At 33.8% G+C, this 137,710-nt stretch overlaps 17 protein-coding genes, 1 long non-coding RNA gene and 1 other non-coding gene across 36 annotated transcripts in view; 8 read left to right on the top strand and 11 right to left on the bottom strand.

Annotated features, from left to right (window-relative positions):
- The window catches only part of LOC8258581 (F-box/LRR-repeat protein 15), a 7,769-nt gene extending 1,348 nt beyond the window's left edge, over positions 1–6,421 (top strand). Inside the window, exons 2-17 of the mRNA XM_002516088.4 lie at positions 1–235; positions 308–440; positions 1,565–1,664; positions 1,739–1,936; positions 2,029–2,299; positions 2,384–2,482; positions 2,578–2,666; positions 2,781–2,880; positions 2,975–3,145; positions 3,899–4,051; positions 4,161–4,321; positions 4,413–4,611; positions 4,902–5,368; positions 5,458–5,521; positions 5,928–6,014; positions 6,129–6,421. The exon at positions 1–235 is cut by the window's left edge and continues 24 nt beyond it. Coding sequence (XP_002516134.2) covers positions 1–235; positions 308–440; positions 1,565–1,664; positions 1,739–1,936; positions 2,029–2,299; positions 2,384–2,482; positions 2,578–2,666; positions 2,781–2,880; positions 2,975–3,145; positions 3,899–4,051; positions 4,161–4,321; positions 4,413–4,611; positions 4,902–5,368; positions 5,458–5,521; positions 5,928–6,014; positions 6,129–6,209 — 2,608 coding nt within the window. The 3' untranslated portion in view covers positions 6,210–6,421. The remainder of the gene's footprint in view (positions 236–307; positions 441–1,564; positions 1,665–1,738; positions 1,937–2,028; positions 2,300–2,383; positions 2,483–2,577; positions 2,667–2,780; positions 2,881–2,974; positions 3,146–3,898; positions 4,052–4,160; positions 4,322–4,412; positions 4,612–4,901; positions 5,369–5,457; positions 5,522–5,927; positions 6,015–6,128) is intronic.
- Positions 6,422–6,902: 481 nt separating this feature from the next.
- On the bottom strand, positions 6,903–9,638 carry LOC8258582. Of its 2 annotated transcripts, XM_015717426.3 has the most exons (7): positions 9,318–9,635; positions 9,110–9,149; positions 8,925–8,995; positions 8,582–8,676; positions 7,806–7,873; positions 7,272–7,382; positions 6,903–7,182 (listed from the first exon to the last, which is right to left on the bottom strand). In XM_015717426.3, the coding sequence occupies exons 1-7, from the start codon at positions 9,526–9,528 to the stop codon at positions 7,050–7,052; spliced, it is 729 nt and encodes a 242-aa protein (XP_015572912.1). In that variant the 5' UTR covers positions 9,529–9,635; the 3' UTR covers positions 6,903–7,049. The 2 variants fall into 2 exon arrangements, with proteins under 2 accessions (XP_015572912.1, XP_048227688.1); XM_048371731.1 differs by lacking the exons at positions 8,925–8,995; positions 9,110–9,149 and having other exon boundaries at positions 9,318–9,638.
- A 10,143-nt stretch (positions 9,639–19,781) lies between these two features.
- On the top strand, positions 19,782–22,190 carry LOC8258586. Its single transcript, XM_002516093.4, has 2 exons — positions 19,782–19,993; positions 21,430–22,190. The coding sequence occupies exons 1-2, from the start codon at positions 19,933–19,935 to the stop codon at positions 22,032–22,034; spliced, it is 666 nt and encodes a 221-aa protein (XP_002516139.1). The 5' UTR covers positions 19,782–19,932; the 3' UTR covers positions 22,035–22,190.
- A 7,379-nt stretch (positions 22,191–29,569) lies between these two features.
- On the top strand, positions 29,570–34,803 carry LOC8270077 (SCF E3 ubiquitin ligase complex F-box protein grrA). 2 transcript variants are annotated; one of them, XM_048371808.1, is made up of 6 exons: positions 29,571–30,723; positions 31,077–31,510; positions 31,623–31,784; positions 32,661–32,736; positions 33,420–33,575; positions 34,317–34,803. In XM_048371808.1, the coding sequence occupies exons 1-6, from the start codon at positions 29,779–29,781 to the stop codon at positions 34,458–34,460; spliced, it is 1,917 nt and encodes a 638-aa protein (XP_048227765.1). In that variant the 5' UTR covers positions 29,571–29,778; the 3' UTR covers positions 34,461–34,803. The 2 variants fall into 2 exon arrangements, with proteins under 2 accessions (XP_048227766.1, XP_048227765.1); XM_048371809.1 differs by lacking the exons at positions 33,420–33,575; positions 34,317–34,803 and adding an exon at positions 32,900–33,403 and having other exon boundaries at positions 29,570–30,723.
- A 130-nt stretch (positions 34,804–34,933) lies between these two features.
- LOC8258587 lies at positions 34,934–39,975 on the top strand. Of its 2 annotated transcripts, XM_002516094.4 has the most exons (6): positions 34,934–36,453; positions 36,747–37,180; positions 37,294–37,455; positions 38,361–38,436; positions 39,126–39,281; positions 39,751–39,975. In XM_002516094.4, exons 1-6 carry the CDS (start codon positions 35,335–35,337, stop codon positions 39,886–39,888), a joined length of 2,085 nt encoding a protein of 694 aa, XP_002516140.1. In that variant the 5' UTR covers positions 34,934–35,334; the 3' UTR covers positions 39,889–39,975. The 2 variants fall into 2 exon arrangements, with proteins under 2 accessions (XP_002516140.1, XP_025012603.1); XM_025156835.2 differs by lacking the exons at positions 38,361–38,436; positions 39,751–39,975 and having other exon boundaries at positions 39,126–39,268.
- A 724-nt stretch (positions 39,976–40,699) lies between these two features.
- LOC8258588 lies at positions 40,700–41,380 on the bottom strand. Its single transcript, XM_002516095.4, has 2 exons — positions 41,148–41,380; positions 40,700–41,074 (listed from the first exon to the last, which is right to left on the bottom strand). Exons 1-2 carry the CDS (start codon positions 41,378–41,380, stop codon positions 40,747–40,749), a joined length of 561 nt encoding a protein of 186 aa, XP_002516141.1. The 3' UTR covers positions 40,700–40,746.
- A 965-nt stretch (positions 41,381–42,345) lies between these two features.
- On the bottom strand, positions 42,346–44,084 carry LOC8258589 (ylmG homolog protein 2, chloroplastic). Its single transcript, XM_015717386.3, has 3 exons — positions 43,724–44,084; positions 43,047–43,246; positions 42,346–42,738 (listed from the first exon to the last, which is right to left on the bottom strand). The coding sequence occupies exons 1-3, from the start codon at positions 44,012–44,014 to the stop codon at positions 42,489–42,491; spliced, it is 741 nt and encodes a 246-aa protein (XP_015572872.1). The 5' UTR covers positions 44,015–44,084; the 3' UTR covers positions 42,346–42,488.
- A 683-nt stretch (positions 44,085–44,767) lies between these two features.
- On the top strand, positions 44,768–53,985 carry LOC8258590 (copper-transporting ATPase PAA2, chloroplastic). Of its 4 annotated transcripts, XM_002516097.4 has the most exons (17): positions 44,770–45,510; positions 45,644–45,721; positions 45,805–45,902; positions 46,010–46,063; positions 46,304–46,390; positions 46,824–46,988; positions 47,596–47,706; positions 48,029–48,097; positions 48,388–48,497; positions 48,711–48,816; positions 49,308–49,374; positions 49,928–50,007; positions 50,139–50,593; positions 51,523–51,697; positions 51,922–52,053; positions 53,305–53,455; positions 53,658–53,985. In XM_002516097.4, exons 1-17 carry the CDS (start codon positions 44,889–44,891, stop codon positions 53,738–53,740), a joined length of 2,643 nt encoding a protein of 880 aa, XP_002516143.1. In that variant the 5' UTR covers positions 44,770–44,888; the 3' UTR covers positions 53,741–53,985. The 4 variants fall into 4 exon arrangements, with proteins under 4 accessions (XP_048227738.1, XP_015572959.1, XP_025012597.1 ...); XM_048371781.1 differs by lacking the exons at positions 53,305–53,455; positions 53,658–53,985 and adding an exon at positions 52,567–53,217 and having other exon boundaries at positions 44,768–45,510; XM_015717473.3 differs by lacking the exons at positions 53,305–53,455; positions 53,658–53,985 and adding an exon at positions 52,406–53,217 and having other exon boundaries at positions 44,768–45,510.
- LOC125369442 lies at positions 48,823–49,118 on the top strand. Its single transcript, XR_007215097.1, has 2 exons — positions 48,823–48,981; positions 49,063–49,118. It is a non-coding gene; the product is annotated as an uncharacterized LOC125369442 (long non-coding RNA).
- A 6,662-nt stretch (positions 53,986–60,647) lies between the features above and the next one.
- Positions 60,648–69,055, top strand: LOC8258591 (LRR receptor-like serine/threonine-protein kinase ERECTA). Of its 2 annotated transcripts, XM_002516098.4 has the most exons (27): positions 60,651–61,484; positions 61,886–62,024; positions 62,156–62,227; positions 62,338–62,409; positions 62,515–62,586; positions 62,686–62,757; positions 62,841–62,912; positions 63,017–63,088; positions 63,177–63,248; positions 63,336–63,404; positions 63,505–63,576; positions 63,740–63,811; positions 64,045–64,116; positions 64,581–64,652; positions 64,729–64,800; positions 64,887–64,958; positions 65,038–65,109; positions 65,196–65,267; positions 65,339–65,410; positions 65,497–65,568; positions 65,827–65,895; positions 66,019–66,090; positions 66,187–66,260; positions 66,647–66,775; positions 67,111–67,458; positions 67,744–68,114; positions 68,415–69,055. In XM_002516098.4, the coding sequence occupies exons 1-27, from the start codon at positions 61,409–61,411 to the stop codon at positions 68,784–68,786; spliced, it is 2,943 nt and encodes a 980-aa protein (XP_002516144.1). In that variant the 5' UTR covers positions 60,651–61,408; the 3' UTR covers positions 68,787–69,055. The 2 variants fall into 2 exon arrangements, with proteins under 2 accessions (XP_048227786.1, XP_002516144.1); XM_048371829.1 differs by lacking the exon at positions 67,111–67,458 and having other exon boundaries at positions 60,648–61,484.
- A 510-nt stretch (positions 69,056–69,565) lies between these two features.
- LOC107261015 (agamous-like MADS-box protein AGL65) lies at positions 69,566–72,698 on the bottom strand. Of its 2 annotated transcripts, none has more exons than XM_048371832.1 (9): positions 72,441–72,698; positions 71,771–71,830; positions 71,141–71,159; positions 70,942–71,012; positions 70,845–70,860; positions 70,633–70,694; positions 70,425–70,521; positions 70,123–70,168; positions 69,566–69,752 (listed from the first exon to the last, which is right to left on the bottom strand). In XM_048371832.1, the coding sequence occupies exons 1-8, from the start codon at positions 72,623–72,625 to the stop codon at positions 70,136–70,138; spliced, it is 543 nt and encodes a 180-aa protein (XP_048227789.1). In that variant the 5' UTR covers positions 72,626–72,698; the 3' UTR covers positions 69,566–69,752; positions 70,123–70,135. The 2 variants fall into 2 exon arrangements, with proteins under 2 accessions (XP_048227789.1, XP_048227790.1); XM_048371833.1 differs by having other exon boundaries at positions 70,948–71,012; positions 72,441–72,697.
- A 6,349-nt stretch (positions 72,699–79,047) lies between these two features.
- LOC8258593 (myosin-15) lies at positions 79,048–100,477 on the top strand. Of its 6 annotated transcripts, none has more exons than XM_015717414.1 (39): positions 79,048–79,116; positions 79,528–79,662; positions 79,756–79,902; positions 80,529–80,674; positions 80,800–80,956; positions 81,414–81,472; positions 82,089–82,245; positions 82,478–82,627; positions 82,738–82,874; positions 83,382–83,528; positions 83,622–83,723; positions 84,231–84,288; positions 84,369–84,470; positions 84,707–84,744; positions 84,840–84,966; positions 85,058–85,231; positions 85,373–85,504; positions 90,634–90,743; positions 91,081–91,144; positions 91,252–91,429; positions 91,792–91,997; positions 92,179–92,298; positions 92,400–92,498; positions 92,721–92,942; positions 93,946–94,085; positions 94,314–94,425; positions 94,640–94,690; positions 94,771–94,857; positions 95,034–95,204; positions 95,571–95,720; positions 96,724–96,900; positions 97,378–97,512; positions 98,323–98,393; positions 98,481–98,580; positions 98,661–98,717; positions 98,799–98,855; positions 98,968–99,048; positions 99,130–99,212; positions 99,908–100,477. In XM_015717414.1, exons 1-39 carry the CDS (start codon positions 79,063–79,065, stop codon positions 100,029–100,031), a joined length of 4,617 nt encoding a protein of 1,538 aa, XP_015572900.1. In that variant the 5' UTR covers positions 79,048–79,062; the 3' UTR covers positions 100,032–100,477. The 6 variants fall into 6 exon arrangements, with proteins under 6 accessions (XP_015572900.1, XP_025012607.1, XP_015572899.1 ...); XM_025156839.1 differs by having other exon boundaries at positions 91,078–91,144; positions 94,774–94,857; XM_015717413.1 differs by having other exon boundaries at positions 91,078–91,144.
- A 537-nt stretch (positions 100,478–101,014) lies between these two features.
- LOC8258594 (protein OXIDATIVE STRESS 3 LIKE 2) lies at positions 101,015–102,695 on the bottom strand. Its single transcript, XM_002516101.4, has 2 exons — positions 102,117–102,695; positions 101,015–101,655 (listed from the first exon to the last, which is right to left on the bottom strand). Exons 1-2 carry the CDS (start codon positions 102,407–102,409, stop codon positions 101,160–101,162), a joined length of 789 nt encoding a protein of 262 aa, XP_002516147.1. The 5' UTR covers positions 102,410–102,695; the 3' UTR covers positions 101,015–101,159.
- A 5,232-nt stretch (positions 102,696–107,927) lies between these two features.
- LOC8258595 (protein OXIDATIVE STRESS 3 LIKE 2) lies at positions 107,928–109,335 on the bottom strand. The gene is made up of 2 exons (XM_002516102.4): positions 108,981–109,335; positions 107,928–108,539 (listed from the first exon to the last, which is right to left on the bottom strand). Exons 1-2 carry the CDS (start codon positions 109,199–109,201, stop codon positions 108,086–108,088), a joined length of 675 nt encoding a protein of 224 aa, XP_002516148.1. The 5' UTR covers positions 109,202–109,335; the 3' UTR covers positions 107,928–108,085.
- A 398-nt stretch (positions 109,336–109,733) lies between these two features.
- Positions 109,734–113,208, bottom strand: LOC8258596 (endoglucanase 16). The gene is made up of 8 exons (XM_002516103.3): positions 112,776–113,208; positions 111,795–112,007; positions 111,514–111,714; positions 111,354–111,431; positions 111,005–111,154; positions 110,804–110,912; positions 110,382–110,545; positions 109,734–110,281 (listed from the first exon to the last, which is right to left on the bottom strand). Exons 1-8 carry the CDS (start codon positions 112,989–112,991, stop codon positions 109,958–109,960), a joined length of 1,455 nt encoding a protein of 484 aa, XP_002516149.1. The 5' UTR covers positions 112,992–113,208; the 3' UTR covers positions 109,734–109,957.
- A 1,041-nt stretch (positions 113,209–114,249) lies between these two features.
- TRNAD-GUC lies at positions 114,250–114,321 on the bottom strand. Its single transcript has one exon. It is a non-coding gene; the product is annotated as a tRNA-Asp (tRNA).
- A 197-nt stretch (positions 114,322–114,518) lies between these two features.
- Positions 114,519–119,511, bottom strand: LOC8258598 (fatty-acid-binding protein 2). Of its 3 annotated transcripts, none has more exons than XM_015717416.3 (11): positions 119,177–119,511; positions 118,218–118,795; positions 117,866–118,088; positions 117,071–117,146; positions 116,882–116,984; positions 116,301–116,369; positions 115,623–115,659; positions 115,450–115,524; positions 115,316–115,367; positions 115,118–115,162; positions 114,519–115,025 (listed from the first exon to the last, which is right to left on the bottom strand). In XM_015717416.3, exons 2-11 carry the CDS (start codon positions 118,721–118,723, stop codon positions 114,928–114,930), a joined length of 1,284 nt encoding a protein of 427 aa, XP_015572902.1. In that variant the 5' UTR covers positions 118,724–118,795; positions 119,177–119,511; the 3' UTR covers positions 114,519–114,927. The 3 variants fall into 3 exon arrangements, with proteins under 3 accessions (XP_015572902.1, XP_015572903.1, XP_025012623.1); XM_015717417.3 differs by having other exon boundaries at positions 119,187–119,511; XM_025156855.2 differs by lacking the exon at positions 119,177–119,511 and adding an exon at positions 118,977–119,090.
- Positions 119,512–120,750: 1,239 nt separating this feature from the next.
- Positions 120,751–126,995, bottom strand: LOC8258599 (guanine nucleotide-binding protein alpha-1 subunit). Of its 3 annotated transcripts, XM_025156843.2 has the most exons (15): positions 126,616–126,994; positions 125,433–125,627; positions 125,235–125,307; positions 124,908–124,945; positions 124,736–124,825; positions 124,514–124,591; positions 124,217–124,324; positions 123,949–124,050; positions 123,205–123,260; positions 122,676–122,810; positions 122,068–122,161; positions 121,894–121,953; positions 121,730–121,809; positions 121,110–121,295; positions 120,751–120,993 (listed from the first exon to the last, which is right to left on the bottom strand). In XM_025156843.2, the coding sequence occupies exons 2-14, from the start codon at positions 125,517–125,519 to the stop codon at positions 121,118–121,120; spliced, it is 1,179 nt and encodes a 392-aa protein (XP_025012611.1). In that variant the 5' UTR covers positions 125,520–125,627; positions 126,616–126,994; the 3' UTR covers positions 120,751–120,993; positions 121,110–121,117. The 3 variants fall into 3 exon arrangements, with proteins under 3 accessions (XP_025012611.1, XP_048227787.1, XP_002516152.1); XM_048371830.1 differs by having other exon boundaries at positions 120,751–121,295; positions 125,433–125,508; positions 126,616–126,995; XM_002516106.4 differs by having other exon boundaries at positions 120,751–121,295; positions 126,616–126,990.
- A 3,580-nt stretch (positions 126,996–130,575) lies between these two features.
- On the bottom strand, positions 130,576–133,154 carry LOC8258600 (2-hydroxymuconate semialdehyde hydrolase). The gene is made up of 5 exons (XM_048371831.1): positions 132,806–133,154; positions 132,201–132,617; positions 131,198–131,293; positions 131,033–131,100; positions 130,576–130,791 (listed from the first exon to the last, which is right to left on the bottom strand). Exons 1-5 carry the CDS (start codon positions 133,025–133,027, stop codon positions 130,680–130,682), a joined length of 915 nt encoding a protein of 304 aa, XP_048227788.1. The 5' UTR covers positions 133,028–133,154; the 3' UTR covers positions 130,576–130,679.
- Positions 133,155–137,710: the final 4,556 nt, after the last annotated feature.

Raw genomic sequence — 137,710 nt, 5'->3', positions numbered from 1 at the left:
GTCTTCAGATGCTGGCAATCCTAGTTCATCATCTGATAGAGATTTTAATTTGAATCAAAGCTCTTCTGTTCCAGCTAGGAATGAGATATTTTACCATAATTTCATGTGGAATAACAGCAGTGAGGAGAATCCTTGTGATTCTGGTGGTGGGAGAGATGATGGTGATGAGAGTGGCACTTCCAAGTCGGAAGATTTAGAAGTTCGAATGGATCTTACAGATGATTTATTGCATATGGTAAAATTCTTTCTTGGATATCATCTTGATTTCGTGCTTCTATCTTACTAATCTTATTTCTTTTTCCCCCAGGTTTTCTCTTTCTTGGACCACCTTAATCTTTGTCGAGCTGCGATGGTCTGTAGGCAGTGGCGAGCAGCCAGTGCTCATGAAGATTTCTGGAGGTGTTTGAATTTTGAAAATCGAAATATATCAATAGAACAATGTGAGTGTTACTTGTTGCCAACTGGTGGGCTGCTGCCCTTTTATTTTATGGACTTGTTTGCCGAGTTGGAGTATCAAAGGAAGCTAAGTTAACTTGTGTACATAAGGAAATTTAGGCTATTTCAAAAGAACAGCTGACCGTCTATTCCAGGTAGCAAGTTTCATATATTCATTTGGCGTCTCCAGTTTACGTATGAGTCTGCTTGTCATTGTTACTAATTTCCTAATACGAAGGCGCTAGCAACACCTGGAGGATTATCTAGCTAGGTTTGAAAATTTTCAAAAAGGTTTTAGTCACTCCAGGGTAAAAAATTGAATAAACACAAGATGATGCATGATATCTATTGTCATAATTGGATACATGGGAAAATATTCTTAGAAATGTAGGATATGACATAAGAATGATTTTCTGATTAAAAATTTTAACATGCATCTGTGTTATAATGTTAGATATCATATACCGATATAGTTTTCATAACTACTGAACTGTGTAACAGAGCTTTATCTAATTTTACCTATTACAACATATTTGGAATAGATGTGAATGTCATGGATATTAAAGATGAATTGGGTATATTCTAAAAGCTAAATATCTATTTATGCTATGGAAGTACTAGTTTGAAGGTGCATAATTGACCTAATATGGTATTATAGCTCGGCCAAGTTACGAAGACTTATCAGGGCATGTATTTGCAATTGTCTACTGTAGACATGTTGGTAATTCAGGAGTAAGTATCCTGACGAGCAGGAGACTCGAGTAGAACTGCGGTGCTACATATTTTATGATTCAACTCCTCATTTGCATACCAGCAAAAGGACAAACTACAGAAATTTCTAATTGTCTACTTTCTAAAATTTTTAAAGTGGTTAAAAGTACATACAAGATATGTCTCTCTTTTGCATATGGTAGTGAAGCTTACAACGGCTTTCTTTTTGAACAGGATCTTTTTTTGATCTTCTCTTAAAATGTTTTATTAAGATAATGATACCATTTTCATCATGATGAGCACCCTACAGAATGTGACAATGGTTATGCACTATAGGACAATTAACACTTATGATCCCTTTCTTGTCTTCAAACAGTAATTTGGAAATTAATTTGGTCTCTCCTATTTTGTATCTCAGTTGACGACATGTGTCGGCGGTACCCGAATGCAACTGAAGTGAATATTTATAGTGCTCCCAACATTCACTTGCTTGTTATGAAAGCACTCTCTTCATTAAGGTACTTGTGCTTCTTTGGTTCATTGTTATTTTGACTAAGTAATAACATTGCTAAAATCAACTAATGCTTCTCAGAAATCTTGAGGTGTTAACTTTGGGAAGAGGACAACTAGGGGATCCCTTTTTCCATGCGTTGGCAGACTGTAGCATGCTTAAGAGTTTGTATGTCAATGATGCTACTTTGGGAAATGGTGTCCATGAGATCCCTATAAACCATGATAGATTGCGTCATCTGCAACTTATAAAATGCCGCGTGGTTAGGATATCTGTCAGGTGAAAGAATGAAGTTTGCAAAGCAAACTCTCAGCTTTTCTAGTTTTCTAGTTGCACAATTTCAAGTTTGTGCTAATATATATCTTTTGCAGATGCCCACAACTTGAAACTTTGTCTTTGAAGCGCAGCAACATGGCGCAAGCTGTACTCAATTGTCCTCTCTTGCGCCTCCTTGATATAGGGTCTTGTCACAAGCTTTCAGATGCAGCAATCCGTTCAGCAGCAATTTCATGTCCTCAATTAGAGTCTTTAGACATGTCAAATTGTTCTTGTGTCAGTGATGAAACACTACGTGAAATTGCTGCCACTTGTGTTAATCTGCATATTCTTAATGCATCATACTGTCCAAACATATCACTCGAGGTCAGTTTTATCAGGGAGTAAGTGTTGTTTTGCTATATGTGAATCTACCTTTGTCTGACTTGCTCCCTTGTGTCTATCTTGAAGTCTGTAAGACTGCCGATGTTGACAGTTCTCAAGCTTCATAGCTGTGAGGGAATAACTTCAGCTTCAATGGCTGCAATAGCTCATAGTTCTATGCTGGAGGTTTGAATTCCACTGCTCTGAATCTCTGTTATGCCCCGATGTTGGTGCATCCTGTTAATTTGCCAGGATCATCAAGGTCAATATATTTGTTGCAGGTTTTGGAGCTTGATAATTGCAGTTTGCTAACTTCGGTGTCCTTAGATCTTCCTAGCTTGCAGAACATACGACTGGTACACTGTCGCAAGTAAGTTTGCTGCTCTTCCCACCACAAAATGCATCCTCATTCTAAAATTGAGTTGGGGTTTAGTATTTCATGCCTGTTTGCCACTATTTTCATAATTTCTTTTCCCCTCGGCAGGTTTGCCGATCTGAACTTACGAAGTACCAAGCTATCATCTATAATGGTGTCTAATTGTCCAGCACTCCATCGTATTAATATCATGTCAAATTCACTCCAAGTATGCCTTACTATTAACAGCTATAACTTTTTTTTTTTCCCTTGATCTGTTGGTACAAGTTTTTAATCTCAGCAAGTTGTATGATCACATGCAGAAATTGGCACTACAGAAACAGGAAAACCTAACAGCATTGGCATTACAATGCCAATTTTTGCAAGAAGTGGACCTCACAGATTGTGAATCCTTGACAAATTCTATATGTGAAGTTTTTAGTGATGGTGGGGGATGCCCTATGCTAAAATCGTTGGTTCTTGATAACTGTGAGGTTAGTAAAATACTCTTTTCTGAAGTTGCTCCTTTTTAGATTGTTTCAATTTTTAATTTCTTGAACTCCACTTAGACCCTGGCATGTGTGCTGTGGTGTAATAGTGTCTTTTAGACTTGATATTGTCAAGTACAGATTTTGTATGAAGGATTCAATCATTACTATTGGTCGTGTTGTTAGAATGCCGTGCAGTTTCGAGGAGTTTATTTAGTATCTTAGGATTCTGAACTTGTTTTCAACCACCAATGGTTAAGCTGGAGCTCAGTTGGGTCCTTGACAGAATGTTGCAATTGATGCACTGTTGATTCATACAATCAAGTCTCTATAGAATTAGGCTTCTATTTAATTTTATGAACAGTAATACAACTCAATATCTCAATTGATGCATTGGCGGAATTCCGGAAATTCTTTCTATTATGTTTAGAGCAAGTAAAACACTGCTAACTTGAAGATTAGGTGGGGGAAGGCTAGGGTGGATTTCTTTTCTGGCTAGAAATTCACTGGAACCAATGTTTATTCTTACTAGCAGATAGATAGATTCTTTTTGGGCATTCATGGACATGCTTTTGACTTTTAATGCCTGATGGTTAATGCTCTTCAGTCCTTGATAGTTTTGACCCATTGAATAATACTGTGGCAATCTGGTTTATTGCCTATTGATGCTTGACATCACAATATCTCTAATGCCCATGGTGGTCTCTGTGGTGGCTGGAACCAATTCTCCTTTTAGCTAAACTTGATATTTTTTTTCAGAGCTTGACGGCCGTGCAATTCTGCAGTACCTCTTTAGTCAGTCTTTCCCTCGTTGGTTGCCGTGCTATTACTGCTCTTGAATTGACATGCCCTTGTCTTGAGAAAGTTTGTCTAGATGGCTGTGATCATCTTGAGAGAGCATCATTTTCTCCTGTAAGTGATATCATTCTCGCCTTTTCTGCTATATATGCATGACCAAATTCTCACTGCATATTCTGTTTTTAAATCATTGATGGTGAATATAATGTCTTCCCCTTCTCAGGTTGCTCTTCGGTCACTCAATTTGGGAATTTGTCCAAAACTAAATATACTTAATATTGAAGCACCATATATGTTGTTGCTCGAGTTGAAAGGATGTGGTGTTTTGTCTGAAGCATCCATCAACTGCCCTCTGCTAACATCACTTGATGCTTCCTTTTGCAGGTTATGAATCATATGATACCATTACTAATATTTTGGTTCCTCTTTGGGTCTTATAGCTGATGTCCTTCTCTTTTTTGCTTGTATGTGCCAGCCAACTCAAGGATGATTGTTTGTCTGCAACAACTGCGTCCTGCCCGCTGATTGAGTCGTTAATATTGATGTCATGCCCATCTGTTGGTTCTGATGGACTTTACTCTTTGCGCTGGCTTCCAAATCTCACTGTACTTGATTTATCCTATACCTTCTTGATGAATCTGCAACCAGTTTTTGAGTCTTGTTTGCAACTAAAGGTACTTATTATGGTTACTTTGATTGCTCACTTTACCTTAGATTCCTGTTGGACAAGGATACTTGGACATAGATGTGACACATCAACACTTTAAATTGGTGGGAAATTCCATGCAAATTTTCTCTATGAACTGGGGAACTTTGTTCTTTCATCTGAACAGTTATCTGTTTTTAATAATCCTAGCCACTTAGGCCTCCTACACCATCCACACTTCTATTTCTTTCCAAGTAACAAGCGATATTCTTGGAACTGATGGTCTTTATTATTGTACTTTGTTTGCTGACCTTTTAGGTACTAAAATTGCAAGCTTGCAAGTATCTCACAGACACATCATTAGAGCCTCTTTACAAGGAAGGTGCTCTGCCGGTGCTTCAGGTTTTGGACTTGTCATATGGGACTCTCTGTCAGTCTGCTATAGAGGAGCTTCTTGCTTACTGCACACATCTCACTCATTTGAGCTTGAATGGCTGTGTAAATATGCATGACCTTAATTGGGGATGTAGTGGAGGTCAACATTCTGAGTTGCCAAGTGTGTGTAATTCATCTGCCCTGCTCTGCGATGAAAATATTGATGAGCCAATTGAGCAGGCAAATCGATTGCTACAAAACCTAAACTGTGTAGGTTGTCCAAATATAAGGAAAGTTCTCATTCCACCAATGGCACGGTGTTTTCACTTATCATCATTAAACCTGTCTTTATCTGCAAACTTGAAGGAAGTTGACATTGCTTGTTTTAGTTTGTGCATTCTTAATTTGAGGTACGCCGTCTTTTGGGGCATATTTAATACTTATTTCTATCCCCCCTGTTTTATGCTGTTGATTAACCTTATATCCTTGTGCCTTTCAGTAATTGTTGCTCTTTGGAGATATTGAAACTCGAGTGTCCTCGACTAACCAGTCTCTTTCTCCAGGTACTGCAACACTTTGATTGGATACTCTAGGATGTTAGTTCTGTATTTACACTTTGACCGGATACTCTAGGAAGTTGTTTCTGTACCTTGTGTTATTTTCTTTCCCTTCCAGTTTATATGTTTGCTTGTAATGGAGCAACTGGTTAAATATGCCATTTGGTGTTTGATTATTCAGGCTGGTACATTGGTAAACTACTCATGTAAGTTGCTAGTATCCATACTAGTTTATCCTTCTTAGGGTAGGCGTATTCTGGAAAGCCAGACCTTGCTTTAACTGAAAAGTTGTTTTACATGTATTTGTTTTCTTGGATTTCCCACCTTTGTAGTTCCCATCTGACAAGGCATGCTTCATTTTGTCCTATGAACTATAATTTATTATTGGATTAAGTTTGTAATGAACTTGCAGTCTTGTAATATTGACGAGGAAGATGTTGAAGCTGCCATATCTCGGTGCAGTATGCTGGAGACCCTGGATGTGCGTTTTTGTCCAAAGGTGAGAACATTGTGTTTTATTTCTTTCTTCAGGTTATTTTCTTCCGAATCTCAAGTGTACTGATCACACAATATATGCTATTGCAATTGAGATTGATTTTGAGAAAATTGTCAGATATACTCAATAAGCATGGGGAGATTGCGGGCATCATGTCCGAGTTTGAAGCGTGTGTTTAGCAGCCTGTCACCTTCATGATGTGAATAAAGAATTTTTGTTTCATTTTTCCAACGGTAATTCACTTTGAGGTGAAGCGGCAACTTTATTTGGTGTGCTATTCTAAGATTCACGTGTTATGTATTATAAATGTCCTGTTTGGTTGTATAGGCACTTGATGTTGTAGCAGCTGTCCTAATGTAACAACACAATAAACCATCTTTGCTCTCTATATTAATTATTAATTATTATTATTATCGTTTGTCGGTAATGTTCCTATTACCTGGTTAACTTGAAAGTTGTTCCTTTCTTGTGTTTCCTTGGTATTTAGCTACAAGGACAGCGCTCCTAGCAGCTTCATGTCATTGGTTTGGTTGTTTGTACTGCAGCTTCAGAACATGATACCGCATCTAATTTATTAATGGCCTCGTTACGTAAATCTTCACCTCCATGCGTCAGCCATTATGTTGAAGAAAAACTTATTCAGACCTTGATAGGTTAAAAGAATTTATGAAAGAGCTGTACCAAGTATCCAAATATTAAAGCGCGAGTATCCATCAGGTATCAACCATTGGCGGTCTTTCTCGGCCAAGTTCTGCTTATGATTGTTAATGTCCCCCAAAAATAAAAAACAATTGACATATCATCCGGTGACAGGGAACGTATTCCATCTGTCCTGAGCAAAATTGCGGTTAGTATGTGAATGAGGTAGCACGCTCATAGGTCATCATCGGATGTCATTTCTCACGTCTGACATTTTCATTTTTTCTGTAAAAAGAGAATTCATCAAGACATGCATGCATTCCAGTGGTGATTTGATTCTAGTACAATGGAGTCTCAACTGTGCTAGTATACCTACAAAACGTAATAATTTAAATGATATCATAATATTGATTCCAACTCCTTCAATTCTGGGTCTAAGATTTCTGGTTCTTTTTCTTCTTCTGGGCTTCTATAGGCATCAGCAATGGCCTTCCCTTTATTTAAGACATCGGGAGGGACAGTGTTGAGAAGGCTGTATAATAAAATTTTGTCACAGAGGAATTCATTTGATGTTATATATATATGCATGGGAAAAGAGAGTCGTTGACAATAAAGCATTACCTGTCTAAGGCATCCAAGGCGACGCTTATTTTTGCCCTCATCGACTTGACAGAAGCATCCGGTTCATTTCTTGATGCATGCAGGAGTAAGGAATCAAGCTCCTCTAAAGCTCTATAGCAAAAGAGAATGCCATCACTGTCAAAACTCAAATGGATTTTAATTTGCAACCCTGCATTATTTGTACAAGCTAACTACAGGTTTTCCCACATGCCATTTCAATAACTTTTTCCATGTGCGTCATTATCTCCTCTTGTTATAATGAAGATCAAAACAGCTATCAAATGAGTGGTGCCTAAGTAGGATTTCCAGACATGATTATGGTACCAATCCTAGTTAAACTTACACCAAAGAGTCTGACCCCACCAGGCATCTCTAAGTACAGTGATTTCCTAGGCAGAGATAATCCATGGTCTGCAACTAAGGAAACCAGATTGCAAGGTACATTCAGCACTGTAAATCCACCTCTGTTATACAACTGACATGCCCATGAATCTTTTAGGCTTTTTTAAGTGGCTGAGAGATTGTGGCAGATACCTGAGACATTGATCAACATCATTGAAAGCAGTGTTGCCACTTCCAGCATCTGAAGCATATTGTGCCACCTGAAGTTCCGAAGAAAATTTCCAAAGCTAAGGAACTCATGCACACAAAAACTGCCATAAAGCATAAAGCAAATTCGGATGAGAGGGTAGAATGATGCTCTCGTTAATCTTATTGAAAGATAAGTTCATAGATGAGACCAACCATAACAGTATCACTACAGAACAAATTATCTGATTAGAGGTTAATAAACATAATCCAGGTTTTGCTATCCCGTAGAATTCTTCTATGATACGAACCAAATTAGTATAATGAATCCTACTCCAATAAGGAGTAGATAGTACTTGTGGTTAATTTAACACCATATGTTTGCAATGAATGATATTCTAATATCACATCAATCTGGGTCATCCACACTCGATGATCATGACACTATCAGAGTAATATCACTTATGCCGGTCTTGAGTCTGTATTTGATGCAACTCAAGCTCTTATTGATGAATCGATCCTCATCTGCCCACTCATAGACCTTTATGGGCCTGATTATATCAAATGAACTGAAGATTACTATTTGTTAATCCAAAAGCTCAAAGCTGTACTTTTGAGCTAGCTTGTATTCAATATGTATCATCTCATCTTCAATCCTCAGACAGATTTACTTAGGTGATTGAGAAAATGTACCATGATGATATCACTAGCAATCAGAAGCATATCAAATGCTTAAGATATAAACGGACAATGAACACTTAAAAAGTTCCAGTTTAACTTACTGCACGAATATTTACACGAAGAGATGCTGCAGGACCAGAACGTAGTAGAGACCGGCAATTAGCAAATTGGGGTTGATCAACCTCCAAGGTTTTCTCTAGTAATCAAAGAAAAAGATTATAGCATCATACCAATTTTCATTATCTTCTGAAATGCCTAAATTTCTTGGACATAGTAAGCATGAGGAAACACTTTCTTGAAATGTACATGTAAACACTGAAGCAAAAAAAAGAACAAAAAGGCAATAAAGAAAAAAGAATTTAATATACTATCTTGCCATGTAATACTGTATATGTAATTTACCATATTAATTATCTTATCAAAAAGTAGGAATTACTAAATTACCCAAGTCCTTAATCTGAAATTGGGTTAATATAACAGCAGGAACATAAGCCTCGAGTGGGTCAAGCTTTTTCCTATCGAACAAAAAACAGAAAAAGCTTGAGTTAAGAAACAAACCAAATGTGAATTTGAAATAAAGGATCCTGAAACGGGATTCTATATGAACAGATAGAAGAAAAAATCCTTACTTTTTCACATACTTATCCAAAAAGCTAGCAGCTTTTGCATCTATAAAACAGAGCAAACAAGCCAAAATAATTAAACCTACTTAACGTTAATATTTAGAATAAAAAGCAAACAAATTTTGCAATACCCATCACTAAAACATCATCATTTGACATGGAAAATTGCAAGTTTTTTGAGTCTAAATTGTTAAAGGAGGGAGATGAGCATTACGATTAGGGAAAGTGAAGAGATGAGAGGCAAGGAGAGAGATTGAGACTAATCGCCTGCTGCTGCTGCTCTGCTGCCACTTTGGGGTGGACAATGCGCACCTAAAAACTTGAGGAAATTTCTTTGCTCTTTTTGTGGAGGTTGCAAAAGGAAAGGCTGATGGATTTAGAGGGCTGGTGCTAATGTGCGCTGTGGTGTGAGGTATCGTTGCCATGCTGGTAGAGCGTAAGCCTTCTTGTCTGTGACAAGAAGGTGAAAAGAAAGACGAGGGACTCCTACCCTATCCGTTTCTCTCTTTCTCGTGCGTCATGAAAGTGGTAACCGTTTGAATGACGCTTTTACCCTTACATTTTGTTTGTAATTTTTTTTGGGAATATTGAAACAATCAATATTTTTTTTAAAAACGGAAATAATAATTCATTAAACAAAAGCATCATGGTACAAAATAACTCCCTCCAAATCAGATGGAGGAGCATAAAGCCTACTATTATAAGGGAAAATGTATTGTGCATTCTTGGCAAGTCAGTCAGCTGCCTTGTTTGCCTCTCTAGGAATCCACTTAACTGTCAACCTAGGACTTGTTTTTAGGATTCCTTGAATATCAAGAATTATTGCTTCCACTTCCCACTTGGAACTCACTTTACCCAAAATAAGATTTGTTGTCACCTGGGAGTCCGTCTCCAACTCAAGCGTAGAAATACTTTTGCTGAGAACAAAAAGAAGTGCTTCTCTAATAATATTAACTTCCGCAGCTAGAACTGATGAGCATGGAAATTGCTAACAGCAGCCATCCATAATCCTACCCTCATGGTTCCTGATGATAACTGCCCCCCAAGCTACTTCCTTACTGCTACTCTAAGCTACGTCACAGTTTAACCTTGATCTATTCCTCCTAGGGGGAATCTATCTGCTTGATATACTCTCATCCCTCCTAGCTGGAGTCATTTCAGAGATATCCTTTGATAGCCCTATATCATGGATGTCTTTTTCACTTCTAATCACCGACCGTCTGGGACACGGCTCGATTTTGTCAAAAACTGCCATGTTCCTTTCTTTCCATGCATTCCAGCAAACATACTCCAATTCTTTCTATCAACAAATGATAGCTTTAAAAATAAGGACATGCACAAATATCCTGCAACTATTTATTAAAACCAGGAAAGCCTACCTCATCGGGGGCATAGCCGAAACTACCCTGGATCTAAGTAGCATGAGCATGTGGACAAAAGAAGAGCATTTGCTCTATTGTTTCCACTTTGTCTTGGCAGATTTGGCATAATGGAGATTCAACAATTTTCCCTCGGTACATGTTTTCTCTAGTTGCTACTGAATCTGTCGCTAATCTCCAGAGAAAATTCTGAATTCTCGGAGGGGCTCTTGATTTCCATATCACTCTCCATAATTTTCCTCAATCTTTTCTCCGAACTGGTGGTCTTCTACTTGCCTGTTAGCTTGCCTCAACTTGATAGCTTTATACCCTGATTTGATAGAGCACTTTCCGTCCTTGGTGTGGTGCCAAACCAATCTATCATTCCTCGGGTACCTGGCTACTGGAATTTGCATGATGGCTTTTATCTCTTCATCATTACAGATCATCTGCAACTTACTCCTGTCCCAACCAGTTTTGTCATTCAGCATTAAGTCTGAGACTAAGAACAGCTCTGATCCCATGGGTCTTGGGGATTGAAGTTTGAAATCTTGGAGATTAGGACCCCAGTCGTCCTCCCAGATTCGAGTTGGTTCCCATTACCTACACTCACCTTGACTCCTCTTCCTTTAACACTTCTCTCCCTATCAGTAGACTTTGACACAACCACGACTTCCTTCCTGCAGCTTTCTTCGCATTCCAGAATGACGTATGGGGGAAGTAAAGACCCTTAATAATTTTTGCCCACAATCTGTCACCTTCATTGATCAGCTTCCAACTCTGCTTGGCCAAGTTAGCTCTGTTAAAATCTTCGATATCCTTGAATCCCATTCCCCCTATTTCTTTTGGTTGCATTAGACAATTCCAGCTTTTCCAATGCACCTTGTACTCTTTATTATCCCCTCCCCACCAAAATATCGCCATCAAGCTACTTATCTGACGACAAAAGCTTGTTGGGAGTTTGAATAAGGCCATCGTGTATGTCGGAATCACTGCCAATACTGCCTTATTGAGGGTTTTTCTGCCTGCTTGCGATAAAAGTCTTTGCTTCCACCCTTGTATCTTATGGATTATCCGCTCCTTAAGGAAACTGAGAGTCTTTATCTTCGATCTACCCCACAGAGACGGGAGTCTTAGATGCATTTCACTTCCTGTCATTTCTTTCATATTAAGCACCTTTTTGACATTGTGCTTAATCTGATTTGGAGTATCTTTTGCAAATAGAATGCTGGATTTAACCTCGTTAATGTTCTGCCTTGTTGCTTGCCCATATTCGTGGAGAATTTCCTTCAAAGTTTCAGCTTCCTCAACTGTCGCCTCCCCCTATACTAGAGTATCATCCGCAAACAGTGAGCTTGTTATCACAAGACAATATCTATTAAATCTGACCAGCTAACTTGCCTTCCTGATATGCTCTATGTAATAAACCATTGAGTGCTTCAGTAACAAATAAAAAGAGATAGGGAGATAGTGGGTCTCCCCGTCTTAACCCACGAGTAGTAGCAAAAGGTCCGGAGGGGTTACTGTTTACCAAAACCGAGTATCTTACCGTTTTCACACATTCCATCACACGATCCACCCACCACTCACTGAAACCCAGTTTCCGCATTATCTTCTCTAGAAAGCCCCAGTCAACTCTATCATACGCCTTTACCATATCAAGTTTAACTGCCATGCCATACCTGCTTCTCTTACTCTTTGCTTTGAGGAAGTGGAAAGCTTCATTTGGCGCTATAATGTTTTCTTGAATTGCTCTGTTGGGTATGAAGGATGCCTGATTAGGCGACATAATTTTGTCCATCATTGGCTTAACTCAGTTTGCTGGAATTTTAGTAATGATCTTCATACTAAAATTAGATAGACTTATCTGCCTGAATTGAGTCGGGTTAATAGGGTCCTTGACTTTTGGAATCATTATAATGAAGCTCTTGTTCAGCTCCTTTGCTAAGTAACCCGTTCTGAAAATACCTTTTACTGCGACTTTAGAATCCATTTTTCGGATCTAGATATCGAGAACAAAATAGAAAATACTATGATAAAAGTTATTATTTTCTCGGATCTCAGGAGGTGAAGGACATGCGAATCTGAGGCTAGGATTGATGTTAATCAGCTGGAATTACCTTTTTTAAATCAATTTAAATTTAATTGTCAAAAAAAATTAAGTTGATGGTTAAGTAATTAGACATGTTTAATATGATCATATGAATGATTTGTTATTTGTTAGTTTACTGTACTTAGGATTTTTTTATTAGTTTAGAGTTTGATTGTGCAATTGACTCCTATTATTTCTATTTTAATATTTTTTTATTCTATTTTCTTTTATTCTAATTGTTTTCTTTGTCTGTGCATTTTCTCGACTTTGTGGATGCAAAATACATTGAAGAATCGTTGAAAGTCCAACCTAGAACTCTAGAGCTGATCAGTCATTCAATCTCAGCCATTATTTTTTTTTGTTTCTTGGAAGATTTTTGATGTATTTCGGCTTTTGTATAGTTTTTAGGTCTTTTCTTTTTACAATCGTAGTTGTAGGCCAAGTTGTAATAATTAAATTTTACTTTCTGTCTTTATTTTATTTATTGCATGGTTAATTAAGTATAAGTATGTGTTTGATAGTGTGCATTTTATGCATACTAATTATCATATTTTCTTGGTTATTATTGAGTATTTGTGCTTAATTATGGATCCTAAATGTGATTATTAATTTTTATGTTAGACAGAACGCTTTGATCCAACATGAAACTAAAATGATTATATATGATGAGTTTTCATAAAGATTGATGCTTTGGAGAGTTTTGGATAAAAGAGAGAAAAGATGGTAAAAGATCTATTCAGTTAGAATGTGCCCACGACGTTTTCAAAAAATCTGAATTTTATGGAAAGAAGCTTAAAGTGATATTATTTGCCATGTGGCTTTTTAATTCGTTTTTGGGAGTGTTTATTCACTAAAACTCCTTATTACTTAAAGGTTTATTTAGGAATGAATGATTCATATTTAGACACAACTTCTACTATTTCTAATGTGGTGAGTTTTCCTATTTGGGGAATGAGAAGATATATATTAGGAGTTTTAGGATTAAGAGGGGAGTAACTCTCAGACTAATATTTTTCATTCATTGTTTTAGCTTTCTTCTTTCTTTTATTTTTTCTACAACAATTATGTGTGGCTGAACTCTTTTCTTTTCAACTCAAGGTTAATTAAGGTTTGAATTCATATGAATTATGAGATTTAATTATTCTTCATTATTTTCTCAAATTTATTAATATTCATGTATCTTCTCTGTCTATTGGAATTCTATTTTTGTTGGTCTATTACTCAATTATCAAGACAGTCTACGCCAAATTAGAAAATTAAATCCGTAATTGTTTAATTATTCTAATGATTAGTGGTAGAATAACATACCCATGTTATGTGGATACATGATCTAGTCTAAATGAATTCATCTTATATATTTGTTAGCTAGAATTGGGTTTCTCTAAATTGCATTGCTATTGGTAATTAAATCTTAGAAGCTTTTCTAGGGTTATTTATTTAATAAGAGAATTAATCAAATGGCTTCCATTGATTAATGAAAAGTTAAGAAGAAATTAGGTTGTTAGAGCTTCTCAATAACTACAACCAATTTATTAATGGATTTGAAAATTATATTTGCATCAATAATCAATTCAATGAATTAAAACTAAGATTATACCTTGGGTTGGAGTTTTCTCATACTGATTTATCTTCTCAAATTTTATTATTACTTTTAATTGATTTTTAGTTTAATTTATTTTAATTCTAAATTTAAAATCCCCCCTAATTTTATTTAAATTTTGCTAAAGAAATAAACTTTACCAATCTCTGTGGATTCGACCCTGCTTGTCATTATTTACAAGTTGTTTTTATTTAAAGAGTAGGAATCTATTTTTGTTGGATTCGACACCCATCAGTGTTGTATAATTGATTAAATAAAATGGGTCATAAAGACCTAAAGTAAAAACTGGATCCAACATGAATGTGGTAATCTAATAGGCTAATCAATATATATTGGACCTAAAATCCTAAAATCCAAATAGACTTTGGGGGCTTTAGCATACTTAGTTAGGGCTTGGACTTAATTAGAATTAGGATCACAATAAATGGACCTTCCCATAATAAGTAGCATATTAAGTCTAAGGGCCGGAAATTAAAAGCATAACCTGTAATTGAGCTAGACTAGGTGGGCTACATGCATAATTGATTAGTAAACTAGGCTAACAAACTTCAATACAGGCTGCGCTCTAATAAAACGAGGTAGACTTAAGTGTATTATGTGTGTTATTTAGTATACATGTGTATAAATTACTTACATTTATAGAGAATAATCTATTAAACAATAAAATTAAATACTAATATACACAAATAAGGAAGTTGGCTTCCGGATCCATCTTTGGACTCTATGGCGAAAGCTTTCTTATAAAATTTGAGATACGCCATTCATTAGGAAAAGTGTCTCGGTGATTACCCAGGTGGTGACTCCCATCTCCATGCTAGTCTCAGAGACTAGTTAGCATGTTCCCGGTTATGTTAAAAAATCTTACTGTGCCATAGTCCACTTAAGTGCGTGCCCAAAACCACCGCTGACAGTGGCTACTGCATCCTTCTCAATCTAGTTCCACCGACTTTGGTAAAATGTTCCAGGAAATCCATTCTGCCCAGGTGATTCATAAGGCCCTAATTCAAAAACTGATCTTTTAATTTCCTCGTTATAGATTTCTCTTTTTAGCCTATCATTTATCTCCTCATCAATCGTTTTTTGAACACAGCCCAAAACCTCCTCGTCCCTTTGAGTATGCTCAGAGCTATAGAGTTGTGAGAAGAACTCTGTCACATGCTTTCCTATTTCTCCTTCATCATCAATCCATTCTTCTGCCCAATTATGAATTTTGATCACCTTATTTCGATGTCTTCTTTGTGCCAAAACAACATGAAAGAATCATGTATTCCAGTCCCCTTCTCTCAGCCATTTTATATGCGATCTTTGGGGCCAATGAACTTCATTTCTTTTCCAAGCTTTATCCAGCTAACAAATTAGGTTACTCTTAACATCTATATTCACCTCTGTTTGAGGCAGGGAATGAATGTGATCTATCTTTGCAACGATTTCATAAACGAGCTAACTCTCTTCTGAACACGGCCTTATCCCATTCAATTAAAGCTCCTTTGCAATACTTCAATTTCTGCGCCATAGAGTACATTGCAGATCCATTTATAGGCTGATACCATGCCTCCTTTAGTATATTATTACACTCATGATTCTTGAGCCACTTCCCTTCAAATCTAAAAATCCTTTTGTTTCTCCTTTGATTATGATGGAGGTCAACCACTATCGGTCTTTGGTTAGATCCAATAAAGGATTCATGTATAACTAAAGCGTGTGGGAACAAAAGACGCCAATCCACTGTAGCTACAACTCGATCAATCCTTTCCCATATAGCTTTGTTCCCAGCTCTACGATTATACCACGAAAAGGGAGGGCCTTTAAAATTAATATCCATGAATTTGCAATCGTCCATCAAACTTCTTAACAGCCTACTTCGTGAACTATTCTAACTTCTTCCTCCTTGTTTATCTTCACTGCTTATTGAAGTCTCCTGAGCATAACCACGTAGGGTACAACCCATCTTTAAGTTGAGAAATCTGTTCAAACACCTCCCTTATCTCTCTCAAGGGCATCATAAATAAAAGTTTCTTGCCACTTTCTTTCCTGAGCAGAGCTATAAATAGTGTTAATGACCACTACTTTTTACCTCAATTTTTGCCTCCTCATCCCACCATAGTGCTAGTCCACCCGAAAAACTACATGGCTCCATATAAAGACTGTTCTAAAAAGCCAATTGTCTTGTCAACCTTTCCAAGTTACTACGTTTATTCTTCACCTCCATCAAGAAGAGGGACAATACTTACGGCACAGGACCTACAGGTTTCGGACTGTCAATGGCTGCCCTAGCCCTTGACAGTTCCAATTTATGGTTCTTATTGATTGATGTGTGGTTGTAAACGAGCCACCACCGTCGTTTGAGTTGAGCTTTCTTTGTTTTGAGATGAGAAAGATAATTCATTTTTTACTCCATTGAAGTGTCTGATCCATCCACATTCTGTCATTTAAAATCATCTTGCCAATTTCCACAATTTTGATCCCCTATCTTTATCTCCAAGCTCTTTGCTTCCATGATCCTCTAGAGTGACCAAGGTGGAAAGTTGGTGTGACTTCATGCTCGAACTTTAGGGTATGGTTTTGGAAATTAGATTGATGGAGGGAGGGAGTGTCAGTTCTTAGGTTTGCTATTAGGGATGGTTGGTCATTTGGACTTGATTTAGGTTGGTCCTGATCATCTTCTCGTAGAATTTTGGCTAGGGTTCGAGATTAATGAATATTGTTGGATGTCTATAAAGTTTGTTTTCTAGGCATTTTAGTTTTTTAAACGGGTTGGGTTCTAAATATGGGGTTTCTATGGGCCAATTGGGTTGTTCTTCTTCTGAGACCATTCTTTGAATAAATGGAAGTTCTTTGTGGGTAAGACCAGGCTAGGTGGCAAGTTCAATTATATAAGGGTAGTATTAGGTTGTGGGTCAAAAATTGAGTTGATTGTTTTTGGTTTGTCTGTTTGCGGATTACAAGGGGTTATTTTTGAGTTTTTTTTTTATAAGTCAAACCCTCCAAAGAGGAATTATCAGAGTATATAAGCAAAAAAGTATTAGAGAGATTTATACTAGAAGCATGTATATCCAGCGCTTAAGGTTTAGGATTGTTGTCCCTTCTGCATACAACTGATATTCTGAGCTCCTTTTGGTTGTTTACTTTATCTGCCTCATTAATACTTTTGTCATCTTTCTGTGTTATGAGGTTACCATTGCTTGACCCCGAGTTCTAATCATGCTCCGCCATGATTCTCCCCTTTTTAGCCAGGGACAATGCTTTGATATGTTAAGTTAAATCTTTGCTCTCCCGCTCTTCAGCAATCCAATCCATTCTTGGAGTATATTCCTTCAGCTATAACCCATATTTTTGTTGTCCAACCAAGGTTATTCCTTTTCCCCACTCTTCTTTTCTCAAGCAAGCCTTAGCTATGTGTCTCAATCTTCCACATCCAAAATAGAAGTTAGGTGTTTTTCATACCTGAATTTGACCCAGGAAACTCTCTCCCTTCTCTTCTATTTTTAAAACCAACTAACAATGGTTCATCCACTAAAATCCTGAGTTTTATTCTCAGGAAAGTCCAGAGATGTTCTTTGATACCCCTTTCGTCCACTTAGGTCAGACCTTGAAACAGGTTCCCTATCTTTCTGGCATTATCAACATTGTGTTGGTTTGGTGGGAGACCATACACTTGTACCTAGAACTCCATAGTTGGAAATTTGATCTTCTCCAAAGCAGTATCCGATGACCATTCTTTAAGCACTAAGTGTGCGTTTGATATAGACCAGGGTCCTTCATTCAAAACCTTCAGTTTAACTTCTTCACTTTCAAAGGTGAAAATAAGGATGTTACCACGCTCCTTTCGAACCATTATTTGTTTACTCTAGGCTTTCCTTAGAATTTTCTTTACTGTTGTGACCATGAGGTTTCATTCAGTGATTATCTTCCCTACGAGCCTTAGATTCGAGGCCCCTGACTTAATGCACGTCTCATCATTTATAGTTAATTCAATAGTAAGGTCGTCACTGATTGTAGGTCCCTCTACAGGTAGTGTCTTAATGGTCTGGGAATAGTTGTTTGCATTTAATACATTAGAGTTTGCAGTGCCATAACTCTTCAAACTTTGAGCACTTTGGGTTTGTTGTAGACTCATTGTGGTATTGATGATAGGGAGGAAAGAAAGAAGTTAAGGTAAATATATTAAGGAGAAAAGAAAGAAGAGGAAAATGGAGTAAAGATAAAAGAGGAAACGATTCACTAAAGGAAATTAGAATGATGGTTATTACCCAACCCTAGAGCATACTCCTATAGAGAAAATGGAACTCGATTATATATATAGTAGTTGTGCCTCTTAATGATGAGCCACACTGTGAGAATGGAAAGTATAATCAATTAATGATTTTCCAACTATATGGTTTGACACTTTTACATTTGAGAGACATGTATTTTTTTTTTTTTTATTAAAGGAGAAACATGGCTTTAGAGCCCAAGCCCCTCTAATATGATGAAAAGAAGAGGGGTTAGCATTTTTCAAATACATTCAATATTTTTCTTATTTTTAAAATTATAAATATTTGACAAAATAAATACTTTTAATTAATTTAGCATCCAATTAGATATTTTAGCATCATAAAGATTGTTAAGATATACATTTTTTTTTTAATTTTAATCAGATTTAAGAAATAATATTTTTAAATAAAATTCTAATATACTTATGAATTCTCTGATACATTGTTAGATCCTGTATTACTTGTAAAATCATAATTTAGTAATAACTCATATTAAATACATGTAAAATCATGTGAGAAATAATAAAAATATAAATATGTACCTAAAAAATATTAAGAAAATAAAACATGTGGTATTCTTTTGATTCAAAAAAAATATCTCCATCCCTCGAGTAAAAAATTATTAAACCACAAAGTAATTTTTTGAATTTTACCCTAAAATATAATACTGGTCTTATAAATTTTTCTAATATAATATATATATATTTTTTGAAAATCTATATAATAAAGGAATACAATACTGATATTGTCAAATTTTCCACATATGTAGTCTGTAATCGATATAAAGAATAATTCGTATTACATCAGTAAGTTTTCATTCTACGATTATGATTAAATTTAATAAATTTAATGACTCATAATATCCATGAGAATAATATTATATACGATTGAATCAATTATTTGAAAAATATGATTAAATAAATAAATAAATAGAATATCCAATGTTTCCTTTGGAGTATAACAATAAGTAAATTATAATATCTTAATATAAAAATGTTAAAAATATATAATAATTTTTAAAACTTCATTTAATAATTTAAAATTTCAAATAGAAAAATTTTCTGATAGTATACAAAGATTTTATAATTGAAAGATTTTGAATTCGATTGTTTTATAAAGTAATATTAATATAGCATTTTTATATATAATTCAACTACCACTGTATATTATGTTTTAGAAATTTTCTAAACAACATAAAAGAAAGAATACAAAATCAATAGGGTCGATAGTTGGGGGATATTATAGTAATGGAAGCAAGTAAAGGGTGAACTCGCCAACTCGGGTTAGGACCCGAATGCCCAAATTTGGTGACATGTCGTGTCGGCGTTTATTTCTTAAAACCACGTTAAAACAAAAAGGCCACTTAATTAAACCATAGTTGTAAAGCAACCAAATCGAAACTGACACAGTAACCACTTCCTTACTCTATTCCATTTCATATCCGATCGTATCTCTCTCTCTCTCTCTCTCTCTGTCTCCTTAAAAATCTCTCTTATCTCCGCTCTCACAGGCTTCAATATTAGCAAATGGCTACAATGTTTCTTCTACTTTCTCTTCTGTTCTTCTCTGTTTCTGCTAATACTCAAAGTAAGTTTAACATATTCCGATTATGGTAAAAAAGATGGAGTCTTTATAAGGAAATGTATCTAGTTGTACATTTGGAGTGTATTTATTAAGTGGGCATTAAGTGTTTGATCTATTTTTAAACTTTGAAAAATCTATCTTTATATCGGTCTCTTTTACTTTTATATAGTTTGGTTATGTTCATTTAATGGAGTGTCGGCATTATATTAGATTTTGTTTTAACAACTGTATGGTTGCTTGATATTCATTCTCATTAATTTAGATCTCTGCTTAGACCCAATTTTAATCTCATTGAAACACTTGTGCTGTTTTTCTTTTTGGTCTTTTTCGCTGATGGATTTAAGGAAAATGAGAAAGGTTACATGTTTTGATATTGGATTCTTCAATTTCTCGACCTCGAAGGGTCTATTTTGTGGTTTAGCTGGTGTCTTAATTTTCTAGTTGTCAACTTAGAGTTCCAGTTTTTGAAGAGTGAAACACAAATGTGGGTATTAGTTTTGGTTGCAAAGGTTAATATTCGGAAATCTATGCTGTGTTGTTTTGTTTTAGTCAAGACAATGATGTGGTTTTGGTTAATGGGGACCTTTTACTGGTCTAGGAAATGACAGAGTCTTGATTATGTGATGTACGTGAGATAAATATTTATGGGATAAAGTATGTTTGAATAGCTAATTTTACTGTCAAGTGATCAGGTTTGTATTCTCTCATTAAGGAAAAGATAAATGGTCCGAGCAGATGCAATATGTAAGGAAAGTAATTGGTTCCATCATTCGACCTTAGTCCATAATTATGAATTTCTGGTAGGAATGGCCCTCATCTTTGCAAAGAGCGATCTCATTCTTCAAAATCTTCCTCTTCTTTTCTTTCCTAGATGTGTGTGTATGCGCCTGTGTGTCTGAATTAGCATGATTGCATCAGGGATATATAGCGAAACATGCTTACTCTTTCCTATCAGTTTCTGATTATTACCCATTTTCCAAAAGCATATTCTCTTCCCTACTGAAGTAAATACCAACGTACACCACAGCAAGAAACTAGGCAAAGCAATTTAGGCTTAGCCGTAGGAAGCCCTTGTGCTTAGAATGGTACATGTTCCTGAGTGCATTATGAATGGCCTTTTTAAGTGATTTTACATGTAAGGTAAATATGGAAAGAACTAAAGAAAATTTATGTATATTCGTTTATATTAGTAACTCAGTAATTTTAAGTAAAGAAAAAAGTGCATGTCATAGAAAAGGAAATGGCCACAGTTATCAAATATCTTTTGAGTTCTGTATTTCATGTAGAAGAATTATTGGCCATTACTGCCATTATCAAGTCTTGTTTGAAATTTTGCAGTTGTGAGCTTCAAATTCCTGCTGTGTACCTGTGGTGCTTTATTTTATACAAATTTCTTGGGCTCTAATGAGCTTTTGCTTTCTTGTGCTTATTAAATGTAGTAAAAGTAACAGATAATCCCGCGGACGAACTGGTGACTGTTCTTAATAGCAATAGGACTGCGCACAAAGAATCATCCCTTTATGACAATCCAGGTTTAGCATGCATTGCATTGCAGTACATAAAGGCCTACCAAGGGGATTGTGGTGCTGTGGGAGGAACAGATGCCAAGAAACCTGCAGAATCTGAATTCACTGAAACGTTTGCTCCTGCTTGTGGTGTCACAGTCTCAACTCTCACTCCAATCACTGGTCGTTTACTTGGCTGCGAGTCCAAATACGTTAATCCAGCTGAAGCATTCTCAGAAATTCTCATGAAAAATAGCAAGAGCTTAGAGATTTTATATGATAAGAATCACACAGAAGTGGGGGCTGCAGTTACTGGCACAGATGGCGGGTCTCCCTATTTTTGGTGTGTGTTGTTTAGCAATGGAAAGCGTAACAGTAGCTTTGCTTTAGAGGAGGGTGTGGCTAAGGTAACAAGACCAGGATGCTTCAGTGGTGCTAATGATGAATGCAGTGGTGCTAGTGATTGGTCTCGGCCGCTTGGTCTGTGGCCCTATGTCACTGCTGGTTTGTTTGCAGTGACATATGTCTTTGGTTTATAGATTTATCGCTCATTTAAATTTAAACTATTTTCGAGTTGATTTATAAACCCTTTTGCTATTAGGTGGATTGGCCTTTGTAATTGTTTGTTGTAATTCATTTGGCTGTTTGTTCTTTAATTTTATGTTGAGTGTAAGATCCCGCTTTCATTTTCTTCAGTTATCTCTTCATTTGTATTATTTCAGAATAGCCAAATCTGCTCAAAGGGATGCATTTTCTTCATTTCTATGTTAATGTAAGTAAAGAAATATTTTCAGTGCTCTAGAGTTAACAACCGTTTGCAGAAAGTAAGAAAAATGCTTCAGCAAGATAAGTAGTTCCTTAAATGAATTTTTGTTTAATGATATTTTAACACTTTTTAAGATGCTACTTCATTCAATAGATATTTGTATGTCAGCATAAAAATATTTAAATATTACTAAATATGTTAGGTTAAAAATTAAAGGTGATAAATTGACCATTCGATATAAGTTAAATGTATAAATTTGCATTTCTCCAAAGCTTAACTTAAATATACTCGCATTCTTCCTACTACAAGTAGTAGATCTTTTAACTGCTAATCCAATTAATAGAACAAAAAATAATTCTTTTTTGGAGGAGTAGTAAAACATTTATTATCATAGCCATAAGAAGAAATCATGGGTTTAACTCATGAGGAATTAGACACCCAAATAACACACAAAGATTTACTGCATAGTGCTCATAGGCTACCCATCTAACAACTTTATTCCTATTTGTATGATTACTCATAATCCATTCCTGCCTCTACTAAGATGAAGATAGTCTCTCTTTTAGTTGCTCAACTATGCTACCGAACCTTCCATGGAACCAGAGAGACATAATCTTACATGTACAAAATGCAAAACATTTGGTTATTCTCTACAAAAGATTAGAGAGAAATTCAATCAGTTTTATGACAAAGATTCATCTGCCAATTTAGAAGAAGTGGTGCTTAGTGCAAGACATTTCATTCAGAAGCTTCCTTTTTTTGTTCTCTTTACTTTTTTGACATGATTCCACTTTACTGCTAAATAAACCTGAAAACAAAATTTCTTTTCTGATTAGATCTCTATAATAAATTCATACCAGTGGTGGATTTAGCACTTTTTAATTAGTGTTCTAGAAACAAAAATTACCAAATTTCTCTTGCACAAACTAATATTCACATGATTAAGGTTCAGTCTAAATTGTATTTAATTAGATTTAGAAATCAAAATAAATATTATTATAACTTATTTGGACCGTACTTGATCAATCTAAATTAATATACGAATTCTACAACTAGACTGGAAATTATATGTGAAATTTTAAATACATTAACTCTGAAGGCAGTTCATTAGCCAATATATGTTTACAAAAAAATGAAAAGAAGAAAATAAATCACAAGTCAATGTGTTACGGGTGAGGTGGGTTTCAATGCAAAGGATTAAAATATAAAAAGTTAATTTGCCCCTCAAATTTTATGGTTAAGTTTAAATTAGCTCTTCATTTATTTTTATAGTTAGTTTAATCTCAAGACTCTTAAAATAAAATTAATTTAGGCCTTATTTGGTATAAATAGTCTACTTCCCCGAAAGTATATTTCTTATGAAGTTGAGTTCTTAAAGAAGTTAATTTATAGAAATTAAAAATTAAAAGTGTTTCGGATATAGCTTGATCTTAGACAATAAAATTTTATTGATCTGTCATATATTGTAGAAAATAGTGATGTCCATAGTGAAATTAGTATTAGCCTTTTCAGATATTTAAGTAAGGATATTGTTAAGATTTGATTTAGGTTGATTTATGTAATTGTGTATCAGATCATCTATTTATAGAAAGTCTCTCTGTATTGTATGTAATTGGCCATTAATTTAGGTTCTTATTTTGTTAGTTTCTTTTTATAAAAAGCCGTCTATATAACAGCCTTTGTACTGCTATACAAAAAAAAAAAAGATGTGACTTCTTCTCTTCAGATATTTTTTATGGTATTAGAGCTTATGATCCTATTAGCTCTCTAGCCCTACTTTTGCAAATTTTATGGATGATACTGCTATTGATAGTGATAGCAACAGTAACCATTCATCAAGAGACACATCTTCTCAACGCAGTTCAGAAACCTTTAATCATAATATGTCCACACCTGTTATTGATCCCTCCGATCCTCTTTTTCTTCATGCTTCTGATCATCCAGGCATGACTCTTGTCTCAAAGGTTTTAGATAGAACCAATTACGTTATGTGGAAGAAATCTATCCTGGTGAGTCTTGGAGCCAAAAACAAACTGGGATTCATTAAAGGAACCATTCAAACACCAGATGCAGAATATCCAAAATACTCTTTATGGCCACATTGCAATGATATGGTTCTCTCCTGAATCTTGAACTCATTAAGTCAAGAACTTACAAACAATGTACTTCATGCAGAGACACCTTCAGAAATTTGGACAGATCTTTAAAAGCATTTTTTTCAAGGTGATTTTTCTCATTATTATCAAACTCAAATATCTATTGTTGAATTGAAACAACATCAAGATTCCATTTTCTCTTATTACACAAAGATGAAAATACTGTGGGATGAGTTAACCAATTGCAGCCCTTTGGTCACATGCACATGCAGTGGACAAAATGATTTAAAAGAAAAAGAAGAAAAAATTAAGTTAGGGCAATTTTTGATGGGATTAAATGAAACCTATTCTGCTGTACTAGGTTAGATCATGTTAATGCAGCCTCTACCAATAGTCAAAAAGGCATATGCACTTCTTTGTGAAGAAGAAAAACATAGAGGACTCGCTGAAGCCAAAGGTATTGATATTGTTCATGCCATGAATGTCAAAATTCATGATAACTCTAAAGAATCAAAATCAGATGCTCAGAGACAAGCTAGACAGGGGTCATCTTCTTATAGTAAATCACAGAAGTCACAAGGATCTAAAAAATTCTTGTTCTTCACTTATTGTGAGGGCACAACCCATACTGTGGATCGGTGTTACTACTTAAATGGTTTTCCTGTTAGTCACAAATTTCATGGAAAAGATGTTCAACCTCCAAATCAAAGTCGGAAGCCTGCTGCACACCAAACCAGTGGTGACACACACATGGATACAATAAAGACATCAACTGACCACTCTCTCCAATTTACTCTTGAAGAGCTTGCACAAATAAAAGCTTTCTTTAAGAATGGTAAAAATTCTACTCGTGCAAACTACACAGGTATGCCTACACCTTTTTGTTCATCTTCTAGTATACAAAAGACAGATTTAAATAATTGGATCATCGACAGTGGTGCAACAAATCACATAGCCACCTTCTTAACCAATTTCACTCATTTATCTTCACAAGTTAATTTACCCAATGGTTCTTACTCTAAAGTAACTGGAATTGGTTCTACTCAACTCTCAAATCATTTGCATATTAAAGATATATTATGTGCTACATTTTTTCATGTTAATTTGCTGTCCGTAAGCCAACTTACAGCCACCTTGAATTGTTTAATTCAATTTTTCCTACTTTTTGTATATTGCAGAACCTAGCTTCGAAGAAGATGATTGGTTTGGGGAAGCAACTTAATGGATTGTACTATTTTGTTCCTCCAGTTAAGTCTACATCAACCTCTCTTCCAATCACTCATCATGTTGGCTCAATGACCAGCATTACCTGTCACAAGCGATTAGGACATCCCTCCACAGCACCTTCCAAGTTTTTAAGCAATATTATTTCCTCATTTGTATTTGATTCTCATAATTCTTGTGAAACTTTTCCTTTGGCAAAGTAAACTCGTTTACCATTTCCTTCAAGTTCTATTCAAACTTTGCATTCTTTTGACCTTATTCATTGTGATATTTGGGGACCATTTTGTACTGCCACTCACACTGGAGCACACTAGTTTTTAACTATAGTAGATGATTTCACACGCTTCAATTGGATTTTCTTAATGAAATTCAAATCTGAAACATAAGGGTTGCTTAAAACATTCATATCTTATGTCAATACCCAATTCAACTGTTAAGTTAAATCCATTAAATGTGATAATGGTGCAGAATTTGTGTCCATGAAACCTTATCTCTCCAACTTAGGCATCTTGTTTCAAAGCTCATGTCCATCTATGCCCCAATAAAATGGTGTTGTTGAACGAAAACATAGACATCTTTTAAATGTTAGTAGAGCTTTGTGATTTGATGCTCATCTTCCTTTACAATTTAGGGGGGATAGTTTACTTACTGCAACTTATCTTATTAATCGTCTACCCACTCCCATTTTGCACAATAAATCTCCTTATGAATTGTTGTATAACAAGCCACCGGATTACTCTCATTTACGAGTTTTCGGATGTCTTTGTTATGCACCAAATCTTCACCCTTTCAATAAATTTGACTCTCGAGCTAGAAAATGCATTTTTGTAGGTTATCCTATCGGACAAAAAGCTTATCGCTTATATGATCTACAAACTCACCAATTTTTTTCAAGTCGTGATGTTATTTTTCATGAATCAATTTTTCCATTTTCTACTTCTGCAACAATATCGAACACTTCCCCAAATATTTCACCACCTGTGCTACCAGATTACACCCATGAATCTGCCTCATTTGTCACATTTAGCTTCTGAACCAACTATTCCATCACCATCTCCTCCTTCCATATCCTCACCTTCTTTATCAGTACAACCTAATCCACCTCATATCCAACGAAGTGACCGTGTCAAACAGCCTTCTGTCCTTCTTCATGATTTTCATTATGGACAAGTTAGTACAATACCATCAACTGAAACCTCAAATTCGGCAGCTTCAACTAAGTCAGGTACTCGGTATCCTTTAAGTAATTATATTTCTTATGATTCTCTGTCACTTACCCATAAACACTTTGTTGATAACATTTCAAGTGTTTTCGAACCAACCTCTTATGCTCAGGTTGTCTTGGATTCAAATTGGAGAGAAGCAATGAGACATGAACTTGATGCTCTCACTAAACAACAGACCTGGTCCTTAGTTCCTTTACCGGCTAGTCATCGTCCCATTGGCAGCAAGTGGGTCTACCGTGTCAAATATAATTCTAATGGAAAAATTGAACGCTACAAGGCCCGATTGGTCGCGAAAGGTTTTTCTCAACAAGAAGGCTTGGAATACATTGAAACATGTGCTCCCGTCGCGAAATTAACATTTGTCCGATGCCTACTTGCTGTTGCTGCTGCCAAAAATTGGCCATTGTATCAAATGGATGTGACTAATGCATTCTTACATGGTGACTTAGCTGAAGAAATATACATGACTCCACCACCGGGTCTTTGTCGACAGGGGGAGAAACTTGTGTGTCGACTACATAAATCTCTTTATGGGCTTAAATAAGCACATCGGAATTGGTTTGCAAAATTTTCAAGTGCTATTAAGAAAGCTGGTTTTGTTTAATCACACTCTGATTATTCATTGTTTGTAAAAACAAAGGGCTCATCTACAACTATGGTCCTTATTTATGTCGATGACATGGTGATTACTGGAAATGATGTAGATGCTATACACAATCTCAAGAAACTCCTTCATCAGCAATTTCACATCAAAGATCTCGGCATACTAAAGTATTTTCTTAGGTCAGAAGTTGCAAGGTCCAAATCAGCGAAAATATACTTTAGAGATCATTGATGATGTTGGTTATTCAGGTGCTCAACCCTCAAAGTTTCCCATGGAAATGAATCTCAAACTCACAAATCATGAAGGTGATATTCTTCATAATCCAGCTCGCTATAGGAGATTAGTTGGACGACTGATCTATCTCATGATAACAAGACCTGACATTACATACTCAGTTAACATACTGAGTCAATTCATGCATGCTCCGAGAAAAACACATTGGGATGCTGCTCTTCGGGTTATTAAATATCTGAAAGGAAGTTCTGGTTTAGGTCTATTATTTCCATCTAATAACTCCCTCACTTTGAAAGCTTATTGTGACGCAAATTGGGCAAACTGTCTAATGACAAGAAGATCAACAACGGGCTATTGTGTGTTCTTGGGAAGTTCATTGATCTCTTGGAAAGCAAAGAAGCAGAAAATTGTCTCAAGATCATCTCGTCGAATACAGTCCATGGCAACTTGTGAATTAACTTGGCTAAGATTTTTGTTTAATTATATGCAAGTCTCTGTAGGACCAGCAATGTTGTTATGTAATAATCAAGCTGCATTTCACATAGCAGCAAATCCAGTGTATCACGAATACACGAAACATATAGAACTTGATTGTCATGTTGTAAGAGAAAAGGTCCAAGTTGGTCTAATTATCACCAAGTTTGTTCCATCTCACTTGCAGCTAGCAGACATCTTCACAAAAACTCTTGCTGGAAATATTTTCAAGGAGCTAACATCCAAGTTGAACATGCTTGATATTCATGCTTCAACTTGAGGGGGAGTGTTAAGATTTGATTTAGCTTGATTTATGTAATTGTGTATCAGATTTTCTATTTATAGAAAGTTTCTCTGTATTGTATGTAATTGGCCATTAATTTAGGTTCTTATTTTGTTAGTTTCTTTTTGTAAAAAGTTGTCTATATAACAGCCTTTGTACTGTTATACAAAAAAAAAAGATGTGACTTCTTTTCTTCGGATATTTTTTAGATATATTGGTTAACTAGAAAAACTCTACTTATTTAAGTCCCTAAGTAAGTTTTTTTTTTTATTTCTCACAAAGTTATTTTCATGATGCAATTCAAACAAAATTAAAATTTCTACTTCTTGAGAAATGATACTTTCTCTTTTTATTTACGCCATACTAAATGACTCGTTATTTTTTTTTTTTTGAGTGATTAAATTTCATGCACTGTAAAAGTGTAATTTGGCCATTCAACATTAGACGCAGTTTAAATTTAACCATTCAAGTTTTTGCACTAATTTATTTTGACCTCTATTCAAGAATAATAGTGTTTAATTATTTAATTAAATTAATGTATTACTTTTTCTTTTATGTATTTTAAGTCTTCAATTAATTGGTTGAACAAATAAAAAAGAGAGTAGTGGTGCAATTTTGGTGCTGATAGTTGCAATAACTTTGATTTATTATATTTCATTTATTTATTTCTGATAATAATGATTTGATATTTTTTAACAGTGTTGATGGTGGTTATACATATATTATTTTTTTAATTAATGAGATATATAATAATGTGAAGGATGATAAGGAGAGGATAATAATAGCATTCAATTGTAAATTTATATTTATATATATTTTTAGTAATAATATTAGTTATTATTTATTTAAAGATATTAGTTCTAATGGTGGCAAAAGGCTACTACTAGTGGCAATTAATAAATTAATGTTTATTATAATAAATTTTAATTTAAACTTTATAACGTGACCCTTTAATTTGTTACCCAAGTTTAATAATTTCATTTGAATTTATCGTTTAAATTCAATTTCACTCGTTTTTATAATGTCAGCACTTTCAATATATTTACTTAAAAAAGTTACAGGTTAAATTGGCCATGAAGGTGGCAAAAGCCAAAACTTAACCTGAATATAACATTTGAGGACCAAATTGAATTTTGTTGCAATTAGAAAAATGAAAAGCCGGGTTATAAAATTAAGCGGGAACTATATAATAAGCACACGGAAAACAACTCGAGAACGAAAAGTGGAGAAATAGGTGCGAGTCGTGCGACTCCGCAAAATCCTTAAATCAAAGAATTGGACTTTAAAGTTCAAACAACTGAACAGTGTTTTTTCGAGAGAGCAAAAAGAAAAAGGAAAAAAATGAAAGTGAAGGTGTCTCTGAAATTGTGTTAGACATGATAGAGAAAGGAAAGGATATGAGTGAGAAGGAGGACGAGGAATGTTTAGTGATGGGTTTAGGGAAACAAAAGAAAATATTGAGTTTTGATTTGAATGTAGAAGCTGAAGAGTCTTTTTCTGAATTAGGGTTTCAAGATACTGCTCATCAGATAATGGGTTTTGAATCTGATTTTGATTTTTGTGGTACAGGTAGCAGTTCTACCTGTCCACGTGTTGAATTGACTAAGAGAAGAAAATACACTATTGAAGAAAAGGCCAAGGGTAAAGTTGATGATTATGATGATAATAGTGTACTGAAACTTGATCTTGATCTTAATTTGTCTTTGGGGGTATTTGGGATGTCAAATTCAGAACCTGTAGAGAAAATTGTTCAGATAGAGGAACTTGATGTGCCTAGAGAAGCTGCGGAGGTAGTCAATCAAGAACCAAGCAGAAAGCAACGTTCTATTGCAAAAACTGTTGCAGAGAGATTTGCACATCCTGAACAACAGCACAAGGAAGGGATTAAAAGGAAATTGAGCGAAGTTGATAAGGAATCAGATGATTTTCAAAGTCCTTTTTCGCTTGCAATGAAACTAGTCAAGAAGAGGAATTTAAGTCAAAATCTTAATAAAAAGTCTTTACTTGGTTTATCCGACTCTTTGATCAAATGGGTGCCTACAGAAAATAGTGTTTCTAACCGCAATGTGCCTAACCTGGTGGACCTTTGCCTCAGTGTTCTTGCTGTGAACGCCGGTAAAATTGTGTCACTTGAAAATGTTCCAGATAATTTGAGACATAAACTCAGTAAAATGGTCAGTAGTTGCAGAAAAATGGATGCATACTTTGTTGGACTTCTGGCAAGGGACTCTCCAACTGAGATTCGTGTGTGGGATACCTCACAGTTGACAGAAGATGACTGTACCAATATCTTTTGTTCTTGTGATACCGTAAACTTGAAAGTAAGTAATTTTACATGCTATATGGGTCAAGGTAGCAATGGTGGATTATTTCATGCTTTAAATAGTCATTCTCCTGGAAGTTTTTGTTTGAAGATTTTACCGCCATAAGAACTTCTACAGAAAATTAAAGGACTATGTACTGTGAATTTATTATACTTGTATATGTTCATGCTTATTGAATTTATGATTCTTAAGTATATCTAATGAAGTAAATGAGTTTTTGTAGTCATTATCCCAGTATCATAAATATTGGGGATAACCCTTTCTTATATTAAGTAAAAGGAAGAACCAAGAAATAAATAAAAATCTAATCATTAAGGCTTCTCAACTGATTGTAATGGGATCTGGAACAGGTGCTACAGCTTGATCTTTGCGGTCTATGTATGCCTGAATATGTATTGGATCGCATTTTAGCTGGGCCTTTATGTAGACTTAATAAATTAGTCACCATATCTCTAAAAGGTGCACATCGTTTATCAGATGCTGGGCTAAATGCACTCACAAAGTCTGCACCTGGATTACTATCTATAAATCTGAGTCAGTGCGCTCTTCTCACCTCTGATGGTATCAACAATCTAGCTACTCATATGGAATCTACTCTAAGGGAACTGTATATAGATGATTGTCAGACCATAAATGTCATGCTTATTTTACCTGCACTGAAGAAATTCAAGCATCTAGAAGTATTGTCAGTAGCAGGCATTCCGACTGTTAGGGATGATTTTGTCATTGGACTGGTCGAAGCATGCGGCATGAATATGAAGGAGCTTGTTTTGGCTAATTGTTTGTGAGTCTTTCTGGCTTGTCTTAATAATTTACTTCACAGCTTAAAAAGGTTCTTGATCAACATTTGCATCTTTATCTATTTTAGTAACAAGGGTGTGTTTGACTGGATGCAGGGATTTGACTGATAAATCACTTAATTTTGTGGGAAAAACTTGTCCCAAATTGTGTGCTCTTGACCTTTCACACTTGCAGAATTTAACAGATTCAGCATTACAATATCTAGCCAACGGTTGCCGATCAATTTGTAAACTCAAACTTTGCCGCAATGATTTCAGGTTTTGTATCTGCGATTCTCACTTTCCTGTATATTTGTGCATTTATTGACTGAACACAATTTTATACTTCTTTTGTGCATTTATCATTTGTAATATTATTAAAGCTATTTTTACTATTCTACAAATGTGCCTACCATATAGTTGATAGTGATATTAATCATACTAGTTTGCTGTATGGTTCAGATTATACATCTCTTCATATACCTTGATAATAACTTAGTTGACCTCAGAATTAGGGGTTGAGGACCTGAAGAACTTTCCACTTATGAACTGGGAGGGGAAGGCTGAGGTTGTTGCCTATAGAAGGACTCGAAGGCTGGAAAAAATTCATATTTCCAGACACTTTGTCTCTGGCACAGCATCCTCATAACTAAGAATAGGAGAGGCGTTCAGTTCTTCAGGATAATTATGATGAAGAGTAGGATGATAAAATGGATAATTATCGTTATTAGAATTGAGCGCGCATTGGAAATATGGAAGATAGGTTTGAGGTCGGATGATCAGTGGGAGCTTTTGCTAGCTGATGGTCTATAAAATAGAAGAGGAAAATCAAAAGAATCATAAGAAAAAGTTCTTAATTTCTTGCCAGTATCATGGTTTTTGATAAACTGTTTGTTGAATGAGATTCTCCAGCTATCACCAATTAGTACAAATCTGGAATAACTGTTAATATATTTGTTTTTGTTTCTATTACCTGCCCTTTTTAACATTTCCAATTTCTGAGTTTCATGCATATCAGATTTTAAAGTTGATTGGATATATTGGGCTCACTGACTTGATTTATTGATACTGTATTTTTTACTCTACCAGTTATGCTTGCACACTGGTTTTTCAACTTTGTGTAAAGTATTTGACTATATGTTCTACACATGACAGCGATGAAGCTATTGCTGCCTTCTTGGAAGCATCTGGAATGTCCTTAATTGAGCTTTCACTGAATAAGATCAGTAAGGTGAACCTTCCAGAACCATAAATAAGTTGTCTTGTAATAGTAAGTAGCTACTGATGATTTCTGTCATAGTTCATGACACTTTCTCTCATTTATTAGAAGCATGCTCAAGTTCATGGTTTTATCATAATATGTTGAATATGTTCTTTTCTTACCCCTCCTTTAGGTCACAGTAAGCACTGGTGCACCAAATGGCGTGTGCAATAAGCTAAAGAAGTGGAGATCCAATAAGGATGTTGTTGTGATAATCTATCTTGCATGGATGAACTAGTAATTATAATGATATTCCAACTATAGATATGCAATTTCACACTTCAATTCTTCACGTAGAGCAGCCACTAAATTCAGAAGTATGGTTTTTGCATATCCAATTTAAGTGCGCTAATGCCTAAAAGAAATTAGGAATTCGTGCTGAAGAAGTTAGATTCTCAATTTCTTTTCAAAAAAGAAAAAGTTAGGTTCTCAATTTGAAGTTAACTTGGAGTCCAAAGGGGGTTCATTTGGCTAGGAACCATTCATGTGTTTATGCTCATACATGTGCAGTTTTTCCTTGGATTTCAACTGTAATTGAAGGCTGCTTTGATAAATTTTAACATTTACATCTTGGAGGCTCACTAAAGTCTTTCAAGTCTTGTGTAGGAAAGTGATCTATTTGCAACTTTATGAGTATCAGTAACTTGTAACAGGTTGATATTAACACTGCCTTATCAATTGCTAAATGTTTGAGAAACTTGTCGAGTTTGGATTTATCATGGTGCCGGAAATTAACGGATAAGGCCCTGGGACTGATTGTTGACAGTTGCTCATCATTGAAGGTGCTCAAACTCTTTGGTTGCACACAGGTAAACGAGCAAAATGCTGAGATAGTTTCATTTTAACTTCGGGTCATGAAAGCCTTTGATCAGTTACCTGTGGATTGTGTCAAATATGTACATTTCAGCATACATATGTTAGAATAATGTGTCCAGTGAAGAAACTTATTATTCTGTCAAAATTCCTAAATTAACGTAATACGGATATATTGCAATGTATTTTTCGGCTTTTTTGAGCTTTCTGTTCATGATTGTTTTGCTTTCTTTTGGCATCTATTTAAAAGAAATTAGTAGTTTAATCTTGTTAATAATGCTTATGTATAGCGCATATGAAACCTAGATGAGTCCGGAAGTCATAACCTGATTTTTATCAAGAAATGCAGTTTTATAGTATTTCAGTTTTACATGCATACTTTGACTTTTATCCACAACAAAAGAAGAAAGGTGTGCAACAACCTCATGGCTTCTCAAATTTTCAATTTCACTAATTAATCTGTCTGTTGAGCATATTTTATAATTCACTGTTTTCTTGAGGTATATATTGAGACATCGTACAGGGATTTACATCTTCTTTTTCCTTTTAAATATGATTTGGCGTTTATCTCAGTCCTTATATTTTTGTGCTCTGAGATAATAATTGTGTTTATGATCTCATTATTTTATTGCTTTTCTGTGATATTCCCTTTATGCTAAATTACATAACAGTGAACAACTTGAATGGAACGGCAATGCATCACAGTGTTTAGATGTTTACTCCTGCATTTTGTGCAGGTTACGGATGTGTTTCTAAAAGGCCATTCCAACTCTCAGGTGCACATCATTGGATGTAAAGCAGCACCGTTTTTGAAACATCTGGATCCACTCGGATATCAAGAATCTCCGTTACAGTACTCTCCGCTGGTCACATATTGTTGATTTGCACATTGGAGGTTCCCTAGATTATTTTGCTGAAGTACTACTTAAATCGCTGCTGTACAGAGCATCCCATTTTCTTTTTATAAGAGCCATGCTCGATTCTTGACCCATACAACACCAAAAACTCGCCAACAATAACTTTAACTAAAAGCCTTCAGTTCTTTGGAAGACATTCCCATGCCAATTTTTATACCAACCCAAGCTGGAATATATATGCATTTGCTTACATCGCCTATTGTTTTGTCTTTTGCTTATGTATTAATAGGATGCATCCGAAAATTGTATAGGCAGGAGGAAACCTGGACAGTTGAAATTATCCAATCAAAGAGAAAAATTAAATATAGCTGACATGGCTCAAATGTTCTTTGGCTTCTCTGATCTCATTCCCCACACCAGAAAGGGCATTGGTGATGCCACAAATTTGAGATAAGCAGCAGGTCTCTTGTTCAAGTCTCTAATAGTAGGAAATGTTGCTGCCAGTACAAACACAGCTTCTGTGTTCCTCTAGGGATGCATCTATTTCCTTCCATCAGGATGTGTTGCAGCTGATTTTTTCCCCTAAAATTAATTGTATTAGCCATTCAGTATAATTATGTCTCTAACATAATTAAGTCATTAATTCTTATTTAAGAAAACAAAAGCGCAGTGAATATATAGTTTCAAGCGGGTTCGGAGAAAACCAATTTATATGTATATAATTTTCATATTTTAAGCGGGAAGTATATATGTAATAAGCACCCGGAAACAACTCAGGAACAAAAAGAAAAAAGTGGAGAAATTCGTGCCAGTCGTGCCAGTCCGCAGAATAATAAATCATAAAAATTGAACTTTTAAGAAAGAAGAAAGCAACTGAGTCTCTGTATTTCTGTTAGGTATGAGGAAGACAGAAAAAGGAATGGGAGACGAGGACGAGGAGAAACTTTCAAAGATGGGTTTAGGGAAAGAAAAGGAAGGATCGAATCTTGATATGAATTTTTCAGAGTCCTTTTCTGAACCAGGGTTTCAAGATTCTGGTAAAAAAGTCATGGGTTCTGAATTTTTTGATCATTTAGTTGATGATCGTGGTAAAGGTAGCAGTTCTAGTTCTGAAGGTGATGTTGAATCGAGAGAGACAAGAAAATACACTAATGAAGAAAAGGCAGAGGGTAAAATTGATGATTATGATTATGATGATGATAATATAGTGGATAATAATAGTAATCTTGATCTTAATCTTAGGCCTGATGAACTCGACGCTAGTTATGCTCTTCAACTTTTGTCGAAGATAATGCATAGAGAAGTTACGGCAGTCAATCAAGAATCGAGCAGATACCTCAATCAAGAAACAAGCAGAAACATCAATCAAGAATCGAGCAGAAACCTCAATCAAGAAACAAGCAGAAACATCAATCAAGAATCGAGCAGAAACCTCAATCAAGAAACAAGCAGAAACATCAATCAAGAATCGAGCAGAAACCTCAATCAAGAATCATACAGATACCACAAAGATGAATTAAGGAGTAGGCATGAATATATTTTAAGCAATGTTGCAGAGCATTTTGCACATCCTGGAATACATAACGAAGTAATTAAAAGGAAATCGAGTGAAGTTGACAAAGAATTAGATGATTCTCAAAGTCCTTTTTCGCTTGCAATGGAACTAGTCAAGAAGAGGAATTTTAGTCAAAGTGTTGATAATGAGTCTTCGATCAAATGGCTGCCTGCACAAAACAAAGGACATTACGTATCTAGTCACAATGTGCCTAAACTGATGGACCTTTGCCTCAATGTTCTTGCTACTAATGCTGATAAAATTGTGTCACTTGAAAATGTTCCTGATGATTTAAGACATAGACTTTGTAAGATGGTTAGTGATCGTAGAAAAATGGATGCGCACTTCGTTGAACTTCTTGCAAGGGACTCTCCCACTGAGATTCGTGTTTGGGATACCTCACAGCTGACAGAAGATGACTGTATCAAAATTTTTTGTGCATGTGATACTCGGAACTTGACAGTAAGTTTTACATGTTATATGAATCCTGTTAGCACTGGTGAATTAATCCATGCTTTCTCAATGTATAGAACTTAAATAGTCATTCTTCGTCAAGTTCTTGTATTTGAAAATTTTCTCTCCATAAGTACTTCTACATAAAATATCTTGATTATGAACTGTGAATCATTGTACTTGTAAGCATTCATGCTTTTCAAACTTGTATAATTCTTAATTATACCTGAACGAAGAACCAAGAAATGAAAAAAATCTAATCGTTAAGGCTTGTCAACTGATTGAGATGGGATCTTGTACAGGTGCTACAACTTGATCTTTGTGGACTATGTATACATGAACATGTATTGCGTCGCATTTTAGCTGGGCCTTTGTGCAGACTTCATAAATTAGCCACCATCTCTCTAAAGGGTGCATTTCGTCTATCAGATGCTGGGCTAAGTGCACTGGCAAAGTCTGCACCTGGATTACTGTCCATAAATCTGAGTCAGTGCTCTCTTCTCACCTCTGATGCTATCAATGATCTAGCTATTCATATGAAATCTACATTAAGGGAGCTATATATAGATGATTGTCAGAACATAAATGCCATGCTTTTTTTACCTGCACTGAAGAAATTCAAGCACCTAGAAGTGTTGTCAGTAGCAGGCATTCAGACTGTTAGTGATGATTTTGTAATTGGACTGGTCGAAGCATGTGGCATGAATATGAAAGAGCTTGTTTTGGCTAATTGTGTGTAAGTCTTTCTGCCTTGTCTTCATTATCTACTTCAAAGATTAAAAGGGTTCTGGACTAAATATTGGCATCTTTATGTATTTTAGTTACAAGGGTGAGTTTGACTGGATGCAGGGAATTGACTGATTTATCACTTAAATGTGTGGGCAAAACTTGTCCCAAACTGTGTGCCCTTGACCTTTCACACCTGCACAATTTAACAGATTCAGCGTTACAATATCTAGCCAACGGTTGCCGATCAATTTGTAAAATCAAACTTTGCCGCAATGATTTCAGGTTTTATATCTGCAATTCTCACTTTCCTGTTCATTTGTGCATTTATTGACCAAACATGACTTTATGATTCAATCCTGCATTCTTTTTAGAATAATGTTATCAAAGCTGTTTTTACTATTCTACATTTGTGCCTACCATATAGTTGAAAGTGATGAATTGATCATACTTGTTTGCAGCATTGTTTAGATTATACATCCTTTGATATTACCCTAATAATAACTTTTCAGCCTCAGAATAGTAGTTGAGGACCTTAAGAGCTTCCCAGTTATGAATTGGAAGGGGAAGGCTGAGATTGTTGCCTACAGAAATAGGACTAGGAGGCTGAAAAGGAATCATGTTTCCAGAAATTTTGCCTCTGTGCAGCATCCTGATAACTAAAACAGAGAGAGTCTGTGATTTCTGCTGTAGGGATTCAGCTCTTTAAGATAGAAGAACAGGATATTAAGATGGATGGTTGGCAAGGTCAGAAAGATTCTAATTAGAAATGAGCCCATGTGGGAAATATGGAAATTAGGGTTGAGATCAGATGATTTAATGGGAGTTGTTGCTAGTTGAAGGTCTATAAAATAGAAAGGGAAACCAAAAGAATCCCAAGAAAATGTTTTCAAAATTTTTTGCCAGTACCATGGATTTGGATAAACTGTATGTTGAATGGGATTCTCTTAGCTATCACGAAATAGTTCAAATCAGGACTGACTGTTTATGTAGTTATTATTTTTGCTACTATCTGTCCTTAACATTTCAAATTCCCGAGTTTCACATATATAAGATTTTGAAGTTGATTGTATTTATTGGGCTACTTGACTTGATTCGTGGAAACTTTACAGTTTACTCCACCAATTGTGCTTCTACACTGGTTTTTCATACCCTGTGTTAAATTTCTTACTGTGTTCTACACATGCCAGTGATGAAGCCATTGCTGCCTTCTTGGAAGTGTCTGGAATGTCTTTAAATGAGCTTTCACTGAATAAAATCAGTAAGGTGAGATATCATCAGTCATAAAAAAGTTTGCTTCAGGCATTTCTGCCCCTTCCCCCTTGCTTTCTCTCTAGAACCAGAAATAAGTTGTCTTGTAGTAGCAAGTAGTAACTGATGATCTGCATCATACTTCGTGATAGTTGCTGAAATATTCTTTCATTTGTCAGAGGCATGCTCAGGTTCATGGTATTTTCGTAATATGCCTTCTTCAGCTCATAATAAGCACCAGTGCACCAAATGGAGTGTGCATTAAGTTAAAAACTGGAGGTTCAATAAGGATGTTTTCATGATAATATCTTGCATGGATGGACAAATATTTATAATGACATTCCAACTTTTGATATGCAAATTCACTCGATCTTGAATTCTAAATGTAGAATGGCCCTTGAATTCAAAAGTTATGATTTTTGCCTATCTTAGGTGAGCTTATGCCTAAAAGATTGAGAATCTGTTAAATGAAGTTAGATTCTCAGTTTGAAGTTAACTTGGAGTCAAAAGGGGGCTAATTTGGCTAGGAAACATTCATATGCGTATCCTGATGCATGTCCAGTTACTCCTTGGATTTCAACAGCGATTGTGGCTGTTTTGATGAATTTCAATGTTTACACCTTGGAGGTTCACTAAAGTCTTCCAAGTCTTATGTAGGAAACTGACCTATTAGCAACTTTATGAGTCTCAGTAACTTGTAACAGGTTAATATGAACACTGCCTTATCAATTGCCAAATGTTTGAGAAAGTTGTTGAGTTTGGACTTATCATGGTGCCGCAAATTAACGGAGGAGGCACTGGGACTGATTGTTGACAGTTGCCCAGCACTGAAGGTGTTCAAACTCTTTGGTTGCACACAGGTACACAAGCAAAATGTTGTTCTAATTTCGTTTTAATTTTGGTTCGATTAAGCCTTTGATCAGTTTAATGTGAACTGTGTCACAATCATTCAGATACATTTCTTGCTAGTTTCAAATGGTCTTTTTTCTTCTTCTTTTTTTTCTTTTTTTTTTTAATCTTGTTAATGCTTCAAGTCATCAAGAAATGCATTTTCACATCCTTTCAGTTCGACATGTATAATCTTTGACAAAAGGAGTGCAACAACTTCAAGGCATCTCCAATTTTCACACTATTTAATTTGTTAAGCGTATTTTATAATTCTCTACTTTGAGGTACATTATTAAGGCATCATACTTGGATTTACTTTTTCTTTTTCTTTTTTTAATCATTTGGCATTTATCTCAGTCCACATAACGTTGTGCTTTGAGATTGTAATTACGTGTTTATAATCTCAGCATATCATTAGATGATTTGAGGCATTTTGTGCAGGTTACAGATGTTTTTCTAAAACGCCACTCCAATTCCCAAGTGCATATCATTGGATGTCAAACATTACCGTTTCTGAAACATATGGATGCACTGGGACATCAACAAGCTCCATTACAGTACTCTCCATTGGTCACATAATTTTGCTAAAAGTGCTATTATTTACTCCTCTGTTGTACAGAACATTCCAGTTTCTTTCTATAAGAGACATCTTCGGTTCTTGACCCATACAACAGTGAAAACCATCAACACTAACTTCAACTAAAAGCTTTAAGTTCTTTACAAGACATTCGCATGCCAATTTTTGTACCAACCCAACCTGACCTGGAGTATATAATTGTTTTGTCTTTTGCTTATGTATTTTAGTAGGATGCATCTGAAAATTGTACAGGCAGGAGGAAAGCTGATTAGTTGAAATCAACCAATTAAAGAGAAATATCAAATATAGCAACTGACATGGGTCAATGTTGTTTGGCTTCTCTGATCTCATTCCCAGAAAGGGCATTGGTGAAATCAGATAGTTTGGTCTGCTAATAACGATACAATTTGGAATAAGCAATAGATCTCTTATTGAAATTCTTATCCAAGTCCCCAATAGTAGGAAATTTTGCTGACTACCAACAGTGTTATCTTATCCTAGGGATGCATCTATCTCCTTCCATCGGGATGCTGTGCGGTTACTATACGTAGATCTTTTTCCCTGAAATTAATTGTATCGGCCATTCAGTGTATCAGTTTGTCAACATGTTTGGTACTTGAAATTAAGAATCGAGTGCTTCTGACCTAAAAATCATTTGCCACATATACAAAAATCTTGAAGATTAAATTTAAGAAGCTACTCCTGGTTATGCAGCAAACAAAAATTAAAAGATGTTCACATTTTGCAAAGAAATTGGTCCCTGAAGTCAGCAAATATCAAAATTTTGGTGATCAAATAAAGCAGAATAAAAGGTGATTCAAGATGAAAGATTATGACAGGAAGCTTCTTTTCCTCCACTTTCATTCAGCCTTTACTCCATGAGAAGCCTTGCACTTCAAAACCAACGCAAGAATCACAAGAATAACTATGATTCCACCAGAAGACCCACCAACTCTGTGAATCCAGTAAGGATCAAACCTAGTAAGACTCTGATCTAAATACAGTGACAAAGCAATAGCCAGAATCAGCAGCAAGAGCAGCAGGGGCAACCAAGAACTTAGGTCAATTGGTTGTTCTTCAAGCTCTAAATCACTGTTTGGTCTCCGGTTAATATAAAGTGGTGAAACCACTGCTAGAAGCCCCAGTCCAAGTCCCACAAACTTCTCATACGAGGAAATCCTTCTGCTCCTGCAAGAATTAAAAAGCTCATTACTATGGCATCAGAGTAGCCTTCAAACTCTAAATCCAATAACAACCATACCTGGTGAAGCCCCTGTCTGTATACAGCGATAAAGCAATGGCGAAGATGAGCACCAAGGGCAGCAGAGGCAACCAAGGAGCAAGATTGATGGGTTGTTCATCAACCTCTGGATCAATAACTGGTGCTCTGTTGATATATAGAGGTGAAACCACAGCTAGAAGTCCCAAGCATACAAACACAAGCTTCTCATATGAAGAAGACCTGCTATTCCGTCTTGTAAGTATTGCCTCCATTCAAGAAACAGAAACTCAGGAAGAACTGTTACAAGGGTGTTCTTGTTTATCTCCAATAAGCATGCAAAGTGGAAATGGAATATTAATATGACTTATTCTCTTGATTATTCCTTTCTAGTGGAATTATTTTTATTGTTTTAGTTGGGTTGGGAAGGTAACAGATTAGTCCAACCAGAGATTTTTACACATACTCCACGAAACAATAACGGATGGTTGAGATTATCTGATCATTTGTATGTATAAAGCTGTGGTTACAAGGATTAATAAGAGGCTCCGAGGTGTTGGGTTACTTGTACTAAGACGTTAGAAACGGGACATTCATTTAATTTGTAGCGAAATTAATTGTTGGGTTTCAAGAAAAGGTTCACTCTTCCTTGCTAAAGGAATCCTTCCAGATGAAATTCGTATGCTAAAAGATTGCGGTGGCAGCTTGTCCATGAAGTTCTTTGGTGTTGAGATTGGATGGATGTGAAAGAGAGAATTTCCAAATAGATGGAACCCACACATTGATCGGAATCTGATACTTTCAGTGTCATGTAATTCTTTTACTTGTTTATCATCATCGTCATCTAATCTCGTCCAGAAACTTCTTCCGATCAATTACTGCAAAGATGCATCAGTTTTTCCAGACCGTAAAAGGTTGTGGCAAACAAAACTACTGTACTGAAGTTCACAAGAGGATTTGTAGCTTGGCTGGTGCTCATCCTGCTTAGCCATAAAATTGCAATAGTTTTCAGTCATAGCACGTATGGTCCGTTTGGCTTAACCTTTCTCTGCCAGAGAAGAGCGAAAGAGGTCTGTGGCTTGGGTTTCAAAGTTCATCTGAGGGAATTTACAAGGTATCCTCTAACTACAATGATCCAATATCGGCATGAATTGCCACTTGACCCTTCCAAACTTCTAAATATTATTCATGTCAACCATTCTAGAATAAGTCACTCTGAATGAAATGATACGGGCATGTGTTTAACACAAAAAGAATTTTAACATTAACTATAATTCAGGAAGCTGAACTCAATTACCTGCCGGAAGAAAACTGCCCAGTATTCGAAAATTAACAAAATTACACAAGCTGTATATATACCTACAAGACTATAATGGTAAGGGCCTAATTGGCATGGGGAGAGCTCTCTGGTGGCTTGTTTCCATAGAGCCTTCTCATCCATTTCTGCTGTGATGTAGTGAACCGTGTATGAAGTGTAGAAGCTCCTTTTCCTGGAAGTTCAGCAGGGAGTGCAGCAGCAGTGCTTGTAAAGGCATTTAGAACCAGGAAAGCTAGAATCGGAGAAAGATCCAGTGTCCCTCCCAGTGGTGGGATGATTCCACGGAATATGTTCAGGTATGGATCACACAAAGTGCTGAATTCACATTTACATTAAAAACATATATAAATATTCAAATAGAAAATGTACTTGACAAGAAAAGGCAATCATTCATCTTGTTGAATAATCAAATGCATTGGACCAACTTCAATTCTTATCAAGATTTTTAGATTTTCCATTGTTGAATGTGAGATATGTACAATGCTTCTAGAGCTCTTCATCATCATCATATCAAATCAAAAGGGGAAAGATTTTAATTTATCAATGAATCATATACAGTACTAGTCTTGGATCATGACAAGTTCAATATCTTAGAAAAATTTCAACGAGTTTAGGAAATGCACCTGAGGGGACTAACGATGGCAGGAGGAGAGTTGGGAAACCAGGTCAAAACAAGCCTTACGATCAACAAAGTGTTATATATGTTCAAGAAATTGAGAATGCCATTGGCCACTACAATCCCTGCCACTGAATCTCCCGGTAAGACTGCAGCAAAATTGTGATTGGATAGATAATTTGAATTGCTATAGGCCCTGCATTGAATCTAAAGGTACAAACTCCATAAATACTCTTATACCAAAAATAGCAGACGTAGAAAGCCAAAGATTTGTCCTAGGCCAAATAAAACTCATTCCCATGAATAAGAAGAAACAATCATTTCTCAAACTGGAGACTTCCCATGTCCCTCATTAATTTAGAAAGAAAAAGAAAAAGCATTAATAAGAAGCATAAACAGAAACTAATCACACCCTTGCATATCTTACTTCCGATATGTAAACAGTGACACTTTCACATGATCATAAATTCAAAATTGCATCTTGCATTGAAGTTTAAATACTGAGCACATATTCCTTATCTGTAACTAGATCAAGCCATGAACTCAACAAATAGAGAAGACCATGTAATAAAATTGTTGGAATATCAAGATTCCATCACATCTCATGCACAAAGACAGAAACTTTGACAAGTAATTAAACATATCATGTCCATATCCAGAGAGAGAGAAAAAAAAAAAAGTTGCCTGAAGGGTGGTGATATGGCTGCTACAATCAGAAGAGAGAGATAGCAATTTTCTAAGAATGGGATTTTGAGAGGCAAACAAGTGAAGAATCTTGAAGCATTTATCAGCAGTGGAGGCGAGTGAAGTGTGAAGCTCACGTAGCGCGCAATTTGGAGATGGAAGAGTGATTGGCTTGAAGGGTCTGATAAGAAATGGGTTTTGAGAAACCCACGAAGAGAGAAATACACAGTTGGGTACAAACTTAGGAACTATGCCTTTTGAGTTCTCCATGGACGCCTCTGTCGAAGCCATTCTTCTTTCCTTGTTTAGCGAAAGGGGAGATAGTGGAGCTTAAGAAGAAGATGGATAATGAATTGGATGACTTTATTCAAGCGTTGTATCTTCCACGTGGTTCTCTTTCATTTCTGCAGCTTATGCTTCCGCTTCACCTTCTAAAACGCACCGTTTTAAGCTTTCTTTTTTTAAAAATAAAATAAAAAAGAAAGCAAAAAGTATTGAATGCTTATTATTTTTAATTTTAAATTGATCGAGTTCATTTTAGAGTTCTTTGATGCGTGAAAATATTTTTTTAATCAGATGCACTTAATCGGTGGAAACGAATTTTTTAATATTGAAATAAAAATTAAACTACTTCTAGTGATTTTTATTTTAAAAAATTATATATTTTTTAAATTTATATTTACTTATAATCCACATAACTATGAATTATAATCGCATCTCATAATTTCGATTATTATTGATAAGCTAGTACCATCCACAAGGCAACTGTTAAAAGATTTTAATTATTTATTAGTATGTTAGTGTAATTTATTTAATATATAATTTCTATAAAATCTTAGATATTACAATAGTTTTTACAAGAAGATTTTCAGGTACAACAGAGCAAAAATTAAATTATTTTTTAGCTGTGAATTATAAATAATATTAATTCACCATATCTTTGTCCTAAATTTGACACCACACCATTTGGCACTAGCTTAGCTACACTAGCCGCCAAAAAGAGGAAATGGATATTGCAATCCGACGTGTCACTTTATGATCCTCCACTTTTGAACGCATCTTCTTCTTTCTTCTGCCAGTCATCTCTCCCTCTCTCTCAATTTTCTCTGTACAGTCGTTTAATTATCAATGTAAATCTCTCTCTTCATTTTCATTTCTGCAAACAATGACAACTGATCTACTAAAACTATCAATTTTTCCTCCTCCTCACCCGAAGTTCCCCTGTCGCTCCACCGCAACGCACCGTTTTGACTACTTCAAATCTCACCTTCCTAAACGCCGTCCTCTCATTCTCCGGCAACCACGCTATCTCACTCTCTCCAATTCCCTCGATATCCAAAAACCTCAACTCCAAGACGCACCGTTTCAGTCACAGCAGGACTCTCCGATTCTTCTAGATGTTACTGGAATGATGTGTGGGGGTTGCGTTTCTCGTGTCAAATCTCTTCTCTCTTCCGATGAGAGAGTCGAATCAGTCGTTGTCAACATGTTGACTGAGACCGCTGCAGTTAGGTTAAAACGTGATTTTGCCGTAGACAGCACGGCGGAGATAGCGGACAGCTTTGCTAAAAGGTTGACGGATTGTGGATTTGAGACGAAAAAGAGAGAACTGGGGATTGGAGTAGCTGAGAATGTGAAAAAGTGGAGAGAAATGGTTAAGAAGAAAGAAGAATTGATTGTTAGGAGTAGAAATCGTGTGGTTTTTGCTTGGACTTTAGTTGCTTTGTGTTGTGGGTCTCATCTTTCTCATATTTTGCATTCTCTTGGCATTCATACCTTTGCTCATGGTAATCCATCATTTATAGAAACAAACTAGCATATCAAATTCTAACCTTAATAACTAATTAAATGATCACTTATATGCATTAGTCATTTCATCTTTTATTATTTATTCACAGTTTCTATGTGGTATTGGTGTAGGCCCATTTTGGGAGGTGCTGCATAATTCCTATGTGAAAGGTGGTTTGTCTATGGCAGCTCTTTTAGGACCCGGAAGAGGTTAGTTAATAGTGTGTTTTGGCCTTTTGGTATTCGTGGATTTTCTGTAAATTTTTTAAGATCAAAGTGAAACTCTTTCGCAGACTTACTTTTTGATGGTTTAAAGGCTTTTAAGAAAGGAGCACCAAATATGAATTCCCTTGTTGGATTTGGATCGCTTGCTGCATTTGTTATCAGTGCGGTTAGATTCTTTGCCTTGTTTTACTGAGATACTGGTTTTGCACCAAAATGTTATGCCTTTCTTTTTTCCTTCTTTTTTTTTTCTAAAACTTTTATGCTCTTTTGCAGGTCTCACTTCTTAATCCTGAGCTTAAATGGGATGCCTCATTCTTTGATGAACCGGTGACTTGCTTACTTTCGTTCTTTGCACTTTTTCTTCTTGAACTTTCTAAAATTCTCTTGTTTTAGAGTCATATGGACTCCTCCATAAAGCTATCACCTGTCTTAACTTGGCAACTACAAGACCATTATTTTATTTACTTATATCAGCGAGTCTTCTTTTCTATTGAAGCTAGCAGAAATAGCTTTAATTTCTTTGGATTTTCAAATTCTCATGGATAGCTCTTGTTTTTTAGTGTGCAGGTCATGCTTCTTGGTTTTGTGCTTCTAGGACGTTCTCTTGAAGAGCGGGCTAGGATCAGGGCATCTAGTGATATGAATGAACTTCTTGTAAGTAATCAATTTCATGTCTTCTAGGAACCAACATTAGATGCCTACTTGAGTCCCTTTTCTGTGAATTTTGACTTGGCTGATCCTGGTATATGGTATATTTATTGTGGGAAAAAGAAATACTACAAGTTCTTCATGCTAGGGCCATTTGATCCTAGCATCTTCTGTACACTTTTGCAAAACTTTATAAATCAGTTTGAATTTCTTATTGTGCTGGACATTCTTATATAAGCACTGATGTAATATACTTCTTGGAACATTAGAGCATGATTTAGTTTCATTACAGTGACAGTATGTTAATGGTTTTCCCCAAGATAGACAAGTTTTATTGTTGGAAGTATGTCCTAATTGGTGTTTGCAAAATGCATTATATCATATGGCAGGGATAATTAATTACCACCTATCTAATTTCGCTGATTTGGGTATTTTGCAGTCCCTCATATCCATGCAGTCACGTCTTGTTATTAATTCATCAGATGGCAAGTCCCCTGCTGATACTGTTCTTTGCTCTGATGCAATTTGTGTGGAAGTCCCCACTGATGATGTTCGAGTTGGAGACACAGTGTTGGTTCTGCCGGGAGAAACTATTCCTGTGGATGTAAGAATTTCAACTTGTTCATCAAGCTTCTGATGGTCTCAGATGAACGTGGATTTTCTTTTTAGCACTAGATTTTAAGTGATTATACATTTAGCTTATAACTGTATATATGGCTTGAGAGTGCTCCACTTTCTTTTAATGAAACTTAAAATCATATAGACTTAGAACAGATTTGAGTTTTACCATAAGCATGCATATTATTAGCGGTGAAAGAAGCATCCACACTGATTGCACTAGTCGCATAGGTATTTTTGCGTAAGATGCATTTTCTGATTGTGTCCGATATCTCTGTAACCATGAATTTGTTTACTTGCAACTATATAATGTTTTAGTGTGATCTGCTTAACTAGCTTGCCCAATCTGCTATGCATTATCATTTGAAAATCAACAGAAGGTGGTATTGATGCTGAAATTGTTAACTAAAAGTATGTATGTATTTGTCTTTCAACATCATTAACCCTTATTTTGATTTTTTGCTAATACTTCAAACCCAGTTATTAGTTTAGGGGAAAATGGAAGAAACTTACCAGTACTTTTAGCCTGTAATTACGTATGCGCCTCAATAGTATGCTTTCTGAACTCCGCTGAACTGTATTTTCCTGGACAGGGTAGAGTTATTGCAGGAAGAAGCGTTGTGGATGAATCCATGCTCACAGGGGAATCATTACCTGTGTTTAAGGAAGAAGGCCTCAAAGTCTCAGCTGGAACTATAAACTGGGTATATACTTTATTTTGAATTGCTAGAAGAGAATTATAAATATGCTATATATTTTCTCATTTATCTTATTTCTATGTAGTAGCTATCTGGGTCCTGGTATGTTTATTACCTTGACATCATTAGCTTCACTCAGATGGGAGACTAAAGCAGTTTAATATGGCATCAAACTTGTATCTTCCCAACTTATGTTAATGGTTTAAATTTGTACTCATTCACACATACAAGAGATAATAAATCCTCTTGATGTTGAATTTTCTGCACCTCTCTCGTTTTTTGTTCTGTTCAAATTTTAACATCTGGCAATTCTCAAAAACTATTCCAGGATGGTCCCTTAAGGATTGAGGCCTCCTCTACTGGCTCCAACTCGACCATATCTAGGATTTTTCGCATGGTTAGTTAATCATAACCCTTTCTCAATTCACGTATCTCATGTGTAGGAAATTTATATTAAGGCATAGGAAATGCTATTTTGCATGAGTTATTGTCTTACTTGGTAACAACAAAGTGGATGGAATCTATTGATAAAAAGAGCTTATAGAGTTCTGTTGAGAAGTACATTATGTTCACTTACATTGAAAGCATGCTATTTAGGAGCAAAATCAAATAGGCAAGGGGAAGAAAAGGGAATAAGAATAAAGTTTTGTAGGTAAAGTACTTAAGTCATCATGGTGCAATTTTTAGGTTGAGGATGCTCAAGGCCGTGAAGCACCCATACAAAGACTTGTGGATTCAATAGCTGGGCCATTTGTATACAGTATAATGACCATATCAGCAGCAACTTTTGCTTTTTGGTAGGTTTCTTTTTCCTTTTCCTATATCGTCTTCTGAAGAGCCTCATAATCAAGGTGGAGATGGAAAATTTTAAATATGGATTGCATATTTCTTGTAATCCTGATTAGCAACATATAGTGGCTAGTTTGTTAGTGTTGATCTGCAGTTCTTTGGTTTGTTCTTAGCTAGATTTATTCTTGCTTCTCACGTTTTGTTTTTTGATTCTCAATTAGGTACTACATTGGCTCACAAGTTTTTCCTGATGTTTTGCTCAATGATATTGCTGGACCAGATGGAGATGCTTTGCTTTTAAGCTTGAAACTCTCTGTGGATGTCTTGGTTAGTGCTGGTCATTTTTCCTGCTTGAGATGCATTTCTTCAATATAATCATGATGAACTATTCACTAGAGCTTCATATAGTTCTGTTGCTTACATCCATCAATAAAGCGAAACTTTCAAGACCGTTTAGTTGGATGACTGGTTTTTGAAAATAAGGTCTAAAAGGTACCTTCTCCATACACATACTTGTATATGGGGATGGGTGCTACTACAATTCAGTTTCTTGATGTTCAGAAAATTATGCAGTCTATGATTCTCGGCTGGTGCAATGATTTAGAAGCAATGTCAAAAATGCTTTCTCAGTTTCTGGTGCAATCTCACATAAGCAGTAAAGTAAGGAAGTTGCTATTGCCAGGGCTTCCGTTGGAGAAGGGAATATTGCATTTTGGCTGTGGCAATAGCAACGTCCATATAATTTCTTTAGATGATTCTTCATAAAATGGCGTAGAGATGGATTAGAAGAACTCGTAACATTAATTTTCTTGATCCAGGTAGTTTCTTGCCCCTGTGCGCTGGGTCTTGCCACACCCACTGCAATTCTAGTTGGAACTTCACTTGGTATAGTGTCCAACTTTGCTAATTAATTCAAGTTCAATACTCTGCATGACAAGCCTAGTTATCATTTGGTAATTATAATTTTGGCGATTTTACTTGATTGCCTGCTTGACCTCAAGATGGCATCTTTCTTGCTCTTTCTAAGTTTTCATTTGTTTAATGAATTTTCAACTCTAGAGTGTCCAGTGTCTTTGGAAAAACTGTTTCAGCTACTGTTGGAGAGCAATTAAAAACTTGCTTTTAAGTGCAATTAGGATATTTTGGCCATAAAACTATTAAACCTCTCCAAACAGTTTCTAACTGCCTTCTTTTGAAAGCATCTAAAGGGGCTTTTCTGAAAAGCAATTTAAAAAGAAAAGCTGAACAGTTTGATAGCTTGATGAATGCCCAAATTAAAGGCATAAGCGATACAGGTCTTCAAAATAACATTTAACTATAAACACATTTATTTCTGTTCCAAAGAAAGCCACACTTCAAGCCCCAGCTTGCTATCTTCTACTCGGTGGTCACTCTACTTGTCAGGCGTCCTAATATCCCTTCTACTTGAAAACTTTAGGAGCTAAGCAAGGACTTCTAATAAGAGGGGGAGATGTATTGGAGCGCTTGGCAAGAATTGATTACATTGCTTTAGACAAGGTAATTATACTTTATCGAGTTGTGCCTTCTCTCTTACAGAAATACACATATGATTGCTCACTACGGAAGTGATTTGTGCATTTCAATCTTGACTGTTAAGATTTGATATACCACCTTATTCCATTTCTCAGACTGGCACCCTCACTGAAGGAAAACCGGTTGTTTCTGCCGTGGCTTCAACTTCTTACAAAGAATCAGAAATTCTTCGAATTGCTGCTGCAGTAGAGAAAACAGCATTGCACCCAATAGCAAAAGCTATTGTGAATGAAGCTGAATCATTGGAGTTGACTATCCCAGCAACAAGAGGGCAATTGACAGAACCAGGTTTTGGAACCTTAGCAGAAGTAGATGGACGTCTCGTTGCAGTTGGTACTCTAGATTGGGTTCAGGAACGATTCCACAGAACAGCGGACCTGTCAGATCTAAGAAATCTGGAAGCTGCAGTTTCATTTCAATTGTCAAAAGGGACTTCATCATCAAACTATTCGAAAACAGTTGTCTATGTTGGACGTGAAGAGGAAGGCATCATTGGTGCTATTGCAATATCTGACAGATTGCGTCATGATGCTGAATCAACTGTAAATAGGTAATTAGTATTCCATGGATGCAAATATATGATTCTTGATGCTTGCCGTTAGGAATTCTGAGAAATTTCATTGGTATACTTACTTCATAAGAGATAACACATCTACACCTGGTTTTAAGTTTTCATTTGTACATTTAAAGTTTAGTAGCTTCCCTTGATTTGCACATGGCCACAAAAGAAACTAATCATTTTCTCCAAAAGGGGAAACTCAACTTTTTTTCACTATTTGTTGACTATATTTTTTTCTTTTTCTGATAATTGTTTGGTTTACTTTTTGTGTAAGAAATTCAGACATAAGCTTTCATTGAAACTGAATAATCAGTACCGATGCAAACACAATCCACTTGCTTTTTTTGCTCCTCCAAATGTGAGGGCAGTCTGTTACAATATTGACTTACCAATAAGCTTCAAACTATTTCCTGGTTCTTGAATTGTGTTTATGAGTTCAGATATAGAATTTACATTATGGTTACTGATTGATTTTAATTAGTTTTATGATCTAGGACAGATTTAAATAACCTGTTCTAGGTTGATTTTGCGGAAAATAAGGCTTTTAAATTTAATTCCAAGTCTGATTTGATGGAAATCAGATCTGAAATAGAGTGGGAAAGTAAATTTAAGAAACTTTTAAGAATCAACACTTAGAAGGTTAGGGGTCACACCTAAAGAGAATTGAAACACACAATTCTAGAGCAGCAATTTGCAGGAAATCTTGTTGCTTGAATCTGAAAAAGCTGAATAATCATTGTTACAAGCCTAGATATTTACAGACTAAACTACTCCTAACAGTACTTGGATTACTAATTTCTGTAGATTTGTTGGACTCCATTACTATCCTCTATGCTCTGTGTTGACTCTGAATCTCTTAGGTGCTGTCTAAGTACATGAGTTACTGCTTTATATGCTTTTTATTTGCCTTGGGTTGGTAGGCTCCAGATGAAGGGCATCAATACAGTCCTCGTATCAGGAGACAGGGAAGAGGCAGTTGCTAACATTGCAAACAGAGTTGGAATAGGAAGTGAATTTATCAATGCATCCTTGACTCCACAGCAGAAGTCTGGTGTCATTTCAACTCTTCAGGCTGCAGGACATTGCGTTGCAATGGTAAACAATATTTATACGATCTGCGGTACCTCTTTTAAGTTTTTTACTCAAGACAAAGTTGCATGGCCATGCATTCATCTCAACCCAGTAAAAAAAGTCTCTTTAACTTTTCTATCAAATATACAAGAGTTAATTTGGTTTATGAATGTGTATTAGCATGAAAATCTTCATGTACTATAGCTTAAGTGGAATTAATATTCAGCTGACATATTAGTTTTCTGAAGGTAGGTGATGGGATAAATGATGCACCTTCTTTGGCTCTTGCCGAAGTTGGGATCGCCCTTCAGAATGAAGCTCAAGAAAATGCTGCTTCTGATGTAGCATCTATTGTACTTCTTGGAAACAGAATTTCACAGGTATGATTTTTATATCTTCTCTCCTCTCTCTTTTGTTTTTTCTTCTTTTTGTGGGAAGAGTCTCAAAGGTCTCTTTAACTGTGTAATGTAATTCATGTCTACAGATAATTTGTTGCAATAAGTATTGCAATGAGATTGAGATATTATTAGGGGAAGTGTGCATTTATAATTCTCAGAGCCTGGACGTCCTAGACTCTATAGCTAGAAATCCATTATTACTTTTGGTACTAGGGAGAGCATACTAAAATACTGAATATATCTCCTATCAAGATATCTAATACCCACTAACAAATTCTTTTGGTGCTTGTATATTTCTTAGATTCATTTTTGTAATCTTTTTCTTTTCCTTCAGCTCCGTGATAGAGATGGTCATTTTCTATATATGCCTGCACCCTATAATGATTAATGATGAAGATCTTGTGCTTAACCATTATAGTATGATCATAAATATCATTCAGTCGAGTGCTTGCATGTCCATCATTGTGAGCAATAATTAATCGAAGAAAGATGCAGATGCCAAAAGGGAGGAAAATGCCTCAAGAAGTTATATAGGTATTGCCATATAGAGAATTTGTTTGCTGGGAGAAGCTATATGGGTGATACTTCAAAATTGAGATTAAAAAAAAGGAAGGGGAGAACTATAAAGCTTTCTAGAACACATGAAAATGTTGCACAAATGGACGAGTGAAGTGATGCCTGAATTAAGAGTTTTCCATGGGTAGATGATATACAAGTCCTTTCTTTTTCCTTTTGTTAAAATTAAAATTCAGAATTCATGCAAATCACAGAAGGTCATCAACATACAAAAGATTCCTCAGTCTGGGAAGGGGAAGTACAAGCCAGAACACTGATTTGACTTTTATGCAGGATTTGGTTTCTAGTTTCTCGCTTGTTATAATTTTTTTAGCAAGTGGATCAACTTTTTTTAACCTCATGCAATATATAAATTATAGAATGAAGTTGCTATTCCACATCAGGAAATAGCCAACTAATTATGAGCTACGCATATTCTTTATAAAATGTTGTGTTTGGTTTTTTTGTTTGCCATTATGTATAGCTTATAGTTGGCTTGCCATTGCGTGATGTGGAATCTGTAATAATATTTTCTTATCCAATCAATAGGATCTGAATGCAATAATAATATCAAATGATTCTACTTGATAATATGATTTTTCAACCAAGACTAGTTTGAAAATTTGAAGTAGGATATCTAATGATGATATCCCAAACTCGGAAATATACTCGTGGCAGGTTGTAGATGCCCTGGATCTAGCACGGGCAACAATGGCCAAAGTGTACCAAAACTTATCATGGGCCATCGCTTACAATGTTGTCGCCATTCCCATAGCTGCAGGAGTACTGCTTCCCCAATATGATTTTGCCATGACTCCGTCAGTTTCAGGTTGGTAAAAAAAATTAACCTTTCGCTCCATAATTGAAGATTTTCTTGAATGGGAAGAAAGGCCGTACCATTCTTCCAATAATGCAGTGACTAAAATACTATCACTTTTACCTTACTATCCATCTTATGGGGCCTACAAGATATTTTCTCCTTGATTTTGAAGGAGCAAGTCTTTGTGACTGGGGGATTTTGGTTTTGACAGGTGGGTTGATGGCTTTGAGCTCAATATTTGTGGTCACCAACTCATTACTTCTACAGCTCCATGAACCTGAGAGGAGCAGATAGAGCTGCCCACGTTGGAATGCCATGAATTCAGCCCCCTTCCAAGCTTAAAATCCTATAGAGTTTGCTTCTCTAACAAGGATATGAAAGGAAATTACAGTTTCTTTTATGGATTTGCAACTCTTGGTTAACCCCATTCTTTCCTCCTTTCTATGTTGGCAACCATTTCGGCTCAAATGATGTTATACTTACAGAAATCGTTATATATAACAGTTTAACCTGTGCAAGCAATTTATAAGTTTCATCTATTATCTTGCTCAATGCATCACTAAGTGAAACTGAAAGGTGAAAACACTAACTCAAAAAGTTTGAACCCCTCTTTGCCCTTAAGACCTTTTTTTTGTTTGTTTGTTTTATTTTTTCTCCTTTCTACAGCAGTCAGATGGGATCGGAATTTACTATTGTATGTCCCTTCTCACAAAGGCATTTGGTTTGCGGGACACCTGTTCCTTCACAAATAGTATTAAGAATCAAGAATCAAGAGGGGTATCCGTCCATTTATTCTTCCCATACATAACGTGAAAAAACAAACATGGGAAATGTGGATAATTGGATATAAGTTTCATCTGCAAGCCCTGATTTTTAAGGATACTTATCTCAATGTAGATCACAAAACTCTCAATATTTTGACTTTAGTAATACTAATACTATTTACCTTTGCTTCCAAGAAAGAATCTATTAGAGTAAAATTCTTTAGCTTGGCATAATAAGAATGATTAAATTTTATAAATAAAGATGACTAGTAACTTATTAGACTGTTTATATTTTATTTTCACTATATTTAGTGTCATTAATCTTAAAAAAATGAATGATATTATGAAAAAATAATAATTTTTATGAAATTTGATATTTTATAAAAAAAAGTTGACTAATATACAAAGATACTAAATTTTTTGTAATTGCAAAATATATTACTAAATTAACACAAAATGACAATCTTCATATTCTTTTTGTAAATCATACTAATTTTTATGAGTATTACTGGTTGCGAAAAAATAAATAATATTATCAAAAAACTAAAAAATTTATAAAAAATATTTAAAAAATTTATAATCGCGAAATATATTGCTAAATTACAAATAAATAACAACTTTTTTCATGTTTTTTAACAAATTATATTAATTTTTCGTAAGTATTACTATTTGTGAGAAAAATGAGTACCTTCTGTAAAATTTAATGAATTACAAAAAAATAATAAATTTACGAAAGATACTAAATATTTTGTAATCTCAAAATATATTACTAAATTATAAAAAATGATAATTATTTTTATATTTCTTACAAATTATATTAATTTTTAAAAGTATTGCTAGTAGCAAAAAAATAAATGATATTACGAAAAATGACACCTTTTCTGAAATTTAATGATTTATGAAAAATTGATAAATTTATGAAAAAGATTAAATTTTTTTATAATAATGAGATTTTTTGTTGAATTACGAAAAATGATAATTATCTTATATTTTTTACAAATTAAACTAATTTTTCATATATTTTAAAGATATATAGATTTTTAAAACTATCTTATGTTACTTTAACAAACCTAATTTTAGTTGATAATTTATATTTACATATTATCAATTTTTAAAAAAATAATATAAATAAAAATTAGTTATTGTTATTTTATTAGTTGGTTAAAATTAATATTTTTTACCATAGAATTCTCCTTAAAAAAATCAATTTAACTAATACGACTGTAATAATTTTTTATACATTTATATTTTATTGAAAATAGTTTTAATGTATTCTTTTAATAGAATCTAAAATTCATCGGTCGGTAAATTTTACAGTATTATAGTTACAGTAATTTTTTAATATTTTATATATTTATTTAGAAAATATATAAAATCTATATCAATTTTATATAAAATATTTTAATATATAATTTTTATATAAAATTTATATTAATTAATTTAAAATTTTATAATTTTTATTTAATAAATAAATAAAAATATTGCGACAACCACACTCTAAAATCTATCGAATTATCATATTTAAGAATAGAGTAATTAAGGATTTATTTTAGATAGAAAAAACGCACACCATTATTGATATTGGAGCCAAAGCATTTAAGAAAACGTTTTTTAATGTGCATGAAAAAAGAAAGAGATAATTACATTTTACCCTTTGTACTACGTGCCGGTCAACATGGGACGACCATAAATTACCAAATAGGAAACCATGTCCCTAGCCTCGAGAAGCATTGCATGCATTAATTATTATTAAATTCATCCTCTCCCTCTCTTTCACTTCTTTACCATTGTGTTCAATATTTAAATCATTTTTTTATAATATTTTAATATTCTATGTATGTATTTTCATTTAATATATATGTATATGATAGATTAATCAAAAATTAAAATATTAAACTGATTAATTAATATATATTTAACTAATAAAAAAATTGAATGCCATAGTTGTATTAATATTTTTTAATTATTGGTTTTGAGACGGAGGATAAGTCCATGTCAGCAGAGTTTCCCTTTGTGGGTTAACTTTGACAGTCTCTTTTATCCAGCAACTATATAACAGCTTCTATTGGAAATTCAGAGTCCTCTCGGTGGATGCTATCTTTATTTATAAGCTCTTCCTCTGCCTCTCTCCCCTATTTTGACCGGCTTTTTACTTCTCTGTACACAGGCATTTGACTCACTTAAAGATTCTAAGAAATCCCAAATATTCTTTTCAAAAAACAAAGTTTTTATATATTAAAATGTCATCAAATTTTATAATTTTATTAATTTAAGTTCGTACAGCGAATAGATATATTATTTATTATATTTTATTTATTAATCTGAGTAATATAGGCATATAGAAATTTCCTGTGAATTAGCAATAATCACCCTAAATATTGTTGAGTGACCGATAGCGAAAAGTAGTTAATCTTTTTTAATATTAATCTATTATAACTTAGACATATTTATGTCAAACTTAAATATTTTTTAATCTCCTGTACCAATGTAAATGTTAAAACTGTTTATTTTGTACAGTAATAACGAGATCTCAGGCGATGATATAATACTGAAATAGTATAATGGCGTCTCACGCAAATGGTAGAAATGTGTAATTAAAGGAATGAAAAATGGTTATCAATGGAGGAAGAGAAACCAATAGGCCCATGAAACCTTAATAAATGCACACAATAAATGGGCACGTGATTGGGAACAATTGCTACCCAAAAACGCTTTCCATGTGAACACTGGGCCCATCTTCATCCTTTCATATTTACTGCCTCTTTTCTTTTTCTCTTTTTTGTTTTTTTCTTTAACAAGAAATAGCCACCTTCGCCGTTGCATGGCCCATGCACCACGTTGCAATGCTCCAGCTTCTTACACGTGGTGGACCTCGCTTGCTTACGAACACTTGGGCTCTGTTTTAAATGTTAGATTCAATTAATTTTACACTACTCCTCTCATCGTCCCCCAAATCAAATACTCAGATAAGTAAGCTTAAACCTATTAAAAAGTTCGAAAAATCGGATCACCATGAAACCTTTTTTAGTCACCTTATAAGAATTTAGGCTACTTATACATAACTTCCTAGGTGATGGTAACACAATCTCGTACTCATATAAATTCATAATTCATAATTATGATATTCTAATCTAATAAAAATTTGATTTAAATTCATAATTCATATATATATATATGTTAATGTTGTAAATTCTATATAAATCTATACAGAAATCCCAGGTGATATATAGTATATAAATCTATCCAGAAATCCCCTAAAATAATAACATGAATCTATATATAGAAGGAAAGGGCCATTCCTTATCAACCATCTTAAAAGTCTTGCTGATTTTCTTCCTTGCTGCTGCCTGCAATTATATTATCACCCTTTTCCATTATCTGATGACAAATACCTAGCTCCCCTCTGTTGTCCACATTCGCACTAGAAAAGAACTGATGCATCCTTTTGTTTATCTATCCTGAAACATAAAGTTATTTTATTACTAGAAAATCCAAAAGTAATTGAGAAGATTCAGTAGGGCAATTGGTTGTTTAAATTAGAGGTAATCAGATTAGGCAAGACATATGTACAGAAGGATGAGCAAATTTTGTTGGGCACACAAAATCATTAATAAATTTGGTCAGGTGCAGCACATGATTTTCTGGCACATTACCCTGCATGGAAAATATTCCTATACCTAAAAGGACTAAAGATGAATATACAGGATGAAAGTAGTACTCCTGTAAGAATTTAGTTATTTTTCCAGCTAATGTGATAGATATTGATCATGAAATGTTTGATAAATTAACCTTCTCCTTCATCTCTGCCATATGAATAATTATTGCAGATCTGGGTTCCTCATTACAAACCTCCTATATATGTATTGCATATATAGTTTCAAATTGCAGCAAGATCTTACGTTGTGTCTGGGAGTATGATCGACTCGAAACACTGTATTCTACTTAATTCCAAAACTTGAGTTTAGTTAAATTTCTTTTTTTTTTTTTCTTATAAAGTTTGAGATTTATCTAATTTCATTTTTCATGTTCAAAGTCTGTCTAATCTGGATAGACTAAAATGATTTTGTTTAAAATTGCAAGGAGAAACAATTTTTAGTCTTGATTTCATCTTTAAATTCAGATTTTTTTTTTCTATTATTTAATATTTAAAATTTTATCAAAACTGATTATTTATGGTCGGACTTCAATTTCAAACCCAAAATCACGTTACTTGGGAATAGAAGAATGCACCACTAGTCGTTGCAGATACTTGAAGCTAACTGAGAGCTCAAATGGAGAGAATTATATATATATATATTTATATGAGTTTACGCCTTACTAACATTATCCACTTTCATTTTTTATATTTTCTTAAAACTAACATTTTTCGTTATCAAGAAGATTCGTATACCATTCATAATAATTTATTTTATAATTGAAAATTTTTTAAGATATTATTTCCACTAAAGCTAAAGTATTTTATAAAACAAAACATTATATAAACTTTGATATGGATTTTGTTATCAATCCACATTTATATTAGACGGCTGAACAAAACATATTTATATTTTTGGAAAAAAAAAAAAAAAAAGGGGCAGACAGCCGTACTAAGCCTAACAATTTGTTCATCATCTCAAGAGATACAATTAATAAAGACAAAAATATAAATTAAAAAACAATAGTATTGCAGATAAAGGAGTAATTCAATTTTTTTAATGTGGATAATAATAATAATAGGAATATTTTTTAAAAAAGAAAAAAGAAGAGTTGGCATATCGCGTTGGTTTCCGTGACACAATGATTAAAAAAATAAAAAAGAGAGAGAGAGAGAGAAGGCGACGTAATGTGGGCCAGACAAAAGGATGTGTTTCCTTTAAGAGGAGCATCCTCTATTCCAGGAAACATTTCCCTCCCTCCTTCCTTCCTTATTAACTAATTATGTATTTTCTTTTCTTCTTTTGGGACAATTATTAACTAATTATGTTTTGTTTATCTTCCTTCATTCTCCTCCACCCTTTTCTTTTCTTTTCTTTTCTTTTTTCCTTTTGCTTATTCATTTGGTAATTATGACTTTTTCTTTTAGTTTAAGATCGCAGCCCATGTTTATTAATTTACTAATCAATCTGTTGTTTGCTTTTTCTTAGTAACAACAGAAAAGGTGTTTCTTTACTGGTCATGAATAGTAGAGTAATTTCCTATTTATTGTTAAATGGATAAATCAAGTAAAACATGAATAATAATATATAACTAGAATTGGATAAAGGAATATTTTAATTTAATTTAGCAAAATTTACTTTAAGAATAGGTATTTAAAATTAGAATCATCGGCTCAAATATAAATAAATAATAAAATAAAAATGGAGGGCGTTAACGGCGTTAAAAAGATGGAAGTAGAGAAAGAGAGAGAGAGAAATGGGGCCCGCACAAGTGGACGGAGGAGGGAGGAGAGTGTCAGGGGCACTGAATGGACGTGACAAATGGCCTTCCCGAGGTGAAAAATAAAAGAGAGAGAGAGAGAGAGATTAGATAAGAGGTAAAACTTTCCTTTCATTTCCTTTGTCTCTCTGTGTTTCTATTTTCTACAAAAATTAAGACCAAAAAAAGTAGTGAGAATGAAATCAGAGGCTTCTTCAAATTGGTGTTTGGGAGTGGGACCCTTTCCTTTCCTTCTTCCAGTTCTTTGCAGCTCTTCCTTTTCCCCTTCCCCTGTCAATTCACTCCCTGCGCTTCTCTCTCATTTACCAATGTGTTTAATTTTTCCATTTCTTTTCCACATTTGCCCCTCCCCGCTATTAATTTAGGTATCTTCCTTGTTAATGAGTTTGGCATGCTCGTCTTCAAATTAAGTTGGTTCTAAGTTAATCTTGATAAGTGATGAACGTAAAAACAAAATTATTCAAGTTAGTGAAATTGCTTCAGATAACAAATTAGAATATCACCACAGAATTTTATTTAACATATAAAAGATAATTTAATATTTTTATTGAGTTATGTTAAGCTTTATTTATTATAATATTATATTAAAGGACGATACTATAATATATAAAAAATATTTTCTAAAAAAATTTAAAAATTCTCTCAGTTAAGTATAGACAAACAAATAAACCATAAAATTCATCATAAAACATTTGGATCACAATTCCATGGTTTTGTTCTTGGGTAGGATAGGATCACTTGAAGATGAAAGTGAAACATAGCATGTTGGGGTTGGGGGCCTTGGGACCTAAGGAGTTGGAGGGTCTATTCTTTGTTTCTATTAACCCCTTGTTAAGTTGTTGAAAACACACCCCTTTAAAGTATAAAAAATTATAAATTGAGAGGCCATACTGCAATTACAACATAAATAAATATTTGCAAAAAGGACCCCGTTTAACCTATTATCTTACTATTTGACTCCTTGTCAGGTCAAAACTCAAAAGGATAACCATAGCAGTATCAGAAATTTACATGACATTGCCTTACCAATTTCAACAGTCTGTCTACAAAACACCAAAGAGAAAACGACCCATGATTTTCATTGGCATTCTTCATCATTTAAAAACCCATTTCAATTAAAAAAAAATGTATAGGTATATAGAGAAAGAGAGAGAAAGGGGAAAAAAGAGTTGCAGGTTTTATCGCAGAGCTCTGGCAGAAGCAGTATTTTAACTTTATCTATGAAATAATTCTCTCTTTCTCTTTCTAGCTGTTGCTATATTTCTCTCTATCTCTTTGTTTTTCTTGATACTTCTGAAACAAACACTCTTTCAATGAGAACACTGTAATTTTTACAGGCCTATCTTTGCCAGACTCGATGTGATTGAACAAAGCAAAGCTTAACTAAGCTATACTATACTATACTAATACTATATACTCTTTCTTCTTCTTCTTACTCACTCATCTATGTTATAGGGTGCGTCGGAAATCTCAAAAATATCAAAGCAAGCTAAGAAAAAGAACCAAAAAAACCCCATTAAGCTCTTTCTGTTTTTTTCTCTTCTCTCACTTCATAACTTCACTGCAGTAAGCTACATTATTCAATGTCGGCTACTCAATGAGAGACCTTTAAATTATTTTTTTCTTCTTCGTCTTCGCTTATGTGTTTTATCTAGACTTGAAAAAGGCTTAAGCTTTTTGGATACAGGCTTGTGCTTTGACATTCTTGTGTAAGCTTAGGTGGGGAAACTGAAGATGGGTAATGTCGTTTGAATGAGAATAAGGTGAATTTCGAAGGGTAGTCATGGCATTTCGAGTTGAAGTTGTCTTCCTTGCTCTTCTTCTCTGTTTGGGTTTTGGTTTTGTGGATTCTGATGATGGTGAGTACTTTGGCTTTCTTTTTGGCTATTCGGGAAATTTGTTGCTGGATAAAATCTTTGACAAAGAAAGTAGACATTCTTATTTTATTATCTCGAAACCAGTAACTGTACATAAGCTATTTTTTAAAGCTCTTCTCTACCTATTGTCAACGTGTATGAAGTTGACAACAGTACAAAGTTTAACACTTTTCTTTATTTTAAGATTTCAAGGGTTTAAAGAAACCATTTTTTTCTGTGAATGAGTTTCATGGTTAAAAGTTTAGGGTTTTATATTTGGAAGAAACAAAGGGCGTAGCAATGTTAGAGTTTTTTTAATGTTAGTGCAACTACTAGTGTATCTTTCTTTTGTGTTTGTTATTTTTAATTGAGGCTGACACTGGTTTGTTTGTTGTATGTTTAAGGAGCAACCTTATTGGAGGTAAAGAAGTCCTTTAGAGATGTGGACAATGTTCTATATGACTGGACAGACTCCCCTTCTTCAGATTATTGTGTTTGGAGAGGTGTCACTTGTGATAATGCCACCTTCAATGTCATTGCACTGTAAGACTATTTGCTTATTTTCATGTTTAGACTATGATTGTTATTCTTTGTTATCTCTGTGTTTTTTCTTTTTTTTTTTCACAAATTGACCCTTCGCTTGTATTCCTGACTGGAATTTTGTGGTGTTGTAGTAATCTGTCTGGTCTGAATCTTGATGGGGAGATTTCGCCTGCAATAGGAAATCTTAAAGACATCGTTTCTATGTACTACTTCCTACTTCTACACTTTTCTTTAGTAGTTTAAATTTGTAGTTGTAGTTGACTTGGGTTCGAGCAATATTAATTGTAATTGTACATTTACATTCTTCCACCAGTGATCTCAGGGGAAATCTTCTTTCTGGCCAGATCCCTGATGAAATTGGTGACTGCTCATCTTTGAAAAGCCTGTAAGTTTTGTATTTAAAAGAGAATGAAATGTATATTTTGCTGTTAGTTGAGTGGTATTCTGGTCTTTGCTATTTCAGTTAATTCTGATAATTTGTTGTTATTAGGGACTTGTCTTTTAATGAGATATATGGGGACATACCATTTTCAATTTCGAAGTTGAAGCAACTAGAATTTCTGTAAGTAGCTTTTCAATTTTCTGTGTTTGAGAACTATGGCTAGTTGTTCGTCTCTATTTTTAGAATTTGAACTTCAATTTGCAACTGCATTGTTTTCAGGATTTTGAAGAACAATCAATTGATTGGGCCAATTCCATCTACTCTGTCTCAGATTCCAAACTTGAAAGTTTTGTAAGATTATTTTGTTCCTCAATTGTCTCTAATTTATTGCCAACTGCACCACATCTGAAATACTAACCAAGCTGATGTTCTAGAGATCTGGCACAAAATAGACTCAGTGGGGAGATACCTAGACTTATATACTGGAATGAAGTGTTGCAGTATCTGTAAGTATATAAACCATCACTGTGGTTAGAAACCTCCTTTTCAATCTAATGGTTTGGGCATCCTCTGATATGATTTTTTTGCTGCCCATCCCTCCTTTCTCCAGGGGCTTGCGTGGAAACAATTTGGTGGGTACGCTATCTCCAGATATGTGCCAGCTAACTGGACTGTGGTATTTGTAAGTCTTCAGTCTCAAATGCTGTCAGTTCAAGAACTCGAGGCTCCATTTTTGCTTTGCAGTTTAACCCATTCTCCTATGGTTGTAGTGATGTAAGAAACAACAGTTTGACTGGGAGTATTCCTGAAAATATAGGCAACTGTACTTCCTTCCAGGTCTTGTATGTAGTTCATCCAACTCAACAAACTGATATTGCAAAGCCTTATAAATACATTTAAGTTTTATGATTTATACTTTCTTTTGTTAGGGACCTATCCTACAATCAGCTAACTGGAGAAATTCCATTCAACATCGGGTTTTTACAAGTAGCAACGTTGTATGGGTTTGAGATTTTCCTTTGTTTGGTTAACAGCTTGAATTTGAGATATTACCTTACTAATCTATGAAGTTTCCTTACACTTCATTTTACTGGCTAGATCCTTGCAAGGTAATCAGCTTGGGGGGAAGATTCCATCGGTAATTGGCCTAATGCAGGCACTTGCTGTCTTGTAAGTGTTTTTAATAACTCCTAGCTGAACTTGCAAGGTTTCTGATTCTGACATTATCAAAATACAAGTGTAGTGGATTCATTTTCTTGTCATTATTGATTAATTCTTCATTTTTATCCTTTTCAATCTGAACTCTTATTGCTTTTCCTTGTGTCACAACCAGAGATTTAAGCTGCAACATCTTAAGTGGACCAATCCCTCCCATTGTGGGAAATTTGACGTACACAGAGAAATTGTAAGTACTTGGTTGCTATTCTTGCCTTTTGTGATTCCTGTCTGTAAGGTCTTGAGGTAATGAAGATGCTAAATGTGTTTGAAATTCTGTTTAAATCAACCTAAAATTGCAGCATCATAGAGAAGTATTATAAACTTTTCTTGAATTTACTTGTTTTAGCCATATACTCCTATCATAAATTGATACTCATTAGTTTCCAAATGAGTAAATGATGATGTTCATATTTTTTGTAGGTATTTACATGGTAATATGCTGACTGGCTCTATTCCCCCAGAGCTTGGGAATATGACAAGGCTTCACTACTTGTATGAGCTCTTTGCTATTACATTTTCTGACCTTACTTTGGATTTTACAATAACTTTTCAATTTTGATTTTTTGTCGTAAAGTACAAAGTATTATTTGTATGGTAAAAATGCAATGTGGGAATGGTTCTAGAGCTTCTTAGCTTGTTAAAACGATGGTTAGCTAGTTTTTGCATCTGGCAGCGAGGTTAATTTCCAAGAAAATAATGTCACACGTTTCTGACTGGTTTTTTCTTCCCTTCTTGCATATTCACAATTTGATGGTCAGAAAATGATGCAACATAAGTGGTACTCTGTTCATTCGTATGTGGCCTGTAAATCACATTTGTTTTTTTGGTTATACCCAAGTACTTTGTTAGCTTAAGAAAAACGTTATCTGTGATATGTTTCTTGTTTTGAGTTCCATGGCTTCATGGTGAATGTGGAGAACGTTTCATTATTTGAAGTGCTATTCTTCCTTTTTCAGGGAATTGAATGATAATCAACTCACAGGGCGCATCCCACCTGAGCTCGGAAAGCTCACTGACTTGTTTGATCTGTATGTTTTGCCATTTTGAAGGTTTCTTTTTGGTGCTCGCCGTGTACTATAAGTTAAAAATACAATCTTCTTGCAGGAATGTTGCGAACAACAACCTTGAAGGTCCTATACCCGATAATCTTAGCTCGTGTACAAATCTGAACAGCCTGTAAGCATTTAACCTTAATTCTTGTGACTCTCTGTTGCAGTATTTAACTACTTTAAGATGGTTGTTAACAATCTCGTTTTCTGTAGCAATGTGCATGGTAACAAGTTGAATGGAACCATCCCCCATGCATTTCAAAGGCTTGAGAGTATGACTTATTTGTAAGTCCTTTTATCGTGCAGACTTAATTCTAGAGGATACAGATATTGACAGTTGATCCATTGGTTTTTGATCTCTCAGGAATCTCTCGTCCAATAACATTAAGGGTCCTATCCCAATCGAGCTATCACGGATTGGTAATTTAGATACTTTGTAAGTACTGAATGCTCTACATTTGTTTCTTTTAAATTCAGTTATTATTATCAATTGCTCCTACCCTAATTTGCCTGCTTGCTCAGAGATATTTCAAACAATAAAATTAGTGGATCCATTCCTTCTTCTCTTGGTGACTTGGAACATCTTCTAAAGCTGTGAGTTCAAATGTCAACTCTAGTATCTTAGAAGTTTTCTTCTTGCTGATGCCAGATGTTTTGTGTAATAGGAATCTAAGCAGAAACCAGTTATTAGGAGTTATTCCAGCTGAATTTGGCAACCTGAGAAGTGTTATGGAGATGTAAGAAATCATTAAGTGTTTTAATTAAACCTACCTGGTGTGTGCTTTTATCCTTTACTTACTTTGTGTTTCATGTGGCATTACAGAGATCTTTCAAATAACCATCTCTCAGGGGTGATCCCTCAGGAACTCAGTCAACTTCAAAACATGTTCTCATTGTAAGTTTAAATTTATGAGTTGCATTAATTCTTACTGTTGTAGTCTACTGGAAACAGAGCCTTTTGATGCAAATTTTTTATATTCAACTTTAGTTGTTCCATAGCCTACTTGCGGATTGTGCTTATTTTTCAATAGTCCCTAATTTTATAGAAATGGACACCCTTAGCTGCAATTAAGTAGAGTTGGTGCTACCTCTGATGGTGTATCAATGTAATTATCTTGCCCAAGTATCTGTTATATGAGTATCTCTTTTGCAGGAGACTGGAAAATAATAACCTTTCAGGTGATGTGTTGTCCCTGATCAATTGCCTCAGTCTTACTGTCTTGTAAGTTCACTGTGTAGTGGAATTTATACTTTTTTTTTTCTCGATGATGCTTTACAGTTTAATTTAAGATGGTATTGTTACAGTGTTTTACCTTTTGGAAATTGATCTAAACTCATAATGCAGAAACGTTTCCTACAACAACCTAGCTGGTGTTATTCCTATGAGCAATAACTTCTCAAGGTTTTCACCTAACAGGTTAGATGATTTTGACTGTATTCTTGACATTATTGGTAAGTGAAATTGTCTGAATTTCGAGCTCAGAATTTGTTATAATGCAACTTTTATGTGCAGTTTTATTGGAAATCCAGATCTTTGTGGCTACTGGCTCAACTCTCCATGTAATGAATCTCATCCGACAGAGCGAGGTATTCAAGGACTTCAATACTATTTTTACCAATGTTAAAGAGTAGCCAACGGCTTGTAGGACTTGTTGATTACCTCTCTCTCTCTCCTAACTTCATCTTTTAGGAGATGTAAATATATAGTGAGTGCTATAGATCCTGAACTATTATGCACTGAAATGCCTGGTGAGGTCACAGAATTTGAGCAGATAGATCTCTATGTGAAAACTAGACCCAAGTATCCTTTGTTCCTAGACAATGCAGGAAATTACACGTGAACATGCATCCCCTACCATTCTTTGTTTTATCTGGGGATTTTTGAGATACATCCCTCTTAAGGTTCAAAGCTTTTCAGTTGAAATACTAAAGGAAAGGGAATAATTAGCCATTTCTTGCCATTGTCTATGCAGTTACAATTTCCAAAGCAGCAATCCTGGGTATTGCTCTTGGAGCCCTTGTAATTCTTCTCATGATCTTAGTAGCAGCATGTCGGCCGCATAATCCAACACCTTTTCTGGATGGATCGCTCGACAAACCAGGTATATTCTGTAATTGCTATGATTTTGTTCAGATAATATTTATTAACTTTTAAATTGGGATGGTTCTCTATTATGTCCTTGGAGTGACATTCTGCAACTTCCATTCAAGGAAATTTCGCAATATCACTCTGTATAACTGGCCAAAATATCTAATCTTTCTGATCCTTGGGTAACTATCAGAAGTAAAATTAATAGCTAAATAGATTGTTTAAGAGGAAAAATAATGGTGGTTGCTTGTGGATTAGTTTGTTTATTTCTGTCTCAAATAATTACATTAGAGTGTGTTATCACCTGTCACCAAATTATTGATTCTTATGTCTTTGGTAAATAAACAGTTACTTACTCAACACCGAAGTTGGTGATCCTTCACATGAATATGGCACTCCATGTATATGAGGATATCATGAGGATGACTGAAAATTTGAGTGAGAAGTATATAATTGGTTATGGTGCATCCAGCACTGTATACAAATGTGTCCTTAAAAATTGTAAGCCAGTGGCTATCAAGAGGCTCTATTCTCATTATCCTCAGTGCTTGAAGGAATTTGAGACGGAGCTAGAGACAGTTGGGAGCATCAAGCATCGGAACCTGGTCAGCCTCCAAGGATACTCCCTGTCCCCTTTAGGAAACCTACTTTTCTATGACTACATGGAAAATGGTAGTCTCTGGGATCTACTTCATGGTGGGTTTCTTAACATGAATGATGACATGCCACATGCCCATCTTTAATGGTTTTGCTCTTTCATACTTAGTCCATCTGTCTACATTCCTATAACGCACTTAGTTGAGCCTGCATGGAAAGATTTATGAACCATGTTCTAGTTAAATATCGTTGTGTGTAGGCTTGTGGGTATAATGGAATGAGCTGCTATCTAGTGCATTTTAAACCCATGTGGACGAGTTCACAAGAATCTCCTTAGTTTATATAGTATATGTGCATTCTTAATCACTGTGTAGCATCTTTCAGGCCCTATGAAGAAGAAAAAGCTTGACTGGGATACTCGTCTTCAGATAGCTCTTGGTGCTGCTCAAGGGCTAGCATATCTACACCATGATTGTAGTCCACGCATCATTCACAGGGATGTTAAGTCATCAAACATTCTACTGGACAAGGATTTTGAGGCCCATCTCACTGATTTTGGCATTGCAAAGAGTTTATGTGTGTCGAAGTCCCATACTTCAACCTACATAATGGGCACCATTGGTTATATAGACCCTGAGTATGCTCGCACTTCCCGCCTTACAGAGAAATCCGATGTATACAGTTATGGGATTGTTCTACTTGAGTTGCTGACGGGAAGGAAAGCTGTCGACAATGAATGCAATCTTCATCATCTGGTTCGTCTTCTATCAACACTTAAGTTATTACCTATTCATAATCTCTAAAATATGCTGGTCAGAGTGCAAGGGCAACTCTTGAATTAAGTTTTTAATTTCTACTTTGACATGGAAAATCATCATATGAAGGGTCACTCATAACTGTAATTGTAGGTCGTCTGGGACATGCATGTTTGTGATTTGTCTTTGCTTATCTGATGACGGCAATTCTTGATTCTTTTTAACTTGATGTGGTTATAATTTGATTACAAAATTCAAATGAAGGCCCTTCTTTAATTCTTTGGTTATCTTCTTCATCAGATTTTGTCCAAGACAGCCAACAATGCTGTTATGGAAACTGTTGATCCTGAAATTAGTGCTACGTGTAAAGATCTAGGAGCTGTGAAGAAAGTTTTCCAACTTGCACTTCTATGTACCAAGAGACAGCCAACAGACAGACCGACTATGCATGAAGTCACTCGTGTTCTTGGGAGCCTTGTGCCATCCACCACACCACCAAAACAATGCATGCCAGCCCCACCTGCACCAATCCCATCTGCCAAGGTGTCTTGCTATATGGACGAATATGCAAATCTCAAGACTCCACATATGGTGAATTGTCCATCCATGAGCACCTCAGATGCCCAACTCTTCCTAAAGTTTGGTGAGGTAATATCCCAGAATAGTGAGTGAAAAGGAATATTCAAGCATCATATACTAGGATATAGGTATTGCAACACTGGCTACCGGGTTAATGGATGCTCTCTTTTTTCCCTTTCTTAGCAAGGGCCTAAGGGGTTAGTTAGTGGGTGAGCAGAAAAATTGTGTATAAAGATTTGGTATCAATTATTGCAGCTCTACTAAAAGGAAAAAAAAGAAGACTACTTTAGTGATAGATTTCAAAGGTGTTAATACCAGAACTCCATGTATGTATGTTATACAATATAAAATCATTGCTGCAATTTTGTCATTGTCTCAGTGGGACCATGACCACTGGTGGTGTGGTAAGTTTACTGTGTCAGGGCAAAGAGGGCAGGCTAAAGGCCAGTGGGGGTGTGTGACAGTGCATTATATGCTTTGCCAGCAATAATTCACTGAGAACCTTTTCATTGGGCTGCCTTCTTCCATAGATTGGATGGTGATGGTTCGCTGTATTATCATCTGAAATCAACTTCAATGCTGAAAAGATTTTTACAGGGGAAAGAAAGAGATCATTGATGTCTATTGCCATTGCATATCAATGATAGCAGACCAACTTGTCCATTATTAAGCTGGTTCTCCAAAATTGTGTGCTTGAAAATCTAAAAAGAAATATGATGACATTCAAATTCCCGACTTAAATGTGGGAATTTATTATTTTTGCAGATTGCTAAGGCTCAAGTGGGCCATTTTATGTTTCTTGCGTGATTTGTTTCTCTTCAACTCTTATGCTTCATTAAGCAATCATGACACCAACATTAAAATCTCAAATAGAATCCGAACAAGGAAAATGACCATCAGTTAACCTAAATGTAATATTATATTTAAGTTTTAAGACTTGGGAATATCCCTTGGAAGAAATACCACATATTTGAAGTTAAAATGTTGTTATTATTGAAAGAACCACCTCAACGTTCTGCATTATGGATCCTGTTGATGATATTGCAAGCACTCTGTTTCCTGCACAAAAACCAATGACATATTTCAATACTTGTTGTCAACTCAAAATTCATTGGCTGAAATTACCACCTCCAATTGGATGATTGATTTTATAATATATACTTGCTATCAATTCAAATTTTTAAGTAGATTTTTCGTTACTCTTAGACACAGCTAATAACAATGATGTAACTCGTTTTTATTAGATGTATAGGATGGTGAGTCTTTCTAAAGAAATTTTCATTAACTATGGTTTTGCATGACTGATATATATGAGATAAAAAATTTATCAAGAGAAAAAACAAAACTTGAATGCGTCTTTGATCATAGCTTATTGTGAACAATAATAAACAAAAAGAGAATGCATAGTTAATTGATAACCAAAACAAACCTGATGAGAAACCTCATGCCTTGCTCTGCTTCTCCCACAGCTGAATCTAAAAGAAGAGTGACAGATAATTAAGTTAATGCTGACGACTAAAATTCCAGTGATCAGTTTTCCAGCAAATTTTAGAATGACTTTGATTTTAGTTAAGCATTGGACATTTTGACAACTTGAAATTCTGATATTTAACATAAAACTTAATGACTTCATTCTCTTTGTAATTGAAAATAAATAATTCATTGTATTCATTTTTGTAATTCTACAAGTCTTCTTTTTTTTCCCTTTTTGAATATAGAAAATTCAGGTACCTTAATATTTCTCACTCTAGTAAGACTTGCAATGAGATGCTCCTCCATGATTCTGATCTGTGCTAAGCTGTCAACCTCATAGGGATTGTTCCATTCCCTAGCAAAAGAGGTAATTAAATTGAGCATTCTCACACAAAGATTAATGAAACAAAAAACTGCAATGAAACAATAAAACTAGTAAAAATAATGGCTTGGGTAGGAATTAAACCTCAGAATCCTTCTCTTCTCAGCAAGTTTTTCTTTCAGCTCTATTAATTCAGGATTTTCAAACTGTATTAATTTGCCAAAATATTTATTAAGCATGGAACTAGTAACCAACACTGTTTAATTTTGAAAGGGAAAATAAGGCCAAAAAGATTAAAAGACCAAAAAAAAAATGAAATAAAAAAATCAGTGCTGTAAAGATGTGAAGAAACATACCCTGGATCCTTCATCTCTGCAATCAAGAAATTAAGGTCAGTTAGTATTATTAGAGTTCCTATTTCGATATACAGCATAAAAACATGGGAAAATAAACCTGTGCCTTTGAATTGTCAGGGTCTTCTGATCGACTTCTGTGCCAGTCTTTGAGTACATTTTCTTTAATAACTTTGAAAAATAAGAATGATCGGGTTACATTATTTAAAAGAAATCTTAAAAACTAAAGCCAATAATTTCTCGAATTAAAGAAAAAAAAAAACATAATTCAGCATAGAATGTGTTGTCATATTCCTTACTTTCATGGTGTACTCCCTCCTGATAACATCACAAAAAAAAAAAAAAAAATCAGCTATTCAATGATGATAATCATAGCGAAATAGTCAAGAATTTGTATACAGGCTGATAAAGTAAAAGAACTTTTGAGTTTGTAATTTTCCCAATACTCTTTTTGCTTTTTTTTTTTTTTTTTGTTAATTATATATCACTTCCAAAATATACATGCAATCCAAAAGCTTTATTAGGAAACTGAATGGCTTCTTAAAAGAAATTGGCAATAGCTATAAGCCAAAACAAATTGAGAAAAGTAGTTAAGAACATTTAATGGTTCAAAAATATGTAAATTAATCATGAAATGCAATGTGGACAAAATTGTTAAAAACTTCCATTGCATGCTAGTGTACGATTTCTGATTTTATTTCTTGTGGGCATTGCATATTTATTGCTTTGTAGTTTTATGTTGGACCAGTACAAAATCCTAGGCCAGTTGAAAATATTCTGAACTCAAAAGTGTAATTAGCAGTAAATGCAAAAATTAAGAAAAATACGTTGGCTAAATTTTTTAAATTAACAAAAGAAAAAGGGGAGGAAATTACACTAATTTTAATTATTAATAAACAGAACAACAAAAGAGGGAAGAATCCTTGAACCTCTGTTCTCTTTCTTCTACAGTAATAATTGACAGCCTCTCCAAAAGAGTACTCAATTCTCTGGAAAACAGAAAAGATAATTGCAATGGAGTTAAAGCAAAATACAGACTTAATTTCTTCATTTCAGTAAACAACCAAGTTATATTTTAATACTATAAATTCCAGCTAGGGAAACAAATTCTATAGGGGGCAATTTAGTATTTTCAGTTTCATTTTGGGTGGCTGCAACAGGATAAACCACAAAATACTTATATATTATCCAAAAAATATTATGTCTAGGGGGCCATGCCTCCCTATTCCGCCTCTACTAATATGTAATCTATATCGGATATATTAAAATTAATTAATATATAAAATTATTGTATTTAATTTTATCAGCGATATATAGAATTCGACAATTGATATAAATATTACATAGATATTAAAATAAATTAATATAATAAAATAATCAATATTTAATTTATCGGCGATATGTGAAGTGCGACGATTGATATAGATATTAGAAGAATAAAAATGAATCAATATAATAAGATTGTTATATTTAATTTTATGAGTAACACGTGAAATTCAAGAATTTATTTACAGTATAAAAGTTTTGCATACGCATAACTAAATAATTAAATATAAAAATGAAAAAAAAAAAAAGAGAGAGAAAGAGATGATGATTTACTTGTCATGACCAACATAGAGAGATGGTTTTCCAGAAGGAGAAAACATGATAAGACCAAGATCAACATCACATAATGTAGCAAGTTCTTTGCCTTTCTTAAGCACACCAAGCTTTCTCTTAGAATACTTCACTTGCCTTGCCTTAACACTTTCCAATCTCAATATTTTTAGCTTCCTTCTTCCCATGGTCTTTTTTTCTTTTTTTCTTTTTCCCTAAAAAAGAAAAAACTGAAGCTGTATGTTTTCTTGAGAGCAAAAGAATGGGTTTAAACTGCAATTTATAAATGAAAATTGGAAAGAAATTTATTAGCAGAATCTAGTGACAGTATGGTAATTAAAAACCTTACTATATATCTCTAGATTTTCTTCAAGTTTAAAATTACTTTATTGGTAAGCTGTTCATGTAGAACATAGTAGACACGTGCTTATGAAAACACTGAATAAAATCCTGTTTTAACACCAATTGGTTTATACCACTTTAATTTTCCTTTGACCAAACGTTCATTTTATTTTATTTTAAATTTTGGTCCAAAAAGCTTTTAATAGTTTTTTTTTTTTTTTGCGGCCATCAGTTCAGGACTTTTCTTTTGTGCTTTTTCCAAAAAACAGTAAAATGTTTTATCACTTAATTATGATTTGTTTTGACTCTTGAGATAGTGATTTATTTGTGGATTTGCTTTCTCTTTACTTAATTGTGATTACATAAAACAAAGGTTTAAGAAAAATAAAGGAAGCTTAACCATTTTTTTGTCTATCTCTTTCTTTCGAAATATTAAAATTAATGTGTAAATGATGCATATTTCATCTTTTTGTTATTACTCACATTTCTATATTTTGTATGAATTTTATGTTGGATGATTTTTTTTTTTTTAAAACCTCTAAAAGGTAATTAATGCCTGTGCCATGCCTTAAGAAATTCGAAAGATAGATCTAATATGATATACAAAATTATAATATTTGTTAAACACAAAATATTCTTTTTCTAATTATATATATATATTAATTTATGAGACTTAAACTTTTTTTGATATATATACTTAATTTTAGACATATAAAATTTCAATTTGACACATAGGCTTCAAGTTTATGTGTAATTTTATAGTTTTTTCCATTAATTCATTGATTAATATATTATATTTATAATTAAACACTCATTCTAATCCTAAAAAATAACACATTATATAATAAATTAGTTTTCTAATTAGATAATAATTATTTTAAAAAATAGCATATTAATTATATTTTAATATTATATTAACTAATAAATTAATTTTCTAATTAGATAATGTTTATAATTATATAAAATAATATTTTTAAATATTATATTCATTAATAAATTAATTCATAATTATATACTAATTTTTAAAAAATAGTAATATCAATTATATTGATAGTATCAATTTTTATAATATTAAAATTAATAAATAAGTATTTTAAAATAATTTTTATATTATTGTATTAATAAGATTTTAAAAAATTAAAAATAGTTAATTTGTTATTATTTTTTAAAATATTATAATTAATATTAAATATTAAATAATTGATTAAATTGTATTTATAGACTTAATTTTATAATCGAAATAATAATAACGGCCGTGTAATATACAGATAAATAACTAGTTTAAATTCATTATAAATCTAGTAATTTACTTTATATTGTCATTTAGCAACTTGGCACTACGACTTCAAACAGCTAAAATTATTGATAATTTAGAAAAGCATTTTTTATATATTTTTTATCAATAAGATTCTTTTAGGAGTCATTTCAACGATTATATTTATCCATAAAATAAAGTTTTCTTGAAAATCAACATTTATTCAAAACATAAATCTTACCTGCCTACAAAAATTATATATTTATTTTCTATAGCAATGATTTTTGGCCAAATCAACGTTAATTGTGACAAAATAGTCACATTTATTAATTTAAATAGTAACACGAAAATTCTTGTCCAGTTTGAAAAAACTGGTCAATTTTTTAAAAAGTTGTATTCTTCTTAATTTTGTTGTGCGATTTGAAACTCATGATTGGATTGTGTAATCTATGAGTAGAGAAGCAGACTGCCTTCATCCGCTTTCCATGTATAACTCTATGGTGGAAAAAGGAAAAGCAAAAATAAATAAATAAATAAAAGCTATCTTGGCTTCACCAACCTCCCATCTATATCTATATTTGCGATGGTAATAATATCATATTTGGTCTTTATTAATGTTTAACAAATAAATTTATATTATATTTAGTTAAAATCTATTAAATAATTTATTTTATTTGTAAATAAATTTTAAATAATAATTCATTTGTAACTGAATTGTGATTTTTGGTATATTAAAATAATAACTATAGAATCTATATCAAATAAAATAAATTGCAATAAAAAATACAAAGGGAAAAAAATATGAGAAAACATAAAGTAAAATATTAAAATTGAATGGATGTTTTAGTCTTATGAGTGACTTAATTTCGTTTAATTTCTTAAAGATTAATTTAGTTATAATTAATTTTATAAATTTAATTATATAAAATTTTAAATGATTTTCTATCTTAACTAAACACGCACACTTTGAATTTATAAGTAATTTTTATAAAAATTTATAAAATTTATTTCAACTAAATATAAAATTAGACAATATTATTTTCAAATAAAATTTTAACATTTTAACAAGTCGAATTTAACAATGTGTGCAAGTTAAAAGATACAGTTTTTTTCAGTTAAATGTCCAATGAACATTCAGAACTAGCATCTTTCTAGAGAGCATCACGAGTAATTTTTGTTTTAATTACTAAGATGATGAAAAAAGAAAGAAAGCGAGAGGGAGATAGAGAGGAACTGATAGTGTATGAGAGATTGGCGATGGTGGCATAGTGCAGAGATAATTAAAAAGAAAAGGAGAGGGAGAGAGAGATATTGGAGACGGGTGTGGCGGTGAAGACGGTGATTATGGTTAACGGTGGTGGTAAATGAGATCGTCAATATGTTGAGTTGGGTGTTTCTTTTTAGTCTGATTTTTGCAAGTGAATAGGAAAATAGAGAAGAAGAAAAAGAATGAAAGGAGGTGATGAAGTGACAAAATAATAGTGTATTTTAGGCATTTAATTTATATTATATATTTATTACTTGTTTTCATGAATTAACTGACAGAAAAAAGGTTTAAAGAAAAATAGATTAATAGTATAATATAATTAATATTGAAGGAACAGTTAATGTTTTTTGAAAATTTACGTGCTTATTAGTGGAACGACAACGGTGCTTTCTTTTCGAACAATAGAAGAAAAACTGCTAGATGGATTAAGGGGCTTGAAGGGCCTGAAAAAATAACAATATAGAGAATGGTACAGCAGAAGAGTCCACCCCAACCTACTAAACCAGCGGCTAAGCCCTAAATAACATTATAATAAAAAGAAAAATAAGAGTCAAATTCCCAATAAACCCAGTGAACTGAGCTAAAAACTCAAAATACAATTGCTTCTAAAGCCGACTTATAAAGAAAAAATGTCAGCAGGTCCCTGACTTAACCTTTTGTTTCCAAAAAGGTTCTTCATCTTCCCCTATAGCAATGGCAGAAGCAGAAGCCTGAGGCCTCCATACCCATATCTGTCCTTCTAAGACATTAGTTTTCTACTGTACCTCCCGTCCTTAAGTCTTCACACCAAAAACACAATGTTTACAATGATGAAAACACACTATACCTCCTAATATAAGACCTAATCCCATAAAAAATAAAAGAAAATCATGTATTAGTCCAGGCAAATCCATTGCACGTAAAATAAGAGATAAAAAAATTGAATTGTTTTTTCATGACCTTATTGACCTAACCAGGAAAAACTTATTTATAATAGGCCTACCATTGGAGATCTGAATTGATGAAGACCACCAGACGCATCATTTATAGCCAAATTACTTTGCAACCTATTGATGGTAGAATAGAGTGAGTTAAAAAGTCGATTAAAAAACACTCGACTATTGCTAAACCCCCTACTAATACTCAAGAGCTCTAATTCCCCTTACGCATATTCATCAATTGGCAAACTATTAAGAGATACCTATAAGTTTGTGAGTAAATAGTGCCGCACTTATGTATTTAATAAAGGAAGTTTTTTGTCTATGCTTGGTATATGTCCCTACTTAGACACCAAACCGATAAATGATTGACACATATTTATTAGTATTAAATAATAGAGTACGTGTCAGTTATCTAATATTGAAATGTAAAACACTCATACATATATGTCACTCTCTATTAGTCATGGAGTATACATCAAGCTTATGTAAGAATCTTCTTTTAATAAAAAAGCTAACAATAACAGACTTTGTGGTCAAAACAAAAATACCAAAAAAAAAAGTCAACTAAAGCCTTTAAAGTAAGAAAAAATAACTTAAAAGATGAAAATAGACATTCAAATGATAAAAAATATGTCATAATGCTTATTAGCATGGTTGTTTGTTTAAAAAACTTAGAATGAGACTGTAAGAGAAAAAAATGATAAAACAGACAAACAATAAATAAAAAACGATATAGAAAGAGAGCAAGAGTAAATACCATTTTTTTTTCTTAGACTTATTCTTTTAAAAGAAAGTGATATTTTTTAAGGAATATATTCAATTAATTGGATAATTATCTCAAAGGATCTTAATTAAAAAATTTAATGGAATATAATTATATATAAAACTTCGCTTTAAACCACAACTTTTAGTAGAACTATTACATTTTACTCTATGTTAAACAACAATTTCCATTTCATTATCAAATAAGAAATCAAATTTTACTAACATCAAATTTATAGTTGATGCTTTTTGAGACTACGCTAAAATTTAAAAAAACAAAATAAAACTTTTACATCAAAACCGAGACTTGGCATGAAACATAATATTGCTCGATAATTTAACAATTATTTACCTCAAAGTTATATATAAGTTTAAATTACCTCTTACAAATAGCTAAGTAGTTAAAGTGCAAAGTACGAAAAAAATCAAATAATGCAAACTTAATTATCTTATTTCGTACTAAATCTATATAAATATTAATTTAATTATTGATACAACTTGACTAAAATAGATCACTTCAAGGCGAGTTAAAACTCGCCTCTATACTAATCATACCTAGTACATCTAAAACCACCTGTATGACTGAACCAGTGCAACAAACTTGATCGCAATCCACATTCACCAACTTTCCCCTTAAATTCATACCTATTTACTCCACTACTAATACACTATCATTAACTATTTTCTAAAAAACAAACCCCTAATAACCATAATTATAAAAATCCAAAGAAATCACTTGCTCAAAGTAATATCATTTTGCTCTTTCAAGCACTTTTATTTAAAACTTTCACCTAAATACTAATTTAATCTTCAAAGTGGTTCTCCAAATATACTATTTGAATTGTTCTTACTTTTATATTTATAGGTAATTGGAAGTAGCTCGCCTGTTTACACATTATAATTGTCTTCATTTGTATTAATTATTATTTTTCTTATTCAAATTAAAGACTTTAAAATAGATTATTGAACTAATTTTTTCCAACATGAAAGTGGAGAAGTGGGGTTCAATTAAAACCAGTCTAATATCCTTGACAGTTGCTTACTTTAGTTGAATTATGTCGGAAAAATAATTAATTTTTGTCACATGGAATAATCGCATTTTTTTTTTAAAAAAGAAAAAAAAAGGGAAAAAAGTTCAAATTTAACGTATATACTGTCCGGACAGCACCTAAAAGTCAGAGCAACACAAATCGTAGTAATATATTCGAGGGCCGACTGCCGATTGGGCCACATCTCTTCCACATAATTCAACCGGCCCATGCATTAATTTCAAAGATTTTCATACGTTAGCTCCTGTTATAGTTTGAATTTTGAATTTTGAATTTTGAATTTGAGTAATATATATAATCTGCATAATTTATTATTATCTATTGACGATTGTATATTTTTTCATAAAAAATATTTTAAGAGATTTGTTTCCGGTATTTGTAATGCATAATATATTATTAAGTATTACTTTAGTTATTAAATTATATGATAATAAAAGATTAAATAATAAAGATTTGGTATTGTTTATTCATAATTATATCCCTTTTCTCTTCTTACAATCATTTTTTTTTCATATTTCATAAGTAATATTGAAGATAAATCTTAATTTATAATAAATTCATATTGCAAATAAGAAAATTAATTTATTTTTAGTCAATACTCGATTGATCTACAAGCTAACTTGAAGATTCCCAACCATTTTAACTAAAAAGCATACTTAATAATAAACAAATGAATATATAAATAAAAACTAGTTACTTGTTATTTTGAATTGTAGACTAAATAAAATAAAATAAAATATTATTATCGTTTGATAATATAAATGATTAATAGATTTTTAATAAAAATATATTAAAATACAATTAAAATCTCCAGAGTTTGAATATTTTAGAATTACAAGTAACATTCAGAGAAGGTATTTACTGCTACAAGGCAAGAAATTAAAAATGCACCAGCCAAATAGAGGAACACAAGAATTTCAAATTTGTTATGCAAGTGTGCGTGTGTCAACCCCACACTACAAAGTCCAAAATTGCAAATAAATTCAAAAAAATTTGAAAGCTTAAACGCAGCGCAACTTTAGCCACGCACATGACACAACGCAACACAAGCAATTGCACTTTCCTCGCAAACGCTCAAGTAGAGGTATCGTCACTGTAACCTTTTGCAATTTAGCGACGCATTGTAATAGCGACAAATCAACCAAAAGCTTAAACTTAAAGCCAAAAGAAAAGGCAAAAACCGAAAAACCGCTCTCTTCTCCTACACACGCACTAGTAGCACTGTGCGAGAGAGGGTGACGTGTCGATTACGGTACGAAAATACCCTCACATTTCGCCATTTTTGACTCTCTCTCTACCTACACCTGTTAGGGCGGGAACACAAATTTTTTCACTGGGAACATGCCCGTAAGGCCGTGACTCTCTCTCTCTCTCTCTCTCTCGTCCTTTTTAGGGTTTTCCCTTTCAATATTTCAAAATCGCACACTTCCTGTTTCGAAAGTATCTTTTTTCTAGGGTTTGTTTCTTTTAGCTCTGTTTGTTCTCGACATAACAGGAACCGAAGATGAATAATCTGCGTAAGGGCTCAAAAGTTTGGGTCGAAGATAAGAATTTCGCATGGGTTGCAGCTGAGGTTACCGATTTTATCGGTAAACAAGTTCAAGTCATTACTGCTTCTTCTCGCAAGAAGGTGAAATTTATACGTTCTGGTGTTTTTGAGGAATATCAGTGATTTTTGGCTTATTTTCTTGGTTAATTTCTGTTCTTTTCTTCTTTTCTTTAGGTTTTGGCTTATCCTGATAAGCTATTTCTTAGAGATGATGATGAAGAGGATCATGGAGGAGTCGATGATATGACTAAATTAACATATTTGCATGAACCTGGAGTGCTTTTCAATCTTGAAAGAAGATATGCTCTTAATGATATTTATGTGAGTTTAACTGACAAATGTACTTTTATTTTTGTTTAGTTAAAATAAATTGTGTGCTAGTTAGTATAATTGACAAGTGTTGATTTTTGTTTAGTTGGAAGTTTTTTTTTTCGATTATGGTGAATTGTTACGTTAGTTATTGGTTTTACGACTTTGTTGGTAGTGGCTGTTTCTAAGTAATTAAGGGCAATGTCGGAGGGATTTGATAGTAAAATCTCTATAATATGGGGACTTGTGGATTTTAATTAGCTCATATAAGCTCTTTGAAGTTAATTATCCTTTATTGGTTTTCCTGCTTGCGGACCTGTTTAAAGTTATTTTTGTGTGAGAGGTCCACTGTTCATTCTCTGAGCTGTCATCTGACGAGCTAAGTTGTGCACTTTTAGTGTGCATTTAATGTTATGTGGTAAATAAATGCTTGCGTTGTCATGAAAATGTGGAAAATTACAAAGCTCAGCGTAGATTTAAATGATTTTCTTGCCAAATTAATTAAACTAGACACTCCTCTTTTGTAGTCTATGCTATTTGGTCATTCTATTGACTTCATGTTGAAAAACAGAGCTTAGAATATTTTTCGGATGATGCAATTGCATTTATGTGATTTTTTTCTTTTTTGTTGTTGATAGACCTATACAGGAAGCATTTTGATAGCTGTTAATCCGTTCACCAAGCTTCCTCATCTTTACAATGTGCATATGATGGAGCAATATAAAGGAGCACCATTTGGTGAGCTAAGCCCACATGTTTTTGCTGTGGCAGATGCATCATATAGGTAGGTCATGTTGAAGAACTTTATACGGAAATTGATTTGAGTAGGTAAAAATGAAGATTGATGTGTGATACGTATCGCTGCTATGTAGATTGATCTAGTTAGCTTCTGTTTGGTTTTAACTCCAGAGCGATGATGAGTGAAGGCAGAAGCCAGTCTATATTGGTCAGTGGAGAAAGTGGAGCTGGGAAAACTGAGACGACAAAATTGATTATGCAGTATCTGACTTATGTTGGGGGTCGAGCTGCTGATGATGACAGAACAGTTGAGCAGCAAGTTCTTGAAGTAAGACTTAAGACTTCTTTTTTTCACTAAAATTTAACCCAATTGTGCTAGGCTGCTAGCATCCTGTTTGGACACAAGAGGTAGATACAGCAAAGTAAAGTCTAGTGTCCAGTCAAAGCTACTATTAACTTTTGTACTTTTTAGTTGATGCCACAATGTGTGTGTATATATCTATAAGTTTAGTCTTCATATTATTCGTGTCAATTATTTTCTCAAAATTGAATTCCCCTACAGCAAGAGAAGCATTTTTAGGTTCTTAACTAAGCATTGGATACTGAAGGATCATGGATGTTGTGATTTTCTTGGGATAACTTACTTTGTTTTTGGGCTTCCATATAATTTTTCTATTGATGATGCAGTTGGGAAAGTATCATGTCATGTATATACATTTTAGAAATTTGTCATGCACATGTTTCCTATAGAAAACTTGCTGATCTTTAGTTTTTGCATAATTCAGTCAAATCCATTATTGGAAGCATTTGGTAACGCAAGGACTGTTAGGAATGACAACTCAAGGTGGGTTATATTTTGTTTCCAAAATGTTAATTGATTTCCTTTTCTAGTTCAGCTTGAAATTGCTTGTCTCTCTTTTCTTTTTCTTATTTTCTCTAATCTCATAGTTTTTCTCTTTTCAAGTGTATTCAGTAAGTCATTCTCAAAATCTAGACTGCAAACTTTGCTAAGAAAACATTAATGCAGTAAAGTTTTTTTTTTTTTTTTTTTATTTCTTATGTTTTTAATGAATGAGCGAGAAAAATTGGAGGCTATTGAAACCCCATTGAGAATGGGCATATGAGGCTGAGGTACAATAGGGAATATTGAACATGTTGAGGATTAAGATAGTATGTCGCTTGTATTGTAAGAAGAGATGTTCGATAATTTCCTGTGTTCTAGGATCTTAGTATGTTTATTAAGATTGTTATCTCAGTCACATTCTCTATTGCATGGTTTTTGTAATGTGGTTTTGTGTTATTATTTTATCATGTTAACTTCGTTCATTCTTGCCTCTTAAGCTTTGTCATGGCAGCCCTTTTGGGAAGCTTGTTGAGATCTATAAAAATCTTGTGACTTCAGCGAGTCTTCCATCTGATGTGGTTCTTTCTTTCCTAATTCTTCTGTCTTTTTGTGGCAGTCGTTTTGGGAAGTTTGTTGAGATTCAGTTTGATGCACATGGTCGGATATCTGGTGCTGCTATTAGAACCTACCTTTTGGAACGATCTCGAGTGGTTCAGATTACTGATCCTGAAAGGAACTACCATTGCTTTTATCAATTGTGTGCATCTGGGAGGGTAATATCTTGCTTTGTCTTCCCCCTCATTCTCTCTCTCTCTCTCTCTCTCTCTCTCTCTCTCTCTCCTCACCCTTGCTTTCCTTGCATGTTACTTAGCGCTCTACATATTTGCTCTTAATGGTTACAATTTATAAGTTGAGTGCCTTCATGTGGCAGTAGTGTACATATCTTATCTATTAAGAATTTTCTAGCTAATGGATGTTGTGTTCGGGCTTTCTTCATGCATCCAGGATGCAGAGAATTACAAATTGGATCATCCAAGCCACTTTCATTACTTAAATCAGAGTAAGATATATGAATTAGAAGGAGTTAGTAACGCGGAGGAGTACATAAAGACGAGGAGGGCGATGGATATCGTTGGTATCAGTCATGAAAATCAGGTTCATGAGCATTATACAACGGATTAGTACTTTTGATTGCTTCAGCCTTCCCTTTGGTTGTTATCTTTATTGGTTCTTCTCTTTCTAATTTTGTGCTACTACCCTATCAGGAAGCTATATTTCGTACCTTGGCTGCAATTCTTCATCTTGGAAATATTGAATTTTCTCCGGGCAAAGAACATGATTCTTCAACTGTAAAGGATCAGAGATCTAGCTTTCATTTGCAGATGGCAGCTGCTCTTTTCATGTAGGTGATTATATTTTATACCTTGGACAGTATGTCTTAGAATGAACAGTTGACCAAATAATGAATTTGAGTTTAGTTCCTTTGTTATCTATCATTTTTCATATAAGAATTTGTTAAATTATTCATAAATTTTTCCTATATTAGTGCAAATGGAAATCCAAGCACTAAAACTGTAAAGTTGTTCTGGTAGTGTATGAAAGAGAAAAATTAGTTAAATCATTCTTGACAGATTATGCTCAATATTCCTTCTCTGGACTTCTATTGTATATGTACTTGATACATAGAGCTTAAGTACGAATTACATCAGTGGATGCAACTGTTACATTCTTATCACTTCATTTGTAAGTCCATCCAACATAGATGAAACAAATTGAGCAGGAAATTAAACTGTTTAATAGTTAGAGCATGTTTCATTAATGCAAATTGAACGTTTGCCTTTATAAAAATATTGCCTTCATCAGTGTAAGGGTTCCCATAGTTTAGGAACTGAATTACTTCTTTCAACAGGTGTGATGTCAACCTCTTGCTGGCAACATTATGTACTCGAACAATTCAAACCCGTGAAGGAAATATTGTAAAATATCTTGACTGCAATGCTGCTGTTGCTAGTAGGGATGCATTGGCAAAGACAGTTTATGCTAAGCTATTTGATTGGTATGCTATTGTCACTTTGGATGGACTTTTCGTTTTGTTTTATGTGGAGTTCTTGTAACAATCTAAGTTTGTTTGGTTCAATGTTTCTTGTAGGCTTGTTGATAAAATTAATAGGTCTGTTGGGCAAGATCCAATGTCCCAGATACAAATTGGAGTGTTGGACATTTATGGCTTTGAATGTTTTAAACATAATAGGTAATATACAAGATCTTGTTTGAATTTTGCTAAACCATGTTAGGTACGATGTCATTAGAAAAATAATTTATTAAGCTTGCTGTAGTGTTCTGAACACAGATGATGTTTAGAAGAAGTTCATCTTCATCATTCTTAAACTATATAGCTTAACTGTTTCAACTGAATTTGTCTTTTTGAACTTGTACATATATGTATAATGTTTCTTCTACCATTCTCTTCTGCGAGCCTTCTTTTTAGGATGCATCCCAACCCTGATGATCTTTTTTTTTTTTTTTTTTAATTTTAATTTTATAAATCCTAAGAGACGTGTCTCTTCTGTCTTTCTAAATACAAATGTTTAGTTTTTATAGTTTGTGTTCTGCATCTTTACTGTTCCATTATTGCACTTGAGAGGCATTTTCTTCTGCACTCCAATTTTTCTTTACCCTACTACTTTTGGAACCAGTTCTGATCTTTGTCTGTTACCATGCTCCACCTGTCAAGTGGTTAATGTTTTATGTTCCACAGTTTTGAGCAGTTCTGCATTAATTTTGCAAATGAGAAACTTCAGCAACACTTTAATGAGGTATGTCTGTCATTAAAGATGAGATGACATTTATTGCAACTTGTTTTCTAACCTAACTCAGTGTTGATTATTCATTTCAGCATGTGTTCAAGATGGAACAGGAGGAGTACAGAAAAGAAGAAATTAATTGGAGCTACATTGATTTTATCGACAACCAGGATGTCTTGGATTTAATTGAGAAGGTTCCCATCTGTTCCCTCTTTCAAGTAGTTGATTCACATGTTCAGGAAAGAGATCGCAGCATATAGCATTTGATTTGGTGACGTCCAATTATAACTTTACATGGACCACTTATTTTCGTTTGATTGGAAAACCTTTTTTTGTCATTGTCTTTAATGTTACATCTTTTCCTTGTTTCTACATATGGCATCGATTTCTATTGCTGTTAGGCCTTATGTCAGCTTGCGGTTGTTTGCAGAAACCTATCGGGATAATTGCTCTCTTGGATGAAGCTTGGTACAGTTTGAGTTCTTCCTAGTAACTTGGTGCGTTTGCTTTATAGAATTGCTTAAGAGCAGCTTATCCTTATCCTGATTTTCACATCTATGCAGCATGTTCCCTAAATCAACAAATGAAACATTTTCAACCAAGCTATTCCAGAATCTCGGCACTCACCCAAGGCTGGAAAAGACGAAATTTTCTGAAACAGATTTTACAGTTTCTCATTATGCTGGCAAGGCCTGTCACATGCCACCACATTACCGGAAAAGCTATTGTATTGTAATCCAAGGAAGATCCTTATGATTAACTTGTTCATTTTTTTCTTCAGGTTGTCTATCAAACAGAGACTTTTTTGGATAAAAATCGTGATTACATAGTGGTAGAACACTGCAATCTGTTGTCTTCTTCCAAATGTTGCTTTGTTGCTGGTCTTTTCCCTTCACCTCCAGAAGAATCTTCACGATCATCATATAAGTTCTCTTCTGTGTCCTCCAGATTTAAGGTACAAGTTCTCTTCATTTTGCTTCATCCTCTTTGCAGTAAATTGGTTGGTGACAGCACTTTCAGTTGGATGTTAATACATATAGTTTGCAGTCGTTAACTGACTAATGCTTACACTGTCATCATTTTTTTTTCTTTGTAGCAACAACTTCAAGCACTTATGGAAACCCTTAACTCAACTCAGCCTCATTATATACGTTGTGTGAAGCCAAACTCTTTAAATCGACCTCAGAAATTTGAGAATAAGAGCATATTGCACCAACTACGCTGTGGGGTTAGTTGTACCAGAATTTAGTTATTCAGCTTGTTTGGCATTGGTGTCTTATTTTTGTTTCTATTCAGCATTGTTTCCTTTTATTTTTTTGTTATCTTTTGTTTTAGCACTTGCACTTGTTTGTGACTGGTTGCCCATGCTTGTTGGCAAACAAAAGGCTCGAAGTTGTGTTGCTACTTTTTCTTAATTTGTCCCTTCTTTATCCGTCAAACTATGGCATTCATGCGTTTGGTTTTCATTGTCATTGTAGTAAAATATTTCTTGTTTTCATGTGATTGTCATTAACTTAAGACATTGCCTAGATTGGAGGGGTGTGTATAGCCCAGACTTGCATCGGTGTTTTAGGTGCATGATCAAGTCAATGCAACTTATTTATGTAGCATAAGGATTACTATGCATTCACATGTGAATGGTCAAATGTAAGACGTGTGGTCTATGACAAGTTTAAGCATAGCCCTCATTTAATACATTACCTAGTCATGCAAATATGGCAATGGGATTTTCTAAAGCATAATTATTCTTCTATTTGTTTTCAAATTTTAAATATAAATTTTTCTCAGTCTTGTATAAATGAGCTTCACATTTTTCTCTTTCTTCAATTTTCTATTTCTTATCCATCTAGAATTCGAATCTTGGTGTTTGCTAGGATCAAATACGCTATAAATTTGGAATTTCTTACACAGTAAAATTTAAGGATTTGGAAGGAGAAAGGATTGTGGTATTGCACTACTTTGTGGTGATTTGGTGTAACTATAATACTTAGATTTTCCTATGCATTATTATGGAATTCAAGTGTCTTTTAAAGTTAGTTATATGGTTCCAATTTTGCACCATTAACAGTGTAATTTGATTGAAGGATTCTTAAAATTAATCAATAAAGTTACACCCATATATATATACACTATATACAATCCTAATTATTTAAGGACTCCTAATTAAACTAATCTTCTAATTGCTATACACAATCCTATTTCATATACAACATTTATAGTATTCCCCTTTCAAGTTGGAGCATAGATATTAATCATGCCCAACTTGTTATAGAAATAATCAACCCGAGTCCCATTAAGAGCCTTCGTGAAGATATCTCCCAGTTGCTCTCCTGACTTCATATGACCCGTAGAAATCAAACCTTGCTGAATCTTTTCATGAACGAAATGGCAGTCAATCTCGATATGCTTAGTTCGTTCATGAAATACAGGATTAGATGAAATGTGAAGAGCAGCTTGGTTGTCACACCACAACTTTGCCGGTACTTAAGTTTTAAGACCTACTTCAGACAAAAGTTGATATATCCATATTATTTCACACACAGACTTGGCCATTGCTGATTCTGCACTTGAACATGAGACAACATTTTACTTCTTACTTTATCACAAAACCAAATTCCCTCCAACAAATATACAACAACGCGAAGTAGACCTTTAATCATCCTTGGATTCTGCCCATTCAGCATTTGAAAAAACTCAATTCTAGTATGATTATGGTTACTATTCAATATTTCTTGCCCATGTGTTCTTTTTTAAGTAGCACAAAATTTGTTCGACAACTGTCCAATGATTAATTGTTGGAGAGGACATGTACTGACTCACCACTGTAATTGAATACGCAATATTTGGACGTGTCACAGTTAGATAACTCAGCTTTCCAACCGATCTCCTATATCTCTCAAATCTTTAAATAATTCACCATCTTTTGTGAGCTGCAAGTTAGGAAACATTGGTGTATTGCATGGCTTAGTTCCCAACTTTCCCATCTCAGACAACAAGTCGAGTACACATTTCCTATGAGATAAAAGTATACCCTTCTTCCTTCTTGTTACCTCAATTCCCAAGAAGTATTTCAACACTCCCAAGTCTTTAGTATGAAACTGAGTGTGGAGAAAAGATTTAAGGGATGAAATCCCTATAATATCACTTTCAGTAATGACAATATCATCCGCATACACAGCTAACAAAATGATATAAGTAGTAGAATGTTTGAAGAAAACAGAATGATCCGACTTACTTTTCTTCATGCCAAACTTTTCAAACCAAGCGCGAGGACTCTGCTTTAAGCCATATAGAGATTTATGAAGATAACAAACTTTTCCATACTCCCCCTGAGCAACAAAGCCAAATGGTTGCTCCATATAAACTTCCTTTTGAAGATCTCCATGGAGAAAAACATTCTTGATGTCTAACTGATGAAGAGGCCAATCATAAGTAGCCGCCATAGAAATGAACAACCTTAAGAGGTCAACTTAGCAACAGGAGAAAATGTATCAGAGTAATCTATCCCATAGGTATGGGCATATCCTTTAGCAATTAGACGAGCTTTCAATCTGGCAACGGATCCATCAGGATTTACTTTAACGACAAACACCCATTTACACCTAATAGCTTTCTTAGCTGCAGGCAAATTGACCAAGGTCTAAGTACCATTATTTTCTAAATCACTCATCTCCTCAATCATTGCCTTACGCCAACCAGGGTGAGAAAAAGCTTCTTTAACAGTCTCAGGGATATATATAGAATTAAGAGATGTAATAAAAGAACAAGAAGAGGACGACAAATGATTATAAGACACAAATGAAGACATTGGATAAGTGCATGTACGCTTACCTTTATGAAGAGCGATAGGAATATTATTGTTAGAGATTGGTAGTGATGGTGAAGGAACAAGATCCTCTAAGACTGAATCTGACGATGAAGGAGCTGGTTCAGGACATGGATTTGGAGGGGTTGATCGCCGAGAATAAACCTGTACTATAGGTGGCTTAGGTTTATCAGGAGCAAATGTAATTGAATAAATTAACAAATCTTCATCCTCCCCCTGACTTGAATGAGGAGTAGATGGAAAGAAAAGTGTATCTTCTAGAAAAGTAACATTAGTTGACACTAGATATCTGTTAAGAGAAGGACCATAAATTATAACCTTTTTGAACACGACAATATCCAAGAAAAACACACTTTAAAGATTTTGGATCTAGCTTGGTAACTGAGGACGAACATCTCGAACAAAGGCTTGACACCCAAATACTCTAGGCTTAACTGGAAACAGTGTTTTATTTGGGAACAAAACATGATAAGGAGTTTTACCTTGAAGGACAGCTGAAGACATACGGTTAATTAAGAAACATGCTGTGGAAACTGCATCAACCCAGAAAGCTTTAGGAACCTTCATTTGAAATAACAAAGTTCTTGCAGTTTCAAGGTGTATTTTTTCTTTCAGCAACCCCATTTTGAGATGGTGTATCTACACAAGAAGTTTGATGAACAATGCCATGGTGAAGCATGTGAGTTTGAAAGGATTCTGACAAGTACTCCTTAGCATTGTCACTTCTTAATACTTCTACAGAAACCTTAAATTGAGTTTTAACTTCAGCACAAGAAGTAGAAAAATAAGAAAACACCTCCAAATGATTTTTCATTAAATATAACCATGTCATACGAGAGTAATCATCAATAAAAGTAATAAAATACTTATGTCCAGTTTTGGACTCAACTGGACACGAACCCCAAACATCTGAATGGACTAACTCAAAAGGAGCACTAGCTCGTTTATTTACTATAGGACTTGAACTAAGACGATGGTGTTTTGCCAATTGACAAGACTCACAATTTAATGAAGGCAAACTTTGAAACTGAGGACAAAGTTGTTTTAACACATGGAGAGAAGGGTGACCCAACCTACAATGTGCTTCAAAAGGGGTTATAACTCCAGAACAGGCTATAGATCTTGGAATTTGTGTATTCGGGATGTAGAGACCTCCAGAATCATGTCCTTAACCAATAATTTTTTTCGTCATAAGATCCTGAAAGAAACAATGGTTAGGAAAAAATGAGATACAATAGTTAAGACTATGAGTGAGTTTGCTGATAAAAATTAAGTTAAATGATAACTGTGGTAAACTAAGAACAGATGACAAAGAAAGTGACGGTGTTGGGTTAATCATCCCTAGACCCAATAATATAAGATGTTGACCCATCTGCTAAAGTAATTGTAGAGCTAGATTTATACGACTGAAAGGTAGCAAATAGTTCTGAATTACCTGTCATATGATCTGTAGCACTAGAATCAATGACCCATTTCAAAGAGGAGGAAACAAGACATGTATTGGGTTTACCTGACTTGATAATGGCAGTAACAGGAGGAGATTGACTTTTCAATGATTCTTGGTATTGGGCAAATGTTGCATATTCATCTGCAGATATCATCACAGGCTTCTCAGAGGTATCTATGGTGGATGCAATATGGGCATATTGAGTTTTCTTATTCTACAACCTCCTACAATTCTTCTTCATATGTCTCTAGCTTATGACAGTAGTGACACACTATTTCCCCTTACTCTTGTCCATGAGTATTGGTATTCTTGTCATAGTTGGTAGATCCCATTCCTTTACCATTCCCACTCTTATATTGTTGTCTTCCTGATTCAGATATAATATTACGACTAACAAGAACACTACTAGGCTTAACAGGCGAAACACTTTCTGTACAAAGAACTTTACTAAAAGCATCTTGTAGAGGAGAAATATTTGCACTAGAAAGGATTTTTAATTTAGCAGTCCCAAATTCAAAAGGGAGGTCAGCTAAAAAACTCTCAGGATCTTTGGCGATGAAACTTCAGGTGAATGGCGGTCGGTGGCCGTCGGTTCCTCTGACGCAGGCGGTGAGAATAACAGACCACTAGAGGAAGGGGACCCAAGAAGCCCTAGCTCGGTGACCCAAAAATACAATGTTGGCTGCTTCGTTAGGCAGCAAGAGAGAAAGAAAAAATTCCAGAATTCTTTCACAACTGTGATACTTAGAAGATTAATTAATCAATAAAGTTACACCCATATATATATACACTATATACAATCCTAATTACTTAAGGACTCCTAATTAATCTAATCTTCTAATTGCTATACATAATCCTATTTCATATACACAACATTTATAACAGGAAGCTTCATGTTTGCTGCATTTAGTGGTATTCAGCACTATGGATTTTTTTTTCTCATTTTATTTATGTTGGTTTAAGATATTAAGCTTTATCATCCTTGTTGTAAAATGTTTTCTTTCCTTCTGTTAGAATATGCTCAAAGGGAATTATTCTCAATACACAAAACAGGCAGATGGGGTAACTTTCTAATCTGGTGCAGGGTGTTTTGGAGGCTGTTAGGATAAGTCTTGCTGGTTATCCCACTCGAAGAACATATTCAGAATTTGTGGATCGTTTTGGATTATTAACTCCTGAATATTTGGATGGAAGGTGGGGTACTTAAGAGTGAAAACTCATATCTGGAAAATCTTCCAATTATTCTAACGGATCTGTCCTTTGTGTCTGTACCATATCACCTCTTCAATCTTAATTTCTATGATAGTTTTATTTATCATCTTATGTTCTTCTGCATTAATACCATCATGATAATACTAGATATAGATTCCTAGTGCTTCTGTCTTTTAGCTTGGCTTCTCAATGCTTGATTTGTTATTTCTCTTCCCTTTTATCTATATATTTTTATTAGCAGCTTAGTGAGTTTATTTTATAGTCCTCCCTTGCTGAGAATTTCTTCTTTGTGTTTTTTATGTTTAAATTTGCACAGTAGTAATTATGATGAAAAAGCTTGGACAGAGAAAATTCTGCAAGAGTTAAAGCTTGAGAATTTTCAGGTTTTCTTCTTTAAGGATTTGAGCACTTAAGCTTTTAATCTTATCATTGATCTTATTTTGCTGTCATTAAGTTGTGCTGATTTTCTGTTGTCTTATCTTGTTCGTAGTTGGGTAGGACCAAAGTGTTTCTCAGGGCTGGTCAGATTGGTGTTTTAGATTCACGTCGGGCTGAGGTTCTGGACGATGCTGCAAAGCGCATCCAACGTCAACTGCGGACATTTATTGCTAAGAAGAACTTTATCTCAGCAAGGACTGCTGCTATTTCAGTTCAAGCATATTGCAGAGGTTCGCATCTTGTAGTTGGCCCTGACCTAGTCTTATATTTGCCCTGAGTTGTTAAAATCAACATATGGTCTCTGAAATTCTTGTCTCCTCCATGTTAATTGTGCAAAAGCTTGCAAATATAATTCCTGCTATCCTGATTCATACAGCTTAAAATGCTGAAAGAGTTGCTAAAAACCCCATTATTGTGCTTTATCTTATAATTAGATTTGTATATGGTTTTGAAGCTTTATAAACTTTTGTGATTATTACCATTGTGATGAATATTTTTCCTCAATTATTTTATTTTTTGATTGGATGTGCAGTCCTCTTTTTCTCCATCAATTTTCATTATGTACAGCTCTTTATCATTGTTATATATGCAGGATGCCTTGCTCGGAAGATGTATGCTGAAAAACAGGAAACAGCAGCTTCTGTTTCAATTCAAAAATATATTCGCAAATGGTTACTGAGGCGTGCTTATTCCAAATTGCTATCAGCAGCTATTGTTGTACAGTCAAATATCCGTGGTTTCTTGACTCGCCAAAGATTTTTAAATGGGAAGAGGCACAGAGCTGCCACTACAATTCAGGTAAATCTACAGGGTGGGACGGCATTCGTCATTTAAAATTTGGAACTATAGGATTTTGATGCTTGCAGAATGCACACAATTTTAAATTTAAGTTTCTTCCTTATGGAGCAGGAAATTATTTTTTGCATGACAATTTTTCTGCATTAGTTTCCCCTCTAATATGTAACTGAAAAATTTCTAGGCTCGATGGAGATTGTGCAAGTTCCGCTCAGCCGTCCGACGACATCAGACTTCAATCGTAGCTTTACAGTGTCGCTGGAGACAAAAGCTGGCAAAAAGAGAATTTCGAAGGCTTAAACAAGTGGGTGAAATGATATTTTTACATTTCTAGTCTAATGTGTCTTGACACTTTTGCCTAAAAGTGGCTAACAACAACACCTCATGATTCATTTGCTTTTACAGGAGGCTAATGAAACTGGTGCCTTGCGTTTAGCTAAGAATAAACTTGAGAAGCAGTTAGAGGATCTTGCATGGAGATTGAATCTAGAAAAGAGATTGCGGGTATTTATGCCTTCGACATTTTACTTATCAAGTTATCTTAATTTTAATACTTTTTTTTTTTGCTTCTAATTGACCCTAAAAAATTTTTAATTAGTTAGCTTTATTTCTTAGCATTGATTTTCGTTGCATTTGTCTTGACTTCATGTTCATGGAATCTCTTTTCAGTTGTGTTTTCTCTTCTTTTTAACATTTCTTGTTTGGCTTTATGTACCCGGAATTCAGATTTCTAATGAAGAGGCTAAGTCAATTGAAATTTCCGAGCTTCAAAAGTCATTGGAATCTTTGAGTCTTGAGCTAGATGCAGCTAAGTTGGCTACAATTAATGAGTTCAACAAGAATGCAATGTTGCTAAATCGACTAGAACTATCGATGAAGGAAAAATCAGCTTTGGAGAGAGAGCTCATTGCCATAGCTGAGTTGAGAAAGGAAAATGCTTTTCTAAAGGTGATTCACATGGAATTGATTGGTAGAATTGAATTTCAAGTATTTCTGTTCTGAATGTGGCTTAATGTCTATTCTTGTTTCTTTGTTCTGTTATGTTATTCCTGTGCAGCTTTTTGTAAAAAATAGAAATTAGCCACATGTTTTAAACTGTTAACTTGAGTAGCAAGTCTCAAAGCTTGAATTAATGTTAAATGGAGGCTTATAATTGGATGTGAACTCCAGTGATATACATGTCTTAGAAGTTTTTCATCGAATGCTGTAAAAGTAATTGGATTAGCCATTGTTGAGTTCCCCCTTTGTCACTATCTCGCTCAGCATATCTGCTGGGAGCAGGAGCATATACAAGTCCCATATTCAGTTAAATCAGATCTAGTAATGCTCACTACTGAGGCGAAATGTCTGAGGCTATGTTTATTTGGAACTTGTAAGGACTGGAAATAGGAAAGAAATGAGTCTAGCCAATAGAATGGATTAGATACATTAGAAAAGATACCTTGTACCCACCTTCCCTTCAAAACTAACAGAGTCTAAAGAATTTGTTTGGGGGGAGAATAAATTTGTGATGCTGGATATGCAACACAATACATTTACTAGCAAGTACCAAGCTAATCTTATTTATTTGGCAACAATGGTATTTACGAATTTTTGTTCATTGCAACCTTGGAGTTTTGTATGTTTGTGCTTACCATTTCTGTTATGACATTAACATGTTACTCGTTTTTTTCTTTATTTTCTAAAATTAAACTAGATGAATGTAAATCTGAAAACTTATGAACGTGAACAGGATTAGCTTTCTTGTTATGACTTGTGACTTCAGGATTAATGTTGGATGCGACTTTTATGGTTTTTTATGGTTCTGGTTAATATTTTTTTATGCTTGATTGATTTTGATCAATTGAATGTTGGTCTCCATATGTTATAAATGCCTAGCATTCATTATCCTTTTGCTTTCTGATGTATCATACGTTTTGACTTCGTGAATTTTTTTTGCTTCATTCGGCAGGGTTCTTTGGATTCTTTGGAAAAGCAGAACTCAGCTTTGGAGCTTGAGCTTATCAAAGCTCAAAAGGATAGTAACGATACCATTGCGAAGTTCAAGGAAACTGAAGAGAAGTGTTCTCAGTTGCAACAGAATATGCAGAGGTACGCATAAGTTGATAGTTTCCTATGCAGCTATGCTACATTGTTAATCTCACCGTTCTATTTTAGCTTGAGTTTCATGTGAAGAGTTTTAAAAGCCCATGTTGGGCTGATCACTAATCAAACTCTTTACTAATTATAATTAGTCATTTATGAATTTTATTAGCTTAAAATTATGTTGTTGGCTTTTATCTCCTGATGTTTTCGTACATATTCTTCTTTGCATTTTAGTCTTGGGGAGAAAGTCTCACATCTTGAAGATGAGAATCACATCCTTCGACAAAAAGCATTGAGTGTATCTCCTAAGAGCAACCGTTCAAGTTTGGTTAAAGCATTCTCTGAAGTAAGTTGTTGCATGATTGTGTTGTTATTTACATATATATGTTTCCTGACTTTCGGCATAAAAACCATATGCATGTTGGCTTGGATTACTTGGGAATTACTAAATACTTGAGTAATTTAATGATTATGGTTTGAAATGTTTTATTTCTTTTTGAACTTAGCCACGGATATAGTTAATTTATGGTTTACCTGCTTTTGTTGTTATTGATGGACAGAAATACTCTGGTGTGCTCGCTCTTGCTCCATCTGACCGGAAGCCTGTATTTGTAAGATCTGGTTTTCATGAGTTTTTCTTACTGTAGATGACAGTCATAGTATGATATCTCAGGAATTGTTTTTGGTGCAGGAGTCTCCCACGCCTTCAAAACTTATACCTTTCTCACATGGTTTGTCAGAACCACGTCGACCAAAGTTAACAGCAGAAAGACACCAGGTTTGTTTTATTGTCTGTAATCCTTCTTTTTCAAGATTATCAAAAAGGTTGTGATCGTCATAATCATTTAAAGCAATATGATCACCAGTTCTAAATTGATAACCTGATCTTTTATCATTTTTGTACTGAAAAATTTTGCAACAAGCATTTTGATATTGTATTCTTTTGACATACAGGAGAATTATGAATTCCTCTCAAGGTGTATCAAGGAAGAAAGTGGGTTTATTAATGGCAAACCACTGGCAGCTTGTATCATATACAGATGTCTTCTTCACTGGCATGCTTTTGAATCTGAGCGGACAGTTATTTTTGACTATATAATTGAGGGAATAAATGAAGTTCTGAAGGCAAGTCAGGCACTTTAGTATAGCTTGCTGTTCATTGATGATGCTTTTGTTTGACAATCCAATTAAGTTTCCCTCTCCTTTTTTCTAAGTTTAACTGATATGTTGTTACACTCATCTAGGTTAAAAAAAATCCTCCTTAACTTTTCATTTTCTTTCTGAACTCACTGTTGTACTTATCAATGGCTAACAGAAATTTCAAATTTTAAACTTATCAATTATAATATTTGCACAGGGCAAATATTTTGGGACTTCATTTCTTGGAGAGAATAATGTGCCAATAAAGAATTTGACTACCTGATGTGTTTTCTCCCCAGCTATGATTGTTATAATTATGATTTGCAAGCTATTCCATTACATCTGTTTCAGGTTGGAGATGAGGCTGTTATTTTACCATATTGGCTGTCCAATGCCTCAGCACTTCTATGCCTCCTCCAGAGGAACTTACGATCAAATGGCTTTTTGAATGCTGCTAGTCAGTTTTCTACTCCTTCTTCATTACCAGGAAGGGTTATTCATGTGAGTTTTTTCATGAGATCTCAAAATTGCTATTTCTCTTCTTCTATTATTAGTATCATGTGTCAAATTTATTGTACTTCCTATATATGTGTGTAAAATACCAGAATACCAGAATTTTGCTTGCAACCTGAAAGAAGAAAACATTTCTTTTCCCATGACTTCACATTGTGAATAATAAATGCATACGATGTTGAAGTTCTGCATATGCATGCTAGAACAGTATTAAATTCATATCATATGCCTACCATTTATAGGTTCCCAATATTTAATAGGACAAAGAAAAAGAAAATACTATTGTAGTTAAACCAACAAATTATACTATTCCAGCTTGCGAAATGAGAGTTCTTTTGAGCAAATTTAAATGGTTAAGGTTCAGTGGCAGATAATTGAAGTTAGATGGTTTGTTAACCTTTTGTTCTGTAAGGCTGTTAACTACCCAGGACGTACTAATTCTGAGTGCAATTGCATAATCTACTCCCCTCTGTATCTAAAATCGAATTAACTCGCATAGTATATGGGAAAGAGTTCACAAGGGACAAGCGAACTTGCTATAACACCGAGCTTATGCACATTGCACATTGTTTATGTCTTTATATGAAACATTCAATTTATTGTCTACATGAGAAGGAACTCAGAGACCTTGATATTCCTTTTTATCAATCACAGAGAAACTTGGGATGGAGGTGGCGGGCAAAGATCTATAGTTAATGAACCAGATTTCAGTACTTTTATGTATTGCTAATTTAACATGTTCACTGCCAGGATATATGGATTTAGAGATCTCTGAGGTTATTTAATAAATATATTCTAAGTGATGTAGTGTTGGTTAACAGACAAACTCTCACTACTGTTTTTGCAGTCATTGGCTAGCTGAGTAGAATTAGTTCTAGTTGCAGCATCTTTTTCCCATTTGACCTTTGTTCTCTAACTTATAAACTTTTTTTTTTGAATTTACAAACTGAATGACTTCCCAGAGTCTGGCTGCATTTCATTTTTTTCCCAGGGTCTAAAATCTCCGTTCAAATATATTGGATATGAGGATGGTTTGTCACATGTCGAAGCTAGATATCCAGCAATACTATTTAAACAACAGTTAACGGCTTGTGTAGAGAAGATATTTGGTTTGATTAGAGACAATTTGAAGAAAGAGTTGTCACCGCTGTTGGGTTTATGCATTCAGGTGAGTTTTAGTCAAATGCAGCACGGTAGCCTTTTTGTGATCTATTTTATTGTCTTTCTTTTTCCTTTTTCGGATTCTTGTTCATGATTACAGAGAATATCTCAATGCATATAATGAAAACTGAAACCTTTTTCTTTTGATCTTTGGTGTGCTCTCAAATTTGGTACTTGTGGTTGCTTCTTAATTCCATCAATCACTCCTGAATAATTGATCTACAACTTGCAATGTTTCGAAGTTACTAAGCTTGATAGCTTACAGTTTGATGAAGAGAAGAAATTCACCCAGTCGCGACTCAGATACAACATAAATTTGAATGTCATGACAATGTCTTGTTGTCTTTGCCTTATGTTTTATGTGGCTGTTTCTTAAAGCTTAATAAGTATTGTGTATACTTGTACTCGCCTGGAACATTCTTCTTTTGTTCAGAATTGTGTCTTCAGTGTAACTGATGAGATGCATATTTGGTCAATCTATTAGGCACCAAAAGCTTTACGTTATGCTGGAAAATCATCTAGGTCTCCTGGTGGTGTTCCACAGCAAGCACCTAATAGTCAGTGGGAGAGCATCATCAAATTTTTGGATTCTTTCATAGGTCGTCTACGCGCAAATCATGTATGTGCTTATTTTATTCATTCATTAGTGTTCAGTCATTCAAATTGTATTAACTAGGTAGTCCTTTGTCCACAAATAAGAGTATGCATCCCGTCCACACTGGTTGCAAGTACATATACAGATGCATCCAGAGGGCACCAAAAACTTGTGAAAACATTGAATACCTATTTGTAGTCTTTTATAGTGTCTAGGATATTCTTAAGTGTCCTTGTATGAGAAAAATGTTGTTCACTTGCAATCTTTCTTTTCTTTTAGTTACTTATTTCAGAAATTGAACTTCTCTGGCATTATATTTTAACTTGCGCTCTTTGTGGACATCAATTGTGTGCTACTATGATGAAGATGATCCCTCGATGCAATTACATCTATATACCTGTTAGACTAGGTTATATGAACTCAGATGGCTCCTGTTCAAGAAATTTATAACTTGACCTTTCTCAACTAGCTTTAGAGACTATTTGCTTTAATTGATGCATATAAATGTGCATGCAGTGCCTAATGGGCTTCAGAGGGATTTATAAAATAGTCTTGTGTGCTAAGAAGGAATTTTTTTATCATTTGTGTATCTGATAGTGTATAAGTTTATTTTATTGTGGAAGAAAGAATATTGATAAGACATTTAGCAACCAACTTGCCCTCCATAAAACGAAAAGGCCAACTTTCATACCGAGTTGCAGTCTTCTGGGTCCGCTAGAATCTGGCTACCAAAAGTATTTGCGCTTCTAACATTCATTTATTGGCTACATGGACATCAGATCATTAACATTTATGCATCTCTTTTTCTAACATGAACGAAAGTTATGTGTTTAGGTACCATCATTTTTCATCCGTAAGCTTATCACCCAAGTTTTCTCTTTCATCAATATATCACTTTTTAACAGGTGAGTAAATCATATTTAACAATTTTGATATACATCACCTGACAATTATCTTATCTGTCTGCTGGTTAATTTAAATATTTTTCTCAGCCTTCTTCTACGACGTGAATGTTGCACATTTTCAAATGGGGAATATGTGAAATCTGGTTTAGCAGAACTTGAGAAATGGATAGTTGGTGCAACAGAAGAGGTAAATACATCATAATCTTGTGAAATATTTACTCTGAAAGTCATAGGTTGAACTCTATCTTGAAGTGGTGTCTTATGCAGTATGCAGGAACCTCATGGCACGAGCTAAAATATATTAGACAAGCTGTTGGGTTTCTGGTAATGATGAGCATACTTTTCTTAAATTGTATCTGGGAGCAATAAGTTATATTATTTTTTTTGCATGTTGCAATTGCTTAGGTGATACATCAGAAGAGAAAAAAGTCCCTTGAAGATATCATGCAGGATCTTTGTCCAGTATGATCTTTCTCACTCCATTACCCTTTTGAAATTTCTTTTTCTGGCATTGACTTGCAGGAGTTTACTTTACATTACCCCTTAACTTACTGGTATCACAATACTTATCCAGGCTTTGACTGTTCGACAAATATATCGAATAAGTACCATGTATTGGGATGATAAATATGGCACCCAGAGTGTCTCAAATGAGGCAAGTTGCAATTTCAGAATCTTCAGTTTTATTTTTTTCAAATGATGTTTTCCAGGTAGTTTACTGTGGTTTCATCCATAGGTGGTTGCTCAAATGAGAGAAATGTTGAGCAAGGACAATCAGAATTCGACATCCAATTCTTTCTTGTTGGATGATGATCTGAGGTGATTTCTCTAATGACATAAATGTTTCCTTCTATATCAAAATCGTTGGGCTGACCAGAGGGTGCTCAATCCCCTTGCTGTTAAAGCCTCTAGGATTTGTATTAGGGGCCTAGAACTAAAGGCAATATCTTGGGGGGAAGGGGCAGTGATTTACGGCCACTTGGTGGCAAGGTTGCTTTATTACCATCTCCATTCAGAACTGCAGTTTGTATGGGACATTATGCAAGTATCATGGTTAAGGGAATATATGGGTAGGAAGTCGCCTTTGCTGCTATGCATTTGGCAGATTGTGAAGAGTTATAACTGTCCTGTACTAGATTGATCATGTGCCTTTATACTGCAGCCACAGTAAGTTGATGTTCTTTTTGAAAATCTTTTGCATTAGCCAAGGTCCGAGATATATCAAGACAGTGTTTCGTGCATAACTTAGGTTATGAACTCATTTACTCATCATGGAAGAGATCCACTAGGATTTGGAATGAGTGCTGGAACTCTCTCTTCTAGTGCAACTTATGACTTCTTGAGTCTACTTTTTTGTATAGGGCTCTAAATGTTGTGTCTTGCCTTTTGTATTCTGTAGTTCATGATACAAGATGTCCTTTGATTGTATCAAAAGATAGCTACCAGGTCCCCTGTTTATTTTTACTGAATGCACGTCAGTCCTAAAAGTCTTGATTACTGCTTCCTTTTTGCAGCATTCCATTCTCAACCGAGGATATAGACATGGCAATTCCTGCAATAGATCCTTCAGATATTGAGCTTCCAAAGTTTTTATCAGAATATCCTCCTGCTCAGTTTTTGGTCTTGCATCAAAATTAAAAGGTCTGGTATCACCCTAAGAACTGCTGATTTAAGCTTGAAGTCTAGCTTATTCTAAGGGATAATGCCTCGATAAGTTTGGTATGCGAGAGTCAAGTTTCATTTGATGCTCAGTAGAAGAAACCTGTTAGCGGTGGCCATCAGAAAACTAGAAGATTGACTTGATAGTTCGTAAGCTGCACATTTGATAGTGGAATAGAGAGTCAGCGCCATACTGGGGTTTGGTATTGGCATTCCCTGCTAATTTATTTTGTAGGTTTAGCCAGCATTTCTCGATTGGTCATAGGTTATTGATGCTTCTACTTCTACGAAGCTTATTCTTTCTGTACATGTTCACTCTTTTTGAATTGCATATATGTTGTATTATGGTGATGTTTCACTATTTTGTGCTTTGTATATAAGGGCATACGTGTTCAATCCGATTGATATTGCGTTTGACATTTCTACTCAGGCCTCCTCTCTTTTGCTATCGAGTTTATTTAGAGGTTATAAACTGACGAGGAAGCCTCTTGATTTAACAGATAGCTTATCTACTGCCCATGCCAAATGATCACAAATTTGTGGCTCTTACCAAATCATAATTTAGCTAGCGCGTCTGGTATTTATGCTTATCTATGCATCAAATTGTTATTTTCTACATATGCCGCCCGTTATAACCTACGTTTGTATCTCGACCTAGTGGTACTCAGGTTCACGACTCGTAATTTGTAACACAATTAACAAAGAGCGAAAATCTCCGGAAATATTACTTGCTCCCAATCTCATTTCGTGATCACTTGTCCAAACCAAAAGGTCTTCAGTTTCAATAGAGTATGCCTAGGTTGGGATTGGGAATGCACACCCTCTCAGGCTCTTTGCACCCAGTCAATTTACCTTAATGCCAGATCACAAGTTTACCTGAGATGCTAACAGATTGGTTCTGATGGAGTAATAAATCTCGTCTTGCACCACTACTGAAATCAAAGTGAGGTAGAAGGGGTGAGTTGATTTGTATCCTCCAGGAACATTCTCATTTATATGCAAAAAGATGAAGCATACAAAGGGGGCGACTGCTGGAGACTCTGGTGTGATCACAGAAAGTGACCTCCTCTCTCCAGCAACCCCATGATAACAGAAGCTATTTTAAGATTAAACACGAGTAACATTATATTTCAAGTCTGTGTCAGTTTTGTCAGATGTAGTGGCACATTGCTGTAGATCGGCTACTGAGAATGAACGCCATGGCGAGAAGTTTTGCCGTGGAGATGGCAGCGAAGCAAGATTATTATGATAAGTCCTGGATCGCGGGTGCAGCGGTGGAAGATGTGTGGGCGTATTGGACATTGAGCTTGAAGTAGAATCCTCACTTGCGCTACTAATACTCTCAGAGCTGCTCATAGCGACGGCAAGGGCCAACGTGCTTTTGCTTGAACTAATTGGTCTCTTTGATATCCCGCCTCCATTGCTTCGGTGAGGGAAGCTTCTATTCTTATCCCAGACATGATTGAAGGCAAGCAAATTTCTTCGTCTCCTGGTGTAAGCATTCTCTGGTTTTGTAATTTCTTTAATGCATGAAGAGGAGGATGCCTCGGCCAGACTTGTGAAAGATTTTGATTTACCATTGTAAAATTTTGATATGCCTCTTCTGCAACCATCCAGATTCAATGTTTCAAGATTAATTTGCTAGAAAAAATGTTCCAAAAACACCCACTTCAAATAAAAGCTGAGGGCTCAAAAATCTAATTTAGCAAGAAAATTAAAGATCTCACATAGCAAAAACATATGCACAAAGGAATTTAAAGTAATTATTCTTATATTTCATCTAGAAATAATAAATTCAAGAACGGAATAATCGGCTATATCAAACTAGAAGTAACATAGCATCTGTCTTTCCAATTTAGCTACTTTTCCATTTATGAACAAAAAGGAAATTTTCTTGATCTGTTATATCTACAGCTTCATTACATCCAGAAATGTGAAGATTTTCATGCTTCTCTAGCCAAATCAAAACAAACCCATGATCCCTTGATTCTACACTTCCATTTCAAAGAGTATAGCTTAGAAAATAAAAAGAAAGAAAATAGAGCAAGAAAAATTGATGTTTACCTCATGGACAAAGCCTCCTCCAAAGCATCCATAGCATCCAGAGTTCCTTTAAAAGCACTTTGGACTTCATTTTCATCTTCACAATTCTCACCATTAGAGGATAGATCACTATTCTTCCCAATCGACGACGTCGTAGAAGAAGCCGCCTCCGATGAGCTACTACATTCATTCACCTCTGCCCTCTCCTCCGCTACCGGAGACTCAAAGATCCGCGCCGTAGCAACACACACAATCCCTCTCGGTTCGATCTCTCTCATCCCTCTATTGCTATTACACTCTAATGTTATCGACATAACAATTAACCCTTTTCTTGTTAAAGATCTGAAAACTCCTTAATTTACAAGAAAAACCAAAAAAGAATTGAACTTTAAAGAAAGTAACAAAGAAAGAATTGCAAAGATTGTCTTTTAAGAAACTAGTCTGATGGGTCTGATAGGATCACAGAAACCAAAGGAAATGGAGTTATGGGCTATTGATTTCTTGATAAATATATCTTAGTTTAAAGACAGGAAAATTCAATTTTTTTCTTATGACTAATAAATTAAGAAGAGAGAGAAAGGAAAGAAGGATAGATAGATGGATGGATGGATGGATTGATAGATAGAGCTTATCCTCATCCACTGGGTGGTGTTAGAATATTCTTTTAATTTGTATTTTTATGGACTTTATTACATATGGGGACTTATCCTCTGCTTTCATTTTTATTTTATTTTAGCATTTTTTTTTAATAATTTTCTTGTATTTTGGGATTGGTGTATCATTTATAGAAAATTCTTGCCATAAAGGATAAATTTATCTTTCAATCCCTTAAAAGCAAAATTTGAAATTAATACAAAAGGGAGGTTGCCAAATTTGTTTACAGAATATTAAGGAAGCAATGTACTTTAGTTAATACTATATCCTAAGCCCACTAGCAGAAGTTTTGAATTCCCATGAAAATTGTATATTTTAATCCAAAAGTATTGAATTTATTTAGAATTTAACGATATGGATATTTTTCTCCACTGAAAAAACATTTTTTTTATATAAAATATAATAAAATCACGCGGCATTAGTAAATTGGATAAATAAAATAACTTTTTCTTTTATTCATGATATATGTCATTTTTATGTACTTAAATTAATAATATTTTTTATAGATGATTTGATATTTATTTCTCTAACATGCTACATGAATTATAACAATACTAATTATTTTAATTTAAAAAAAATTAATAATTTTTTATGATACTGAAAATAGATATAAAAAAAAGTGATAAGACACATGGTGGTGGTGGGGAAGCAAGTGAAAGGGAGTTGGTAGTATGAGATAGAGAGAGAGAGGGATAACACGTGGAGAGCAAGAAGGAGGAGAGGTGACCGTTTCAAAGATTAGGACACGTTGTACAAGGATTATCCTACTCCTTGGTCGGAAATATTTTATTTTCTATATATATATATTTTTTTAAATGACGTGGAATTGACGAAACTATTTCTCAACCTTATCCATATTCCATTATCCGATTCATTAAATTTACCCCCCCAAACCCCACTTCCACGATTTTCTTAACAGCTCATCACACATCTCTTTCTCTCTCTTCCCTTCCCAACTGTCTGAGACCATCAAACTAATCCTATTTAGTACAGTTTCAAGACATGCATCTATTGCTTGCACGAGTTTGTAACATGGGTTGAGCTCCTCATTTTTTATCGAGATGAACATGAAAATTAAAAAATAAAAAGTTGAGAAAAATAAATCAGTAGCTGCAATTGGCATCGTTGTTATTATGGTATTTTCGAAAAAGAGTTCGATATGGATTATTTTGAATAATTTGATATTTCATAAGATATTAATGATTAATATTTTAAAAGAAATTGATAGTAGCACATGTTTATTTGAACAGTTAGGTTATGAATGGTAATTAGGATACGGATGATGGGCCCATCTCCTATCTTTCTCGGCCTCTCCCAAGAAAGGCAGAAAAAGAAAAAGATGATCGTGTCTAAACGGGACCCACAGAAGTCTTATACGACCACATGTGGGGACACCTCATCTCTCATCCTAAATGGCAATTTCGTGTCACGTGAAATGGGACTTTTGGTCAGTGACATTTCCAGGTATTTATCTACATTAATTAATTTTTTTTACATTGACATTTCAAACTCTGTCGTCTTAGTTTGTCCCTTTTTAGTGCGACACCGGATAACGTGTACCTGCCCTTCCCTTGTACCCGTATTTGTATCTTGTATACAAAAAGATTCTTAATTTTACTCTTTCACACCAATCAAATAGAGGTGTATTGTTACACCGTGATTAAAAAGAAAAAAAACTCTGCTATTAGAAAATTTAAATTTATAAACATTTAATTATTTTTATTAGTTATTATTATAATATTAGTTATAAGTTTAAATTTTAATGATTTCTAATTGTGTTACTTACTCGTCACATTAATCTGCGATTTGATAATCAAATAATAAAATTAAAAAATATTAAACTTTAAATTTACATTATCAACACGCATACAATAAATGATGACTGATTGGAAAAATGATGATTAAATATTTACTATTTGAAATAATTTAATGATTGAAATACCATTTTTTTTACAATTTGTAATAACATATTTTTTTTTATTCGGAACAAATATACATACTAAAAATTATAAAATAAATATTTTTTTGCACTGATCCATTAATATACCATTACAAAGTTAGACAATCTTTAATTACTTAATATTTTAATGATTTCTTTTAGTATATAACCTTTTTGAATATAATGTGTCACGACCCCATCTGTGGGCCTGTAACCGGCACCAGGAAATGGGTAGACGTAAGGCTACCGAATCCCCTAATAAGCATGATACTCACTAACTCAATTAAATATCATCTTATTTTACTGATGCCATAATTATCTTAACAGTTAAATCTTACATAATTAATTCGGTCTGCCAGAAGAATTAGGCGAGACCCGAAACTACAGAAAATTACAACTGGTATATCTACTATTTCTACTGCGGAGAATCTAAGAATTTACAAATTTACATACCAAATCAAATACATCACCCGATGATGAAGGAGTAGGGTTACTAGATAAGAGTTGCGGGAAGACTAACAGTCACGGATCTGAAAAATAGTAAAATTGAGACTTTCAGTGTCACGACCCACTCTGTGGACCCTTGACCGGCACTAGGGAATGGGTAGGCGTAAGGCCACCGAATCCCGTAGTAAGTCTAACACTCACAGCTCAAACAAATCTCATCTCAAATTAATATTATTAAAGCCACAAATTATCTTAATAGTTACATTCTACATAAATACTTCGGTCTGCCAGAAAAATTAGGCGAGACATGAAACTCATAAAATTTACAACTGATACATCTACTATTACTACTGCGGAGAATCTAAGATTTACCAATTTACATACCAAATCAAATACATCACCGATGATGAAAGAGTCGGGTTACTGAATAAGAGTCGCGGGAAGACTAATAGTCACGCATATGAAAAAAAAAAGTAAATTGAGACTGTCAGTCTCGAGAGTGAGTTAAAATCAAGTAATCTATAGACTATTGCTTTCTTCTCAAAAAACATAGATTATTCAAATCAGTATATCAAACCATGCACCTAAATACAAATCACATTATAATCAAATACCATAATAAATAAATAAATATATATATATATATATATATATTTACTTTTACGGGACGAGTGGCTCAGTAGAACCCTAACCCCAAATTCTAGTAGCCTTTCGGCTCTCTTAATCCAACAGGTCTGGCGCCCAGAAAGCGTTGCTCGATCAAGGACCTTAACTCCGGCAATCAACTAAACTCAGCCCAGATAGCAATGCTCGATCAGCGCAAACAAATCCATAATAACCTTATTACCTGTCTTTGATCATTACCGGTGCACACGCGGTCCTGATACAACCCACCAGGTGGCATGTTCTACTAAAGCCAGAGAAAATTACCAAGACGCTTGATTGCTCGGTCGACTCGCCTCCAGCCGTCGAAGTCCGATTGACGATCCGAACACACCATCGGACTCGAAATGACGTGCTGATGACGATTCCCGCTTCCAATTTTCCGATCCGACCCCCTATCATCCGGAGCAATTTGCAGACAATATCAGCCGTCAATTTTCAAACAAAGCCTGATTGCCACGAAACCGATGCCATTGTGAAGCTTGAGCTGAGGGGAGTCGGGATACGTCCTCTTATCGTCCATACTCCGCCGGAGCTTGCCGGAAAAGCCGAAAACGCAACTGCCATCCATTTTCTCTCTCCATCGCGAACTTCCATCTCCAGCCACCATTCATGTTGCTGCTGCTGCCGCCAAAAGGAAGCTCTCTCCAAGAGGAGTCGATCGCCACCAGAATCAGCGGCTACAGACACCGGAAGCGCATGCACGGCGGCAAGGAAAGTTTCGGCTGCCTCCTTGCTCCCACGCCTACCGATGCGCTGATGCCGAGCCTGCCGACGGCGGCTCTGCCGCTAGCCGGTAGTCCGTAGAAGGACACAGCTGCCTCTAGCTTTCTCTCTCTCTCTCTCTTCCCAGCGCCCCAACACTCTTCTCTCCCTTTCTGTTCTTCCTCGATTTCTTTTCTTCTTTCTTTCCTTCCATATCGGCTTTTGGCCCCCAAACTTTTATTTCTTACCATTTGATCCCTCAATTTTTTTAATTACTATGAATTTCATCCTGACAAAATTTCAATTAACCCTTAAACTTTTATTTAGTCTTTCAATTAAGCTCCTAACTAATTAATTTGAGCCAAATTAGAATTATTAAAAACGTACAATTACATATATATCCTTACTTTTAAATATAAAATTATCAAAAAGCCCTTCTGACATATTTAATTACAAAAATACCAAGTATATAAATTTCCATTAAAACCCCATACTAATGAAATTATACTTTTAATCCTTATTCCAAAATAAATTTCCAATTTCCAATTTAGTCCTTACACACAATTAAATTAAATAATTAATTTGCTAAATATTTTTCAACTTAAAATTAAATACCACTAGCTAATTAAAATACCAATTTTTCCAAAAAATTCTTTTATAAAAATATTATTTACAAATTTTTCCAATATATAATTTTATTTATATATATATATATATATATATATATATATACACATTTGGGGAAAAAAAGTCAAATTTGAGCTTTTCGTAGTCCTGTTCATGTAAGATCTTCGTTGAAGGGCTGAAAAATCCATTATAAATATCTACACAAGAACTTGAAGCTTTATCATGAAACTCTTACAAAGATAAAATCTTTTCATCTTGAAGAGATCACTTCTCTCTCAAACTGAAAACAAGAAAATTCACCCCAACTAGAGTGGATGCCAATCAAGACCCTGTAAAGATAAAACATCATCAAGAGAAACACAGAATATTGAGCATAAAAACTCATAAAAAAAATGATTAATATAGAAAAATAAAAAGAAATAGACGTATTAACCATATCTTTAGATGGTGTTAAAAGATAATATTTATATAAAAAGCAGTGCTAAAATTAGGAAGAAATGGTTTTCATTAATCTTTTCTTTCCATAAGATTTTTTTGATTTTTTTCTTTTATATAGATTAAAAGAAAAAGGAATTCAAATTTCAAACATCACTTGAACTTAGGCTAAGCTTATGACTGCTTCTTTTTAATTCTTTTTTTTTTTCCTTTACAGAAATAATTGTCTTATGATTCATACAAATTCTTAAATTTTAACACGAATTTGTAGCTTAATCATCTGAGATAATCGTGTATACTAGGGTCCAAATGCAAAATGAACCATAAAGTTAATTTTGAATGAAATTTGTGAAGCACAAAACTTATCATTTTGGATTTGATTCTTATAGCTAGTATTGGGGAGATAATTCTTCAATTGACAGCCTGAATCTAAAAATGTTCCGTTGAATTCATGGAGAAAAATGAATCTATTCACAAAGCAGGTCTGAAGCCATCGACTTTGCATTTAAAACCAACACGTTCATTTGGTAGATTCAGTAGCAGCATATCTTTGAAAGTCAGGCAAGGAGACTGATCTCCTTGAAGTAACACCCCGAGATGGAGATGACAATGAACACAGATTGTTATGAGATGCTCTTGAAGGCACAAGCGATTGCAAAGATGGAAGATGTGACCGTGAATTTGGATGAAGAAGAAATGTGAAATTTGAGCTTGAATCTGAATCTGTACTACTATGAATACTCTCAGACCTGCTGAGTGCAACACCACCTAGAGCCAATGCACTTGGGCTAGAACCGATTGGTCTCTTTGATATTCCTCCCTGGTGTCTCAGCTTAAAGGCAAGATTACTTCTTCGTATCCTGATGTATGCATTATCTGGCTTTGCAATATCTTTAATGGAGGAATAAGAGGAAGCACCTGCTACACATGCAAATGACTTTGATCTGCCACTGTAAAACTTTGAAACGCCTCTCCTGTAACCATAAAAGAATTAAATACCATATTAATGTTGATGATGAAAGTATATATACAGCACATATTTCAGTATCTTTAGCTTCATATATCAGACTAATTATAGGAACATAATTCGTGCTTTTAAAAATTTAATGTATATGTATCTTAATTTTACATACTTGTCCAAGTTTAAATCATTTTCTTTCTGGAAAGAAAAATCTTGGATTACTATTTTGATCGTCTTATCTTGAAAAGTTGAAATAATTAATAATATTTTGAAAAGAAATGTAATGACACAGCCCACCATCAATATAAATTAATTCAACACAATTCTTTTTTTATTCTTTTTTCTTCTAGGTCTCTGATGTCTTATTTATCTAATTATTTAATTTTTGGTGATTATACTCAAATTAAAGCTCAAGAAAGGAAGAGTCATTTAAGATAACAAATAAAAAATTTACCTGATAGGCAAGGCATCCTCTAAAGCATCTAGGAGATCAATTTTACCTTTATAAACGCTTTGCACTTCACTTTCCTCCTTACAGTCCTCACTGTCTGATGATGATTCACCTTCCCACAGATCACTGTTCTTCCCTATCGACGAACACGACGTCGTTGAAGATGTTGGAGAGCTACATTCATCCTCAGCTGAGGGTGAGTTAAAAATCCAAGGCATCTTCATTTCTTATTTTCCCTTTTCCTCCTTTGTAAGATATGGATTTAGGATCTTCAGAAAAGAGATAAATGTGGTTCAGTTTTGTTAGAAAGTTTCAACATTAATCTCTTATCCACATCCGTTTTGGATAATAATTTGGTTGACTTTGATATGATTGCTCTAGCTTCCAAGCAGGTAGCATTAAGTTCATTTCGGAATACAACACCTACACGTGTCAAGGCTTTTGCTTAAGAAATAGAAAAATCTTTTTTTTTTTTTTTTTTCTATTTGATACGACAATCATAATTTTGTATTCACTTCAAAGTTATAAGATTCTACTATATTTGATCTAACAACGTATAGATGTAAATATAGATAAGATGGTAAGAATTTTTTCTCATTTTAAATAAAATTTCGAGTTAGATATTTATCGTCTCGAAAATTTTTATCTAAATTTTGTGTATATACCACAATTAATAGAAAACTGACATATATATATATATATAAAAAAGTATTTTACATATAACATTGTTCGTCAAAAAGTTGGCAAAGCAAAGTATATCAGTAAAAAAATTAGCATTGTTCGCAAAAAAGTTCTATAACTTTGCTACACAAAATAAAATAAAAGAAATTACATGAAATTAAAACAAAGCATACAAGTTTCCATTTTCAAGATAAAAGCTGATGAATGAGCCGAGAGTCAAAAGACTCTTTAACATTCTAAAAAAATTTCATGCTCAATATAACAATACGAAATTGATCCACTGTATTCATAATACATTACTATGCGTGGGCTGCTAGCTTTGCCAGAACGCCAACTGCAAGAGAGTTAACATAAGTGCATGGCTCTGTAAATGAAGAAGCTGATCGTTTGTCCACAAAGTTATCAAGTTTGTCAGGTCCACCCACAAATGCACCTGTCAGCTCATTTGGATTTGGGCCATTTTGGTTGAACCAGTACACGAAGCTCATCGGACAGCTCACTACTTGATTTGCTTGTGTTCTTGGTACTGATGCTCCTCTATGATGTGGTTCCTTTGGTGGGTTGTTTCCGAAACCTACCATGTATGATCTTTTCTGTGGGTTGTTTCCTAGCAGGTAGTCCATCTGCAAATTAATGTTTATTTAGTAAATTTAAGTTATAATTTCTGATCTGGGTTTTGTTAGTTAGCGTTGGAAATTGGTTGTGATTTAATTAATTAGGTACCTGCTGATGGGCAAAGCTCATGAGGCTGTCTGCGTCAAGTTGCTTGTCTCCACAATTTACTTTCTGGTTGTATTGTCTGAGGATGTCACTGTAGACACTAAATAATAAAGCAGCTCCAGTAACGTATTGACTGTTGGCTCCATCTCTCAAGTGAAGGACACCACCTGAAATCAAGAAAATTTAAAAATAAAACTTCAAATTGTTGTCGAGCCATGTGTTTCCTTTTTGTTGAGCAGGCTATAAATTACACGACGCATTAGTCGTGTCATATCAATGTGGAGCAAACCGATCCTTAGTTTACTATATGCACACTGATCGATTTAAATTTTAAAACTCAGATTCCTTTTTGGATCGAATTCATTAGCGATATTCTGATTTAATTTTCGTGAGTTTCTGCAAGCAGATAGAGGAAGAGAAAGAACCTGGAGAGATATAAACTTGATGGTAGGGGCTTTCAGGATGGTTTGAGCATATGAAACTGTCAGCTCCATTTTTATGAGAGGCTAAACCTTGCTCTCCTTGGAAGAAAAACTGCAATTTAAAAAACAATATCAGCTTCACATTCATATAAATACTGCCAATATATATATACAGATAAAGAGAAGGATTATTATGAAATGAACCTGAGAGAGTAGGATTTGTGCTCCAGCGTATTTGAGATCCCAGCTAAACTCAGCAACATTAGCATTAATGGCTTCGTTCATAACATATTTCAAGTACATAGACTTCTTGCTTGCCATGTATAGCCATGTTGCTGCCCACATTAGCTCATCCTGAATTCACCAACTCGAAAACCTTAGCCAACATTTTATAATGCTAAACTTAATTACCCTGTTATATGATCCATCTGTTGTGTCACTTTAATGTCTAACAATCCAATCAAATTAAAAGTCAAAAAGAACTTTTGTAAGATTAATTTTAAAAGTTAAGTGGGGCATTGACACCTTGAGAGAGATAGAGAGAGAGTCTTACATTGTAGCCAGAGTAAGAGCAGTAGAAGGGGCATTCTCCATCGTATGTTGCTTTGTGTGCCTTAGCCAATGTAAAAAGCTGAAAGAGAATTGACCCAAAAATCACAAATTTATTCAGGAACATTAAAAAAGAAAAAAAGAATGACAGCCAAGAATATTACCAGTTTGGCCTTGTTGAGGAGACGACGAGCATATGTGTGATTTAAGGATCTAAATACCATGGAAGCAGCAGCCATTGCAGCTGAAGTTTCTGCTGCAATCTCTGTTCCAGGATCCTTCTCATCAATTTGTAACACAGTTCTTGGTGTTTGCATAACTTCTGGTCTAACCCAACATTGATGATCAAGTTCTGGATCTCCCACCTTCATTAATCCAACAAATAATCAGCAACTGAATGCCCTTGAAAACAAATCACACAAAACTATAAATGGCTAACTAGTACCTGCACATACAAACGGTTGCGTCTACTACTAGCTTTTAGAAAATAATCTGTGCCCCATTTGATGCCAGCAACCGCATTTTCAAACTCGCCTACAGCTTGTAACTCTTTTTTATAAGCGAGAGTACTCCATGCTAGAGTTGTTACTGTAAAAGCCATAGGAAGTCCATATTTCACATTGTCTCCTGCATCATAATATCCTCCCACAAGGTCCACCTGTGTATGCAAAAATGTTAAAAGTATTTTAAATGTTTGTTCCTTTTCTTTTTCATATATTTTGTCTTTTCATTCTTCTGCAAAGGGTTAAAGGGTTCAAACTTGCATTTCATTACGTTTGCGCCCTAGGAACTAAAACAGAAACGAGAAACGCGATGCGACAGGGGATACGAAACTTTCTAAAATACTAGGAAACGAGACTTTATGGAAACATTATATATATATAATATATATATATATATATATATATATATATATATTCTAGATTTTCTACTGGATTATTATTTTTATCATAATAAAAGATACAAATTAAACACACTTAATATAATTAGTCATATTGACAATTATATAATTACTATAAATCAAAAAAATATATATATATTAAAAATATACATGTATATAGAAATTCTTCAATATAAAACAACTAAGAATTAAGAATATTTATATAATAAGAAAATTATATAATAGGAAAGATAAAATAAATTAAAAAACCGTAAAAATCTTTTTTAAATAGGAAATCCAATTAAATAGAAAGATCTTTAAAAAAAAAACTTCTTAAAGTTTTAAAAAATGAATAAAATTGTAAAAATGATTAGAAATATTTTCTAAAATTTTTTAAACGTGTCCGAAGAATTTTCGAAAAGTTTCGGTATTTAGAACGCATCCGACAAAGAAACATAATCCCATTTAGAGTTTTCGTGCAACCTAGCCTAGGATTATTGGTGAGTGTTGATCATATTACATGTAGAGAATGAATAGCGGACTCACGTTTACAAGTTTACCATCCTCTAGGGCAGAATCTCCTCTCCAAGGTAGCCTGTTATTTGGGGGGAGTTTTCCTGATCTTTGTGCTTCTAGGAAAATAATTGACTTAGCAAGTGCATCCTTATAATTAAAATGACCATTAACAGCAACCAAAAGTCCTTGCATTAGAGTTAACCATGCCATTATAATGGCCAAAGAAGGTCTTTTTGAGGTACCCATTAATATAAGAAATCCCCCTTAGAATGAAGAAGAACAAAGAAAGGAGAAGTGTTTGAAGAAGAGGGGAATGAGAAAGGCTTCGTATTTGTGTTTCCAATGTTGTCAACTTTAAAAGGCAAAGGAAAAATAGGCAGTTGCGGTTATTCTGTTTATGGAATGTTCTTTTCTAGAACAAATATTAGAAGAAATGATGGCCTATGGATGTAATAGCTTGTTTCTTGGAGTTGGGTTTACGGTGGTGGGAAGTTTTTAGCAGTTTTTCACGTATGGTTGATGAGAGAGTGACTCTATATATGCGTACTTGTGCTAAGTTATTGGAGAGATTTTGGGAGTGAAGAAAGGGTGGAGATTGGAGAGGTTTCTTGACTAAACGTTCTGGACCCAACAAACAATTAGCTAGTTATTATCATAGCAACCACATTCTTACAGTAAAAAATTAAGGATGCAATCGACAGCCATTGAGCAGTTTTTGGATGCATATTAACATACCCATTTAGGCTGTTAAATTTTATTTTAATGAATGGTTTATAAGGTTACCTTCACAAACAGAAAGAATGGTGCTGATTTAGTACAAAAGAAGAGATGGCTTTACTATTAATTAATGGTGTTATATTTAGATTATTCTTGTTGCATAAGCAGGTCCACCGGTAACCACTAATGAACCGTAGTAATCTTAAATAAAAAACCAAACATTTAGTATCAGAGACATTGAAGTCTAATAAGATAATAATCAATTTTTTTTTTTTTCAAGAAGAGAGAGTAGTATTATGAAATTGCAAGATATGGTCCAGGCTAAAACTAATAATTGATTGAAATCATCCGAATGGCAATTAGAGGTGTGGTTAGACATAGTATGTTTACATAGTTCAATTTGTTTTTCTGCATATAGACTTGGATATAGGAAATTACAAGCCCTCATACAGAACTGAGATCTTTTTTCTTTTTACTACAAGCATTTTTGTCAAAATCAGTACTATTACAAAATTCCCAAAGGGGCTGTGATTGAATTTGATAGTAAGGGCATTGATATCTTATGAATGAGGTTATACTACGTAATTGCTTTAGGTAGTTGTCTCCTCCTCTAAAAGAGACAGAAACATATAATTCAAATAAAAATAAAACAGTTCATTTACTGCCTTATTATGAAGGACAGCTAGACTTTGGAGCCTTGTGCTTTTTAGGCGTATATTTGTTGCTTTTTCCTGTATCTACCCTAAACGGCCCATCTCGTGCATTTGGCAATGGAAAATACATTAAACGCCGTTGCCGGGGATCGAACCCGGGTCACCCGCGTGACAGGCGGGAATACTCACCACTATACTACAACGACTTAGCTGTTCATTGAGTTTGAGTTTTATTGATAAATAATAATTATCCGGCATTTATATCAACCATTATGTCCTCCAGTAGGGTATTATCCATTCCTAAGCCTTTTGGAGAAGCTTGTATCCGGTCTTGTAAGAAGATAAACACATCCTTGGCATGACAACTCAAGCACATACTATCAGAGACGACGCATGAAGTTGATTCTGAGAGAAAACTAGGTCCCTTTTCATTAGAATTATAATAGTGATAATACATAGGGGAACCATCCAAGCTGGAAATCCCCGTCAAGCTACAAAGAATGGAAGCCGCTTCTTTCATTTCTCTTCTTCTTTTTTTTTCTTTTCCTTGCCCTCCCTCTGTGGGGAGTTAAATTCTAAACAAACTAAACCTGCTGTAATAAAGCAGTACAACAATGGTAAAGCACTAAAAAGCACTCAGCAATTCAGACTTCCAGACTGCGCTCCTCCAGGGACTGAGGAATCTCATACAGTTGACATCCTAAAACTGTATCATCGATAAAAGCCATATAGCAGATGACCCAGAAGTACATTGCATCATCAACCATTTCCCCATTTAAAAACAGGGGCAATGGAAAACAAAACTACCCAGCTTAGCACCTTCTCATCATACTGGCTACGTTTTTGCCTATCTCTTCCTTTGTTTGCTCCGACACAGGAATATCTCCAATATACATGTCGAAGAAAGCCCCTGCCGAGAGAAAATGATAGTCAGACTCTTTGCCCTCTGTTTTAGTCGTTAGGGCACAAGAAGGAAGATATTGAGAAGGAGAATTTACTTACTGCATAAATCCTTGCTATGGACTGCTCCAATCTGATTACCTCCAACTGCATGAATAAAATCACCAGAGTGATTATCATAAATTTTGACATATTCAAATTACAAGTAATCATTTATACTTCTCAGCCTAAATGATCTATTAGATTAACTATACTACATCTCCTACTAGATAATAACTTTACCATGGACTAGCAACTTACTTTCAGTTATTAGTTGCCCATCTGCTGTTCTTCGAAAATCAACTGTTGTTCCCTGCATAAAGTCCATATGAAGATAAGTAACTCACCAAACCTATGAGATTAAAATATAAAATCACTAAGCACCAAAAGATTACCGCAGGCAAAGGAATATCTTTGGTGAAAAATGAGCCAAATGTTCTTAGGCAACTGTAATCAGTGTCAGGATTTGTCTAGAATTAAAAAAAAAAAAATCAAGAATAAGCAAACCTTTTCTATTTCAAAAATCAATAGGAACCACAAGAAATACTTCAATAATCAAATAACTTACCTTCAGTAAACGGTTTCGAAGAGATTTCTCAAATGCACTGCAAACACAAAACGAAAAAAATAAATCAGCAAAAGAATGGGTATCTATGCGTATTTCTCAATATCATTTATCAAAACATAACGATCTATGACTTGGGAATGAGCTATTAGCAGCTTGGCCAAGAGGCTAATATATTGAAGCTCAGAATGGGACTTGTAAATAATCTGAGATAAGGTTACAGCAAATTGCTTCAGGAATAGCAGGAGCCATAGAAGTCAAAGTTCAAAAAAGTCCATAGTCAGATTCCCTTTTCAACTGGTTGAACCAAGCCAGCCTAGATGAAGCTTGGTGCAAAACTCAGTTTAAATAGTCTTCAGAACCTGAACTTGGGCCGAATTCTTCTTACTAATTGTGCAACCAACTATTCTGATAAAGGATTGCTTTAACAGTGGAGCAAATGAGATGTTAACAAAAATCGTCCAGTTAGATAAAAAGATGAAGATTGTAGATGCTAATTTTGCATTTTTAATCCACCTATGTCAACCCCAAAGGACGGCAAAGATATTAAGCCTATGCCATGCTTCAAATTATAGTTTTTCCACATCATACTAAGAATTCCCAGCTCATTCTTAGGCATTGCAGGAACCAGAGACCAAATCTACTGAAATTTTCAAGTATACACATAAGAAAGCGACTCACTCTTTCACAGTATTGATTTTCATCCCATTGCAGTTAATGACAAGCCGGACAGTCATACCAATGTCCTCCCTGCAGCACAGCCAGAAAATCTTTAATAAAATAGAAAGAGAAACATTATAAAATGCAAAAAAAATTTAGTTAAATGGACAAGGAAAAGGTGGCACAAGAATATGAACGTCGTCAAGCAGCTCATAACAAGCCAGGCATAGTTACATCAATAAACCAAGCAAAGGAATCTCCACCAAGTAATTAGCTGTTTACTTACAAAGTCCTACGGTAATCTAGTTTTGCAATTGCTTATTCCTTCCTAAAATACTAGTCCATCTTAGAAAAACAAACTTCCTGAGAACATCTCATCTAATGAATAGAGATGAATTAGTGCGTCAAATTCATTGTAAACAAAAGTTCCAATGGAGAAATAATTCATTAAGAAGGATGGATAGAGCAATTAACATGAAGAATTGTTCTAAACACTTCATTCGTCTCGGCTTCAACATTATACATGAGAGAGCAAACAATTATATAAGCAACAAATATAGACCGCAAAAGAAAGAATGATATGCTGAAAAGAGCCCATATACCTGAGAAGGTCCTCATAAAAATCCCGGCAATTGTTTAGTTCAGCTGCTGGAACAGAAGCATACTTCGGGCCCAATTTCTCGCAGACAGAGTTGGGATGAACATCTACAGAATTAAGTGTGACTAAACAACTATCTAAATTTTCAATAAACTGAAATAAAAGATTTAAATTGAAATTTAAGATCACTTACAAAAGCCAAAGGCATAAACCTTCAGAGACTTTATTTTGATTATTTTCATAGTTCTGGACCCAGTTCCAACAAGTACCTGAAAATGCATGCACAAGTTGTTCAGAGCAAAGGCACAAGTGGGGAATGGAATATGTTTTCAGACAGAAAGATAAAGTAATAGATGGAGTCATGGAGTAAAGACCCGATAATAAGACTATGGAAATGCTAATAATTAAAAAACAAGAGCAGAATACAGAGATTATCATACTCCATAGGAGGAAAAAAATGTGAAATTTCCTTCTGGAAAATGACCGAAGGTAGAAATGTAAAACATAAACTTATGTATCAAACTTCTATTTCAAGCTTAACAACTCACTATGTCACAAAATTCCAAGATGACAATATCTACGAAATTTAACACCTTATGTCTAGCCACTTTTAACAAGGGAGGATCCTGATCAACCAGCAAATAAAGACTTTTTTTATTAAATATAGTTGACACTGATCAGCCCCTAATATCTAGCTGATAACAGATACACATACAGCTCAGCTAATACATATAGATAATTTGCATACCTAGACTATAATTCAAGAATGGGTCCATTGAAACAATTTCCAGTAACTTTCAGAAGGTTAATGGCTTACCAAAACCATAACATTGCCTCCCATCTCAACACAGAGCATAAATTGAGAAGTCCAGAAGCTTATAGAAGCAGACAGATCATGGTACATTATGACTAGTAGAGATGGATAATGTAAATAAAATATGAGATTACCAGGCACTGACAAGGATCAAGAAAAAGTCTTGATGCTTACCTCCGAAGATAGACTAGATTTATTCTCTGCGGCTAAGATGCTGTCCAAAATCATTGGAAACTCAATACCGGTTCTAGGTTCAACTGCCTGTCTTCTCCAGTTCAAGTCAGGAAATGAAAGGCTTGAGCATCCATGGTGGTCAACTTCACAAGGCATTTGATCTACGGATCTGTGTACTTGTACTTCACCATTCTCCAAAGGAACAGCTAATACCTTTGAAGATCTAATAACCACAAACAAAGAGCGAATTTCGTTCAGTAAGAATATTGCATAAAGTACGAGGAGTTGAGAGCTACACATGCTTAAGTGAATATCAACAGATTAGATCATCAAACTACAAATGACTTACAACCTGTCAAATGGCGGTACCAGAGCAGTAGCTAAAGAGAGGAAAGGGAATGATTGAAGTCTTTCAGCTTCTCTAGATAGAATCCTCATCATGAAACTTGAGATTTTACCGAACACTACATGAGAGGAAGATTCACTTTGCGAACTAGAGCCAATCGGAAAACCAATAAGATTATTATGCCTAATCAAAGTAATGTTCTTAACTTGTGTAAACTGACTACTGCTTCCAGCTCCTGGTCCTTGTTGACTGCCCGAAATCTGCTGGCTCAAACTCGAACTCGATGTACTAGTGAACCAAAAAAGTAAAGCACCAGCAAGTTTTGACATGCAGTTAAGAACTTCTTGAAAAGCCAAGCTTCCAGGGATGTATAGGAACCTAGATTGATGCAGTGAATTATCTAACGGGGAAAATAAAGGACCCCTAAGACTTTGTGATAATAGGGGCTCTATAGGTAAAATATTCGGAGACCCATCATCTGGATTCATGAAAAACAGCCAATTGTTTCGCATTTTACTGCGTATCCTAATTCAGGAGCTCGCAAACTTTTACAAGCACCAACATGAATACAAAATACAATATCCCTGCATGGAAATAAGAATCATCAACAACAATGTGGCGTTTTTCAAAAAACTTAAATTAACTGGAGAAGTTATATTCAACATTTTTAACATTTAATCAGTTTTAAGAAATCGGATGCCAGGAGAATTTTTTAAACACAATTCATATAATTCTAAGAAAAAAGAAAGCACATTTAATTCTAACCTAAAATTTCATAAAGAAGAAGCAAGCAGCAATCTAACTTTAGACCACAATCAAGGTTATGCAATTCACCAAACAAAAGCTTAATTTCACATTGCAAATCAAAAAGCTTCGCTCTTATATATATATAAATGCTAAAAGAAAGGGTCTTATAAAAGCAAAAGTTTCGAAAAGAATCAAAGGAAAGCAATAAAAAAGCTTACGGGATATTACAAAATCAATGGAGAGAGAGAGAGAAACCAAAAGGTTAAGGTTTGAGGCTTTCTGTTGAGTCTTTTAGATTGCGAACTTGAAAAAAGAATATTCTTCGGTTTCTGAAAGGAGGAGAACAAAAAAGAAAGTCGGAATGCAATCGTTGCTGTATGTGGGGTTCTTGGTGAAGATCATTTCTTTTCGTCGCGCTTTTTCCGCTAATTTATTTGGGATGGAAGGAAGAGAAAAGAGAATTCCTTTTCTCCAGTTGTTGGGAATTTTCTGATTCTGGCACTTGGCAAGCTGCCAAACACTACTACAAACAGATGTAATTTCTGCGAATGACAAAATTGTCCTTGAATTAGTATCCAGGTTACTGAGATTCTGCCGTGTTTTTTCCACGTGAGAGTTGCTTTCGGTTGATCTTTCCCACAAGGATGTATTACTTCAACGACTTGGCGTTTCACGTTTGTGTTTGATGTCGTAGACATGTTGGTTTCTTTGAAGAAGGTTCTCTTACAATAATTTTATTAATTTTAATAATTAGCCTAAAACTATTAAAAAATTATTTTTATTATTTAAAATCATTCGTGTAATTAGAAGAAACAAACGGAATGGATCAGAATATATCACAGTTTAAACTAGTTTTGATAAAATTATATTATCAATTAAAAATGGGTTCGAATTTAAATTATCTTAAATGAGCTTCAACAGTTGAAAGCAAACAAATCCGGGTTAGATCAAGATCTAACGGCAAAAGATTAAGATTGTTCCATAAATTTTTATTTTTATTTTTAGAAAAAAAAGGAGGACAATAACAGCTCAGCACGAGAGGACCATTGTAGTGTTGCCGGTTGCCACTCCACCTTGCACGCAGCAGGCACCCTCAAAGATATCAGAGAACATGGGTTTCCCACATAATTCAACTAACACTATTGGAATTATGTGTAGCCTCAGCCTGTGCCCATCCAAAATGGCCCTTACACACACGTGCACTATCTCCTTCCACAGCTGCAAAACCACATTCTGATATTTCCTTAAAAGTTCTCCACATCTGTTCGATGTTTCCTGTGTCTGTGGAAGAAAAATATGAACACAAATATATGTACCTGGACGTGTAGAAGAACAATATTAACACAAGATAATGTATCCAGACAATATATCTGCTGTATGCATCGAGGGAAGGAAATATAATTGTCCGGCTACGAGTAAAACCAATCAGGCTTAATCCGATTTTCTAGTACTTGGTAAGAGCAGAGAGAGAATGAAAAGATTTTCGAGTTTAGAATTTAATCAGGGGTGACAAGAGGACAGGGACTATTAAACTGAAAAAGGATCAAGGGTGGCATTTGGTTCCATCGTACTGACGCTGCAAGAATTGACGCCAAATATCGGACAAGTTGAAGTGGACAACGGTCAAGAAATTTTTCTTTTTTTCTTTCTTTTAAAGAAAAAAATGTTTCTTTAATCCCACTAAGGATTTTTCTTTTGTGGTAATTTTAAATTAGAACAACAAAGAAAGCATAAGCTACGAATATTCATGTTATGACTGCAGAAGCTAACATTGAAGTGACAAGTCAAAAAGTTGAATTTAAGATGATGACGACTACTTTTGTGTCATGATAGAAAGAATACGTAAGTTACTTTCATATGTTCAATACAAATGCCAATCGATGAACAAGACAGAATAGGCAAGAAAATAGATCCTCTAGTAAGGCTTCTCTTTTTCCCTCGAGACAAATCACCAGTCAAAGAAAATCATGGGAGAAAAATACTAATTCTTCTTTCTGATGTGCTTCAAACCAAAACAAATTCAAAATTTTTCAGCCTGCCAAAATATGATGCCAGCTTGCCATCAGATGAAGGTCTTTCTTTCTTACAATAACTCTTGATTTTCAAATTATCCAGTTCTTCAAACTATGAACATTGTTTTCCGAAGTATACCTTCTCCCTCACAATAAGCCAGCTTCGAAGAGATTTCTGCGTCTTAATGTCTCATCTACAAGCTTGAAAGTTTTCTTCACAAGTTTCTGATCCAGGGCGGTGGTTCTATATATTTTAAACACACGATCCACGCGATCTGGGCTCGTGCTTTGGAAATACAACTCTTCAAATTTCTTCTTGACAAATCTGAAGAATGAGATTAATGATGATGGTCAAGAACAACAATTTCAGAAGGTTCAACAAGCACCGATTAGGTAGTTCATCTAATGGTACAACTTTGGAAGGGCTTCCATTTTGAGCCCCTGAACCCAAAATGAGGAACATTTCCCCATCTGACAGGTCTCGGGCTGCTGGAGCAGTACTATTCCTCTACACTCTAACTATTGATGACTATTAACTGTTACTGATGCATTTCCCCACTCAAAACAATACAAAATGCATGACAGGATGAAGAGTGCCATAGTCCCGACTATTTAGAACTAGCCACAGAACAGTTTGCCAAAAAGTATATGTATGTTGACAGGCTTCTTCTACAGGCTGTTCAATGTGTTAGCAAACCGTCCTCACAATATGACCCTCAAATCGAGCAAACAATATATATGATACACACACACACTTACTCATAGGCATGCTCAATCTCTTGTTTTCCAGTTGAAACTGGCTGGTAATCCTTGAACCACTCGCATACATTCAGTGGCACCTACACGATGTGAAAACATCAGAGCTCCAAATTAATGATAATTTTTAGTTAATGAATGCAAATGTACTGCATAGTAGCTCTTACTTTTAGAATCTTCTTTTCAAATATATCAAACTTGTTCAGAAACAGCATAAAGGATGTTTTCTGCGCACAAGAATCCAAAATTAAATAGGAGAATAATGGCAACTAAATTCAGAAGCTTATCAGAATAAATATTATATAAAAGAAGTTCAAATCAAAAAGTGGCATGAAAGAAACCTCAAAACATGGCTGCTTCAGGACCCACTCAAAAAGTTCCTTTGTCTCCATCATGCGGTTCTTGTTTTCATCCTCAAAAAGCGTCTGGTCATACCTAAAACACAATTTACCAGTGTAAAGCCTTCTCTCGTTTTATATATGCTCTGATGTTATAATTATCAAGTCACATGGTAACAAATAATAGCAGATGAGTTGTGCCACTCCACTGAAAGTCGCACAAACTTTAACAGTGCTACTGCCCTAAGACAGAGGTGTTGCCCACTCGACCAATGGAATAATCTTTAATGGCATATACATGACAACTATTACGCAAAGTATTTTACATTTAGCGGTGCTTTTTTGCATTTATCAAGTAGTCCATTGCAACAGAAGTTAAAAATGCTTCAGTAAGTCCTTAAAGATAGCAAAACCTAATCAGATGCTTCCACTGTATTTTCAGTGTAAAACTTTGACACTGAAAAGAGCATGAATTAAACCTAAGCGGTACTTGGGGGGAACATACTGCTATATCCATAAGCATTGATAATCAAATATCTCCCAAGGAGAGGGAACACTCTGATTGCTCAAAAACAAGCTTTGATATCCCATGGATGAATAGGTGATCTTACTCGCTAATTGCTGCACAAAAAATTACAGCTGTAACACCTTCAAATAGATGGATCCATTTCCGTCTCTCATTTCTCTGGCCACCAACATCGAACAATCTATAAACCTCACCACTTTTCTTGTTCTCTCCCACAGGACTGTCAAAGTTAGAGCCAACATGAGTTGTTGATTGAACAAATTCATCATCCACATATAAAGAATCAAGTGAATTTAAATAAGTGGAAAGATATTTATTTATAAAGTTGAATAAACATGAGTCTTGTGGGTAAGAAGAACGACAAGGCATCTCTCCCAACATAGCAATGCCAGAGAAACAAGTAATATACAAACAAAAGTACAAACAAGTATGTTCTAGCAAGAAATACGCAAACAAAAGTACAAACAAGTATATTCTAGCAAGCTCAACATAAGGACGGCCATAAAATTGCCGACCTTATAATTATATCATGGGCTTTGGGAATAGGAGTCATAATTCCAAACCAGGACAAACCGAGACACATTATAAGGACACCCCTGAAAGAAACTGTTCACCTGAACTGGATCTCGACAACACCAGTTGTACGAACTCTTGCATAAAGAACATCTTCCTGCAATATCAGATATATAAAAAAGCTGTTGAGAAGAATTATAAAGGCCATGATCGATATTTGAGCAAAGTCTAGTTGCCTAAAGAAGCTATTGCAATAGATCTTTTTCTAAAATTTTTATGGAAAAACTGCTGATCTAGAATATCTTCTACAGGACAAAATCAGCATGTCAAAATACTCAAATAAAACAAGGACCTCTCAGTTATCATGCTTCTTTTTTTGTTAGCTTTTTCTTTTTAACTGCTCTTTTATGAAACTGCACCAATTGGATTGTGTCAAAAATTTATCATGTTAATCACATAAATTGTACAATCCATACAGATACCATTGAGATTGACAATTTTTTAAGAAAACTAACATTCTGCAATATCAGGTAAAACTAAATTTGCTCAAGGTAATATCAGCAGCCTAAACTAAATTTCAGCTTCTTCCTTAAACTAGCTTCCCACAAAATGAAGTCGGTAAAAACGTTTGGCGTCTGCAGCAGCTGTTGCACTAGAACAGTGAACTGGTAAATCAATATATGCCATAGAATCCAGATGATTTTGCAGAATATTTTCTGCATGCAGCTAACAATTTCAAGTGATAACCACATACTTCATTCTGACATCCTAATTTTGCCAACAGGGTGTGGACAGCGTCGCTATAGCATGAAAAGGATAAGCAAAATACCACAAATCCTAAGTACCTTTGTTGGAACATAATTTGCATCAGATAGTCTTTGTAAATTTTCCATGAAATAATGGGCACAATCTGGAACTTGAAGCTCATTACCTCGGCCATATGTTTCCTACAAAACATTAATGATAGAAATGCTTTCTTTAAAATTCATAAATTTAAAATCAATAAACCAGTTAATAATACAAAGTAAGACAAGAAATGTAATGCAATCACAAAGATGCTCAGATATCAAATCAGTGCATGTATTTCACATGATAAACCAGGCTATCAGCTACCTGAATTGCATCATCTTTCCATAGAGTTTCAATCTCCTTTGCAAGCTCTTTGGTGAGACATGGATAATCCAATCTGCCTCCAATTTCTGACAATTTCTCACCAATGTCCTGAAGTATAATTAAAAATCCTCTTGAACGCGAATTTATACAACGTTTCTCAGCACAACTACAAACTCCATCAAGTACACCAAATACTCTTATGTGAACCATATACATAAGATGACTCGTTACGCTACATTTCTGATAGGCTATTGCTAGACAAAGCAATTTAATAGACTTAGAATGGTGAATTCAGACCTTATTTTCACTGGATATGACATACTTTGAGGAATCTGCTTCATTTTGAGCCAATTCCTTTGATCCATCATGCAATATCTGTCCAAACACATTGGCTGCACTTTCAATATAAAATTCAAAACTTACACTATTTAGAACTTTTGCCATCGTGGCTGACCCTACATAGTCTTCATACTATGCTAATAGGGAAATAACCAACACACCCTTTCAAGTATTGCATACTTTTATTGTCTGATAGATATTGGCATGGATGACAGGTATGTAGCTCTTCAATTCCGACTCATCAAAACCACTTTGAAACAGAAGTTTTATCTGCACATAAATCATTTATCAGGTATCTATATAAGCAGTTGCACTCAGCAAACACAGCTAAATGACTAAGATTATAATTTACCTGCTTAAATATTGTGGACTTCCCAGAGTCTCCAGCTCCTGGATCATGGAAGTATTAAAACAACCAAAAGAAGGAAATAAGAAATGAAAGATAGCAGAAATTGGATTGGATCATTTAAGAGAAAAAAAACAAAGAAAAGCAAAGTAAAAGGAAAAAATAGCACTAATAATATAAAATTATGGAACTGAAGCTCAAGAACTAAGCCCCATCACCCATGCTGTTCTTAGCCATTCAAAGCAAGTCTAAAACCTTGAGAAATTACTAATTAAAACTTAATTGTAGATCTCAAACAATTAAAGTGTGTAATGTGATATGAATAATGAGTACCGAGAAGTAGGAGTTTTTGAATATGCTTTTCAGCCTTTGTTTCTTGTTCAATTCGCCTTTCAATTTCTGCAGCCTGGAAATGCCATCATTAATCATTAACTTGAAGCCAGAAGCTTATTAGAAGGAAAAGAAAAAAGAGAAATCATCACTACAAATTACAAGGGCAAAGAAGTTAGCATTTCATGAAACATAATTGACCTGTGCATTCTCTTCAGCGTCTGCTTCATTGTAACGACGCTGTTTACTGCAGAGTGACCCCATATTATGTACTACACTAGACAGCATAGAAGAGGCAATGATCAGGGTCGACCAGTTGTCCAAAACTTATTTAATTCCCTTGTATAAAGATCACTCATAATGTGGTTTACTTAACCCGAAGACGATACTATGAACCTATACAAGAAATGAAGATTAGATGCACCTTCACTGGCGGTCAAAGTTTAATCATCAGTCAGTAGAACTAAATGATAATAATGATATATTCTCATTTGACTAATAATGCAAAAATGGGGGATAACAAAATGAAAAACAAAAATGAAATAGCAATTAGGCAATACATTGAGCCTTTAACAGTCTATACTTGATTTTCCGTAACTTATAATTGAAAGTGAGACAGAGTAAAGGTTCATAAGAAATGCCAAAACCAACGTTAGAACTGGAGTAAGCATAGTGATGTCATATAAATGTGTAGCGAATCAAGCTTCATTTTATCAAACTCATGCACACATGAATTAGACAAAACAAAACAAGTGCTGCCCAACATTTACATGCCATTTCTCGTGAATACAAGTTACACCTTCAGCTATAAAACATGCTGCAAGACAATTAATACCCATATTAATGCCCAGAATGCTCAGAAATGTATCTCCGCTTTTTGCCACAATAAATATACCCCAGTTGAGTGCATGCTCTTTATGGACTAAGCTAGTTTCTTTCCTACCCCATCAAAAAACAGCAGTTAGCAGTCTTGACTAATCAACTAATCAATTAACAAATCATATACAAAGTTGCAGTCCAGTAATTCAGCATCAACTTTCCATCAGAAGCACTTCCAACATAATTATTTATTACCCAGTTTTAAGCAACCCATCTGAAAATTTCACATTTTAAAAACAGGAAAACTACAGAAATAAAAATGAAGCAGATTAAGAGTCCTATGCACATTCAATTTTAAATCACAAATAAGAATATAAAAAAAAAAATCAAACCCAGAAGAGAACGAATAACAAAAAAGAAAAGAATAGAACTTCTTTGATCCGCTGCTACAACAGCATTTCAAAGATCCATCAATATAAATGAACCCAGAAAAAGGGAAGATCTAAAGGAGCAAATTAAGCAAATGGAAAGCAAAAAAGGAGTGAGCTTGAAGAAGAAAAGTTACCAAGTAGAAGTAAAGGATACAACTTTTTAGCTACGGATTAAGCTACTGATGATTTGCTTCGGAGTATAACAAAGAGAAAATAAGAGAGGAATTGGTTTTGGTTGGTTGTTGTTGATGATGTTTGAGAAAAACTTTAGATACTATTGTAAGATATACAACAATATATTTATGTACTGATTTAAGAGAAAAAAATAAATGAGAATAGGGGGAAGAGGAACCAAGAGCTGGTGGCTAAATCTAGAAGATGAGAAAGAGCGCCGAAAGCTGCAAGTAATGCCTCTCTCTCTGTCTCTCTCTTTCTTGCTTGTACTTCTCTTGTTCCAGTCAAAGTTCAAAGAAAGAGAAACAAAAAACAAAAAAATAAAAACAAATATACTAAAGGGAAACAGTAATGATAATAATAAATATAATCATGAAATTTAGACATTATTGATTGGAATGTGCAGTACAGTTGATATGTAAATATATTATTGAATACTTATACTATATAGATAAACAGTCTTGCCCCCTACATTTAATTTAGATTACATTAATAAAACATCTAAAATAATACTACTTATTTAATTGTTTTTATTACTATATAATTAGAAAATAATACAACTTGAGAATTTCTACTTATCTTGCTTCTCCCACGTAAGAATAATAATAATAATGATGTGAAATATGTTTATATGGTTTTGATTATTTAGAATATTTATATTTTCTTTTAAGCAGTAATAAATATAATTATTACCTCTACAATTGTTCAGTTATTTTCAAGAAAATTTGAGCAGCAAATGCATTATTACAATAATAATAATAGATAATATAAAACAATATTTATATTTATACTAATTATAAATATCACTTTAAAACTCAATACTAATAACATAACATCTTTAAATAGTTACTTTTAATATAAAGTAGAACTATGATTTAATAGTAAAAGGATTTAATATTAGTACAAAAAAAATTGTCTGAGTATAATATAAAAAATTAATTTGTAGCATTAAGTAAAAGTAATGTAAACTGGAAAACTAACATGACATATGTAAAGTATACTTAATTGTAGTAAATGGTTTGAAAAAGAAAATAAAAAAGAGAGAAAAAAAAGAAGCCATTCTAAAGCTCAACAATTTAAGAGTTTGAAGGGAATAAAATATATGAAAGACGGTGTTTTTTAGTTTTTCTAGCTTAATTAAGATTTTACATTGAAATATTGATTATGCAGTTATGTTAAAATATTTAAAATAGTATTTTATTATTTGTAAAAGTTTTACTCGGCACGCTTTAAATTAATTCTAAATATATATATAAAAATAAATAAATCGTAGCTTATATGTTATGACATCCTGACTCAGAGAATCGATTCAATAAGGGCGGAAAATTGATGCGATGGCAATAATAGAATACATGAATAAGGAGCAGCTTTTAGCAAACTTTTAGAATGACAACAAACTAAAGTATATGGATTAATTGAATTGCGCATCAAAATGGGACAGATAATGACTGATAGCATATATTTAAAGAGTTAGAGCTAAACATATAAGACACATTTTAGTTGTTTAGCTGTAGAATTGTAAGAATTCTGAAATTAAACGTGTCAGATACGAGAAAATCTCAGAAAAGTTATCAAATCCACTAAATAGGCAAAATTGTGCCCTAGTAGAGATCAAAGCAATCAATGTCTCATACAATCTGATTCTAAATCGTTATAAATTATATTAGAGCACGACCTTTTAGTAAATGTGTGGTTCGAGAACGAATCAGATGAAAATTAATAAACATATAACAGTCTAGTTTAAAGAAGCAGTCCGAAAAGAATGGGAGGTAAATGTAATAGTAATGATAGAACGCATGGATATGAGCGGCTTCTAGCAGACTTCTAAAATTACAACACTCTATAATTTAAAGATAAATGGATGAATTGAATTGCACATTGAAATGTGACATGAAATGGTTGATAGCATATACATAAAAAGTTGAAACATATACATTTTTTTATTATTATAGAAATTTTAAAATTAAATATACCGAGAATAAAAAGAATTCAGAATTCTAGTTTGGTAAATATGTTGCATAATAAAAAAAAGAAATTGTTAGAAAAAAGAAAAATACATTTTTTGCAAATGACTCGCTACATTTTCTTAAGAAAATAAATATTTTCTCGATAATAACCCTATAGAAAAATATTTTAAAACCTTTTAATAACTAAATTATTCTATACTATAATTTTGTTTCTCCAATAAACTTTTCTTATTAATAAATGACTCCAAAATTAAAAGATGTACTTTTATTTTTCTAATATATATTTGGAGAATATACAATGGTTTTTTTTTTTTTTCAAATGGATAGTTCATAGAATCGACAAAAAGTTGCAAAACCCAAGCATATTATAATTTACTCTTTTTTTTTTCCTCTTATAATGTGAACTTCCTTGTAGAAATAGAACTTTTAATTTAAAACATTGTTTTATTTTTCTAATATAGATTATTAGTCTTTTAATTTTATAAAATTCTAAAAAAATAAGATTCTAATTGAAAGGTTCCTAACCTACAAATAGCTTTTAAATTAATAATTAATACAATTAAGAAGTCTAAGAGAATAATTAATATGAATATTCTAGTAAATTTCTATATTGTTGCACTCTATGTATATTTTAATTAAAAAAAGAAAAAAGAAAATATCAGTTAAGCATGTGAATTAGCGAATAAGTGTGTGAGATTAGGCTTAAGAAACTGAATGAGTCACCAAAAGAAAAGTGTGTACAAATGGGAAACTAAAATTTGTTTCCTTGGAATAATACATAGAAACAAAGTTCTGAGAAGCACAGCAAGTGAAACTGTAAACTCTGTTCTTTTTCTGTCTCCGCTCCAATTTCTTGCCACACTTAATTGACCAAAAGGACATCACATACCTTTGCTAATCGACAACTTTTTCGCACGTGACACTATTATATTTTATACTTTATCATTATTATATAATTCTGTGAAATTCATTTTGTTGCTTAATTATGAAAATATAATTTATTTTTTTAAATGATAATTAATTTAAAATTATTTTTTTTGCTTACATTTGGAGTATGGACTCAGATTTATCCCTTTTGACCCGGCTTTATTTTGCTTTGACTTATTTTTTTAAATTTCTTTTCTAAAAAATACTTATTTAATTTTCACTTATCACCTTTTTAGCTACTAAAACATCAAAATCAATTAACATTCAATATATTTTAACTAATAAATATTATATTACGAAAATAATATCTAAACATTTTATTGTGCCAAATATACATTGATTTTAGCATTAAAGAGGAAATGGAGTAAGTTTTTAAACTTATTTATTTATATTTAAATCGAAAAACACTTTTAAATTTAAAATATTATTACCAGACTTCAGTGTATATATTATAAAATTAATTTTTCAATATTAACTACAAAGATCGTATTCAAAATAATATATTATAGAATGTTTCCTATACATTTTTTAGATGTAGTATTCTTTCTCTGTATTATTCATTGAAATAATTTTTGATGATGTTTTTGTTAAAAAGTTGTTTTTTTTTTAAATCTTTTTAAAATTAGTAAAATTATTATTTTTACTGTATAAATTTATTTAAGAAAATAATATATTTTATTTTTAAACAAATTACAGTGTAATTATTTTTTTAGTTATTTTAGATTGTCTTTTAATTATATCTCAATTATTTTACTACGAAACAAATAAAAAAAATAAAAATTATTAAAATAAAAATTTTAAAATTTTATTTTTATTATTTTAACACAGTAAAAATTATAAAAATATCAAAAATCTGATAAAAGATATAAATAGTTCTGATATATAATTCTTTATTTAGGGAATAAAATAGTGGATTTTGAATCTTATAAACAAAAGTAAAGAGTGGTTTGAGAAAAGGTTAAAGCTAAAGGCCCACTGCCTATTGACAGCTAGTCTTTGGGCTTGTAATATTTTTTACTGTCAAAATGCAGAACCCATTAAATTTAGCTACTAATAAGATAAGCATTAACAAGTGTCCAAGCAAAATCCATCCAATAAAAAAGCCAACTTCTGTTACAAAGAAAGACAAGTCAGCCAGATAAGAAACTGTTGACAATGTTGTTGAATTGAATTGGCTTTTCAATTTGGGGTACATGAGATGCATCCTTTATGGATTCCAGTTTCACCTTCTTCCCAATTAGCCTGCAATTACAAATTGTATACTTTTACTAACATCAACACATAACAACTCTGCATCTCTTAAGATTTCACAATGTTTTGGCTATTAAGCTGCTCATGAATTCATGAATTCAACAAAGAGAGAGTACCCATTTAGCCATGCTAATTTGCAATGTCATTAATGGATAGTAGGCATCAAAGAATGCAAGAATAATTAAATAAATGGTTAGGTGATGAAGAACATCTGTGCAACACACATACATACCCTTTGAGTTCATATGCCATATCCAAGGGAAAGATCTGGTCATGGTCTCCCCAAATTAACAAGACATCCTAAATTAATGGCAAATCACAATTTCAAGTAGATTAGTTGGCCAAGTATTAGCATTATAAAACTAAACCGATGCAAAGACTGTGTTGGAGAAATTACCTGTTGCAGTGGAGAAATATTTACTGTCTCATTTTTACCAAAAATTACTCCCTTCAGAAGCTCTAACTTCTGACTTCTGTTTTTGGTGTACAATTGCTGCACCAACATAAAAACCAATTTGTACTTTTGAAAATAATTGATCAGATAAATATGAAAAGGCTCTTATTGTCAGTCAGTCTCTCAGACTCTCATCAGTCATGAACAGGTGGATAAGTGATACACTCTTTTTAAAGATCCTCCTCTATTCTCTTCAATTATTGGCACAAGTAGTGCAAGAATCTACAATTTTATCTACATTCCACTCCAGATCCTAATTATAGAATCAACAGATAAAAATGACGCATGATTCCATACTATATAAATTTAATTTATTAACTCTGTGCAGAATATTCTTTTTATTGATCAATAGTGGGAAATAAAAAAAGAAAAAAAAAATTTAAACATAGATATCAATTATTGATCTAAAATAGTCATTAATTAAGCTGTCAATCAAAAAGACTTTTTGCATTTGCCCACTTACATCATAGTTTGTATACCTAACAAAGAAACTATATCACATTTAATTTAATGCATGCCTTGGATACTTGTGTGTGCTCTTTTCTTAACTAACTTATCAGTTTTTCTTGAAAGTTGACACTTGTTGTGTGGTAAAGAGTAACTAATTAGACAAGAAAATATTACAACAGTAAATCCCAATTAAACAAATAGGTAGGATTAAAAAATTATTTAAAATCGATGAATATATATTAATTATTTTAGTATATAAACGGAAACATATATTCGGATTGTAAAAAAAAAAACTAAACAATTTGTTCTGATTAACTGTTTTAGCTTAACTTCATGTGCGTGAAGCACTCTTAAACTTTGAACAAATTCAACAAATTAACTATGGGTGAAGGAATTTCAGAAGAATTGAAAAATAAAATAAAATTTGCTACTGAAGTGGTGTCCTGTCCAGGTAATTTAGATGTCAATGAAGGAAAAGGAATTGTAAAGCACTTACATGAATGAAGTCGTTCAAGAAAAAGCCCGGAATCATGTGGATGGAACGCCCATACACTGCTAGGCGCATCAGAGTTCTCAACTGGGAAACCTCCTTTGGCAACATAAGGTCGCCAATACTTCCCAACTTAGACTTCCTAACCAACTCTTCATTGTCACTTCTCTTCATGTTAACTCCAGAGTTTGCTATCACCACCTTCTCTATCCTCTCCGGCCACATCCTCGCCATGTGGTACGCCACGACCCCGCCATAGCTAGTCCCCATCACAGAATACTTCTCCACTCCTAACTTTTCAAGCAACTTAGCCACACACTCTGCCTGGAAAATCTCTGACCTCTCTGAAGACTTCGTTGTTGATTCGCCGAAGAAGATCAGGTCTGGAACGTAGAGATTGTAGTGTGGAGCAAAGAACTGAACCTGCAAATCAAATTTCCATGATATGTTATCCTCACTCTAAAGAAAAGAAGAAGAACATCATTTCAGTATTAGAATAGTCCCCATGGCGGGTGAAGTTTCGAGTTAGAATTCCAATCTGGAAACAAGTTAATAGACAGAAAAGTAGAGAAAAGGTACAAGAAGGGCTGAAATGGAGAAAGGAAAGCTACCTGTTTACGCCATTGAAAGAGAGATATAGGACCGAAGCCATGGATAAGGATGAGAGATGGTTTATGTATTGTAGTGATTTTCTTCCCAGGATCGGGACCCCAAAAGTGAAGAGTGGTGTTATCATCAATGTCTACGGCTTGTCGTGAGAGACCAGAGGAGGTGAAGCAGAAACGGAGGTAGACGGAGTAGAGAGATATAGGACTCAGAAAAAAGGGTGCCATATCGGAGGAAACCAACTGGTTTGAGACTGTGAAGGGAGATGGGTTAGACTAATGAGGCATTTTGAAGAGGATAAAAAGAACTCGGGCATTGCAGTTTGCTATCTTTTTGTGATTTTCTTAAATTATGGATCGATTTCATTTTTATGATATGTTAATTAATTTATGCACCTTCCAAGCATGAATATGACAATGACAAGGACAATTCGAGAGGATCATTAAAATTAGGATTTGTTTCTTAACATTATAATAAAAAAATATTACATATGTCAAATTCTTTATGTTGAAGAGTCATATTATAAAATAACACTTTAATGTATTTTTTTATTGTTTAAATATAAAATAGAGAGTTAATTTGGGTTTCTACATACGAAGAGCCAAACTTCACTCTCTATTTTATATTTAATAAATACACTACAAATTTTTATGCATATGATTTAATTGATATTTACAATCTTTATTTTTTATTGATAACAATAAAAAAAATTAAATTTATTAATTGTTATGAAAATAAAACAAGATATATAATAAAATATAAAAAGTCTATTAGACTTAAATAAAATATTTTTTTTTATCTTTATTATAGAAATTATACTTTTTAAAATAAAAAGCACCATTAAAGATGCTCTAAGTATTTTACATTTGTATTTGATAATTAACACATATTTTATTATTTAAAATTAAAAAATAAAAATTAATTATCTACAGTTTGGGTGCATAAGTAAAGACATAAAATGAGACAGAGCAAAAAGTTTATGAGATAAAAATTCTTGATGGAGTGAAGTAGTCCTCTTTATAATCCATTTCACTATATATATATATATATATATATATTACATCCGCAAATTACTAAAATAAAAGTCATAGTATAAGAATATATGATAAATTAGTATATAATATAATATTTAATTATTGTATAGTAAAAATTTATGAAAATATATTAAAAATATATTGACCACATAAATTGTTTCATTGTAACAATTATTACTAATAAAGTATTATAATAACAATGAATAATAAATTAAATATCAATAAAATCAAACTAAAAATACCATACATTTTTATCCTTTAACTTCTTGTCTTTAATTTTTGCATATTTATATTGAATTATTTAAATTTTATCATATATATATATATAATGTGAGTAATTCATCAATTATTTATAAGATTAGGAATATATATGAAATTGTAATAGAATTAGAATATTAAATTAATTACTATATATACATATAATTCAACATGAATATATATTTAGTTTAACATAAATATGCCATTTTTATGAATAACTGATTGAAAGAGCTTATAACGATGGTGCTTCATGGACAAAATACCTGCAGTTTAAGGAAATAGAGCCTTTCTTTACGTGTTGTGTTGATTAAGTATTAGTAAAAAGGAATAGAGAAATAAGTATAGTGATCAAACTTAGGCTGGCTTTCTTTGTGTGTGAAAACATGGTGACCGACATTACCAAACCCTCTTTGCACCAACATATTTCCAATTCAATGCATCCTGGGCATGATTTATTCCTTACAGGCCTACACCACCAAACTGTACTGCAAGTTTTTAACACTCAAACCAGATTAAATATTAACATGCTAAAGGAGGCTATCATCTATATTTTTCTTAATCAACAAAAAATAATGCATCACTTAGAAGGGCTTTGCAAACTAATATTTATTGCTTCCAATGAAACCTATACTGATCACACGAACAAGACGGCTCTTCCACAAGAGGATCACAACAAGTATTGAGTTTAAATTCGTAGATAAAAACATTATCATGGAGAACCAAATTCGGTTAAGTGGTAATAATCAAATTTTGAAATTTAATAAACTTTATTTTTAGCGGTAAATTTTTTAACATATTTAGAGTATATATTATATGGATGATTGTAATAGAAAGATGTCGGTCTTTTGATTTATCACAAAAAGATACTATTTATGTATATTTTAGAATTAAAATTAATTTTTTTTTTTGTTACAAAATATAAAAGTGACACGTAAGGTAATTTATTCACCAAACTCAAGTCAAGAAGGGTGTCTTTAATTAAAATTTTTACAGATTTTGATGGAATTTAAAAATCATGGTGTATGCAATAATAACTTTAAAAAATTCTCTAAAAATCAGATATTCAAAATATTCTTCTAAAGGCTTTTAAAAAGTCTATAAAAACTAGAGGTATTTAATTATAACTTTTATAAAGTCTCTAAAAATAAACTAGTATTAAAAAAGTTATTGACTTTCATAAACATAGACTTTTACATATTTTTAATGAATACAAGAAAATGTTCTCAAAATTTCTCTTTTGTTTCTTTTCAAGGTTTCGATAGACTTTTTTTTTTTTAAACTCATTTTCATTCTTTTTAAATTTTTCTCCACTATCATCTTTCTTTCTCTTTATTATATTTTCCATCTTAAAACACATAAGAATTAGAAGCTAAAAATTATTTACTAATGATATTTCTTGTATTCACATATTCAAAAAACTAATTAAAAGTTTTTATTTAATTTTAAAAGACTCTTATAAAAAATATAAATTTTAATTGAAGCATTTAATGAATTATTTTGAGCAAGCAACCCCACCATATATAGACTTCTAGATTTTATTAAAGAAATTATCTAGATAGTTTTTTCTCTTGGTAGGTATAATTTTCAGTTTAAGTATTTATCAAATAATTAGCAAGCATGATTATTAATGTTTAAGTATTTATCAAATAAGTAATAAACAAAATATAGCGAATATGGCATGAATTTAGTGGTTTAATTGGAAACAAATTGCAATATGATAATTTCTTTTTAAAAAGAATTAGTCTCTCTTGATAAAAAAAATAGTGTTCATGTTGTGAGATAAAAGATTTAAAACTGGCATGTTAAAAAATAATAATATCAATTATATTGATAATATTAATTTATATAATGCTAAAATTAATTAATAAATATTTTTTAAAATAATTTTAATATTATTGTATTAATAAAATTTTAAAATTTTAAAAAAATTAAGAAAATATTTAAATATGGTTAATTTGCTGTTATTTTGTAAAAATATTATATATCAATATCAAATATTAAAAAAATTATTAAATTATATTTATTAAATTAATTTTATAATCGAAATAATAATAACGGTCGTGTCGCACGTGCGTATAAGTCTAGTAGATAAATAATAGTCTGTAGAAATCAATAAAAGTCTATCAATATTTATAAGAATATTTTTAAGTAGAATCTATGAAAGTCATTCATAAAATTATAACCTCTGTAAAAATTATTAAAAATTTAAAAGAATTTCAAAAATGATTTATTTAAAAAAAAAATCAAAACTCTTAATTATATACACCCTCCCAAGTTATGGGCATACGCATACCAATTTTTTCACGACGAAGCAACCACCTGAGCTCAGGCGGCCAGCAGGTAATAAAATAGTACTTTATAATATATTTAGGGGTTGATAAATATTAAATGCTCCTACAATTGAAATAGACAATATTCAATTCAATGCGCTTTGGCAGGATTGAACCCTACACCAACAAAACTGTACTGTAAATTTTAAGAGTAAAAGAGATTACGATCAGCTTCATAAAAATAAAATAAGAAGGAGATTTAGATTAAATTTGCATGGACTGTAAATTTCAGAAACATATTTCAAGTTGAATTCACATTGAATGAGAGGAATGGTTTGTGGAAATGGGAAAGCTAACTCTTCTTTTAGATCCTTTTTTACCCAAGAAAAATAGAAATGCACAGAATGATGCTTATATTGATTTACTTATATTTGACCATGAAATACTCATTATTCTACCAAGAGAAAATAACAATTATTCAACCAACAAAAGGTACTTCTTCTTGAATGCACTGTTCAAATCATTCCATGGCTTCCGATTTTCAACCACCCAATTAAATCTTGTTTCAGACTTGCCGTTCATCACAGAAATCCAAAAATGTGGACGAAAATTACAGCTTCAAGACAGAGTCTCTTTCGGAACCAGCCCACTGTTGTTTGGGCCGAAGACGGCTGTCATGGCGCGTAAGAAAGAGATTTTTTAGACTGATTTTATTTACTATATATTATTTACAAATTTATATTTAATAAAAATGAATCAAATTAATTAATAATACCATATTGTATAAATTAATCAATGATTAGATTTATTTAAAAACATGATAAATAAAATTTACTAGGAATATTACTGGTAGTATAATAACACATTATCCTAGTTGTTTTTCACAACATTAAATTTCTGATGCACGCAGTCACCATATTTTGAAAATGCATTGAACCTTGCTAAAAGGAGAACATCAGAAACTTAAATGTACCTAAAATATTCCTGCTATTTAATTCTTATGAAATCCAATAATATAATGTGGACTGTATGTGGAGGAATGGGCAAATCGGATATAACAATTCCCTTCATAAAATTACGACTCTATTTCATTATTGTACATTTCCCATACGTGAATCTGTTCATGAGTGTCTTAAATAATATTTCTAAATTAATTTTTAATGTCTCTGTAATCATATTTAAACTATGATTTATATTAAATTAATACTAGTGATATTTTTAATTAGCTTTAACATCTCCATCATCCCAATTAAATTGTTATTTACTGAGTACGATCCCTGTTTTATAGATATATTTTAACAATTTAAAGAGTATTTTAGTTTATTATATATGTATGTTTCCATTGTAT

The sequence above is a fragment of the Ricinus communis genome, chromosome 3 (assembly GCF_019578655.1).
Source record: "Ricinus communis isolate WT05 ecotype wild-type chromosome 3, ASM1957865v1, whole genome shotgun sequence".
NCBI lineage: Eukaryota > Viridiplantae > Streptophyta > Magnoliopsida > Malpighiales > Euphorbiaceae > Ricinus > Ricinus communis.
Note: the sequence above shows the minus strand (reverse complement) of the source record. Positions and strands in the feature narration are given on the sequence as shown.

Coding starts and splice junctions, on each gene's coding strand:
- LOC8258582 (XM_015717426.3), bottom strand. CDS start 9,528: ATGGCAACGATACCTCACACCACAGCGCACATTAGCACCAGCCCTCTA. Junction 9,150..9,317: donor TCTCTTCACTTTCCCTAATC/GTAATGCTCATC, acceptor TCTGTTTTATAG/ATGCAAAAGCTGCTAGCTTT. Junction 8,996..9,109: donor TTGGATAAGTATGTGAAAAA/GTAAGGATTTTT, acceptor TTTGTTCGATAG/GAAAAAGCTTGACCCACTCG.
- LOC8258586 (XM_002516093.4), top strand. CDS start 19,933: ATGGCTACAATGTTTCTTCTACTTTCTCTTCTGTTCTTCTCTGTTTCT. Junction 19,994..21,429: donor TGTTTCTGCTAATACTCAAA/GTAAGTTTAACA, acceptor TATTAAATGTAG/TAAAAGTAACAGATAATCCC.
- LOC8270077 (XM_048371808.1), top strand. CDS start 29,779: ATGATAGAGAAAGGAAAGGATATGAGTGAGAAGGAGGACGAGGAATGT. Junction 30,724..31,076: donor GTGATACCGTAAACTTGAAA/GTAAGTAATTTT, acceptor GATCTGGAACAG/GTGCTACAGCTTGATCTTTG. Junction 32,737..33,419: donor CACTGAATAAGATCAGTAAG/GTGAACCTTCCA, acceptor AACTTGTAACAG/GTTGATATTAACACTGCCTT.
- LOC8258587 (XM_002516094.4), top strand. CDS start 35,335: ATGAGGAAGACAGAAAAAGGAATGGGAGACGAGGACGAGGAGAAACTT. Junction 37,456..38,360: donor CTTTGCCGCAATGATTTCAG/GTTTTATATCTG, acceptor TACACATGCCAG/TGATGAAGCCATTGCTGCCT. Junction 39,282..39,750: donor AACTCTTTGGTTGCACACAG/GTACACAAGCAA, acceptor CATTTTGTGCAG/GTTACAGATGTTTTTCTAAA.
- LOC8258588 (XM_002516095.4), bottom strand. CDS start 41,380: ATGGAGGCAATACTTACAAGACGGAATAGCAGGTCTTCTTCATATGAG. Junction 41,075..41,147: donor ACAGACAGGGGCTTCACCAG/GTATGGTTGTTA, acceptor TAATTCTTGCAG/GAGCAGAAGGATTTCCTCGT.
- LOC8258589 (XM_015717386.3), bottom strand. CDS start 44,014: ATGGCTTCGACAGAGGCGTCCATGGAGAACTCAAAAGGCATAGTTCCT. Junction 43,247..43,723: donor GCCATATCACCACCCTTCAG/GCAACTTTTTTT, acceptor TTGTACCTTTAG/ATTCAATGCAGGGCCTATAG. Junction 42,739..43,046: donor GCCATCGTTAGTCCCCTCAG/GTGCATTTCCTA, acceptor ATGTGAATTCAG/CACTTTGTGTGATCCATACC.
- LOC8258590 (XM_002516097.4), top strand. CDS start 44,889: ATGACAACTGATCTACTAAAACTATCAATTTTTCCTCCTCCTCACCCG. Junction 45,511..45,643: donor CATTCATACCTTTGCTCATG/GTAATCCATCAT, acceptor GTATTGGTGTAG/GCCCATTTTGGGAGGTGCTG. Junction 50,594..51,522: donor GCTGAATCAACTGTAAATAG/GTAATTAGTATT, acceptor TTGGGTTGGTAG/GCTCCAGATGAAGGGCATCA.
- LOC8258591 (XM_002516098.4), top strand. CDS start 61,409: ATGGCATTTCGAGTTGAAGTTGTCTTCCTTGCTCTTCTTCTCTGTTTG. Junction 62,410..62,514: donor TGCTCATCTTTGAAAAGCCT/GTAAGTTTTGTA, acceptor TGTTGTTATTAG/GGACTTGTCTTTTAATGAGA. Junction 62,913..63,016: donor AATGAAGTGTTGCAGTATCT/GTAAGTATATAA, acceptor TCCTTTCTCCAG/GGGCTTGCGTGGAAACAATT.
- LOC107261015 (XM_048371832.1), bottom strand. CDS start 72,625: ATGGGAAGAAGGAAGCTAAAAATATTGAGATTGGAAAGTGTTAAGGCA. Junction 71,831..72,440: donor CTCTATGTTGGTCATGACAA/GTAAATCATCAT, acceptor TCTGTTTTCCAG/AGAATTGAGTACTCTTTTGG. Junction 70,169..70,424: donor CTAGAGTGAGAAATATTAAG/GTACCTGAATTT, acceptor CTCTTCTTTTAG/ATTCAGCTGTGGGAGAAGCA.
- LOC8258593 (XM_015717413.1), top strand. CDS start 79,063: ATGACACAACGCAACACAAGCAATTGCACTTTCCTCGCAAACGCTCAA. Junction 79,663..79,755: donor CTGCTTCTTCTCGCAAGAAG/GTGAAATTTATA, acceptor TCTTTTCTTTAG/GTTTTGGCTTATCCTGATAA. Junction 84,289..84,368: donor TTCAGCAACACTTTAATGAG/GTATGTCTGTCA, acceptor TATTCATTTCAG/CATGTGTTCAAGATGGAACA.
- LOC8258594 (XM_002516101.4), bottom strand. CDS start 102,409: ATGTCGATAACATTAGAGTGTAATAGCAATAGAGGGATGAGAGAGATC. Junction 101,656..102,116: donor GAGGAGGCTTTGTCCATGAG/GTAAACATCAAT, acceptor GGATGGTTGCAG/AAGAGGCATATCAAAATTTT.
- LOC8258595 (XM_002516102.4), bottom strand. CDS start 109,201: ATGAAGATGCCTTGGATTTTTAACTCACCCTCAGCTGAGGATGAATGT. Junction 108,540..108,980: donor GAGGATGCCTTGCCTATCAG/GTAAATTTTTTA, acceptor TTATGGTTACAG/GAGAGGCGTTTCAAAGTTTT.
- LOC8258596 (XM_002516103.3), bottom strand. CDS start 112,991: ATGGGTACCTCAAAAAGACCTTCTTTGGCCATTATAATGGCATGGTTA. Junction 112,008..112,775: donor AGGATGGTAAACTTGTAAAC/GTGAGTCCGCTA, acceptor TTGCATACACAG/GTGGACCTTGTGGGAGGATA. Junction 110,282..110,381: donor TGAGCTTTGCCCATCAGCAG/GTACCTAATTAA, acceptor ATTAATTTGCAG/ATGGACTACCTGCTAGGAAA.
- LOC8258598 (XM_015717416.3), bottom strand. CDS start 118,723: ATGCGAAACAATTGGCTGTTTTTCATGAATCCAGATGATGGGTCTCCG. Junction 116,985..117,070: donor GGTTTATGCCTTTGGCTTTT/GTAAGTGATCTT, acceptor TTAATTCTGTAG/ATGTTCATCCCAACTCTGTC. Junction 116,370..116,881: donor TTTTATGAGGACCTTCTCAG/GTATATGGGCTC, acceptor GCTGTGCTGCAG/GGAGGACATTGGTATGACTG.
- LOC8258599 (XM_025156843.2), bottom strand. CDS start 125,519: ATGCTGTCTAGTGTAGTACATAATATGGGGTCACTCTGCAGTAAACAG. Junction 124,592..124,735: donor ATATCTATCAGACAATAAAA/GTATGCAATACT, acceptor GTGTTTGGACAG/ATATTGCATGATGGATCAAA. Junction 121,810..121,893: donor TTGAAAAGAAGATTCTAAAA/GTAAGAGCTACT, acceptor CACATCGTGTAG/GTGCCACTGAATGTATGCGA.
- LOC8258600 (XM_048371831.1), bottom strand. CDS start 133,027: ATGGCACCCTTTTTTCTGAGTCCTATATCTCTCTACTCCGTCTACCTC. Junction 131,101..131,197: donor ATATTTCTCCACTGCAACAG/GTAATTTCTCCA, acceptor CCATTAATTTAG/GATGTCTTGTTAATTTGGGG. Junction 130,792..131,032: donor ATGGCATATGAACTCAAAGG/GTATGTATGTGT, acceptor TTGTAATTGCAG/GCTAATTGGGAAGAAGGTGA.